The sequence below is a fragment of the Miniopterus schreibersii genome (assembly GCF_964146895.1).
Source record: "Miniopterus schreibersii genome assembly, chromosome: 15".
In the NCBI taxonomy this organism is placed as follows: domain Eukaryota; kingdom Metazoa; phylum Chordata; class Mammalia; order Chiroptera; family Miniopteridae; genus Miniopterus; species Miniopterus schreibersii.
Genome location: NC_138115.1, coordinates 46,139,882 through 46,243,874, shown reverse-complemented (window position 1 = coordinate 46,243,874; position 103,993 = coordinate 46,139,882). Strand labels below are relative to the sequence as shown.

At 46.3% G+C, this 103,993-nt stretch overlaps 5 protein-coding genes across 12 annotated transcripts; all 5 read right to left on the bottom strand.

Annotated features, from left to right (window-relative positions):
• Positions 1-13,187: 13,187 nt before the first annotated feature.
• MOBP (myelin associated oligodendrocyte basic protein) lies at positions 13,188-40,216 on the bottom strand. Of its 5 annotated transcripts, none has more exons than XR_014000336.1 (7): positions 39,620-39,831; positions 36,201-36,280; positions 29,459-29,668; positions 28,895-29,170; positions 23,508-23,715; positions 16,305-16,387; positions 13,291-16,187 (listed from the first exon to the last, which is right to left on the bottom strand). XR_014000336.1 is itself a non-coding variant. In XM_081159271.1 (5 exons), exons 4-5 carry the CDS (start codon positions 29,662-29,664, stop codon positions 28,891-28,893), a joined length of 486 nt encoding a protein of 161 aa, XP_081015397.1. In that variant the 5' UTR covers positions 29,665-29,668; positions 36,201-36,280; positions 39,620-39,679; positions 40,098-40,216; the 3' UTR covers positions 28,751-28,890. The 5 variants fall into 5 exon arrangements, 2 of the variants coding, with proteins under 2 accessions (XP_081015397.1, XP_081015396.1); XR_014000338.1 differs by having other exon boundaries at positions 13,292-16,187; positions 28,859-29,170; positions 39,620-39,694; XR_014000337.1 differs by lacking the exon at positions 28,895-29,170 and having other exon boundaries at positions 13,188-16,187; positions 39,620-39,749.
• A 4,120-nt stretch (positions 40,217-44,336) lies between these two features.
• RPSA (ribosomal protein SA) lies at positions 44,337-50,334 on the bottom strand. The gene is made up of 7 exons (XM_081159269.1): positions 50,260-50,334; positions 49,280-49,444; positions 48,228-48,346; positions 46,620-46,865; positions 45,754-45,882; positions 45,467-45,632; positions 44,337-44,499 (listed from the first exon to the last, which is right to left on the bottom strand). The coding sequence occupies exons 2-7, from the start codon at positions 49,410-49,412 to the stop codon at positions 44,405-44,407; spliced, it is 888 nt and encodes a 295-aa protein (XP_081015395.1). The 5' UTR covers positions 49,413-49,444; positions 50,260-50,334; the 3' UTR covers positions 44,337-44,404.
• Positions 50,335-53,523: 3,189 nt separating this feature from the next.
• Positions 53,524-67,935, bottom strand: LOC308567567 (caspase-14-like). Of its 2 annotated transcripts, none has more exons than XM_081159266.1 (7): positions 67,443-67,935; positions 65,812-65,864; positions 64,150-64,299; positions 60,499-60,724; positions 59,938-60,054; positions 57,381-57,490; positions 53,524-55,520 (listed from the first exon to the last, which is right to left on the bottom strand). In XM_081159266.1, the coding sequence occupies exons 1-7, from the start codon at positions 67,717-67,719 to the stop codon at positions 55,419-55,421; spliced, it is 1,035 nt and encodes a 344-aa protein (XP_081015392.1). In that variant the 5' UTR covers positions 67,720-67,935; the 3' UTR covers positions 53,524-55,418. The 2 variants fall into 2 exon arrangements, with proteins under 2 accessions (XP_081015392.1, XP_081015393.1); XM_081159267.1 differs by having other exon boundaries at positions 53,796-53,890; positions 67,443-67,915.
• Positions 67,936-70,391: 2,456 nt separating this feature from the next.
• On the bottom strand, positions 70,392-80,069 carry SLC25A38 (solute carrier family 25 member 38). Of its 3 annotated transcripts, none has more exons than XM_081159963.1 (7): positions 79,668-80,069; positions 75,907-76,028; positions 75,262-75,346; positions 74,614-74,793; positions 74,182-74,350; positions 73,260-73,426; positions 70,392-71,823 (listed from the first exon to the last, which is right to left on the bottom strand). In XM_081159963.1, the coding sequence occupies exons 1-7, from the start codon at positions 79,734-79,736 to the stop codon at positions 71,701-71,703; spliced, it is 915 nt and encodes a 304-aa protein (XP_081016089.1). In that variant the 5' UTR covers positions 79,737-80,069; the 3' UTR covers positions 70,392-71,700. The 3 variants fall into 3 exon arrangements, with proteins under 3 accessions (XP_081016089.1, XP_081016091.1, XP_081016090.1); XM_081159965.1 differs by having other exon boundaries at positions 75,907-75,959; positions 79,668-80,027; XM_081159964.1 differs by lacking the exon at positions 79,668-80,069 and adding an exon at positions 78,160-78,315.
• Positions 80,070-83,504: 3,435 nt separating this feature from the next.
• CCR8 (C-C motif chemokine receptor 8) lies at positions 83,505-84,572 on the bottom strand (the record flags this gene model as incomplete). Its single annotated transcript, XM_081159511.1, has 1 exon — positions 83,505-84,572. Exon 1 carries the CDS (start codon positions 84,564-84,566, stop codon positions 83,505-83,507), a length of 1,062 nt encoding a protein of 353 aa, XP_081015637.1. The 5' UTR covers positions 84,567-84,572.
• Positions 84,573-103,993: the final 19,421 nt, after the last annotated feature.

The following is a 103,993-nucleotide window of genomic DNA, read 5'->3' as shown; positions in this document are numbered from 1 at the left end:
ATCAGAAATTATTCTATTGGTGATGTTGAAGGGTGTAAAATAGACCAACGTGCCCTCTGAGTGAAACAGAATTTTTCAAGTGAGATGTAATGACTTCGATAGTGGGTGAATTATTGAACTGAAAATGTGGCTGGATGGTGTGAACAAAACAAAAAGCTATTAAATGTGATTTTAATCTCTGACACACGAAGAGGAATGACGCAGAAAAGGAATATCTAATAGTTTCACGTTTTTATAAAGTAATCAATATCCGAAGCTTGAATTGTTTATGAACAAGCCCTTCTCTTTTGAATTTCAAGCATTGATGATCTATCATAAAACAGTTTGCAAGTTTAATACATGAACACAGTGAGGCAAGATTTTGTGTTTGCGTTTTAAAAGCTCGCAATTGGTTGGGCCCCAAATTCATGTATCACTTATTCATTCAGTATTTCTTTGGTGTCTACCATGTAGCTGGCATGCCAGGGGTAAGCTGAGATGGTGAGAACACATCCTACGCCCACTGGTCTCACAGTGAAATGGTCTCCCATTTCGAAGGCACGTGATAGAGATGTTGGCACGATCCACCATCTTTTAGACATTTTAATATTAGCTCATTTTTTAAAGAACAGGGAAGGAAGTGTTGTCATTCTGTTTTACAAGTAAGAAAACCAATATTCAGAGCTGTTCAGGCCCTTGCTCAAGGTGATACTTGCTGGCAAGTGTCAGGGCCAGGATTTGAACTTGTGTCACATGACCATGAATCCACGCTCTTCTCAGGAGGCCGTGCTCTATGTTGTCCCAAGGAAATGGTCTAAACCTTCATGGGACAGAGTTCAAGCGGAAGCTGCTTCTTCCCTCTGGCTTCAGGATTTATTTCCTTGGAAATGAACTGAAATCAGAGTTGATATTTCAGTAGCGAGGCCCGCTGGGTGTGGACTGGCAGGGCTTCAGAACCTCACAATCTCACAAGGCCTGGTGGCAGCTGTCAGAGAGAGTGCGTGAAACACAAGGCACATCTGAAGGGAAAAGACGAGGGAGCCAGAGCTCTGGAATTCCGTCGGAGTCCCTTTATTTACCATCAAAGGAAGAAAACAGCGCACACACCTCCTCAAGCCCTGACTCACAGGACTCTTTGCCCACATGGGCAGGAACGGGCAGGTAACCCGCCCAGGGCCCGCAGCACCTCCCGCTGCTTCCCCCCCAGCCCCGGGCCTGCAGCACAGGGCGTCGGGGGAGCCCCTGCAAGCAGCAGAGCGCCCCGGCTCTCAGCAGGGCCTGGAGGATTCTGCTGGTAAAGGGAAGGAAAATCAATGCGGCTGTTTAACGCGGAATGGTGGCTGCTGAGCGGTGCGGGAAAGGGCGTTCCAAGGAGGCTGGGTAAGGCCTTGGAGGGTGTCTGGCCCCGGCCTTGGGAGGAGCAGAAATGTTTAAGGAAGCAAATTTCTAGAAAAGATCTAGTGCTTCTACATTCGCCTTTCCCCCACTTCTGAATCACCTTCCTTGGAAGCGTTCTTACCACTCTCATCCTACACGGGGGCGCCAGCAGCAGCTCCCAGCTCTCAAGCATTCACCTGGCGTCGGGTTTGTTCAGCATTTTCCCCGCCTGGGGAAATATACTAGGCTTTTTATGCACAAATACAGATGCAAATATGTCTGTTTACGTTTAAGCAAATCCATGCTCAGGGAGGTTAAGTAACTTGTCCATCTTCACACAGGTAGTAAGAAGCAAAATTCAGTCTAAGTCCAGGTCAGCCGGATTTCATAGCACACGCTCGTTAGGTCTTAGCATGTCGCTCAGCGAAAGTCGCCTAAGAGGTTCTCCTGCTTCCCTGAGCTGGTTAGTGGTTTTGCAGTACTGGGGAGGGGTAGGTCCCTCCTCTACTTTCCTTGAGTTTCTATGGCTAGACAGATAATAAAACTGACGCAAGACCAGATTTACAAAAGAAAAGCCAATATAATGCATGTATGCGGGAGATTGTAAATGAGGTTCTCAGAAATGATGAACCAGCCAGATTTTTCTACTTTTTAAACAAAGAAACAATAAATTTGTGAAGAATTGACAGGACAGAGACAGGTTTGGGTGCTCCTTGGTGAGGTACCTAAACAAAGTCTGGTAAAGGAGTAGGGAGGTTTGTTTATGTAAGATTTTTGGCTGTGGATTTCTTAGCGTGAGCAATAAGGGGGTTTCTGTGAGGCGCCCCCTGGAGCAAGGAGGGCACCTTTCACAGGGGAGGTTTATTTCCTACAGTCAAGGAGACGGGAGGGTCAACATGCCCTTCTCGCACCTGCTGCTTGTCAGCTAACTTTAACTCAAAGTAATCAATGTGCTCTTGCGGGACATTTTGGGGTGGCCTGCCCTGGGCTCCAAAGGAGCTTCTCCTACGAATCTCACCACGGTGTCTGGCTGTGATTCAGCCCCTAAGCCACGTATGGGTCTCTTGCTCATTTGGCAAGGACAATGGGTGTATGGGTGGTGCAGGGTGGTGACAGTTTCAGTCTTCGCTGACTAATTGAAGTTGCCAGAAGTCTTCGGTGCTGGTCTTACGGTCAGTGGCCCGTTTCCCGTTTCAGTGGGACCGGTGCTCACTGGGAATTTCCTGTCCCACTCAGAATCTGAAAAGAAGATACCCGAGCACCTTCCAGTTGACTGTTTTTGTGAGGTTTCCCATATGTATAAGGAAGCTGATCATGAGACTGTCAGTAGGAGTCAAGAAAAGGCGGAGAGAGGGCAGCAGCCAGACGGGAGTGGCTGCCAGAAAGAGAGGGGCGGGGAGGAAGGGGCCGAGCCGGGGCGGCCAGCGCCTGCTTCGTCACCCTCCGGCGGGGGGCTGCAGCTCTGCCGCTTCCCTCTACTCTGCACGATGTGACATGGCAGATATTTGGTGGGACGGTTATTGTGACGTCAAATTTTGAAAAGAATGGATGAGGGATCTGAAATAGAGCCTTGGGAGCGCACAGCGGCCGCAAATACAGAAGCGGCGGCCCGGCCCCGGGGCTGCAGCGACCGGCTCTCCATCAGCGGGCAATTCGCAGCCTTCGCTCGCTTCGTTAGCAGCAGCCCAAGCCCCCGGGCCTGGCGCTCATTTATCTCGGTTTGTTGTTACCCTGTGACTCAGACAAGAGGCTGCATTTCTGTTTCCAATTAAGGCTTGATGAGCTCCTAGGCAAGAAACCTACGTGAAAAGATGGTGACAGAGAGCAGGGGGATGACACCTGGTGGCGCATAACTGAGACCATTTAGCAAACTGGCCATCCTTCGTCTGAGTTTGCCCTGTGCCTGTGGCTCTGCCTCAGAGTAGCAATTAGAAAAAAAATCGCAAATATAAATTGTCCAGATCTCTGGGAGGGCTCTGCATGTCTCTCACTCCTCCCCAGCTCACACCCCCTTCATAAATGCCCATGCCACGACCGGAGGTGAGACGTGTTCAGAAACAACATTGCGTAAGGGAACGAACTTAGATTTTAGAATTAAAATCTTTACATCGGAACCTGGGCTCTTTCCCTTAACTGACCGATTACCTTGAACTCGTCTACCCTCACTGAGGCTGTTTCTCTGCCTCTAGAAGGCGGCAATGAGGCCTACTCGGCGCCAGCAGCCCCACACCTTTGCTTGGCACCAGCCGACATGAGCTGGGTCTCAGCGTGGGCTCTCGAGATGCTTCACTAGTCTTCACTGGCCACCTGACACTTCCAGAGTTTGAGTTTGCAAGCCCCGACCTGGCCCACGCACGGAGTCACTTACCGTTTCGGTGGGGAAACTGAGGAGGCCCTGATGAGTAAGGGAGCTGGCTGGAGCCGTCCACTTCTCAAGTCCTGCTTTGAAATACTTCATCATCTGTGCCCCCTGTGTGTCCACGAAGCAGGAACTGTTGGTGGGCAGAAGATAAAAGTAACCCTGGGGGGGTGGGCCCCAGACCCTCAGCATCGCCTTACACTTGTCAGAAATGCAGAGTCCCGGGCCCCTGAGTCCCCCTGAATCAGAAACACCGAGCAGAGCCCAGCAGCCTGTGTTTAGCCAGCTCTGTGGGTTATTCAGACGCCTGCTGAAGTTCGAGAACCACTGGTCTAAGCAAAGGCTGGAAACAACACGACCCTCCTGTGATAGTCTCCTGTCTGGGAAATGGAGACAGCGAAGGGACGCTGGTGTGCTCACCGAGGGTCACGGGCAGGCTCTCAGGAGGCCCACTGCGAGCAGACGCCGCCACTCCTGAGCCCAGCCCCTTGGCCTGGGGTTCGAGGCTGCGGCTGCCCCTCCCTCCCCGCTCCTCCCTCCTCCCTGCACTTACCCGCCAGCCCGCCCCGTCCCAGCTGCTCTTCTGTTCTCTGGTGCGGACACACGCCGCTCCCTCCTGTCCTCCCAGGGCTCTTGCTGTGGCTGTCATCTTTCACTGAAGTGCCACTGTGACAGCACTTTCAGAGTGGAAAGGTCCGGATCAGTTTCCCAGAGCGTGCTTCTCTGCGCGTCAGTGGGCGTCACTGAAAATAAGCTCTGTGACCACGTCCACGTGGGGAATCGTGGCTCACGTGGACCACCTGTTATAGGATTCAGCAAAAATTTTAATAAATTTTTATCCATTGTAAATCCCCAAGAGAGGGGATATAAGAGAGAGTTTTCTGAACTGATCTAAACACTTCAATCAACAGTAGTTAAATTTTGGGAAAGTCATAAATTATATGCAAATTTTCCACTGCACAGGGGATCTGAGCCCCTCACCCTTTCATTGTTTAAGGGTCAACTGTATTTTATTCTAAAACATACCTGTTTTTCTTTGTGGTCCACCATTTGTGAAATCGGGATGTATCTCACAATCACTGCACCAGCTAGAACCCCTGCAGTTTCATAAGCAAATTCAGCCACTGCTGCTCACAGTATTGTCACTTCAGCTGAGTTATATGCTCTGTCAGAGCTTCAGATGTTGAGCTCACCACTGAAAATACCTTCAGAAATATTTCACTGTGATTTGGCAATTAAACAGCAAAGTCATTGTGTTTGCAGAAAGGCATGAGCATGGAAGAGTGGAGTATGTGTTTTATATTAATGAAGCAAATATTTGTTGTTGAAGGAGTGATTGCAATCTCATATTTCTTTCACAGTGATAACCAAGTGCTTTAGAAACGCACAGGTGGAAGGAGTTATCTACATTTGTTACTGAAATACATTCACAGGAATGGCTTGTCACCCACCAACACAACGCAGCTGAAGGCAGGAGAAACTGCCAAATCCCTCAGCACAGATGAAAGGCGTTTCAAAGAACTGAGAAGCTGGCGCCCCCAATCCATGCAGTGAGCAGGAACATTGTTCAGACTGTGTGCTACCGGGATTGGCAATGTTTTTGTTTTTGTTTCCACTTTTAGTTGCCCATAAAATAATGGTCTGACTTACAATTGATGGAATCTTATTAGATAAGATACAGTAATAATAAGAACCATCAAGCTGTGCAGAACAGAATTGCCCCCAACCAAGAAGAAAACCATAGGCAACTTGTATTTCAGCCACCTGTTTATCTACAAAGGCTAACAACGATCATGAACGCAAAGGATTTCACGTAGCTCTGCAGACCTTCAACGTCAAAGGCTCTGTGGCTGTTCGAGTTTAATACATGAGACACACCATCTGCAGTGCAAGCTCAGTACAAGAACCAGATGCTCAGAAATTTCCACTTCGTCATGGTTGTCTTGTCAGATTTAATGAACATATGGAGCAAAGATGAAGGGAGGTCACACGTATTCTGTTTATCTCTTCACTTCAGACCGAGCGCCCACTGCCCCGGGGGCCATGCCTTGGCTCTCCTTTAACCTTCCCCACCCCCCTTTCTCCATTACTCTCTTCCTCTCACCTCCCCACAGCAGCAGCCTGGACAGACTGGAGAGAGAGGAAAGTGCAGGTGAGATGAGGGTAACACCTAGGGATGAGTTCCTATTGGCTCAGGCTGGAAAGCCCAACCTGATTTGTTGATGTTTTATTAAGAATTTTTGCATCTATGATCATGAGAAATATTGGTCTATAGATGTTTTTCTTATACTATTTTTTCGGTTTTGGTTCCAGAGTAATGCTGCACCTCATAGAATGAATCGGAAATTGTTTCCTCCTCTTGGTTGAGTTGTGACAATTCGTAGCCTTTGAGTAAGGGTTCATTTTCATCTAGGTTGTCAAATTTATGTGCATGAAGTTTTTCATAATATTTCCTTTCCATTATTTTTATGACTGTGGGATCTTTAATGAAATCTTCGGTTTTCCTAGAGGTTTATCAATTTTATTGATCTTTTCAAAGAACCAGCTTTTGGTTTCATTGATTTTTCTGTTTTTTGTTTTTTTTTATTGTTTACCTGTTTCCAATGTTATTGATTTGAGCCTTTATCTTTATTATTTTTCTCATTCTTTTTACTTGATTTCATTTTGCTCTTTGTCTCCTAACTCCTTCAGGTAGAATATTCTATTGCTGCTTTCAGACTCTTCTTCTTTTCTATTATAAGATTTTTCATGCTATACATTTTCCTCTAAGCACTGCATTAGCTATTTCTCACAAAGTTTGATGTTGTATTTTCATTTCCATTCACTTCAAGGATTGGTCTAAATATGCCAGTTGAAAGACAGAGATTATCACACTGAATAAAAAAGCGAAACTCAACTATATGCTCTCTATAAGAAACCCCACTTTAAATATAAAAATGACATTGTTTGACATAAATAGATTAAAAGGGTGAAGAAAGATATACCTTTTTTGTACTTACAAAAGAAAGCTGGAGTAATTTTATTGATTTCAGACAAAGTAGATTTTAAAACAAGAAAGATTATCAGCAATAACATGAAGTAAAAAATTAATTTAAAGCCTAATTTTAAAATGTATTACAATATCACAGAGTAAAAGAAAAATATTAGTTTCAGGGAATCTTAATGTTCAACTGAACTTTAATTTCATATATGCTTTTCCTTCGATTTTCTCACTGTGTCCATGCATTTATTAAATAATGACATTTTATCATCCAGAAATATTGACCAAAGTCACATATCTTTCTGATTCCCATAAATAATTTGTTACTTTGCAGAAAGATTTTGTCTTTTTTCAACAGATTGGTAGGGACCATCGCAGCGTTGCATTGAAATGTTTTAGGCTGTAGGCATTGACTGTGCTCTCTTCTCATTGTCGCCTGACAGAAGCACAAGTGAGAAGCCAAGTAGGACTGAACTAAATTACATCCTTTGGCTGTTGGGAATACTTTTTATGCTTGTCTGAAGGTAGATAAAAGAAAAATCTATAGGTTTCTTTCCTATTCTTGTAGTGTTTTCTCCCGTGGGAGATGTTAAAATCAGTGCAAGAGTATTTGTGTGTATCTGTCAGTAGATTTCAAGTCGCTTCATCTCTGAGTTAGAGGGTAATATTGCTTCATGAATTTATGCAGTGTCAATTGACTGGTAATCCTGGATTTCAAGGCTGGGTTAATGATATATTTATAAGTACCTTTTATTGCCAATATATAGTAGCATGCAAAGGGCTTATGAATAATAAAAATACGTTTGCAACCTAGGGCTATTGTAACACCCCAGAAACCACTTTTAACAATTTGATTTAATTGACATTATGTTAGGAGTTTTGAAATTGTTACTAAAAGGGTCAAGAATCAAGGATTCTTAAGGGTGGTAACCACAGGTAGTAATGATTTTAATATGCTCACTAATCCATTTCTAATGAAATAGGTATCGACTAGATCTTATGAATGATTGAAGTACCTAAGAGAAAATAATGCATGTGGACAGACTGTTACCTTGAAGCACCTTAAAATAGATGCATGGTGTTTATAATGTTAATATTAATGAGATTCATATGGGACTGGATGCCAATACTTACTGCAAGTGGCACAGCATTTAATGGGCTTCAAGCTCCTCTGGGGGGGAAAGAGCCTCGGAGGTGCGGGAGAGCCTAGGATTCTGGTTTTACTATTATCATGCGGTACAACTGTGGACACGTGTGTCTCAGTTTCCTCAACTGTAAAAGGTATTAAACAAGCCCAGCCGGGGTGGCTCAGTGGTTGAGCATCAGCCTATGACCCAGGAGATCACAGTTTGATCCCTGGTGAGGGGCGTGCAGGAGGCAGCCAGTCGATGATATTCTCTCATCATTGATGTTTCTCTCTCCCCCTCTCCTTTCCTCTCTCTGAAATCAATAAAGACTTTTTTTTTTTTAAAGGTATCAAACGATTTCCCAAAGTGGTCTGTAGGGTCGAGTTAAATGAGATGACAGGTCAAAGATGCCCCAGGACCTTGTCAAAATCTCCCCTGTGAAGCATCCGACTCTGTACTTTGCCTCGTGCTATTTGTGTCCGTGTCTCGGCTGCCTGGCTGGGCTAAGCTGCTGGGAGCGGAGCGGTGCTGCGTCAGCGCCGTGCCCAGCGCCTGGCACGGTGCCCTGAGCACCGCCTGAGAGTCACCTGAGAGAAGCCTCCCTGCCCCCCGTCGGCATTGCACGTGGTCGCATGGGGACGCTGTGGGCCTGTCCCCAGCCTCGCGGGACGCACTCAGCTCTCCTCACTCACCCCCGTCCCGCGGCAGCCCGGCCTGGCAGCACAGCTGACCGTAGCGATTCCTCCCGCCTCCCGTGACTGCTCATCATTCCGGATGTTCTGCCCCCACCGAGGAAATTGCATCAACCGCATTTCTACATTTCTAGCAGTTTGGGTTCCAGAAAGCAAACTAAGGACAGAGCAGAGAAGTGCTTCGTGTCCCCAGCATCCCCAGCAGCATCCGGGACTGGCACCCCTCTGTTATTGGTGATTATCGTGGACAGGGTGAGGCTGGGGGGAGCCTCACCCCTCAAGTTCCCGGCTCCCCTTCCCTCTCCCCTTCCCCAGGCTCCCAGGCTGAGCGTGAGGTGTGGGGCCTGTGAGCAGAGGTCGCCTGGCCCTCAGTGTGCTGTAGCCGGAGCTCCTCTCGGAGGGGCGAGCATTCCCCGGAGCCAGGGCACCAAGCCTGCTCCCCTGGGCACGAGGCCGAATTGAGCCAAACTGCGCCTTGTGGACTTCGGAGCCCACATTCTCCTGCCTGCCTTTGCCCCTGACCACCTCGGCAAGCCTGGGAAAGTTACGTAGCTTCCCCAAGTCTGCAAAAAAGAGACTCGGCCGCCGAAAGGAAGCTCTCAAGGGTGTCCATCTGGGGGAATGTGAGGCTCAGCTGACCAAACTGATACGCAAGTGCGTTGGAAGCCATTGGTGCTGCACCTATTAAGGAAATTATTCCAGTCTCGAGTTCAAAGGGAAAAGCCCTAGAGTCATTTCCTGCATCCTTGGACCAGGATGGCGGGAGATGGGGAGGAGAGCAGGGGGAGAGAGGAAGGGAAAAGTCAGACGAGGCTCCTCTGGACGGGGCTGAGTCGCACACTCACTCATCTACGTATAGTCACTGGCTTACTCACCCAGCCTGCTGCATGCCAGACACTCTCTAGGCGCCCGGGGCAAATCTGAAGGCAGGAAGACTCCAAAGGATGTGATTTCTATGATTCAGGCAAGACGGAAGATGCCCTGAGGTCATGGCAGCAGGAATGAAGAGAAATACACTGATTCTATTGATATTTGGGAAGTCGAAGTAACAGAACAAAATATTTTGGATACACGAGGGGGATGTTGGTAAGAGAGGTGATAAAAATCAAGGATAAGTCCCATTTTCTGACTCGAGCAAAGGGGTAGGTGATGGTACCAAACACAAAGGTAGGGGCCCTGCAAGAGGAGCAGCTTGAGTAGGGGACATGGGAAGTTCAGGTTGGGTCGCTTTGAGTTTGAAGTCCCTATGAGACAGCAGATGAAAGACACTCATTAAATATTAGGTCTGGGAGTCGGAAAAGAAAGCTGGGCTCAGCAGACAGACTTGGGAAACACCCACGTATGCGTCCCAAAGAGCTTCAGCCTCCCAGGGATACCCTAAAGTCCAGACGATGGAGTCAGCGATCTCCGCTGTTCTCTCTGGGCCACGTCGAGTCCATCCAGTGCTTGTCGCAGGCGGGCGCCCAAAGCCTCTTCTTGGGTTCCTCTTACTTTTCTGTGTCACTACCCAGCCGCTCCCTCCTCAGGGCCCCTGCTCCATCTTGCCGCAGTTCTTGGTGAGGGCTGGGAAGACCCAATCTCAGCTTCTTTCCGTGAGTAGAGTCGAGATGCTCTGCGACAAACAGAAACCCTCTTGACAAGACTGGCTGCCTCTCTTCTCAAAAGTTCCCTATCAGAGTTCTCAGCAGGGGGAGTGAAAAGTGAAAGCAAGTTCCCTTCTCCTAAAATGTAAAGGACACGGCCCATGGGAAGTCCCAGCAAAAGGTGGCCCCTGGACGTGTCTCCCTTTTTTAGGCCCAAACCATTAACACAGTTAGGAATGTGGTACGCACGACTCTTCTTCAACTGCACGGTTTGCTGAACACCTTCCTCAGTATCTTCCTCTCGGCATCTTTCTGTGAGTCAAGACTTGGTTGAGTTAGGGCCAAGCTCGCAAAAGGAGCTCAGCGCTCTGGCTGCCAGCAAACACCTCCGGCTGTCATCCCTGGAACCCGGTGCTCCAGCAGGGGACACCAGAACGCCCACTTAGCGTGACACCGCCCATTCCCGGGGATCGGTGAACGGATGGGCCGCTGGGCAGCGCTTTCCTGCCGAGCCCGGGGCTTCCTCTTTTCCTTCCTCTAGCCTGGGTCTAGGACTTGCATAGTAGGAAGAGTGCTAAGGCTAGAGAGCAGGCTCCCGGGGACCATGCCTCATGGACTGTTTCTAAAAAAATATGTTTTTATTGATTTTTTTAGAGAGAGAGGAAGGGAGAGGGACAGAGGGGCAGAAACATCAATAAGTGAGAAACGTCGATCGGCTGCCTCCTGCACACCCTCTGCTGGGGATCGAGCCTGAACCCGGCATGTGCCCTGACTGGGAATCGAACCAGTGATCTCTAGGTTCATGGGTCGGTGCTCAACCACTGGGCCACACCAGCCAGGCGATGCCTCGTGGACTCTTGACGGGCAACAAGGAGACTTGATATGTAAACATATGGAAGTAAAGACCTGATTCACACTCTCCTTTTGACACAACACAGTTTCTGGATCCTAGTCCAGGAGCAAAACTGCAAAACTGATTTCATTCAAATTAACATGCTTAATGTAATGGATGGTGCTGTTTTGCTAAACGAAAACATTTATGTTGGCTTAATAATAGAAAAATTGATTCGGATGTTGTTTAGGGTTTTTTTATTTGTTGGTCTACTTTAGTTTTCTTTTCGAGCACGCTGAGTCATTGCTATTTTTTCATTTAACAATGACCCGTTATTATAAGGAACCAATCAATCAAGCTGTGCAGTCCAAATAATGAGAATGAACTGAAAATCTTCACAGCTACTGCTACAAACCATTTTGGGTTGATAGCACAGAAATGAGATCTGCACGAGGCGTTTACTTTCCGTGAGTATACTTCTGCCTGGGGTGACCGAGGTCTTTGGCTTCAGCTTGTCTATCACAGGGGTGTTGAGTGAGGGCTCTATTCTCCTACGTCTTTTCTCCCTTCGCAGCACCACACGCTATTGCGTGGCTAATTCATCGGCGTCACTGGCGTGACGCACTGGTTACGCAATACTGCTCTGCTCTCTTCTCGTTAGCCTAAGAAGTGAAAGAAGTGGAATGGAAGCAGCAAGCACACTCCTGCTTGGCGATGATTTTTAGGGCGTCAAATCAGAATCTCAGTTTGCAAAATGACTTACGACTCTACAAAGCCTCCTCCTATGACAGCGCTCTCGAATGCATATTATCTGAAGAGAATGTGTCTTCAGAGCCTGAGTGCAATGGTAGTGATGAGCCAACTGTTGCCATTCTGACGCCACCACCCTAGTCATCCAGAGGGGCTTAGCCTCGCGTTTAAAGTTCAGGCTGCCGTGTGAAGATGGGGTCGCTCAGCACCGCTCAGAAACTGCACGGCAGAGGCTGACGAGGGTGCGTGTCTCACCCACACGACTGAGGACACGGTTAAAACAACCCTTTTAAGACCATCCGCTTTCGAGAACACGACACTTTCGGGAAGGTGGTCTTTTGGAAAAAAGAAAAATATTTAAATTCTAGAATTCTCCCATCCACAGACACCCACGTGTGCTACACGCTGATCTGTCACCTTCCCCACCGTCCAGAAGAGCCAGGCCGGGCGCGAGGGCGGCCCTGAGCGGCGGGCACGCAGCGGCTGCGCTCAGGACGCGGCTGGAGCTCGAACCCAGCGCCTCTCCCTGGCCCCAGCTTCGTCTCTGTCGGCACCGCTCCTGCGCCCCGTGAAGCAAGTCTGGTCTCACTAGTTCAGAAATACCAAACGGTGATCTTCAAGGATACTTATTTTTTGAGTTTAGTTTTAGAGAGGAACTTGGAGTTCCCAGTTCACATGATCAATTCCTGCAGCATAGCTGTGTCCAAGCTGCAGCCAGAGCTCCCTCTGATGGCTGTTTATTTGGACAGCAAATTCTCGGGGAAATGAAACACCCTGTTCTTTTAGAACTGGGGACTTTTCTATTGTTTAATGAGTCATTATTTGCCTTTGCAACTAGATCACTTGTAGCCCATTTTCAGTCTATAGCTTATAGAAATCCGTGATATTCTTATGGAGGGAGGAAGGGGGGAGAGAGAGCGAGACATCGATGTGAGAAAGACAATTGGTTACCCCCCTCACACGCCCCAACCTGGGGGGGATGGAACCTGCAACCCAGGTCCCTGCCCTTGACTGGGAGTTGAACTCACGACCCTTCCATGGGGGGGCCGACACTCTACCACCAAGTCACACCGGCCAGGGCCAAGTTTTGCTTTTTTAATTATATCTTCCCACTGATGCTGGATCAGCTACTTTTTATTTGTCTCAGCCATGAGTTAGTTTGATTTTCCTGTCTGTTTGCAGAAGGTGGGTGTTTTTTTGCTTTGGGAGTTTTAATGGTTTGGGGAGATGTTTTCTGAGATCTGCCACTGCTTGCTATTCACAGTGCATTCTCATTGCCCTTCCTCCCCCACCCCCATCTAGTTTCCATTCAATCTCCATCCCATCCACCCAGATCCTTCAGCTCCTGGTATGTGCAAGAGATGTGTCTGTCACTTCCCCGTGTGTCTTTATCTGCAGGAAGTATATTTTCTAAATCCACTGTGATAGGGCCACATTTTTATTCACTTCCGCTAAGCAGCTTCTGAGCCCCAATTTTTTGAAACTTAGATCTGTCTTTAGTTTTGTTTAAATGATATTTAATAGATTTCTCCCTCATTTGGTGCTTTCTATGGTACACAAGAGACAAAGATTACCATCTCACACAAACAAGTTCATATTGGAATTCCAGGTGAATGTTTCTTCAAAGTGATTTATTTAACTTCTTTAAACTTCTTTTTAAACTTCTTTCCCAGAAGTTCCTAAATGGAAATCCAATTATTCGGCTCTCAGAAAAGTGTTAGCTTTATCTTTGGGAAGAGAGTGAAAATGATCCACATTTACTAGTCTTACCATTTCTCTTCATCTGCAAATGAGCAGGGGTCACTGCGAATATAAACCTGGACTTGCTCCTTGACCTAGGCTTCTATGTCTTTTTAGTTTCTCTGGAACTTGCTTTCTTCATTTATATGCCTCGGAGATGATTCCATAACAACAAACAAAGCTTTTATTCAGTTTTCCAATATTATATATATTATCCCACCCTATGAATTTCCAATAATTAATTTGACAAGTTTTATTAATGAAATTCAAGCCAAGAAATCTTTAAATCTGAAGGTAGTATGACATACCACTTCTCAAAGTTTCAAAAAAATCTGTCAGTTTTCTCCATTTGAACACTCCGGTTTGAATTTATTTTATTTTCCTTTCATATTTTTTCTTTCACTGGTGCCTTTTTATATTTATGGAACAGAACTTTTAATGGAAAACTGTAGTTTCACAGTGGCCCATAGAGTGACCTATGCTAACTCAAAAAGAATCGACTATGAACATCTCTTCCCAATTCTGCATTCAGTGACATCACATTCAGAGCTTGCTGTCAGCCACAGTGGAAATATTTACACCATGGAAATTGGCAAACACTATAAATCAGGACTCGTCACCCAGAGAGCCAGTTGTTAAACATTTACAGAACAACTCTGGGCACACACCTCAGTTTTCCCAAAAATGAGTCAAAATGTCAGAACATAACATCCAGAATTATCAGAGTAATATGCCAAACATTATGGTTGAGAGTGCCCACTCAAGAAGTCTACAAAGAATAGCTTTTGGAGCTTGATATAATTTCTGCAATAGTCACTGTATAATGCTCCCCAGAACTAACCCTTAAAAGAAAAAAAATACAATTAGATTGTAGTACATTTTCGTTATAATATCCAAGGCACATTACATTTAGTTATCTACCAGTTTCCAGAGGGTTTTATTTCCACAACAGAGAGAATTCAGTAATTTCTAGTTATTAACATTTGTGTGCTGACATCCAATTTTTTAACAGGAATTATTATATACTATGCTCTCTCCTCCCCAATTTTGTAGTGACTGTGTGCCTTCTAGATGCTATGGAGGACAGAACCTAGCAAGCCTGGGTATGGGGTCTGGCTTTGCCAAAATCTAAAACGGACTGAAGAAATATTAAGTTTCCTATTGGGTCTAAGTGGGGCTGTCCCACTAATTTCTTCTTTCTAGTGGTCTGTCATGGCACCCCTGGTGTTAACCCAGGAATGTAATGGCCTCAGATAACTCATTATTGGAAAATGTTCATAATAGAGGTTCTCATTTTGTTGTTCATTTAGCACCTTAATTTAGGCAGGAGAACCATTTCTACCTGAAGGCTCTGTGGAGTTGAATTCCCCTGCCTTTTTATTGCTACTTCCACAGAGAATGATGGTCTCTCCCTGAATGAGGAAGCCAAACACTCAGGCTTCACCCTCCAGCTGCCTTGAGACAGAACTTGGCATGATTCCTCTCTCCAGGGTGGTGGGGGTTCTGAGCTTTATCTCATGTGAGTCTACTACGCTTCCTTCCTACTCTCTGTCACTTCTTACCCCAGTCCCACACCTTGAACAGGACTTCCTCTGGCATTGCCCCCATATTCTTGCCCCTTAAACTTGGCTGGACCTGGCTGTGCTCACTCAAGGGCACCGAGCCATGCCTTGGTAGAGCTTCAGGCATCTGCCAGTGCTTGGCTGCCCCGGCTCCCAGCAGAAGACTGCTCTGGATGCCCCCTTTTGCTCTACCTAACATCCCTCCACATTCTACAACATTCTATTATCTTCTACTGTGTTTTTCTACTTATTACTAAAGGAAGGTTGGGAGGGAGGGAGTATTCTAATTATTCCCCCTTTTCCCCATGTCAGAAACCCGCAGGAGTTACAATATAATCCAGATCTAAAATTGACTCAGGACAGATGTGTTTGTTTTCTAAGACTTGGAACCTTGGAGAGACCCTGGGTTTATCATTAGTCACCCACTTCTCTCTCCAAAAACATTTGTGTCTGGCTAATATTGTTGACCATTTCTACATAGCTTTTAATTTCTATTATTTCTACAAACCAGGAATTATTTCAAATCCTTTTTTTGATTTCCAAGAGGATAGGTATTTCTTGGATAACCCTTTACTTTGTTGTCATTTTTTAAATTGCACTGCATTGTACAGAAAGTGTGAGATCTTATGGTTTCCACTTATTTGGAAATTATAGTATTGTGGGTTGTTCAAATTTTTGCATAGGGCTTCACATTGCACTTACCATCTACTACTTGCTTTTATACTTTTCATTTTGTTTTCCAAATTATCTATTTGGTATGGGCATATCTGATTCACTTGTTTTAACTACTGTTTAGGATTTTATTTATTTATACTATTATTGATTCACTCATTCTCTTATTGGTGGACATTTTGATTAATTTCTTCCTCTCTCTCTTTTTTCCCAATGGCAAACCATACTTCATTGAACACATTTATATGTATCTCCTTTTTCTATAAATGCACGTTTTCCCTAGGATGGGTGTTTAAAATCACATTTGCTTGATCATAGGTTATACAATATCCTGCTTTGCTAGTATCCACAGACTTTACCCGAAAGGTGTTGCAGTCATTTATAAATCCTCATTGGTAGCTTATGATAATTTTTCCCACATCCTTGCCAACACTTGAAAATTTTTAACTTTTGCCATTATAGTGGTTGTACAATATCTTTTTTTGCACATCCCTGAAGAAAGATATATATCTTCATATTGAAGAAACTTGAGTCCTAAGCAAAATAAATAAAGGTAAGTCCATACTTAGTAACATCATAGTTACATTTTAGAATAGCAAAGCCAAAGAAAAAAAATTTTAAACAACCAAAGGGAAAATACAATTTACTTACAATGGAAGGCAAGTAGAATGACGGCAGATTTCTCACTGGCAATTAAAGAGGTCAGGAAACAATGGGGTGACATCTTCAAAATGCTGTTGGGGGTAATAAAACCAGTCAAACTAGAATTCTATATCATCTTCTCAGTGCCTTTACCTGCAAATTCTCCACTGGCCTCCCCACCTTCTTCAGATATAGATACTGTCCCTTGACAAAAGGGGCAGGTGAGCATCTGAAGCTGGGCAAATCCTAGGACTTCGTGCCTTCTGGTCACATGATTGGCAAGAGTAGGTACATAAACAAAGAAAGAGCTCTGGACACTCTCAGCCCTTTCATCTCCATGCTTTGAATATGCATTTTCTTTGTTTTGGCCCCTTACACCTGAGAGTCCAGAGAGGAAGCTTTTCAAGGAAGAAAGAAAAACTTTGGTGATCAATGCTACCAGCTCTTCCTTTGAACTCCAGTTATTCTATTATTAGGACCCCAAGAGCTCTCCACAAGGAAACTTACACCAGACAAAACAGAAGGTATCACATGAGACACTGGGTTCGAGAATTTGACTGAGAACTTTGGAGATTTGAGGCAATGCAAGTAACAGAAAATTAAAAATGTAGGTGAAAGCAAGTTCAGGAGGTAGGTTCCACAATGATACAACCATCCTAATGCAGGTGAACACGCCTGCAGGGCATAATGGCACCTTGGCACCAGGCCACTGGGGAAAGTGAAGAAAACCAGGATCGGAGAGACCTGGGGTCAGAATGCACCTGGCTGTGGGTCAGCAGCCCTATCAGGGGCCATTCATAGTCACCTGACAGTGAGAACCTAAATGAGTCCAAGTGGTGTTGGTTTGGGCAGAATCTGTTAGCACCTGGAACAAGATCTGGAGAAGGCAGGGAAGAAGGTATGAAGCCCAAAGCAATAAAAGTGTAGAAAGTTTGATAGAAGCTCTGCCACAAATCTGAAAACCAAGATCTTTTGTGAATTTAAGTTGTAAAAACACAGGTGAGTGAGGGAAAGAGATGGAAGGAGCTGAAAGAAGGGTGGCAGTTGGAGGGCACACAGGAGCCTGGAGTGAAGAGAAGGCTATGGTTTCCTTCTGTTCCTGCCCTCCCAGCACTACCTACTGAGATTAGTGAGCAAATCAGAAAGGATCTCACGTCTCAGAAGCTGTGGCTTAGAAAAATAATAGAGTTGACATTCTGAATAAATACATTATGCAGCTGAAAATGACTTGATCTTGATCTTTGCATCAGAGGAGAAAAACCTCAGGAAAGAAATGGACAGGATTATTTTAAAAATAAAATGTTAGTTGGCAGATTACCATAGTAAGAAGATGAAATGTCAGGGAAGGTAGATGGTAGCGAAATCCACATTACCAAGAGTTGAAGACAGCATCAGTAACATTCCAACCCCAATAATGAGGTGTCAGCAAGACTTCAGCTGGGGGAAAAAAGTTTGGAAAACGATTCCTTTTTTTCCTGTTTGCAACCAAACTCTGGTTGAAAATAAATGCAAAATCTTGCAGCTGGCAGCAGAGATTCTTAACGATCTCCATCAGTAGAAAACTAAGACTGTTCAAGCGCCTGACTCAGAAAGCTTACAAGGCAGAAGAGAAAGAACAGAAGCTGTTGGCTGCAGGAGGGATGCTCACGAAGGGTGGATTATAGTGAAAACTGATTATGTGAAACTCTGTTGGATCACCATGCTGAAAAACAAACAAAGCCCAGGACACCAGGCTTTTTTCCTTTTGATGCACCAAGACTTCTTCCTATAGAGAAGAGATGCTGCCTTCCTGAGACAGAAGTTGCAGGTAGCAAGCCCAAAGTTTGTTGTACTCCAGAGATCTCAGAAATAAACCCAAATCCAGGAAGGTCTACTAAATAACTCTCAACAATAAGGGGTTGTTCTGGAAGCCAGATTGGCTCCCATGGGACACTCTGGTGAGTGCAGGGACACTGTACTCCCCACGGTACATTTCACATTTCTTTGCTATGGAAGAGGCATGCCCAGAAGTGAATTAGTTGTGAGTGCGCTTGCACATGGGTACAGAGACATATGAGGTGTCAGGAAAAACCTTACCCTCTAATCTGCATGCAAACATGATTTAATTAATGAAAATTAATTATTGGGTCCCATACCCTCTGATGACAGATTACCCAACCCTCCTTGATGGCTGGCAGATACAAGAGGGATATCTCCATTTCATCATTAATCAAATAGATTTGTCTGGAGGTTAACATAGGGCTGTTCATGGACCACTACCTGGGCCAAGGGACTTTTTCAGTATCTGATAAAAATATCTGCCTCTAATATTGGCCCTTGTATGGTGTCATTAATAAAGAGTGGGCCCAAAAGCTTGCACCTTCTGCAGCAAGGGCTGGTTTGGCTAATGCTGATGCAAGCACCTTCCTATTTTATTATGAATACCTGTCATTAACTCACCCCGGAAAAGACTCCCACTGCTATCAGCCACATTCTCAAACGTGGACCCAGACACCTTCACCCTTTCTTCCTGGTGAGCTTACATCTCCTATCTAAAGGAACCTTTGGAAACTTAGACCCTCTTGCCATAAGACAGTACCTTCTTTCTGGACCCTAATGAGTTGAGATTATCTATCTTTCTCTCTACAAATTACTTCCATTGTTTGGGGTCTAGAGAGAAGGCCACCAGCCTCTCCAGGTGCCAACCTTGGGTCCCACAGGCATCCGGCCTCAAGTTATAAGAAACTGTGCGGACAGTTTATGTGCTTCAAAATCCAATGTGAATGTTACTTTTGTAATTAGATTTAACTTTTTTAGAACTTAGTTTCATTGTTGAGATCTTTTTTGAGCGAAATGATTCAAATCTACTAGATATTTGATTTGCTATGAAGGATACCACTTAAGCTGTAGTCGCCCATTTTCTCCACTTTCCTCAAACCTATTTTATGCATTATTAATGCAGTTTATATAGTTAATGTAGTATGTACAATAGAAATGGATTTTTAGTACCATGTTGAGTGTAATACTTTTACATAAATTTGTTTAAAAGTAAAAGTAGAAATATAATTATCAGGAATGTTTGTTAATCTATGCTTTTTTGCTCAGCCATACTTTGGATAAATGTAGCCAGTTAATCAAAAGTCAAAACACTCAACTTTACGGTAGGTGAACTGTTTTCTAAGAGGAAATAAGTAGTCACTGGAGTACCAGTCAACTACACCCAGACCTGTGAGGTAATGCCAAATAGTATGCTCTCCAATTCAATAAATCATTCAGAAAATCACTAACATAAGTATTTGCTTTCAGTCATGAAAGTGGAGATGGTCAGATTTTTTTACCCCAGTGGAACCATTTATCTGTATAAAATTAGAAATCAACATAGACCCAAAAACTGCCTTAGACGATGTGGAGGTGTGGCCACACACCAAAATTCAAGGGCTCCACCAGCTCAGATTGCAAACTTCTAGGTGGCAGCATTATGGCAGCAAGGTCAAGGTCACGGTTTCAATGGCCATGAGGGCCATGAACAACCTCTCCCATTTGCAAATGCAAAACACTCTATGGTATAGGATGTACACATAATTTATGCTTAATTTAAAAAGCAGCTACTTTTATCACTATTCTTACCCAATATTCCTGCCAGTGCGTACCTGTCGTACAAATAAGAAGAGTATGAAAACTCTGTCCCAATCACAACCATACACCCTACTGTTGGGTTGACGATCATCTTTGTCCATTAAGAACACTTCATTTCATTTAAGCAGAGGTAATAAGTACCTGTTAATGGTGTTATTAATGGGACTGAGACATGTGCTATGGAGTTGGGCAAGAAGCCCTCCGAGGACCCTTCCAGGCGTGAGTTTCCCCATTTTTCCGATTGTGAGGACAGCAGCCCAGATGACATTCAGAGCTCAGTGTCTCAGCACAGCCCGGCTCACTGGGAGCTATCAGGAATGTTGTGCTTCCCATGGTGAAAGCTTTATTCCTCGGGGAGATTAGACTCCGACTTTCTTTGTTCAACTAGATAGTCTTCCATCTGAGACCATATGGGCTTCAAGTTAGATTGGGGATCTGCATCTAACTATGAAGTTGTAGGCAAGGGCTTAGGGGCAAAATATTGCCTTGAAATGTAAATGAATTAATTAGCTAATTGATTAAATTCACCTGGGGACGGCTTTTTAAGATTTCAGCCCGGCCAACATGGCTCAGTGGTTGAGCATCGACCTAGGATCCAGGAGATCTTGGTTGGATTCCTGGTCAGGGCACATGCCCGGGGTTGCAGGCTCAATCCCCAGTGGGGGGCGTGCAGGAGGCAGCTGATCAATGACTCTCTCATCATTGATGTTTCTATCTCTCTCTCCCCCTCTCCCTTCCTCTCTCTGAAATCAGTAAATATATATTTAAAAAAAAAAAAAAGATTTCAAAGACCTGGGATGAAGCAACTTCCTCACCCTCTCCACCGCTCTCACCTCTGACCCCAACACCAGCACCCCCCCTCGTGAGCAGGCCACTTCCCCTCCCCCTCCAGGAGAAAATCAAAGCCACAGGTGGGAACTGACTCAAGCTCCTGCCACTGACTCTGCAAACCCACCTGAGTTACTCTCCCTTGCTTCTTCCATTTTTTTCCAATGAAAAGGGACCCCCCGCAATCCATGCCTAATCCCCTCACCTGTGCCCCAGACTCCGCCTTCCACATCCTCAGTCTGGACTCCATCAATTAGCCTCCTCCTCCTCAGGCCCCCCCAGGGCCTTCTTCCCAGCAGCACTCACCAGGCTTAGTGTCCCCTGAGTTCGTGGGAAGCTCCAGCTCTTGCCCTACCCTCCGCTTCCCTTCATGGTCAAGCCCAGCTGAGGGGGTTGCATCTACCTTCACGAACTCCTGTTCCTTACTTTCCGTTTGCTCCAAGCAGAGGGTGCCCTACAAAGTCACCAAAAGCTCCTTATTACTAAATACAATAGACACCTTTGACTCCTCAAAAGTCTCTAAATTTTTTTTTTTAATGTTCCTATAAAAAACAACAAACAAACATCCATTCAGTCAACGAGAATTTATTGAGTTCTTACTAGTGCTGGGAACTGAGCATGCAGCAGTAAATAGGTGTTGGCAATCCTGGAGGGGAAGGGAGCCAAGCAATAAACAAGTGAAAAAATCAACAAGATAATTCCAGAGGGTGGTAAGTGCTGTGAAGACAAACAAACTAGAGTGATAGGCTCGAGAGTAACCATGGCAACCACTCTGAGATGATATTTGAGCTGAAGGCACCAGTGCAAAGACCTTAGGCCAGAGAATCGCAGGCAGAATGAACAACAGAGCCCCAAGGTGGGCACAAGCACTGAGTAGACATGACAATATTTTGTTTACAAGTACAAAAGGAGAAATCGGAAAGAAGGCAAGAAAGTGTGGTCTTACTGGGTGGGGAAAGGGCTTCTGAGTTCCAAGCAGAGCGAATCAAGCCAGGAAGAACCATGAGCCTTTAACCCTTATGGTCTGGGGCCTGCTCCACATCCCCTCCAGCCCTAAGTAGGAAATTGTTGGAGGAGGTGGGGCGGGTGAGGGGAAGTATCTACTGCTTGCATCTTTTACCCTTCAATCCCGACAAACAAATCAGCCAAAAAACAAATCAGCCAAGCTTGAGCTTCAAATAAACTGGGATGGCGTCTGGAATGAACCCTGCTGGAACCTAAAGAGAGATCGATCCACTCCAACCCTCTCCTTCCATCCCCCAACTCTGAGCTGAGTAAGGAAAGTGGCCCAAGAGGGGCTCCTAAAAGGCTACTGCTTGGCATGCAATGGAACCCTAAGTCAAGGACAGGCCCAGAAGGGAGTGTATTAATTAGACTTCAGTTTTTTCTGGTGATCAGCTTAAGCGGTCAGGGTCCTCAGGGGGCATGGATCCAATGTGGGCTTGGAGGGACTCTCCAGTATTTGTGTGTGGGAGAAAAAATAAGAGCCCAAAGATGTTATCCCAAAGTCAAGTTCCCTAACCTAACACACACACACCAATCCGCAAGATGACCCGGGGATCCTCCATTTAACCTGTGAGCAAACTCCCTCCCTGCTGCATGGGTATGTGTGCAGGTGGAACCAGGGTAGTGTGTGTGTGGGGGGGTGTTAGTTCCTATGGCAGTGATACTGAGCCCAAAGTCCTTCCCAAGAGCCTAGGGCTACAGGTAGTGGGAGTAAAACAGAGCAGAGATGGGAAGTCAGTCCCCAGTCCCACTCCATTATGATTGGAATCAGCCCCCACACCCTCAAGTGGCATCCTACAGAGAGAGGGGTCTTGGACTGCTCAACCTCCCCCAGCTCACCCCTCCCACCCACTTAGCTCTCCTCTCCCAAGGCCACGTTCCTCCTCTTCTTCCTGATCCCAATATGGTATCAGAGGAAAATGTGGAGTCCGGCCAGGGAGAGCTTGGAGGGGCCAGGCCTCAGTCCTCCCAGGCACTGGGCACTGTGGCCTGGCAGCAGCAACTCTCTGAGCACACCTCTGGTCCTGCGAAAGCGCCCAGGGCCATCTGCCCGCTGAGTGAGTGAGGAGGTGGGGAAGCAATGCCTCCCGCTTCGTGGACGGCCCATTTTAGCAGCCCTGTTTCTAGGATTGAGGCCTGTAACCTGCCCAAAGCTACACAATTTGCAGAGCAATGAATTCCAGGGTTGAGACCATCCAAATGGGTTGGACAAGCTCAAAAGCAGTGCTTTAGAGGATTTGCTCTCACTCAGGCTGGGATCAGATGACATTTACCAACCCCTGTGTGAGGCTGGAGACAGGGGCCTGGGGAGTTGAGGCAGAGGGGGCTGCTTGTTCATGCCTTTTCTCCTAGCTTCTGACACGGTACCTTGGCCACATCTGACCTGTGGATTTAGACAACTCTGACCCTCCCTGGGGATATCTTTGCACCTTTGGATTATTTGAGAGCCTATTATCTTACTCAGAAAAGAACATGGATCTTCCCCAGAGCCAACTGTGCCTCTGACTGTGGGCTAGCACAGGGAACTCGTTACAAAGAAGAGGTCAAGGATCTAAACAGGATGCCAGGTATGGAAAGGAATAGAGGTTGGAGGACAATGGCACTTGAGCCATCCTGATCCAAAGACCCTGGGGCCCTGCGCACATCCTGGGGGAGAAAGGGCTGCAGATGAGGCCAAAAGAGCGCCACGTCCTGAGCTCTGGAGCCCGCGGGACACTGCTGGGACCCACCAACTGGAGCATAACACAGAGATGCCCCTCTCACCTCCAGGCAGGCTGCCCGGTGGCCCCCCTGCCGTGGAGACGTCGGGCATCAGCAGGTGTCCGCCTCTGCATCACACTCAAAACCAGAGAGCTGGCCCAAGGGCACGTGGGTCAGGAAGCAGCGAGTCCAGGAGCTGAGGCCATGCGTCCACCTGAAGCTCCTCTTTGGCTACTTCTTCCTGGGGGCGGGCTTGCTTCTCCTTCTCAGTCTGGTTCACAAAGGGAGACACAAACCCAGGACACTGGTAAGTGCTCTCAGTGACTGCGACTGAGTTTGTAGACCACCCTGGAGGTTGCTCGTCTTCTGGAAAGTCCTTAGACTCCCTCTCCATAATGTCTCAATTCTGGTAGTATCTGGCCAAAATAATATAATATTTTTTTCCTGGCCTGAACCTAGAAAAGATATTCTTTCAAAGTCCTTCTATTTTTATGTGCAATAATTACTGCTTTTCTATTTAATCACAACAGATAATTTTTAAACACAGAAAAACAAAAGAAATCAAAGTACCACCCCACTCTTAAGAAAACAACTAGTCACACTGCCCATAAACATAAAGATGTGAGTGTACACACATATTCATATAGAGCATATGCACTCACATTATAAAATCATGACTACGCTGACATGTTCCCATATTAATGGAAAGCAGACTATATTCAGGAAGGAAATAAACACCCAGGAAAGATATTATGAACATGTGGCCCCAGACAAGCATTGCGTGCAAGCTTTTCTCCATATTATATCAACTGCAACTTATTTAGACACAATCTCATTCCAATTCCTACCAGGATATATTGTAGAAATCAATAAACTGACACTAAAATGTGTGTGGAAAATAGAGAAACTTGAATAGCCAAAAACAATTTCAAAAATGAAGGACAATGTCAGGTAATTCCCACTAATTGATTTTAATACTTACTTTAAGGCTACAGTAATTAAGTGTTGTGTTGTTGAAAGGAAAAATGTATAAATTAACAAAACAAAATAGAAAGTCCAGAAATAAACTCACATGTTATGGTTAACAGATCTTTGACAAAATTGCAAAACTAATTCAATGGAGAATCTTTTCAACCAATGGTGCTGATACAATTGAAAATGAGTATAAAAAAAAAAAAAAATGAACCTCAACTCATGCCTCACACCATTTAGAAAAAATTAACTCAAAATGGATAATAATGTAAATGTAAAACCTAAATTTTAAAATTTCTAAGAGAAAACACAAAGAGAAAATCTTTGCGACCTTGGATTAGGCAAAGAATTCTTACATGCACTACAAAAAGCATAACCCATAAAAAATTATAAATTGGACTTTGTCAAAATTTGGAACTGGTTCAACATAAGGCACTAAGAAAAATGAGGAAGCAAGTCACAGGCTGGGAGACAGTCTCTGCAAAACAGATATTTGTAGCCAGATACATTTTATAAACTCTCAAAATACAATAAAAAGAAAATAACCCACTTTTTTAAATGGGCAAAAAATTGAGCACACACTTCACCAATAAATGTCTTTGGTGGAGATATACAAGCTCATTAAAAGATTCTCAACAGCCCTGCTGGGCGCGGCTCAGCGGTTGAACAATCCAGTAGATAACGGTTCGATTCCCGGTCAGGGCACATGTCTGGGTTGTGGCCTCGATCCCCAGCAGGGGGCATGCAGGAGGCAGCCGATCAATGACTCATCATTGATGTTTCTCTCTCTCTCTCCGTCTCCTTTCCTCTCTCTGAAATCAATATATATTAAAAAAAAATTTTCAACATCATTAGTCATTAGAAAAACGCAAAAGTAAAACTACAATGAGATATTATTACACACCTATTAGAATGCATAAAATTGTAAAAGCTGACAATACCAAGTGTTGACAAGAATGCATAGCGTCACACATTGCTGGTCAGAGTACAGAATGATACAACCACTTGGGAAACAATTTAGCATTTTCTTATGTTTAAATATACAACTGCCTTATGTCCTAGTCATACCAGTCCTTGTTATTTACTTAAGAGAAAAGAACACTTATGCTCATATAAATGTTTATTCATAATCACCCCAAACTGGAAAAACCCTAAATCTCCTTCAGCTGGTGAATGGAAAATTGTGATAGGTACATCCATGCAAAGGAATACTACTCAGCAATAAAACTGAAAAAACTACTTATTCGTGCAATCTCGAATGCATTATGCTAAGTGAAAGAAACCAGACTCAAAAGGATCCATACTACATGGTTCTATTCATACAACATTCTGGATAAGACAAAACTATAGGGACAGGAAAAGATCAGTGGTTTTCAGGAGCTTGGGGGCTGACTGCAAAGGAGAAGTATGAGAGAAATTTGAGGGCGATGAAAATATTCTGTCATGATTGTGGGGGTGGTTGTGTGCATAGAGCTATTTGCTGAAAAGGCTGAATTTTACTTCATGCAAATTGTATCTTAATATATCTGACATATGTGGGATATGTTTGTGTGCATGTGTGTGTGAGGAGGGGTGGTGTGTATTACACACACATGTACATGCAAGACCTTGGAGGAGACAGGAGTGGAGGAAGGAAGATCACAGGTGTGGTGACCTGCTCAGAAAAACATGCTTTGTCCTCTGAGGTGGAGGGGAAGGATTTAAAGACAGGTGTATATCCTGATAAACATGGGAGGGTTGGTGGGGCAGGCTAGTCTGGAGAGGGGCTGAGGCTCATCCCTTTGTGGTGGCACCGGCCCTTAAGGCTGTAAGGCTTTTTCCTAACCATGCTCAGCATCCATGGCCTCAGCAGTTGGGAAACTGCAGTAGTGCAGGTGAGTCATCAGCTTGATGAAGGATCAGGGATTTGTGAGATGAGGATAACAGGAAGATGGGAGACAATGGGATTAAGGCTATTAGAGAGAGACTAGTTAACCATGTGGTCTAGGTTAAGGACATTCGACCGGGGAGGAGCTGTCAGGCTGGGAGAACACGCACAGCTCATAGGACTGGAGGCCTCTCTGACTAACCCAGGCCTCTGCGCAGGTGCTGTGCTCTAGGGATCACCGTGGTATGCAGAGGCCTGCTCCTGAATGGGAAGGAATTTATGATTTATTGAGAGCGAGATTCAAGGGTTCACCAAAATTCACAAAAGCAGCCCCTAGCTTGTCAAGTATGTGTTTATATTGCATTGTTCTTGGGCAGTCCAGATAACTCCAAAAACAATATACAAATATGAATCTTCTTCTACAGTTACAAGGGAAAGTGTCTTTACTCTGTTACCAATGCAGCCGGCATGCAGTCATTCAGTTGGTTGTTTCCGAAACCCTCGAAGCCACATGCCGCCATGCCTAGCCCAGGACAGTGGGTGGTCAATAAAACACACCTGGCTTGCTTCAGTTTCAGACTCAAGACCAGAGACTTCTCTGTCTCCTAAAGACGAAAGGCTGTGGACAACTTGAAACCACCTTAGAACCTTTACCTTCTAACAATCAGTTATCTTTCCTTGACTTTGACTTTATCACATCTGTTGGAGACCAGGGAGTGGAGGAGAGGGATCGGGCAGGTGGGACCACTGAGCTCAGGGTTGTTCCTGGAGGGAACAGCAGCATCACCAAGGGAGGGGGCCCCTCATAAATACCATCTGAGAATCATTTCCCAGAGCCTCACTCAGTACCATACACATGGCCCTGATCAATAGATTGAACATACATGTAGAAATAAATTGGTCCTCCAGGCTTCTGGTGTGCCAGGTTCAATTTGGTACAAGATACACTGCAAAAAAATGAATCAAAGGAAGACACACAGCATTGCCCAAGTATGTGTGACTGGCCCCACATCAGTCACTCAGAGCCACAGTGGTTTTCAGGGAACCACAGATCCCCAGCTCTCAAAAGTGGGGCACAGAAGAGCCAAAAGCAGCTCAGCCCAGGAAACCCTTTAATGCTTTCGCTTTTAGAACCATAATGTGTCACTTCCACATTTCCTTACCACACATCACAGAATGTGGATCACTGATTTATGGAAGATGTAAGGTCAGTTTCTCAAAGTGTGGTCTGTGTACCACCGATGTCGCTATACGGGAAGGGGAGATTGCTTGTTGAAAATGCAGATTCCCCAGACCTCACCAGTGACCCAAGGAATCTGTGACATGCCCCCCAGCTGACTCTTCTGCACACTAACTCTGTAAACACCACGTGACATGCACACATGGTGCTGTGCTCTGCAGGTGCTGGGTATCTGAGTCGGTATGAGATTCTCCAATACAATTAGCACCCACTATTAACTTATAAAACAGGCTCATTTCCAAATATGAAAAGTACTAAAAGTTGGCCTGCCATGTGTGTGGGCAGGGAGTATATGGGACGTCTCTGTGGCTTCTGCTCAATTTTGCTGGGAACCAAAAATAGCTTTAAAAAATAAAAACTATTTTTTTAAAAACTTGACCTGCCTAAGATGAGGGGAACGAAATGTGCCTCTCTGGCTCACCTTTCCTCTCTACATGGGTCCCCCGCCTTTTACTCTCTACTCATCTCAGCCTAACCACCTCTGTGAGGCCTCGGTGAAGCAGAGCCCTGCTCCAGGTCCCAGAGCCCAAATACATACTGACTGCGACACTATGAGGACATTTACACCCTATACTGTGACCAGATATTCTCGTTTGGTCCTAGTGAATGACCAAAAAAAGTACTGGCTTGTTGCCCAGCTGGCATGACTCAGCAGTTGAGCATCGACCTAAGATCCAGGAGATTGAGGTTCGATTCCCCGTCAGAGCACAGTCCCAGGTTAGGGCTTGATCCCCAGTTGGGGGCGTACAGGAGGCAGCAGATCAATGACTCTCTCATCGATGTTTCTCTCTCTCTCCCACTCCCTTCCTCTCTCCGAAATCAATAAAGATCTATTAAAAAGAGAAAAAAAAATACTGGCTTGTTCACTGCCATGCTCCTTCCTATGGCAGGCACAGTGTCTGGCACTCTTTAGGTGTGCAGTCGAGTTTGTTAGATGACCGAATGAGTGAGACTAACACTAGATGAAGTGTTTTGGGAGGGTGGATGGACAAAATGGCTGAGCCTCTGCTTTTACAGACACAGATATTCCCTAAAGTGACCACTCCTCTTTTCTCCAAGGCCTAGGAACCGAGATCCTCATTTATTATCTGTTACTACAGTCGATGGCTCTGAATTGATAAATCAACCACTTTCGGTCCTACTAGACAAAGGAAACCACGGAAACTGCCATCTCAAGTACTGTGCCAATGGCATGTATGAGGAAAGCAGAAGCCACACTAGGTATTTCAAACAGAGGGGATTTAATGCAGCGGATTGACGACACGAGTTTGGCGAGGCTGAAAGAGGGCCCTTAGATAACCCACATGTTAGCAAACACAGGAAGCAGCTACTAACCTTAGGGCTGGGGGAATAGGGAAGAGATGGTGTTACCAGAACCTAGAAGCTTTGATGGGGGACCCCCCACGGCTGGTGCCCGGCCCTCTGTGGGGGCTGCTGCGCGGCTGCTGCTTGGACTTCTGAGGGGGGCGCTGCTTGGCTGGTGGTGGTCGGGCCTCTGGGCGGGGTCGTGGCTGACGCTCTGACCTCGGAGGGGACCGTGGCTCGGGCCTCGGAGGGGACCGTGGCTTGGCTGGTGCTCTGACCACCGCGGGGGGTGCAGCTGGCTGGAGCTTGGGCCTCTGAGGGGACGTTGGACGGCGTCTGGTTCTGAGAGGGCCAAAAGAAGCTGGAGGCTGCAGCCATGGCTCTCTTCACTGCTTAAGGGATGCTGGCAGGAGCTGGAGACAGGGAGGCAGGCCCTGCTCCCCCTCCCCCCGTCCAGTCTCGCTCTAGCACCTTCCAGTGGCAGAACCTAGCAGGGAGCCGACTGTGCGGGGACTGGGAGCGAGCAGCTTGCTGAGCCCCAAGCCCAGCACCACACAGGCGAGCAGAAAGTGGGGCGGGGGTGCTCGGAGCGGAGACGCCGGCCAGCACCCAGCCGGGCGCGGCCCTCACCTGGTCCTCTGGCAGGCGCAGCAGATCCAGTCCTCTTCCTTCTTCTGGTAGAAGCAGCCACTCTTGCAGATGCTGTACTTCCGATCCACCGTCTCGCGCTTGGAGTTGAGGAAGGTGAACGGCGGGCAGCAACGTATGACGAAGTGCTCGGAAAACTTCTGGTTCTTGGAGAGCCGGGGACCCTCCTTACTCGCTCTCTGGCTCATCTCGCTGGAAACCGCCCGTGCGGGGCGGCGGGAGACACAAACGGCAAGTCAGGTGAGGCTTTCTGCTCGCGGGACGCGCTGCCCCGCGGCCCGGCTCTCACAGAACGAAACCCCACAACAGCCCGTTCCTGCCCAGCTACGGAAAACAACTAAATTAGGGGTTGGCTGATTTCTGTGTATTTTTTAATGTTTTCCGGAAATAGGGAAAAAACTCCTTTTCCCCTTATGTTCAGTGATCCGTTTTAGAAAAAGACATTACAAAGCCAAACATTACTGAGCACCTAGCGCATGGCGGTTGCCCCATATGCTTCACCTCGTTTTGTAACATGTGGCATTATCAACCAGCTAAGGAGGAGACAAGCTAAGAAACAGGGCCAAGTTCATAGTCTCCAAGAGGCAGGCAGAGGATTTGAAGCCGTCTGCATGACCCCGTTGACCAGGGCCAACACTATCTGTGCCCCCTGTGCTCAGCCCTCCTCCCAGGAGCAGGGGGCCAGGTGCTGGGCCCAGGCTGGACTTTGGGGGACTGGAGATGGGCCCAGTGAAGGGATAAGTCTGCATAGATGTTCATGGGCCTATGTCTGAGGGTGAAAAAGACTGAAAGTCGAGGAAAGAGCTCGCTGAAGAAGGAAAGGGAGAGAATGGCGTTTGGAGACTACCTAGCAAGCAAGCTCACAGGGGGACTAGAATGTAAGCTCAGAGAGGGGTCCCCCACCTGGCCTTAGCAGGTTTTAAAATGTACGTTCACTTATGAAAATAAACAATTTTGGATGAATGGAAGTAATAAAAATTCCTAAGTTCTTATCCCATAGTTAACCGCCTGTAAAATATTTGCACATTTTTGAGCTTTACATATAAACATATACTTAATAAAAAGAAAGATCATACTTTATGAACTGTTTATATTTTTATACCTGGAAAATCATTATTTTAAAAGTTTTATAGATATAGACATGTTATTTCTACTATTCTCTTATAGTTTTAAATCTGTAATAAATTTTTAATTACTGCCCCCTTTATAGTTTATTTACATCTCTCATTTTTCTTGATTAATCTTGCCCAGAAGTCATCTACTTTATAACCTTTTCAAAAATAAGCCCTTGGTTCTCTTACTTGTCTTTGCTCATTTCCCCTAGTTGGTTCATTTCTGCCTGCATTTATTATTTCTTTTCTTCAGTTTTCCTTACATTTATGTTCTTGTTCTGTTGTTTCTCTGTTCCTGAGTCAAATGCTTCTCACATACGCATCTATGGCTGTAACTTATCCATTAAGTATAGCTTTAGCTGCATGGCACAGTATTAGCATAAATCATTTTCACTTCATTTTAAATATGGATGAGTTCTTCCCTGACACATCAGTTCTTTTTAAAAATCTGTTGTAAAATTTCCAAGTATATGAAGTTATTTTTGTTATACTGACTTCTAATGCATTCTGGGCAGAGAAAGTGGATGTGTGATCACTTCTGGCGTAAACTCTCTTCCTAACAAGCAGTGAGAGTCCAGTTCTCTAGCAGGGCTCTTCTTCACCTCTTCCAGTTCCTTCTCAAAGTGGACAAGTGTATACGGAACCTGAAGGTCCTCACAGCGCGGAGGGAAGTGGTGGCTGGTCTGGGTCGTGTCCTCTCCTGCTGGACTCTGCCATGGGGAGCCTCGTGTGGTCTCACCCTGGCATGAATGATGCATGTTACTGCCGACCAGGTGACCCCACCAAAGCCACTGGTCCCTACTCAGCAGCCTCCTATTCCGACCCAGCTGACCTCTCAGCTCCTCCACGTCCTCTCCAGGGAACTTGGGTTCCCACGCGTGCCATGCACTATATGTGGGCAATCAAGGGCCCTTTCTTGGGACCACTGGCCTAGGCAGCTCCTCAACCAAAGCTGTGCGCTCACTCGTGGGCCACACTGGATGCGGGCAGGCTTCCCCAAGGGCTTGCCATCTGTCCCCACTATTCCTGTTGAAGTGTGTCCGTACGACCTGCCACCCCTCACACACACACACAATTGTAAGGAAAAGATGGAAGCAACCGGAAATTGTAATTTTCATAGAGCAGGATGGTTTTGAGAACAAGGTAAAATGTCTAGCTTTTAAAACACTATTTTTTCGAAACATGAAGAATTAGCTTCAAGTGCTTAAAATATTTATAAATTTTGGATGAATTTCTGTAAGACCTTGTCTCCATCTCACAATGTAATATTTATTCTCTGAAAATCAAAGCCCTTGAGAGCAATAAAATCTGTTAACCTTTCCTCCTATGAGAGGAGACAGAAATAAAATATAGTTTCAGTAATAATGCGTGAATACAGATGAAAATAGTAAATGGAATTTTACTTGCTGGTAGGGATAGAGGGGCAGGTGGGGTAAGTGATAGGAAAATCCCAAACTTAACTTTGCATATTTCCCAGAATCGAGGGATGGTCTTTCAGGAAATTGCCAGAACAGAAAAAGGGAAGCATTCATAATTCTATTCATTTCCTAAAACCAGACTAGCTGATTAAAGGCAAGACTATGGGCAAGGGAATCCTAGCCTTTTTATAAAAATACAATGTAAGCAGTAAGGCTTTGATTTTATTTCATTACTCATGTTCTTATACTTCATGAATCATGGAAATATTAGGCAGCTACGCGAAGAACGACTGAATATTAGGCAGCCATTTTAAAAAGTGCTTATGAAGAGATTGTACTAACATAAGAAAATATTTCTGTGATATCAAGTGAAGGCAGCAGGAAGCTGGACTGTCTCTTGTACGGCATCATCCCAGGTAGCCAGCCACCCCAGCTCAGCCAGCTGAGAGTCGGAGGGACAGGCCACATAAGAGGGCTCACAGCTTCCCCAGGTCCCCTCAGACCCCTCCAGAGGGAGCCCTCTCAGCAGGGGTCTGGGACAGGAGCCAGGGTGGCCCGGGCGGGAGAGAGACACACACTCAGACCCTGCCTTGAGTGGATGAGAAGCTGATATCCTGGAGACTTCCAGCAATCAATCTCAGGGCTAATTTTCAGACTGGCGAGGACTCTCTGAACTGCTGGTGGGAGCTATTAAGACGGTTTGTGACCACAGTGGACCCCACTGATAGAGGAGTGGACCCCAGGTGACATACGCAAAAGATATACACAGAAAAAGATGGAAGGTAAATACAGCCAAATAAAACAGTAACACTCAGCCATTCATTCAAATACCTACTATGTGCCAGTGGTGAGCGAGACAGAGAAGGTGCCTGAACTCACGGAGCTTAGGGTACAGTGAAGGGGACTCTGACAGATCATGCCAGCTGAAGTGTGATTAGGCTCCTGGGCGCTGGGAGAGAGTGTGACGGTGGCATACATTTAGATTTCGGAGGGGCTGGGGCAGGATTCCTGAAGAAGAAACAAACCCAACTATACAAGAGAACTGGACACACGATAGGGATGTTAGTACAAACCAGTGGGGAGGAGGTGGATTTGTCTACAAATGATGTTGCTACAATTACCTTTCCAGATGATATCATTGCCTACCTCAAAATTAAAAACTACTGTACATCCAAAGACCCATAAGCATGGTCAAAAAAGTTAGCAACACTGGGAGAATACGACACATGGAACATGAAAGAATGACTATCCAGAAGCTTCCAAGAACTCCCACAAACCAGTAAGAAAGAGACAACCCGACAGAAAATTAGGCAAATGGTGTGAACAGGGAAGCCTACAGAAGAGGGAGCAGTGGACGACCCATAAGCATGTGAAAACCCATTCAAACTCATCAATCAGAAAGACACAAATGAAAAGTCAGGTAATCATCCCGCAGGAACAGCAGCTTGGCGACAGTTAGACAGCCGAGCGTGAAATGAGCTGAGGATGCAGCGCGGCAAATGGGACGGGTCACGCACGCCGGGGGCTCTAACAGGAGGCCTGGAGCAAGCCCGTGGCGCGCAGTCAGGCTGCGGGCGAGCGGGGCAGGAGCGCGCGCCCGAGGACACGTCCTAGAGGACACGTCCTAGAGGCCCCGCGCACCTGCAGGGGGGCGGCCGGGGCCCTAGGACACGTCCTAGAGGACACGTCCTAGAGGCCCCACGCACCTGCAGGGGGGCGGCCGGGGCCCGAGGACACGTCCTAGAGGACACGTCCTAGAGGCCCCGCGCACCTGCAGGGGGGCGGCCGGGAACAGAGGACACGTCCTAGAGGACACGTCCTAGAGGCCCCGCGCACCTGCAGGGGGGCGGCCGGGGCCCGAGGACACGTCCTAGAGGCCCCGCGCACCTGCAGGGGGGCGGCCGGGGCCTGAGGACACGTCCTAGAGGCCCTGCGCACCTGCAGGGGGCGGCTGCGGCGTGGGCTGCAGCGCCCTGGAAACAATCAGAGGTCACGAAGCACACGGGTGTCCTTAGAGGAAGGACAACGGGGTAAACTCAGTGGGATTCCGTGCGGCGGTTTAAAAGAATCAACCAGCTCTCTCCACGTGGACCGGAATCCTCTCAAAAACATACTTCTGAATGAAAAACACGGAGGAAATGAACAGAAGAGAAATAGAGACCGCGTGGGTGCATCCGATAATACCTATCTCATCCCTGAGAACTCCACTGCGCACTCTCATCGCTTACTGTCCGTCCCCTCCTGCGAGCAGCAGCTCCCCTCTGCCCCGGCGCCCAGCGCCCGTCAGCCAGGGCGCGGGCCGGCTGCAGGTGCGCACGGGACATAATGCAATTAATGAATAAGGGTATAAGGATAAGGTCTGTTTTGGTCTGTTTTCTGAACTCACCACTATAAAGCTGTTTTGCCCCACCCTGTGTGTCGGCATGTCACCGTGTGTTGGTGTGTGTCACCATGTGTTAGTGTGTCAGTGTGTCGCCGTGTGTTGGAGTGTGTTGTGTGTCGCAGTGTGTCAGCATGTTGGTGTGTGTCGCTATGTGTCGCCGTGCGTGTGTGTGGGTGTGCCAGCATGTTGGTGTGTGTCAGCATGTTGGTGTGTGCCAGCATGTTGGTTTGTGTCAGCATGTTGGTGTGCGTCGCCATGTGTCGCCGCGCGTCGGCCGCGTCCTTCCCGCCGTTGCTTTTGCACCGGCAGTGCTTCCTTCCGCAGGGCACAGCAAGCTCCCCGTCCTGCCTACCCGCCGAGGCCCGGTCCGGAGCGCCAGGCGGTGCACCAGCATTTCACACAGGCGCGAACATCTGGGGGTAAACCTCTAGTGGCCAAAGACTCCTGCAACACTCCACTCAAATCAGACACCCCAAGGAGTCCATCGTTACCACCATTCCTAACCAATACAAAAATAAATAAAACAAAACCAAAAACTTAGAACTATGAGCCCCTATAAGCTACCAGAACTGAAAGGAAGCCCAATAGGACGTCTGGACCCACCATGCTGCAAAAGCGGGGCTGTATGTCCGGGACCCCAGCTTGAACTCTTTGAGAGAAGGGCTTCTGTCTGAAGCCCCGGGGTTCTGCCGTGCCCTCCACCATGATTGAATTGAGTGTCTTTAAAATCCCCAGGTGCTTCTGTTCCCTGGGGTGTTATGTAGGACTCAGGTGGCTTTTGTCGGATTCCCAGCACAGTTATTTTAAGCATTAAGGTTTTAACATAAAGTGGTCTCTCTGTAGAAAATATTATTTTTTCAAGGTGTGCTTAGTTTTATAATTATTTGCCTTTCTTAATGTTTGTGATTTAAAAAATAAGAATTGTTTCTTCTTCTCTATGAAAATGATGGGATTTTGAATGTACACATATGTGAGTACAACAAATCCTCTCTCGTAATTTTTCCCTGGAAAGAGGAGAAGGCGACCAGTCTTCCAGGTCTGCATTTGCTTATAGAAACACCCAAGTGTCAGGTGGCTACGGTCTTAGCAGGGGGCTTAGGGAGAGAACCTAGATTACCTGATGGGCTGGCTTATGGTTCCATGGCAGCTGGGAAGGTGGGACCTGCTACACCGCCTTGGTTCTACAAGGGCATCAGTCTCAGGGAGATGAAGAGACCAGGCCCAAGAAAAGCTAAAATAAGCACTGGATTGTTGACTACCCTTTTCATAAATTTTGTATCCAAGGCCACCATCTGAGTCACCCAATGGCAGTTATATTTGTAGACTTCCCTGTTGGATGATGAAGGGGAGGAGAGCTGTGGAAGCTAGAGGCGTAAATGGTTTCGAGAGTTGTAGTGGGCTGCTTAACAAAGCAAGATGAAAGAAAGGAAGGTCATGAATGAGACCCTGGATGCTTGCACTATTCGAATTAGAGAGGAGGTAGTGTCAAGTATCGGCAAGTTCCACAGTGTGACAATGGATGGATGAGGCAGTGTCTACTACATGGGTTTGACAAAGATGGACAAATGGTGACTTAGGTCATAGTGTCTCTGATGCACAGACATGCTTTTGTTTGTTTTTCCAAATTTCTACTCCCCAAACCTAGAATACTATGGAGCACCTGCAATGGTTTTAAAAACTGTTTAACTCTTATTAAAAGTTGATTGCTCTGTCTTTTGCCGATTCTGCATTCTGCTGAACTTTCTTAGCTAGTAACCACTGTACAATCATCTAGATGCAGGTCCCAAAGAGTATGAGAGGTTCGTTTGTACCTGTACTTTCATCCGTACACATCTGGTGATAAGGTCTCTGTTATGAGCTTGTCTTGGTAGCATTTGCTTCTTTATTCCCCCTAAAAGTGAAGCAGCAGAATGTGTTCTGGTTAATGTTTTGGTTATATAGGTTGTAGTTAATTCAAGTGTGTTCTACACAGAGCTTCACTCTCACGGTTTATATCAGATGTCCTGACTTTTAAATGCTATTGCTCCAGAGAAAATGCTGCTCTCCTTTCCCTATGCTCATTCATTCCACATGTGGACACTGACTATAGATTAACAGTATTTTTTAATTTCCTGTATTCTTGATGCTCTAACATCTGGGGTCTTGCTGATCCTGGAGACTGCCCCTCCCAAGGCTAATTAATTCCTAGAAATGGCAAATGACTCCCGTGTGCCTCTTAAATGCAAACCAACCAATCCAGAGCCTAAATGCACCAACTACCTTTTTTATCAAGCTCTCACAGATTGAGCCAATGTTCCTCTATCCTAATCATTCCAGAGCCAAGTATCAGGTGACTTAGGACAGCCCTACATCCCAGAGCCTGAACTTGTTTAAACTCACCCATCCTGAACCTGCCTACCCTGTTTATCCTGCCTGGCTCATCAGTCCCTGCACAGCGACACAATCAAGTCTCTTGCCCATGCCTTCCTAGCTCCTCTGGCTCCTGGCGGACTCTAGTGCTTCTCCATCTGACCCTGCATGATCTGGCATGCCCTCTCCTCTTGGGAACTGTGAGCAACAAACTGTATTTTCTTCTTAACATTTTTTAAAGAGAGGGGGAGGAGGGAAGAGGGAGAGAGAGTTCAGAGAAGCATCAATGTGAAAAGGAAACATGGATCAGCTGCCCCCAGCATGCCCCCTACCAAGGATTGAGCCCACAGCCCGGGGAAGTGCCCTGACCCGGAATCCAACAGGCAAACTTTCAGTGCACAGGTGCACAGGACGGTGCCCAACAAACTGAGCCACACCAGCCATGGCAACAAACTATCTTTTCAATGGCAGTCTCCTGATCTGCTGGCCTCACCATACCTAAACAAAATAAAAATCCTAGGTACATTTTAAACATATCGGTCCCTTAACCACCCAGAGCACAGCTAACACCAGGTTTTACCTAGTGCATTATAACAGAAGCACCAGAATCCAGAGTGGCCTTCACAGCCCATACGAGAGGTCACTCCTGGAGTCCATGCCGTGCAACCTAATCCTAGGTTAGCGGACTTCAGGTTGTGGAAGCAACTCAACTCCCATTCACAAAACCCTCCTGGCCTGCCAAGCCTTCCATGTCCTGACCCCCAATTCTTTCGAATGAGTGAGAGAAGGCCCTTGTTTTCCACTCCAGGATGACTCATCACAGGAACACATAATCCTTCAAGTAGAAAACACTTTCTCAAACTCCAGGTGATTTCTATGAACCAGGTAAGGTGATCATAACAGCTAATGCTACATTTTCTCAAAAGTTCAGTTCCTCAACATTAAATAGCACCATGTGCAGAACCCCGAAGTTCTAATTTTATATTTAGGAAAGGAATTATTTATCTACCTCATCCAGGAAACAGTCCTGTTAAAGACATGATACATTCACTTAACTACAAAGGTCATATAACAAAGTCATTTAGATTTATGATGACTTCAGAGTTTCCTCTGAGAAAAAAAAAAAGATGCTTTTTATTTGCATATCTAAAGAATCCATTTTAAGAGTAATAATAAAACTGCCAGCCACCTCCAAACAGAAGTTTTCCCATTTACAAGCAAACAAAATGAAAGTTCCTTCTACCAGGCACGCTGTCAACTTGCTACAGGTGACCAGCAAGCCTGCAGTGGCTGCTCAGGACAGCTCCTTATGGAACCATGTCTGTGTTCAGGAGATGGTTTTGCTTAGAAAGAAATAACCACATTTATGACACAAATACTCATATCCATAGAGTGGAAGACATGAATCCAACACACACAGAGTCTAGATTAAATACCTCACCATACACCTATCAAGTTCATGTATATGCCATTGTAATTACCGTTTATAAATAAAGGACAGTATTTACACACTTTCGGTGACTATTTGGGAATTATCAGCAAAGAGCCCTGGGCTTTTAACTTTTGTATTTTCTTCTAAGATGTTAGGTACTCATTTAAAATCCTGGTTACCATTAGATAAACAACACCCTGAATTAAAAGTATGGACAATCAGATTCAAGTGTGAGTTTGGATATGTATGATCAAAAATGCAAGCACAGTCCTTTCAAAACTGCATAGTCTGGACCAAATCATGAGAAAACATCAGACCAAACCCCAACTGAGGAGCATTTAACAAAATAACTCCTCAAAAACATGTCAAGGCATGAAAGAGACTGTCCTGGGTGCTGTTCAAAGTAGCACAGACTAAAGGACATGACCATCAAAGGGGACGGGTGCATGATCCTGGATTGATTTCTGGGATAACTGGTGAAATCCAGTTGTCTATAGATTAGATAATAACACGTTCTCCATGTTACTTATCTGATTTTGATCAAGTCTGTAATTTAATTTCAAACGGCTCAGGAAACCAAGAGAGAAAGGGTGCTAAAGCAAATGTAGTCAGGTGTCAGCGTGTAAGGAATCGACACATCTGGAATTCTTGCACTATCTGCGATTTTTCTGTAAATATGAAATAATTTTTAAAATCCACTCACCAGGGCGTTCTCCTGCTCTTCTAAATAAACATAAAATAGCATAGCTGCACATCTGACAATAGTGTTTTCTGCCTCACAGATTCACTCACAAAGCATTAAAAATTATTTTCCCCGTGTTCTTCCTAGAACTTTAGCCAAGTTCATGACTTTATTCCCCCGACACATAATCTTCTTTCCTTTTTCTATCAACCACAAAACTAAAAATAAAAAAATAAATCTGTGATTTCTGAAATTCTGTTCAAGACAAAGCATGAATGTCTTTCCATTTAAGGTTTCTAGAAAGCAAAAATTCTTCCAAGATTGCGGCTTTGTTGTTACATTAGTGTCCCCCACACATAAACCCAGCTAGAGGAAGGAAGGTGTTGTTCCTAGATAAGAAAAACTCGTTTTCAAATCATGATACTAAAAGGAGAGAGAGAAAAAGAAACCAATAGAGCTGTTGACCTAGCTCCAGGAACCAGGGGCTTTCGACTGGAATCTGAGTTAGGGTTCCGAGCCCTTTCCCAGGCTCAGACAACTTCCAGACATTTGCCAGAACATTCCAGAAGGACCCTCTGCGAACATCAGAATAACCCTGGTGTCCTCCATTCTTGTTTTCTCCATTCTTTTCGGTCCTACCGATTTTGGCGGCTGTCACAGCAGATCTCCCCTGGGATATGATGAAATGAACCATACGAAAGTGTACACTCGCCACTCACGAGAGACGAAGTACAACGTGAAGATGAAAACCAGCGGAACCCCCTTACCTTCAAGTGGCAGTTGTGTGAAACAGGTCCACGTCTGTACCAGGCCTGGGGAGGTTGAGGCTACTCAATGCACGCAGAATATATAGGGAGAGATTATATATCCCGGGTTTTCATTACACAAGGTGGGTGTAATGGGTTCTCAGCCAAGATTCACTTAAAAACAAAAGCTACACAAAGATGACAAAAAGGCCACACAAAGTTTGAACAAAAGGCTAAAGAAAGGCCAAACAAAAGCCAAAGAAAGTTTAAACAAAGCGTGAAACAAAGACAAAACAAAGGCCAAAGAAAGAAAAAAACAAAGACAGAAACAAAGGGCAAAAGAGAATCTAAACAAAAGCTAAGTTACAACCACATTACACACACACACACACACACTCACCCACAGGCACAAACCGTATCTACACTGCGTCCCCACCTTCATACATTCCAGTTTCCCACCTCACATCCCACATAATTAACACCCCAACAACCCCCTTACCAAGGCTCTCTCCACACCACCTCTACCCTACATCAAACCACATGCCCGGCCAACCACACCCCAGCAAACCACACACGGTTCTGCCGGTGCGGCACCCGCCGCAGCAACCACCCCACCCCACCCCACCCCACCCCACCCCACCCCACCATACCGCACCACATGCCACAAGCCAAACCCACAGGCCAAGAACAGAGTTGGAGTCACACCGACCAATTGCTGCCTTTGGGATCCTTTCCATACTCCACGCAAAGACCCATCCTCCCTCACGCTCCATACACACGCTCACACACGCACACGCCCAAGACCAGCCTCCACGCACACGTGCCCTCACGCAGTTTAGCAAGAGCACCTCGGTCTAGGTACAACTGAGATTAGATCTAGACAATTCTATGGCAATTACCATCTATATTCAAGTTCATGAAAACTTTGAAAAACTATCCCTTATGGTAGATGGTTTCTGTAAATCATGAATCTCATTCAATTAACATGACAATGCTGGCTGCAGTCCTAGACATGCCTTTTATCATTTCCCTAGAATTTGGGGGTCTCACCATTGAGCCTTATAACTCTGGACCTGCATTAAATTTCATGGGTCCTACAACCCAGTGCTCCTGCTACATTTCATTTTATATGGGTGGAACTACATATTAATGATTTGAAAGATGAAAGCTATTTCTGAAACAAACCTAAATGGTTCTTCGTTTTTCCTTCAGTCCTCACTTTCTCAGCAAGTCTGTCTCCTCCGAACTTTGACCTTGATCGTACAGTCCCCAAGTTTGGTAAACAGAGGAATACACCGAGCTGCCAGCGGCTAGGACAAGGCCTCTCTGTCCCCAAGCTCCACACCCAGCCTCTCCGCTCTCTCCCCCCGCTATGCCTGTGCCGTCACAACTGTGTTCTGGCCGGTGGTGACCTGTAGAATAATGTATGTTATGTTCCTTATGTAAGGGACTGGATTTTATCCAACTAGCTGTGTTAAAATTCACTCTGCAGGTGACATGCTTCTCCTGTTCAACATTCTGGGCCCAATTCAGGGATTTTACCCTTTGTAACACTACTATCAGGGAAGGAAAGGGGGGACACAGGGAAGCAAGACGCAAGGATTCCAGCAAAAAAGAGGCTCAGAACAAGAATGGATCAGTATGCTGTTAAAGAAAACCAGAGCTGAACAGGAATTAAAGTGTTAAGAACAGATTTTATTCAGGAGCTATTGCAATAGAGAGAAGAGACTTCAATATAACACTGACTCAATTCCAAATCCAATATGGACAAGTGGGGATTTACAGCCCAGACGCAGGCTGAGGGAGTCAGTGAATGGAAAATTGCTCAGGAAGTATCAGGGGTAAGGATGGATTTCTGGCTAAACCCACTTGACAGGATTCTTGCTGATCAGGCTGGATCCCTGGTAGAGGGCATGCAGGAGGCAACCGATTGATGTTTCGCTGTCACATGGATGTTTCTCTTTCCCTTCCTCTAAAAATTTCAAAAAATCATCTCAGCTATATTATTTCATATGCAAATTATACTACATACTGTATGTAATAGTGACCACAATGCTATTTTCACACCTAACAATTTAACAATAATTCTATAGTTGACATTAATTCATTAATAATTATTGTTTAATAATTAAAATTGGCATCACAGGGAAGAATGGAGCTGGTAAGTTTGTTATTGCAAAAATACAAATGGTCACAGGATTTTCTTACCTTTCAAATTCACCTTACTTTTTCTGCATATTCAGTGAATTTTAGGAAAAAAACAAGGAGCTGCTCCATTTAGAAATGTTTGGGGGTGGGTAGTATGTAAAAAGTTTCTCCTATCCCTGATTTTAAAATGTTTATGCCGTTGTGTGAATTCCCAAGCATTAGAATTCTGCAGTTTTGAGAGTATGTTCATGCTGCTCACTGAGGTGGCGGACACGTGGTCCCCCGGGGAACTGAGACTCAGGAAAAAAATGATGCACTACTCAGATGTATTATGGAGTCTCTTTCTAAAAAAACAAACACCCGGCAACTTTTAAATAAATACCTCTCTTCCTTATTTGGGCTGCTTTCCGACTCCATGAGCTTCGGATTCAGGCTTTGTATGTTCCTCCTCCCTAAAGGCGAAGGGCTGCTTTGCTGCAGAAACTTGTAAAGCAAACACAAGTTCAAGGATACGACCACCACCATCCTACTGAGGGGCCTTACTAGCCAACGCACTCGAGCATGCTTTCAAATGAGAGACTGGCCTTCTAGTATACAGTCCATACTCTTGCATGTGAAACCCAGGGCAAATCTGTAAGCCTTTCAACACTAGAAATAAATTAAAAAGAAAAGGATAGTAAGAACAAACAAAACCCTCGGGGAAAGATCCTAACTAGTGGACTTAATCACGTAAGAACCGAGCCGCACCTGCCAGTGCTCAATCCACTGGGTTTTGCTTCCCAGCAGTTGTCAGTTTGGCTCAAATAAACGCATCAAAATTCTCCACAGGTTTGAACGTTTCTTATAGTAACACATTGTTTAAAAACAGCAAGTTGAGTTTCCAAGACAAGGGCACTGAGTAAGTTTCTATTTCCGAGAAAACTTTTTCCAAGTGGACAGAAATAAAGAGGTGGTGGGGAAAGGTGGCTCATCGGGCCAAATCAAGTCCAGTGCAGAGGGAGGGAGAGGGAATCACCCTCGCTGCTAAAACCAGTGAGGGAAGTTGCCCGTGGCAGGTTGCAGGGTAAACACCTGGAGACTGATCTATCATAGATGTGGCAGTGCTTCTGCACCTGCCTTCAGGTAGGCACCAGGCTACTAGGCTGGGGCTGGCTCATCTGTGTGAGCTTGAGGGCACTGGCTCTGCAGCCATGAGCTACCAACTGGGTCCGAGTGGGATCACCTCAGGTCTGGGCCAGCTTGTGGTCCTGAGTTGTGGCAATCTGTTAGCTGTTGACATGAGCAGGATCTAATTCTCATGGAGGCTGTGAAGAGGGTAATGCCCTGAGCAAGTTAAGCCCAGCCAGGTAAGAAGAAATTCTGTCTAGGATCACCTGGTTTCAGCTGTAGTGTGCAATAACCTTGTCAGACATCTTATCCCTAAAATTAGGTTCTATGGGGGATAAAAGCCTGTTTGGTACTACTGTGGCAATGCCAGGGGGCAAGCACAAAAGGAATGCAAGGTTTCTAGGTAGGAGATATCGGGCACTGAGACACAGGGCTGGGGATTTGAGGCATAGCACCGGGTGGGGCTGGGTAGTCCGGGAGGGTTCAGCTGTTGCAGGCAGGAGTTAGTCTGTGACAGGACCTTTCCTATTCCTTGTTCCCTGAACAGCCTCCTCTACCCGGAAACATGCTGACGAATGAGCTTTGCAACCCTCACTCCTTACACCCAGCCTCCTTTCACTCCACCTATCCGTTTTCAGCCATCCTGAGCCCAGAATCACCAAAGGTGCTGCTGACCACTTGCGTCATGGGTTTGAGCTCCAAGCACTTTGGAGCTTTGATGGACATGGCAGATGCTCCAAACTTGTTCCTACACAGCCAGTGGCAGACTTTCTACAAAGCTAATGATGCTTGAGCCGTGGGATCCCCTCACTGCCTCTGCACCACTGGAAGGGCCCTGAGAATGTAGTCACAGGGACATTTTGTAAACTTTCCAAGGGTACAATGAATCTATGTAAATCATCAAAGCTCCTCAACACCTGGATCTACCTTACTTAATTGCTCCATTCCCATTCAAGGCAACGGTTTTCACCTGGCTGAGTGGTACTATGACATCAGTAGAGCCACATTTTTAATACAATTGACATGCACAGAAAAAGGCAAATATGGAGAGCACTATGTAATATTCCATGGAATTTTTACACACTTGTATAACCCTCCGAGAAATTACACATGCTGACCAGGTGACAGGAAATAGATGCCCAACATGGGTCTTCAATGCCAGATGTTACTCATACATTAGCCACAGAACTGGCAAATAGGAAGGCTGTCAATGAAAAACCAATTAATTTTAAACTCAAGGTTCTACAGAATTTACCAATACAGATATCAGTGTAAGTCAAGAGCATCAGGACCTTGGAAAAATATTTCTAGGGTTAAGACTTATGTGCAGCTATTCATATCCATTTTTGGAACACATATGATCCTTCCACAAAAAGGAAGCTCAGGAAAACTCCCAAGTGAAAAGCAAACCACTTGTCAGGACACCTAAAGTAATCCCCCCAGGCATCTAGATCTGGAATACAAAAACTGAAATAAATGGACACAAATTTTAGAAATTGTTTATTTTCCATCAACCTTATTTCCATTCTGTTAAGTTTGTGGAAGAACAGCTTAGGACCACTCAGTGGTTGTTCCTACCCATTCGGTGGCCTGAGCAGTGGGGGCTGCAGACCAGTCTTCAGTGGCAGGCTGAGCACTCCAGTCTTCTGTTAAGAAAACACCAGAAAAGCCATCAGCTCTGTTCCCATAGTATTTTTGTCACCTCCCTGCCACCAGCAATCTGCCTTGCATTCTATCAGACACACATTTCAAGGAGACCAAGGCCAGATTAATCCAAATGCACCTGATTTCAACCTCTCAAGTTATTAGCAGAGATACAATATATTAGGACGAACCTTTTAATGTGGCCACGGAGATCATTCAAGTTTTATTAAAAGCAGACGTTCCAAACCACCAGCCTGACGCACTTGTATCATAATAGAGTAAACCCTCAACTCTGCAGACCTCGATTTAACGGACTTTGGATTTAATATTTAATGAACAAAATTTCCAGTCCATATGTCATATGTGAAAATTAACACCCTGTTAATTTTAAAATGTTTTTAACCAAGACTTGCTTACAATTAACAGGGGGGGGGTTTTGTTATTAATTCATACTGTTATTTTAACAAATTTTAGCAGACAGGCCATTTGTTGGGAAAAACTATTGCCAACATATAAATATTGCATATGTATAACTATAGTCTACATATTTAAATCCAAGAGTCACTGCTCATAAACAGTGTTTGAGAATGATTAGCACATGATCACACTGTGATCACGCACGTGGGTCATGACTTTCAGTAGCTGTTCCCACGTGTGCTAAGCCACGCCCCAGCCGTGTGCATGTTTACCTGCAGTGACTGGTGAACGCACACATTTACTACACCTACTCAGTATAAATTTAAAATTACTGTAATACATACAGAAAACTTCTGTGAAGTTAAACTTTTAATACATACCTAATTTTAATTACACAAACTTGTCTACCTAAGTAAAAACAGGTGAACTAACTTGTCAATTTTTTAACATACGCATTTGGAAAACCTACTTTATTATATAATAGGCTTTTGGCTTTAACAGACACGCCCTTGCCCGAATTAGTCCATTATACTGAGGACTTACTGCACATACCAGTAGGAAACTGCTGAATGGGCACAGAAGGCACCTGCACGCCTTCGGACCAGTCTGCGACCTCAGGCTGAGCAGCAGTGAACTCAGGAGCTGGAGCAGTCCATTCACCCTGAAATTCCTCTTTGGTCACAGCCTTTTCAGCAGCGGCCTGCTCTTCCTTTTCAATCTGGTTTAAAAAAAAAAAAAAAAAAAAAAGTTCATAAGGACTGATAAAGTTTACTTGCAAGAAGCACAGACCAAGGTGTCCAATTTGCTTGTGACCATAAGCCTTCATGGAGGAAGCTTACCTCTTCAGGATCCCTGTAGAAGTAAAGATCAGGCATGACCTCCCATGGGTGTTCACGGGAGATGGTGCCACGCATGCGTAGTACTTCTCGGGCCAGCATCCACCACATCAGACCCACTGAGTGAGCCCCCTGCAAGAGTGCCAGGATATTAGAAAGTGAAACTTGGTCAACTCCAAACAGCACGTACCTCCCCATTCCATGTAACCTGCACCCACATCATCTAGGTCCCTAGCACCAAGGGAACAGACATGCCTTAGTATAAAAGTGTTTATAACAAGGAAGATTGTTTAGTAAATCAATGGGTCTCAACCTTAACTGATTGAGATTTTAGAAAGTACTACTGTTAAGCCTCCACCGGAGGCAACAAAATTAAACACCCCAAGATTACTGCCTAGACATTCGTTATTTAAAAAAATACCTGTAGGTGGTTCAGGGTTTTGTGACCAGTGACAAACCGGACCAACCTGAACCATACACAACCCACCTTTTAGGATCGAAAAGCAGGATTCATCAAGTTGGTCTGAAAACAGAAAGGCCAAGTAATACCTGAGAGGCCCAAGTAAACCAAGAAATATGGAGAAAAGCAGAAGAAAACAGACCATTTTTCAAATGTTTTCATCTTTCCTTAAAGCTCTCATACACTCACTCACACTTGTAGCAAGAATTACTATCAAACTCCACTCATTGGGCCAGAGACCCTTGTGGTGTTAGCGAAAAACTTGCCCCTCGTGTAGCACACTACCTACACTTGTGAGTCCATCGGCCACCGGTGGCCTCAACTCCAAGCTCTAACAATGTGCAGAGGAATGCCCAGTGTTTCTGGAGCACTCATTCTTAAGAGCTAGGTTAGATGGAAAAGCAGTTACCTTGTTGTTGCAAGGGATGGCAATGTCCACGTAGCGCAGAGGAGAGTCTGTGTTGCACAGAGCGATGGTGGGCAGGTTCACATAAGATGCCTCTGTAAGAGGCTGGTGGTCAGCCCGGGGATCAGTGACCACCAGGAGTCTGGGCTCCCGGAAGGCGGCCTGGATCTGGTTGGTGAAGGTTCCAGGAGTGAAGCGACCAGCAATAGGAGTGGCTCCAGTGGCAGCAGCAAACTTCAGCACAGCTCGCTGAAGAATGAACATTAAGAGTTAGCAATGCTCTTGAGACAAGTCACAGGAACTCTCTGAGGGCAAATGTGTGACAACCAGTTCTTTAACCACATGAAGTAGAGTATCTCCAGCCAGAACCCTCATGTACCCCTTCCTCAAAAATGAGCGCAGCAAATTCCAGTAATTCTTGTCCTCCATGTTACCTGACAAACACAAAACTAGAGCCAAAGAAACATGCTACTCATACCCCCGCCCCGACTTCCCTCTGGCTTCCTTGCTCCTGGAGGACAGAGCCACAGCCTCCCAATTCCTAGTACCCACATGGGCCACTTTGTGCACGACAGGCAGCTTACTCATGTGCCTCCAAGTTCCTCACAGGGTTATACAATTAAGTTAATATACACAACAGTGCCTGGTAACCAGTAAGCACTTCAGCTCTGGTCAAGTTAACTCACAGCTCCCCTCCCTCACCCTTTTCTTCCATAGAGCTTATTATTTCCTGTTTCCCTTCCAGAAGGCAGACTGGCTGTTTTCCTGCTATATCCCAAGCACCTAGCAATACAGCCTAGATCAATGCAGATGCTTAGAAATTTTTGCTGAGGGAAGCAAGAGTGGTCCCCAAGTTCGTTCTACAGCAGTGTCTGTCTTCTACCATGCACCCAACTGGAGGGGTCGTCCCAAGCCAGCCTCTGGGGAATAACCACTCCCCTAACTCCACAAAACACACAGTAAGTTAATAGGAACTAATTTTACTGGCAATCTAATCAATGAAATACAAAAGGATTCTATCCACATGACTTTAAAAGCTATTCAAATCCAAGTCAAGCATTTTTTTAAAAATTAGAAATGGAGTGCATAAAATCCTTATTGGAACTCTTATAAATAAATTCTTACGCAATCTGAGCTTTCTCAACAGAAAAAGAACAAAGAATTTCCAAAAGAGAACCGGCAAAAAAGACAAATTTTATCTCACTGGCCATGGGGGGTGAGGGGGGCATTTTTTATTTAAGTTCGTAAAAATTCTTACTCTTGCTTATGAAACTTGGACAAGGGCTAGTTCCATACTTAGAAATCTTTCTGAAAAACTTTGCAGCTATCAAAATTGTTTGATCCAGTACTTTACCGTAAAATGTGGCAAGTCATTTTAATATGGTCATTTCTCAATATTTAGTGGTACAAGAAAATACATGACATGAAAAATGAAGGTCAACATATCATCAGGTGTCAAGTGGTATATATGCTGAAAACGCTGAATACTGACAACTCAACATTTCTGTACAGTGAAATCCTGGGTTATTCCCATATTCTTCTATACAACCCAAAATATCTACAAGTTTTATTATTTTTCATAATGAAAACCAAGCATATTGTCCCACAAACCTGGCCAGTATTCCTGGACGATATGACACTGACATCAGCAGGGTTTTCAATGGCAACAATGGCACGAGCTGCCAGCAGAAGCTTCTCCCAGGTTCTCTTCAGATTTATGATGTAGATGCCTAGGGACAGCAAAGGCGTTAAGCCCCTGACCTAGCTTTGCAAATGGATATTCTTCTGAAAGTCGTGTGTGGCAGAGAGTACTATCAAACCCCAGTCACAGAGGCAAGCTCTACTGGTGTCAGCGAAATTCCTGCCATTAATATAGCACACTTCCGACACTCAAAAGTTCATTGGCCAAGACTGGCCTCCACCCTGAGCTTTAATAGTGTGCAGCCTTGATTCAGTAGGCCAAGGTGCCATCTTCTCTCTCCCTGCACTAACCTTCATCAGGCCCCCATTCAGACTCCTAAAAGTTGTTGCCCACTTCCTGGCCTCTCACCACTCTTTCCTCTTACCTGCCTTGAGAGCAAATTCAACCTAAAACTCCTTCACAGCATGCCACTCCCAGGCCGAAATCCCTCAGTGGCTGCATCTCCAAGATGAATAACTGCTTTACCAACCGCAATGCCTTCCACACTCACCATAACCTATCTTCCCTCTTCTAATACCTCCCAAGCCACACTGTTTCTCCATCTCTTGCTCTGCTTTCCTCAGAATTCAGTTAAACAAACCTGTATCAGCACCTATGAAATACAAGGCACTACTGGAGGGGGAACTCAGCTAAACGGGCTTCCTCATCTTATCTCACACCTCCCCCTTCATGGCCCAGCTCAAGTCCCATAGCCTAGCATGTGCCCTATTCTCCCATGGGAGCCCAGGAACCTTTCCTTACAACCACCAAAACACTTCGTTTTAAAGTCTGTTTCCAATCTAGGAGGTGGTTTTATTTATTACTTAATAGAGAGCCCTCCAAGACAGACTCAGAAATTACTTCACCCAACACTACCCATCAGAAGAGCAGGGTCACAATCTGCCCTTTAAACGAGAAAGGCAAAAAAAACCCCCAAAAACCACAAAACAGCAAACCAAAGGCAGCTAAGGCAATGACTGACCGTCACTCTTCCTTTTGTAGATGTACTGTTCCATCTGGAAGTCGAGGTTGGTGCCACCCAAGTGGGTTCCCGCTGCAAGGAACTTGAGGACATCCTCCTCCTTCATCTGCAGGACATCGAGGGCTCCGGACATTGTGAAAGTTTCCCTTTAAGTTACGTGGGAACCTGAAAAACAAGAGTTAACAACCCAGTCCTTTCATTCCCACGGTGCAGGGGAGCAGGAACATCCTCATCACTCTCGAGTGGAGCAGCCGCGCACTGAACTGCAACCTAGCACACCCTGTAGACTGCGCCTGGTCGGTGGGATGAGACACAACTGAGCAGGCTCTGTTACACTCACCACTGCAGCAAATCTTGCTGAGTGGTGCGGAGGTGGGCAAACCACCAGGTAACTTAAGTAAAAACAGTGACTTGAGACTTAACACTTCCCAAAGTACCCAGGAGTTCGGTTCAAGTTATTAGATGAGCCGAGATAACCCCCACACGTGGGAAGAGCAGCCATGTTCGAGAACACAGGCTGAGCGAAGGTAAGTGATGCGAACGGGTTTATATTCAAACAGATTGTAGGGGGGCACGTTTTAATTAACTTCTCCCGCGACAACAGCTACTTTTCCTCCAAGCCCTGCCAGGAACCTTAACACCAAAGGGAAGAACACCGACGGGCCCAGGTGGCAGCTGTGAGGCGGCGCCTGGGCCTCCGGGTCCCCGAGACACGCAGCGCGGCGCCCCGCCCCCGCGCCCGCGCGCAGCCGCGAGCCCGGGCTCCAGCGCCACTCGGAGCCGAGCGCGCCAGGGGCATTGTGGGAGCCCGCGGGCCCAGCCCGGCCACGTGCGGGCCGCGGGCGGGCGCGCAGCGCGCCGAGCCCAGCCAGGCCCGCTCTACCCGCAGAAGCTCCTCCCGGGGCCTCGCACCCCTCGTGTGCGCGGGAAAGTGGTTCAGGTGGCCCTGGGGGACGCAGGGGACCTCACGGACGACTCACCGAGAACAACGCCGTATGGACCCCTCTCTGGGTAGCGCGGAAAGGCCTGGCGGGCGGAAATGACGTACTTATATACTCCGCCGCCAGCCAATGACAACAAAAGCCGGGCGGAAGAAGGGTGGAGCCCGAGGGGAGCGTTGGGGGCGGGCCTTCTCCCTCCGGGAGGCTGGCTGACGGCGCAGGCGCGGACTCGCGGAGCGGACGGTAGGGGGCGCCCTGGTCCCAGCGGTGCGGAGAACAACTTGGGGCACCCCCCCCTCCCCCCGCTCCCCGGAAGCGGCGGGGCCCGCCTCTCGGGGCTCTTGCTGTAACCCGGGTCCCGACGCGAGCCTGCAGCGACCCAGCCAGGACTCGAGCTCTTCCCCAGGCGTTTGTCCGGACGTGAACTCGAGCGCGTCCCCCACCTAAGCTGCAGTGTCCCTACGTGGGAGCTCGGAGTGTGGAACCCACAAGTCGCCGTGTTTGAGGCGCAGCAGCTGCGGACGTTATTTTCAGTTTTTTGGAGGACAGTTTAGCAGTGCAGTTAAGATTCTAAAAGCGAAAGGCTGAGGTCGGTGGTGCGCGGGCACGCTGAACAGAGGGCGGATTAAGGAAAAGTGCGTTTGTTTGAGGAAAGGGGATGGCGGGGGGGGGGGGGGGGGGATGTCCAGGGGGAGGGCTGCACGGCGCTGAGGCCAAGGTGCTGGGTCCGTGTGGCAGCAGAAATACACTTGGACTGGTGAGATAAGGCAGGTGCGTGGAAGAAGGACCCGGAGAGCCCAGGCAGGGCTGCTCCCGGGACCTTGGAGGCACGTTCAGGGGTAAGCCGGGGAGGAGGTGCTCCTGCCCCTTGCGCCCCTGGTTGCCAGTGTGTGGGGGTCCCCTCGGAGGAAAGAAGGGAGGAGATGGCGCTGGCTTGCTCCCCTAATGGGGAGCTAGCTCTGGGTCCTTTGTCCTGAGTGTATTTACCTTTCTTGCAGGTGGATATCTTAGGGGAAGTGTCGGGGGAGTGTCTCAGTAGAATAGTCATCAGCTTTCCGGGTGTGCAGTCAGGGTCAAGGGCTCCACTGATTGGTCCCTGGTCATTAGTCAGTGTAGGTGCTGAGGCTGCCACAGAGCCACTTGTCTGGTTTTGCAGCTTTTCTGGGCCTGGAGCTGAAAAACAACTGAGGCCTAGTTGTTATCTTTAGGGAGGAAAAGTCCACAGAGGTCTAAAGCACGTGACCAGCGATCTGCTGGGGGAGGGTAGGTCACCCTGGGGACAAGGTTCTTGTTTTCCCAGGTTTTCCCCTTGCTAGGCATGCAGGGCCTCCTGCCCTGGTGAGTTTCTGTACCCTAGTTTCTGTACCTGGCCCATCTAACAAAAAGTTCACTTTACGGGAAGTTTTCCTGAAAAAAATTAAAAGGACAAGACTACACAGATGCATGAGAATTTTTTTTCTTGGTATAAAAAATTCTAATATCCATCAGTAGGTTTATAAATATTTATTCTGTCAATACAAAACTGTACAACCATTAAAAAAATAAAGTTCTGTGGTACAAAAGAGAATTAAGAGGATGAGGGCGATTCTTTTTAAAAAGATTGAAGCCCTATACACTAAAAGGTGATTTTAAATAGCCAGATCATTAATAATTACATATACAGTAGGTTTCAACCCTAGCTGCGCTCAGAATCACTTGCAGAGCTTTCAACATACCCAACCCCAAACCAAGAAAATCCGATTTTAAAAAATAGCTCCTGAGATCATTTTAATATGCAGCCAGGGTGAGAACCACTGATATACAAGTACAGATGTGGGTGGGTTTGTCACTCTGTTTTCAGTATTTCTGAAATATTAGATGAGGAACACAGGTTGTTCTTAAATTGAGACAAAACACCACTGCTCTGAAACAAAGCTGACATAGAAGAAAAGTAAACTTAGGGGTATGGCTTTAGAAACTGCTAAAAACATCTGGAGACATTTGGGCTCTCACAAAAGGGAGACTTACTAGCTATTTGACACCCTCACCGGTTTGGCTTAGTGGTTAGATCATCTGCCCATGGGTGGCGGGTTTGATTCCCAGTCCAGGGCAGGAGGCAACCAATGGATCTGTCTCTCTCATGTCGATGTTTCTCCCCCCCACCCAAAAAAAATTCAGTGGGGGGAAAAATGTCCTCAGGCGAGGATTAAAAAAAAAAGTTATATGAAAACTGAATGGCTGGTGTTTAAGGACAGTTCTGTCACTGCAGGACAGCTGGGGAGGGCCTTCTGGGGCACTCCCAAACCATCTCAGCAGCTCCCTTCCCTGCGCACCTTGGTCTGAAGAAAGCCTTCCGTTACTGTAACTGCCAGGACGCTGTACTGTAAAATATGTTTAGGTGTTTGTTTCTCCACAAGATACTAAGATCTTTTTTCCCCCCAAAACAACTTTGTCATTGACAACTAATCTGCACTGTGAAAATTCTTGGCAAGGAAAGAAGTCAAAGCTAGAAACGGTACTGTGGTGATAGGAGGTCCCAGCGAGGAGCCCTGGCGTAAGAGGCACTTGTCAGAGAATGGCTGTGGCTCCCAGCGCATGTTCTCCTCCCATCTCACAGCCTCTGCACAACTGTCTCCATCTTTTTTTTTTTAATGTCCATTTCTGATGAACAAAACTCAGAGCCTTCCTCTTCAAAATTTGGTTTCTGGGGTTTATATTTAGAAACTAAATAAATTAAAACTAGGCTTAATTTTTTTTTTTTTTTTCTCAAATATAAAATTGTACTAGGGACTGTAGTTCTTTGGACTACACATAGCATTGGGTGGCTAAGAAAGTCCTGTTTGGATTTGAAGCTAAGATAATGGGGCCCCTAACTGGCCCCAGGCATCAAATTTATCTTGGGCATCTTCCCACCTCCCTTTCTAACCAGACTCCTCCTTGCTCCTTGACACCAGTTTGCCTGATATCCAGCTGTCCTACAGGCCTCTCCATGAACCTTTCCTGTAGTGGCCTGAGCAATGTTCCAAAATCACTTTTCCCTCCTTTGTTCCAAAGCGCTCACTCCCTCAGTTAAATGGTATGGTCCCTTCTGTCCACCAAAAGCATTCTATCCATACTTTTATCGATCACTTTGCAGGCTGTCTCTTATATGTCATGCTTTAGAATCGCAGCTGCACCACATGCTAACTGTGACCATGAACAAGTCACTTAACCTCTCCCAGGAAATAAGAGCTGTTGATAATTCGGCTGCTGCCACCTCCCTGGAAGGAGCCCCAGTGCCTGGAAATCCTGTAGATGCAAGTGAATGCAAAGGCCCACCTGATGTTCTTTTAGGAACCAAAGAGACATTTTAATGTTTTATACAAAAATCAGTTACATATCAAATATCAAAAGTCAAAACGTTTAAAAATTAAATCACATGTATATATACTTAAGAAATCACATTAAACAAAAAGGACACGATTATCCCTGAAACGGAGATAGGCCTGGAAATCCTGAATTGCTTCAGTCAATCTTCACAGCATTCTCACCACACGCCTGCGTTCTCACGCAGGCCCAACAGTCTTAAGCAACTGCCACCTTGAACCTCAAGGGTTAGCAAACAGTCACCTCTGCAGGACATTCATGAAGTTCCGTAAGAAGTCCAAGTTCACTGAGGTCCACTGGGATGAGTGCTGAGTCATCTCCTTTTCTACAGGTGGGAAAACCGACGTTCAAACAGAGTCCATAGGAAGTGAGAACATAATTACAATGAAAACTCATGCTCAGTCCACAGGTTGTTACTCTAAAAACTGGTCCACATTCAGGTTTTCCTTATAGTGGGTTGGGACCCACGTTGCACCCTGAAGGCTGCATAGTATAGAGGAAGCACACAGAACAAAGGGCGTCTCAGGCAGAAAGGAGAGAGTGAACTACGATATAAAACATCTGAGAGTGTTAAGTCAGCCATCATTAACCCACAAGCCCAATTCTGGGAGGGGATGACTGAGGCACCAGCAGATCACCTGGAGTGGCCAAACCCAGGACAAACGGCGGTGCACAGGTAGGGCCTGACAGAGAAGGATTCGGAATATCCTAAGGAGATCTGGAGTATATTCTGCAGGCAGTGAGGGGTCAGAGGATTATTAACAATGGGCTGGGTTTATGGGAGGTTTAGGGGAAACAGGCTAAATTCCAGCTTATTAATAAAAGTGGTCATGGGACACCCACATGGGGGGGATGACTAGCACGTGGCTAGACAGGCACAGAGGCAATAAGATGAGGTCTGAGGAATGGATAAAATAATGAAAAGACAGGGATCAGTCATTCACTAAACATTTATCTCAGGGCTTCTCCGTCTTAGGGCATGGACGGAAGCTGGAATACAGTTACAAATAAGACACGTGGCCTCGGCCTCTCGGAGCTTATAGCTGAACGGAGAGAGACTAAGAGGCCACTACACAGTCACGTAAGTACAGTAGTGTTAAGTGCTACAGAAGAAAAGCAGCGGGTCTCTGAGCACCGAAAGAGGGCTGACCTAGCATGAGGGGCTACGGAAAGCTTTCCTGTGCAAGTGATGCTTGAACCAAACTCTGAAGGAAGGAAGGGACTTACCTACAGGGGGTGGAACAGAGTGTTCCAGGCAGAAACCAGCAGTTCAAAAGCACAGAGGCAGCAAGGAAGAAGCTGGAAGATGGGGGGAGAGGGGGTGAAAATGTGAAGGCATCATGGGCACAAAGAACAAGCAAAGATACCCAGGTAAGACTTGAGGATGGCTTAGGGAGTCCAGAAGGAGATCAATCTGGCTGCAGACAACAATATGGGGAAATAGGTGAACCACAGGAAGACCACACAAAGGCAGTTCTTGAACACTAAGCCTTCTAAGCCAAGAAGATGAGACTTAACATCAGCACCAAACAGTGGAGAGGATGGGGGTGGGGTGATCAGATCTACAAGAGAAGCACCTGATAGAACAGTACACACATCGAGCTGGACTTCCATGTTTTGATAACAGTTCTGGGGGGGGGGGGGGGATCAGTAAAAATAGTCAAATTGTTTACAAGTTCCAAATATGCAGAGTTAAATCTTAGAAAAACCATACACATGTACAAAACAAATTGGAGAAACACAACTAGTGGCAGAAATAATGCAGTGACAGCCATTTGTACTATGCTACAAAGCCTCACAGTTCTTCACAAAGTCTAGTACAAAGCAGTCCTTATTTCCAAATCCTCCTGCTGTCAAAAGTACACGGATCTAGTCAGAGTAGATTCCATTACAAGCGATACTTTTATCGGTTCCCCACGTCGAAAATAGTCCGTGTGCACCACCTTGTTATTAACCTGCAAGAGAAAAGCACAGACTGTCCACAAGCCTGCAAAGCCCTGCGCAGAAAGCCTTTCGGGAAACCCCACAGGAGATGGCAGAATTCCGACCTCCAGGAACACAACACACACATCACTGCAAGGAGATGTCCCAACAAGTGCCCGGAGCGCAGCACTGGGAGATGGCAAGAGAGCTGGACTGAAGAGTCCACCGCCCTGGGTTCACTCTGGAGCTGCCGCCGGGAATATCAGGCCAGGCAGCAACCCTTTGTGAGCCCTGGCAGTCGTGGTAAAATGCGAACATGGGAGTACACCATGTCCAAAGCATCCAGCAGCTGTGCAACTCCAGGGGTGGCTGTGAGCACACCTGTCACCTGCAAAGGCCACCCCATGCTCATTTCCAGACATCTTCTCACCAGCGTCTACTTAGCAAGAGCTTTAAAAATGAAGGGTGTTCAATAAAGACTTACACATTACTCAGCAAAACAGTTTTTCAGTCAGCTTTAAGCTATATACAGTTGGTTAAATCTGTCTGTATTATCACATTCCTGAGGAACTCTCAAAGAGAGAAATTGAGCAATAAGAGATATTTGGGAACATGGCTGGAGTCAAACTTATCTGTAGTCCCTCTCTTTAACATTTCCCCCACAAGCTTACCTTAATGAGGTAAAAAATTATTAAAATAAAGTTTTGAAAGCTTTTAAGGATCACATGTAAAGTACCAACAATAGTTTTTTGCCCTGGCCGAGTAGCTCAGTTGGTTAGAGCATCATGTCCCAATATGCCAAGGTTGCAGGTTTGATCCCTAGTCAGGGCACATAAAGGAATCAACTAGTGAATGATAAATAAGTGGAGCAACAAATAGACATTTCTCCCCCCCCCATTCCTCTCTCTCTAAAATCAATCAGTAAAAATTTTTTTAAAAAGACAGTTTAAAAAAAAAAACAAAAAAAAGTTGCCATCCCTTGGGGAGGCGAGGACTGTGATTAGGGCATGAAGTCTGCCTGGGCTGGAGTGCCAACTCTGCCACTTACTGGCTCTCCATCTGCGAGAGAGGAAGCCAGTCATGGTGCCTGCCTGAGGGCTGCTGGAGATTTAAGTGGATTAATATCTGTAAAGCACAGCAGACAGGAACTGGCACAGTGAGCCACGCAATCAGTGTTCGTATTGTTATCACTGTGCTCATTTACAAGGTTTGCTAATTAACTCTCTTTGAGTATAAAAATCCCAGATTAAGAAGAAAATCACTCTTCAAACCTGATGATAAACCACTATAATCCGGCCATTCTCCAAACTATGGTTCGTGTGCAAATCTGCTACAATTCTTTTTCTTTCTTTTTAAAATATGTTTTTATTGATTTCAGGGAGAGGGAGAGGGAGAGAGAAAGAAATATTAATGATGAGAGTCACTGACCGGCCGCCTCCTGCACGCCCCCTACTGGGGATCGAGCCCGCAACCCGGGCATGTGCCCTGACCGGGGATCGAACCATGATCTCCTGGATCATTGGTCAACGCTCAACCGCTGAGCCACGCTGGCCGGGCGCCAGTGTTGGTCTTTAAAGAAGCCCTTAGGTCCTCCCTTCTCCTAGGGGAGCTGAGTCAGGCCAAAGCCGACTGCAAGGGCAGGACTTCAGAGCAGGCGAGCACTGCAAAGCTCACCTAAGAGCCCGCTCACTCAAACTACCAATGAACAGAAAGGGTCACTATCAGTTTTCCTTGGCACCTGGCTCAGCCATGTCTTCTGAACAATGCTGCCCCGGTCCTCTATACTCCCAACCAGCCCACTGATTCCGAGCAACTTTTCAGTATCGATCTTGTGTGCATGGCGGCGAAGGTCAGTCTTGTCATGAGCACGTGGTCCCTTGGAATTTACTTACTTGGGTGAAAAAGTCAGCGATGTGCCACTTATTTCCATACTTTTTAAAAATGTCAGTCATTGCTTCGATCATCACAGAGCCAGTAGAGGGGTGCCGTAAAGCAACGTGATCTACAAATTAAAACAAAAACAGTTCACCCAGTTTCCTCCTCCACTCGTGCCAGCTGACCTCGTGCCCTCAGCTAAACCTGAGTTGAAAGGGCAAATGCCTCGCATCCGCGGGGGCGTGCCTGGGGCCATAAGAGATCCGGCGCACACCTGGGCCTCCCGGCACTTGTGACCAGCAGCACAAAGCCTCCCAACAGGGTGTTCTTTACAAACAGCTTTCAAATATGCACAGAAGCAAAAAGCCAAGTTTAACAGCCCCCACACAATCATCCCTCAGATTCACGGGTATCATCAGCATTTTGCCATTTGCTTCATTTTATGCCTCTTCGGGTTTTTTTATTGCTGACTTTTTGCTACAGCATTTTTTTAAAAATAAATCTTTATTGATTTCAGGGAGGGGGAAGAGAGAGAAAAACATCAATGATGAGAGAGTCATTGATCGGCTGCCTCCTGCACGCCCCTCATTGGGGATCGAGCCCGCAACCCGGGCCTGTGCCCTGACCAGGAATCGAACTGCGATCTCCTGGATCCTAGATTGATGCTCAACTGCTGAGCCACGCCCAGCCGGGCTGCTATAGCATTTTAAGCTAAGTACCCCTAAATATATCCATATGGAATTGATTTTGGGGTCCTCAAAAATTTACTGAAACTATTTTATTATTAGATTAAAAAACATAAAACATGTCTGTTCAATATCGAAACAAAATGGGAATATCAAAATTGCACCTTCTCATAGTAGATCTGGGTTGAAAATGGAAAAAAAAACCCAGAACATCTTTGCAACCTCAGGGCAGGCAAAGGTTTCTTCGAACACAAGCAGCATAAACCATAAAATAAAAAAACTGGTAAATTGGACTTAATCAAAATGTAAAGCTTTGATTTATAGAATGACACTGGGAAACGAAAGATACGGGGGGGCAAAAGTAGGTTTACAGTTGTTTGTATGAAAAATACAATAATTAAAAAATAATAATACAAGAATAAACTTTCACATACTCAAAACTGTAAACCTACTTTTGCCTCCCACTGTACATGAATAATCAATTGGCACATAAATAATCATCATTAGTCTTCCGGGAAATGCAAATTAAAACCACATGGTGATACTATTATACACCCATTAGATTGTCTAAAAATTCTTATTTTTTACTATTATTTTTTTTAATCCTCACTGGAGGATATTTTTCCCATTGCTTTTCAGGGGGGAAAAGAGAGAGAAACATCGAATGGTCACCTCCCGCTTGCGTGAGGACCAGGGCTGGGGATGGAGCCTGGAACCCAAGTACGTGCCCTTGGCCAGGATCGAACCCGGGACCCTTCAGTCCGAGGGCTGACGTTCTAACCACTGAGCCAAACCGGCCAGGGCTGTTCTACTTTATTCTTGTGCTGTCTTCAAAACTACTGATGTCCAGAACCCTGACCCTCGTAGCTCCTTTTCTTACCTTACTGCACTAGCCAGGATCACCCAGCCACATTAGATAGTGGTCGTCATAGTGGGCATGCCTGTCGTGCACCTCACTTTGAAAAAATCTTACAGCTTCATTAAAGTGTAATTGATAATTGACAATCATGGGTACATATTTTAAGTATACAATTCAATAAGTTTTGACATATATAAACTTCCGTGAAACCACAATAAAGAACATACCAATCCCCCCACCCGTGTACTCGTGTCCTTCTGTAATCAAGCCTCTCCCACTCTATCCCCACGCCCCAACACCACTCATTTGCCTGTCACTAGGTATAGACTGGTTTGCATCTTCTACAATTTCATCAACATGGAATCCCACAGTGTGCACTTTATCTGGTTTCCTCGTTAGCGTAATTATTTTGAGCTTCATCTGTGCTGTAGCGTGGACCAGGAGCTCATTTCTTTTTAATGCTGAGTAGTGTTTGGTGTGTGATACACTATGATTTGCTTATCCATTCATCTGTTGATGGTCATTTGGGTCATTTAGAGATTTTTACTATTTCAAATAAAGCTGCCACGAACATTCGTGTGCAAATGGCCATGAGAGCATATGCTTTCATCTTTTCTGGGTAAATAACCAAGGAGTGGAATCTTACATCTAACTTGAACGGGGACATTTTTAGTGTCTCCGGTACAGTATGTTTCATTTTACCTTACTGCCCTTATTTCCTTCGCTTCCATTTCCTCACTAGCATTTTATCTTGAATTACATATATATTTGCAAACTACCTTAATCCTTTTTGAAGGTCAAGATAAAAACAGCTAAATAAATGTCTCTGACTACTTACTTCTATCTTCTCTACATTTCCGTCAAGTCCACCCCTTCAGCATATAAGATTCTTTTAAACTTTAACTTATTATTAACAGTATTAGTAGTAATAACGATATTATTAGCATAATATGTTAGTAATAGTAGCACCTAATTTTTTGACATTTATTACGCCAATTATATCTCACGATCACCTAGTTTCAGTCTTACCAGCCTGGGTAGGATAGATGATGAAATAATCACTGAACGTGGGCAGCCTCTTCCTGTCCGATATGTCATCCAGGTCCATGGGTTCATCATCCGTTTCAACACCATTATCTCTTCTCTCTGATTTTTGAGGAATGAAGAGACGAAGTACAATAATGCATCACTGACACCAGTAACCCTTAATAAACGTCACCACAAGCTTGTATCTCCACAAGAGAGAAACACCCACAAAAAGCTACGTCAATGCCAGTCCCATAAGCCACCTGGAACCCCTGGATGGTGGAACGTCACTGGGAAACTGCACACCCCTCTCAGGATTTGAGGCTCCCTGATCTACCTCATAAAGGCAGTGACTTGGACCATTTCTCAGCGCAGGTAAGATTTTCATCCAGCCCTTCCTCCCAGCTCAAAGTCCCTAGTATACTACACGACTGAAGTTACATCTAAGGGCCCTCATCTAAAATGTCCTATTTACACACATATACTTTTAAACGTACTTCTTTCCCTTTTCTCTATCATGAGAATTCCCTGCAACATGACCACTGCAAAGGAGTGTCCACTTACCTCCCCTGCAGGCCTGGATTATAAAGATCTTTGGTTTCTCATGAAGTGCCGGACAATTTTTATTATTAAACATTTCAAAAACGTCTTCCAGGCTGACTCTGTGATCGCCTTTTATTTTAATAAAGCCGTTTTCTCCATGGGACATGAGAGTGATGAGGCAACAGCTAATTTCATCTTTAACTTCATTTAATCCATCACGGAATGATGTTAGTTTTTCAAGTAACTCCTGTAAAATAGGGTAATGTAGTAAAAAAGTAGCGAAGGTGGGAAAACAAATCAGAAACGCTAGAGGTGGCCCCTTTTTACTATAAGGTGATCCAACGAGATGATAGGTATGAAAATACCTACGTCTCTGAGTTAGCATGAGGCAAATATTCATTTCTTGTTTCTCCCTTTTTGTTGGTCTCAGAATTCGTCTGATTTCTTCTTGTGCTACAGTTCTTGTTTGAAAAAATTAGGACATTCCTGATTGTCTACCCCAAAATACAACAGAATTATAGCTCCCCAAAGGGTTAATGTTTTTAATTCTTAACTTATTTTAATATATAAAAATTATTTTATAAAGTTAATACAATAAGGTAGAAATAGAAGGGAATGGAGGAGTGCAGCCAATAATATACACCTGCCAGACAGAGTCTATCAGCAGATGTCATCAATACCCATTCCACATCCCTACTTTCATACATGTTGTAATAAAGACCCTACCCATCTCAATGAAGTGAAAATTAAATGAAGTCTAAGTATTGGAAACAAAGAGCCAAAACTCATCATTTACAGACAATATGACTATCTAGAAATATAAAATAAATCAACTAAAAAACAATTAGAATCAGAGATCATCAAGTTGACTAGATAGGTACAAGATTAATTTACAGAGTCTATATTTCCTCAATTACCCAGCAATAATCATTTAAGCCACATCATGGAAAAGGGGATCCCATTCACGGTCACAACAAATCCCAACAAGGAATGTGCTATACCTAAGTGAAGGAAAGCTTAAAAAAACTTCAGAGAAGAGGCAACATAAACAAACCATGACGTGCCCATGCTTCTGGCTGAGGTGATGCAATACCATTAACTTGCTAATTCACCCCAAGTTAATCTCAATTCAATGTCAGGTCAATCAAAATCCCAAAGGTTATCTGGAGAACTTAACCAGATGATTCTCAAGGTCACAGAGAACAGATCATTCTCAAGAACACCAAGAACATTCAGAGGAAGAAAAAAAACAGTGAGTGGGAATAGGTCCTATCGCAGACATCAAAATGTACTGCAAAATCATGGTGAAAAGCCCTGGCCAGTGTGGCTCAGTTGGCTGGGCATCATCCCATGCACCAAAAGGTTGCCAGTTTTATTTGGGGCACATGCCCTGGTTGCAGGCTTGGTATTTTTTTTAAATCATGGTGAAAAAAATAGTGGCATACTGGTATAACTATAAACAAATATATGAATGAAATATTTTAGAATCCAGAAATCAATTCAATTACTATACATAGGAATTTAGTTCATGATAAAGGTGGAATTTCAAATATGTGAGGGAAGGATGTATCAATCAATAAATGTTGAGATGACTGACTATCCATTTGGAAATAAAGTTAGACCTCCTACACCACACTGTTACAAAAATAAAATTACAGAGAAGGTAAACCTTAAACTATAAAAAAAAAAAAAAAAAAAAGGCACAGACATCTGTAATTGTAATACTTTCAACAATAAAGATAAATTTTTTTTAAAAAGTCACAGAAAAATGATTTAAATATTTTTAAATTGGGAAGACACATGGTTTGATGAGGACATGAAAACCAAGAGCCAACCAACAGAAAGACTGACCAGTTTACTCACAAACGTTAAAAGACCCGTATGACTTCAGACAACAAAAAGTCAAAAGGCAAGTAACAGGGTAGGAGAAAAACATTTGCACTATATTTTGTAGATGAATAATGTTCAGGAAAATAACTACAGAATAAGAAAAAGAAATTCCAGTTGGAAAAAGGCCAAAGGATACAAACATCATTTACAGGAGGGGAAAAAATGGCCAAAAGATACTCAACCAAACTGATGGCCTGGAAAGTGAAATTTAAAACAGTGAAATACTTTTACCAGTAAGATTATTAAACATTTATAAATGAATGTTGACAGGATGTAGAGAAAGAGGCTACTTCCCGACCTTTGAGACAATAAACCAAAAGGACATTAGCAGCATCTGCCGTCTGAATGGAAGGAACCTGGTTAAAAATCATGTAATGTGGCAGAGACTCTGGTACAATCCTTGGGGAAAATGAAAGTCTGTTTTTAGCTTTGAAATAATAAAATCGAAACTGAGCACTTAACCATAAACCAAGTACTATTCTGAGAACTTTCACACATAGAAGCTCATCTCATCCTCACAACCACCCTAACAAGACAATTTACTATCATCTCCCACCCCCGCTGTACAGATAAGAAAGTAGTCAATTAATTTAAGGCAAGGTGTCTAAAACTATTTATTATTGACATCAGGGGACAGAAAATTCTTTGCTGTTGGGGAGTGTCCTGGGCATTGTGGGATGTTTAGCAGCATCCTGGGTCCCATTAGCACCTCCCGTTGTGACAACCAAACATGTCTCCAGATATTGCCAAATGTCCTCTGGGGGGCAAAATCACCTTCAGCTGAGAACCACATTTATGGTAACACAACTAGTAAGAGACAGGATTCCAGCTCTGGCACCCACACTGCCTTCACAGCCCTCCCGCTGTGCTGTTCCCAGATGTTCATTAGCGGTGACTCCTGGGGTCTTGAAGGGCTTTCCTAAGTCTTTGACCCAAAATATGGGCAGATCTAGGCACGACCGCGCTAGGGCCAGAGAGATCAAAATGGAGTTAACCGCCCAGCCGGCGTGGCTCAGGGGTTGAGCATCAACCTATGATACAGGAGACCGAGGTTCGATTCCCGGTCAGGGCACAGGCCCGGGTTGCGGGCTCCATCCCTAGTCGGGGGCGTGCAGGAGGCAGCCGATCAATGACTCTCTCATCATTGATGCTTCTATCTCCCTCTCCCTCTCCCTTCCTCTCTCTGAAATCAATAAAAAAATCTTTTTTAAAAAAAATGGAGTTCCCACTCAGCCCCCACTGCTCATCAATCTTATCTTTTCTGTGTCATCTAGTTAAGTCACAATGCAGTTCTACCCAGGACTCTCAATGACCCCTCTCCCCACCCCTCACATGGTTCCAAGTCCCACAAGGACTTTTCATAGCCCATGGGCTCCAGTGTTGCTAGGATCCCTCCAGCCTCACCTCCTGCTGACTCTCAGAGGGTCTCCTTGGTCTGCCCTTCTCCCAGATGCCCTGGACCCTGCCCACTCTGGACTCACAGCTCATCCTTGGGCCTCCTTGTGGACCATGCTTAGGACACCTTCCTGAGTCCCCTTTCCCTCTTCAACTGCACAGCCCCAGCTAGGACTAAAACCCAAGAGGTCCTGCTTGACTGGGAGGGGCGCTGGGGTATCACACACTTCCCATCACAAAAGTATCAACAATTTCAATCAGGAGATACAGGTCACTGCTCAGCAGGTCCTGGGTCTTGTCAGGTACTAAAACCCAATTTTTTTCCTAAGAAAAGGAAGGTTATAAAATCCGAGCCACGAGTTTTCATTTTTGTTTTTGATTTGTTACCATTCTGTCAGGGTCGGTGCACAAAGTATATTCGAAACGGCACTGGCCCAGCCACCAATTCATGAACAGGATGTCCTTGTCGGCCCCAGGCCTGTCCTCCTTGACGCACATGACGAAAGCCTTCCTCCTGCCGCTCAGGTCGTAGCGGTCCTGTTTTCCAGCAAAGACGAGAAACGGTATTTAGGCCAAACCACACTCGGAAAGCCAAAGGCTCCGTGTCCAGCTGACCCTCGAACAACGTGGGTCAGGGGCACCCACCCTGTGCGCAGTGCAAAGTCCACCTGTAACTAGTCAGCCACCTGCGTAGCTGGGTTCCCAGTGGCCACCTCTCCCCCCAAACAACGCGGGTTGGAACTGCGCTGGTCAACTGAAAACCCCCTGAATCAGCGGACCCACGCAGTTCCGACCCACGTTGTTCAGGGTCAAATGTATATTAAACGATGAGTTGCTTCTGGGATTAATGGTGAGCTCAGATCAGGCCCACAACGCTGACAGCCTTTATTAGCAGTTCTGGGGGGAGGCATGGCTTGATTTAGAATTCTTTCAAATACCTTTCTCAGACCTGGACCTATAGGCCAATCTCAGAAAACGCCTGTATACAACCTTAACTACCAGTTTAAGGAAATAGGGCAGATAGAGGAAAGTGGTAAATGACAACACAGGGTTGCAGTCATCAAAATCCAGAATATAGGACATTTTACAGGACAAATAATCTGGTTTCTTCAGCAAATACACTACTAAAAAAAGGTCAAAGAAGGAAGTATTGCCCTGGCCAGTGTGGCTCAGGAGAGAGGTTGAGGGTTCTATTTCCAGTCAGGATACATGTCCAGGTTGTGGGCTCCATTCCCAGGAGGGGGCGTGAACGTTTCTCTCTCTCTCCCTCTCCTCTCTCTCTAAAAAAAAAAATAAATAAATAAAAAATATTTTTAAAAAGATATTTCATTAAAAAAAATTTAAAAGTATCATAAATCAAGAGTCTTAACAGACAAACCAGTCAAATGCAGTTCTGCAGACCAGAGTTCTGACTTAAACCAACCAACTGTAAAAGACAGGAACCAGTCAAGTAAATCTGAATGCTGACTGCATCTTTGCCAAGCTTAAGGAATTTGTTTTTAGGTAAAATAAGGGCATAATGGTTCTGTTTTGAAAAAAGTCTTTCTCAGAGATACATATTAAAATAAAGCATAAGTAGATGAAGTGATATCTGGATTTGCCTTAAAATAAAAACAAGCCTGGCCATTATGTTGCTAATTATTGAAGCAGAATAAGTCTGCTGGGCTGAGGTTTGGAGGGTCCACCTCCCCACCCCCTCACTCCCCACCCTCCACTCCCAGTCTCTCTACCTTACCATTCGTTTAAAATATCCACAATAAAACTTAAACAACACCACCAACAAAAAACCCTAAGGCCACGCAAACAGTTTTATCTGCAGTGGTTCACTTTCTTTGACTTGTAAAATGGAGAGAGTAACGGTGCCTATTTAGATTAATGCGTGCACTGTGGTTTGAACTGGCTAATGTTTAGCTTTTACCGTTAGAACAGACAGTGAAATCTGACCTCATATCTAACCCAACAGGAACAGCACCCAAAATGTTCGGGCGGCGGCTAAATACTAACTTCACTAACCTGTGTGCAGTCAGGAGTAAGAATCAACATACTTACCAAGTCACCGTCCACACAGTCACAGCTTCTCTTCAGAATTTCTCTTGGAATCACTGAATGAATTTTCATGGGGAGAGAAGAGAAAAAGCGATATATATTTCTTTTTAATCAAGCTCCCCCCTCCCCTTCCCCGACTTAAAATTGCCTCTTATGTTTTTGAGTCCAGCAGGCCTTCATCTCATTTTAGAACAGGATCCTTGGATGAGGAACACCCCCACCCCCAAGTGATGAGGCTGGAAACCTAAAACAGAACTTCCTTAGACCCAGTCAGGTTCAGGGCAGAAAGACCCAAGCCAGCAAGTAAAAGGACGACCAAGTGACATCACGGACATGCACTGCCTGAGGAGGAGACCAGGGCATCAATGAGAAGATAATGTAAAGGAACTAGGCCCGACTTTATTTTTTATTTAACATAATATCTCAGCATTCAATTCAAATATGGACTGGCTACAGTGTGTAGTAGCCATGACACTGTAGTTTGGATGATTGTCAGAAAGAAAGAAAACACAACACTTTGCCAACAGCAGGTGACTCACAGTCTAAAGGGGCGATTAACGTGTGATTGGTAAACAGCTAACTGGGAGGAACAGTAAGTGCGGTGCAGGTGCAGGAAAGAAGGGGAGAACCAACAGTCAGGGGGGCCTTGTCTGTGGGCAGTTAGCTCCAATCCAGGCCAGTCTACAAAAATCAGCAACAGCCACATACCTGGAACTCAGCCAGATCCTAAGCAGGCTGAGGGGACAGGCCACCGCAGTACACTTTTGTGTCCACCTCAAAGCCTCGAATATAAGTGCTGTCTCCTCTCTCTCCATTCATTCATAGACTATACACATACACTTGGGGGGGAGCTAACCTCCCTCAACCTGTTACCCACTGCATTTCTTTTTTCTTTTTTTAATATGTCTTTATTGACTTCAGAGAGAGGAAAGGAGAGGGGGAGAGAGAGAGAAACATCAATGATGAGAGTCATTGATCGGGTGCCTCCTGCGCACCCCCGACTGGGGATGGAGCCCGCAACCCGGGCATGTGCCCTGACCGGAATCGAACCCAGATCTCCTGGATCCTAGGTCGACGCTCCGCCACTGCGCCACGCCCGGCTGGGCACCTACTGCATTTCTTGATCCTAAAACCACGTCGTCCAGCTTTATGGCAAATGGGCCAACGGCGTGCAGGGCGCAGAGGACCCCTCCCCCGAACACCCGCTGGGGACATGGCAGAAGGGACTCCAGCTCTGGGCTGCTGGCTCATCGTACCATCTAAACACCCCCCACGGCACAGCCACCTGTGAAACATGCACCTGGGGCCTGCGCAACCGACGTGATCGGAGCCCACCCCAAAGCGGCTGCTCTTCCCCCGGACACTCGGAGGCACAGCCTGCAAATGGGGACCATCCGGCCCGCGCATCCCCGGCCTCCCACCTCCCGCCGCAAGTTCAACCGGTGCCTCAATGCACGCGCCCTCCGGGCTCCGATCCGCACCCCTTCCCGCCGCTCTTCCGGGCGCGGAGCCGCCCCTCGGGACGGGCCCGGGAATCCCCGGGCGGCGGGGCCAAGGCGCGCGCGCGGCCAGGACCCCCCCCCCCCCGCCAGTGGCCCAGCCGGGGAATCCCCGCGGGCCGCCCGCGCGCTCACCCTGGCCGTCGGCGGGGTCGCTCTGCCAGCGCCGCACCAGGTCGACGCGGGGCAGCTGCTGCAGCACCTTGATGAGCACGCGCGGCGCGGCCCAGGGCTGGTAGTGCTTGGCCAGGAGCCGCGCCAGCCCCGAGGTGCTGCCGCCCTCCAGCTCCAGCTGCAGCGGGCTCACGCGCGGCTCCTCGTCCACCCTCCTGAGCAGGGCGCGGAAATTACGCAGCTCCAGCGGGGACAGCACGTCCAGGGTCTCCTGAAAGCGGCTCTGCAGCTCCTCCATGGCCGGCCTGCTCTCCCGACGGGCCGGGGGCCGCTGGGCCGCAGAGACCGCCACCCGCCAGGCTCCCCAACCTCGGAGCCCAACCCCCCCGAAGCCCGGAGGCCGGACCAATCCGAGCCGGACTCGGCCCCGCGCGCCGCTCACGCCTCGGGTCTTTGTTTTGAAAAAAGGAGGCGTTTCCGCCAGAATGCAGAGCGGGGCCGAGGCCGCCCGCCCCGCCCCGCCCCGCGCCCCGCCCCGCGCCCGGCCACCCCGACCAGCATAGTTAACCCTTGGAGCTCCGGCTGGGGGACCTGCCCGGTGAGTCCGGCCCTGCAGCGCTCCTCGGTTCTCTGCCTTGGGCTGCGCGTTAGGATCACCTGGGAACTTTTTAAAACTCGTGCCAAGGCCACAGTCTGGCTGAAGACACTAGAATCTCTGCGCGGCAGACCCGGGCATCGGTAGCTTTTAAAGCTCTCCAGATGATTTCAATGGACAGCCACGGTTCCTCCAGAGTATTCATCAGCCAAAGCCAGTGGTTCCCAAGGAGCCACAACTCGGAAGCTGAAATAACACCTAGAGGCTGTTGGACTGAACCAACCTTTTTGGGAGACAGCATGGTGACCAAGCTGAGATTTGAGAATGTGATGTCAGCAAGAAGTTACACGGGCACACCACTGAGCCTGGGGGGGTGGCAGGGGCATTGCCTTGGTGAGCAGACCTCGGCTTCCCAACCCCCAGTCATTATTGCCTGGTTCCCTGGCTTGATTAGGCCCCAGGAACTGACTCTGATCATGGTTTTCCTCCAAATTAGTTACCCTTTTGAACAGCTGGTGAAAGAATCTCGGGACCTTATTTGAATCCTGCTTCAAATAAACCAACTCTAAACATTTTTGAGGCAAAGAAATGTGAATATAGGCTGCATATTGAATGATATGCAAAAAAGTTTAACTTTTTCCAGGTGGGATAACAACATTGCAGTGATATAAGAAAAATGTCCATAGTTTCTTGGGAGGCACATTGAAGTGTGGAAAGGTGTGATGTCTAGGATCTGCTTTTAAAAGCTTCAAAAAGGAAAAAAGTGGGGGAAGAGTGGAATGACAGCAAGAGTGGCAAAATCCTGATATTGTCCCATCTGGCTGATGTGAGAGAAAGGCCAATGTACCACTGGCTCCACTCTTGTGATTGTTTGGAATATTTCACAACATAATTTCGGAAACCGAGTATAACAGCAGCTTGAAAGTTTGCATCTGTAGTCTTTTGGCTCTTCCTTACCAGGCCTTCTCTCTCTAGTTTCCAGATAACTGTTTCCTCCCACAAAGCCCCACCTCTAAACAATTTAAGTCTGAGGCAGCCAAAGAAGAATTTTTTTTTTTAAAGGGGGGAGGAGGGACAGTGAGCAATGTTTACAGAGTCTTCTAAAGCTTACCAGCCATTTCCTTTCTCAAGTTTAATACTTTTGGGGGACTGGACAGGAAAAAACGAAATTCTTGGGGCCTGGGATATGCAGACCCAAGTCACCTCCTCTGGAATCAAGGTTCACAAAGGCAAATTTCAGTTTTACCCCAGGTTTAGAGAAAATTAGACTATTTCTCCAATCTTCTGATTATTTGGCCCAAGAACAACAAATATCGAGCATGGAATGTGGTCTCTGGTGACTGAAATTCACCAGCCAAGTATAAGGTGGGCAAATCTGCACTGGGATGAAGCCCACACATCTGGGCCTCATTGACTTTAGGCTCCAAAGGCTCAAGAGGAGAATCAAAGGAGACTGAAGAGGCCCTGAGAAAAGACCTGACTGCCCTGGCAGAGTCTGAGTTCTTAGGAGGCAGCCACTCTGTCCAGCATTTGTGTTAACCTGCCTTCCTTCATTCCTGTCCCAGCACACCATCCCCAGTCCTAAGTGCCCCCTGCTTTCCCCAGCACAAGGCCTCACATGACACCAAGCACTGGGGACCTGGGTGCCACTATGTTCTCTCCTATACTCCTCCCCATGTAAAAAAAATTTTTTTTGAATACTGCATTTTAACCTAAAACCTAAAGTATAAACTTAAACTTATAAATCATTGAACTTAATGTGTTATGCATTGACTTGTGTCCCCAAAAAAGATATGTTGGAGTCCTAACCCCCAGTTCTTATGTGACCTTATTTGGAAAGAGGGCCTTTGCGGATACAATCAAGTTAAGATGGGGTCATTCTGGAGTAGGTGGGCCCCAACCCAGTGACTGGTGTCCTTAAGAGAAGACAGAAATTTGGACACACACAGAGGCAGATATTGGAGTGATGAGTGCTAAGAATTGTCAGTAGGCACCAGAAGCTGGAGACAAGGAACTAGAGCCTTCCGAGAATGGCCCTGCTGACACCGTGCTTTCAGGCTATAGGATGCAGAACGGTGAGAGAATACATTTCTGTTGTTAGAAGCCACCCAGTTTGTGCTAATTTGTTGGGGGGCCCTAGGAAACGAATACACATTGCTCACTCAACCCTCACCTCCACGCTGGGTTAGGAAATATCACCATCCCCATCTCTTACACAATTTCAAGTGTGTCTACTAGGTGGAGAGCCAGGCTTTCAACCTGGGCCACCTGGATCAGGCCATGTTAGTAACCAGGAAACCAAACTTCCCCTTCCTGCTGCTTAGTAACGGCCCTTTCCTAAGCTTGAAAGTGATAGAAAAGGCCAAAGTAGGTTTATGGTTGTGAGTACGGGAGAATTTATTCTTGTATTTTTTATTTGCATTATGTAAATCTATTTTTGCCCACCCCTGTATATGCAGGAGAAGTGAAAATGCATGTCTACACTAACAAGTGTACATGAATGTTCATAGTGGCATCATTCACAAGCCCCAAAGTGGAAACAATTCAAATATTAGTCCACCGATGAATGGATAAATAACACAGGGTAGAGGCATACCATTCAATAGTATTCTGCCATAAAAAAAAAAAGGAGTGTTGAATATGCCACATCACAGGTGAATGAACCTCAAACACATTCTGCAAAGTGAAAGAAGCCAGACACAAGAGCCTACATACTGTATGGCTCCATTATGAGGTATAGAGAAAAGGCAAATTTACAGACAAAGCAGATCAGTGGCTGCCTGGGGCTGGGGTTTGGAACATGTATTAATTGTAAATGAGGTCTTAGGGCCAGATAAATGTGTCTAAAACTGGTTTATGGCGATGGTTGTACCATTCAGTAAAGTTGCTAAAAATCACTGACTTGTATATATGAAATTAATGACAAGTAACATAAAGTTGTTTAAAAGTTTTAGGTCTTAAAACAGAGTGATGGCACTATTTAGGCTTTCCAGTTTTCAATGACAAAGTGCTTCATTTTATTAATCTGAACTTTAGCTGCAGAAAAATGCCAGAACTCAGAGTTGAAACAGTGCTGGGCCAAGATTTAAAAAAAAAACCCACAAAACTTTAGACACTTAGAGGCTAGGAAGTCACTGTCCCCCATTCTGCAGAGCCTCTGCGAGGTTGACGAGGAACCAATACAGTCATGACACCTTTTCTTCCGCAGCCGTAGACTTTGGCCTGGTGACAGTGACTCCTCTTTCTGCAGAACCAGCCTCCCTAACCACCCCCCCCCCCCACCCCGGAGCTCCTCAGCCACTGTGGGCAGCCCACAATTTCTGTGGCTTTGGATTCCTTGCCCAAGAACAGACCCAAAGAGGCACCATGGTGTAGGTGGGTGGCTGGAGCAGAGACCCCCGACAGAGCTCTCTCCTGGGAAATACTTTCAAGTAGCCTGGCAGGGTGTGCAAACCCTTCTCCTAACTCCCCAACATGCTGTATGTCTCAGTGACTCCTCTTTAGGGAGATTCTGAAGGCAGAGTCAGGCCCATCTATTCTCTACTTGAACTGGGTACCAAGGTGACATATCTGCCTGGCTTTCCAGATGGGACTTCACCTCACTCCGGGATAGTGAGATGCAGCAGCCCTGGGCTGAAACCAGGCAGGGCAACAGATCCCATCTTTTCCTAGTGCCCCTCTGGGTCAGGACTTCAGGCCCATCCTGGCCATCATCTCTTCATAGACTGTCCATGCCATGGCAGCCATCAGAGTCCTGCGGAGGGCCCGGGGGACACCGCCTTGGAAGAAGCCACGCAGCCCATAGTCCTAGGAGGGAAACGAATGTCAAAACTCTGATAAGTAGCAATATAATTATATACCGTGCTACTCCATTTTTGAGTCTTAGTTTTTAGACATTTATAAATAATGTCAAAACTATGACTAATGGGTCCAAGAAGACTATAAACTTTAAAAACAATTTTGCACAGTTGCTAAACTTGATCTTTCTAAGCTGCTCTATGCAGGGGGATTTATTTCTCAGCTGTACAGGTGGACAGCTTGTGCAGAGCACAGACGCACCAGGCCCCAAGTGGCAGCTGAAATCCAGACCAAGGTCTGCTGGCCCAGCCTAGGGCCCTTGCTCCAGGCTAAAGGAAAAGGTGCCTTTTTGGCAATTTCTCTGCCTAGGGAGGAATTTTTTTTTCTTCCTTTTTTTTTTTGGTAATTCACTGTATATTCTTGGTGACCCTATATAAGAATTAAAGACAAAACACCTCTTTTTCCTCCCTCATAATCTAGATTGATTGGTTCATTCTGATTGTTCATAACTGCCATTTTCACATATACTGAAGAATGTTTCAAACTTTATGATTTTAGGTACAGAAAAGAAAGCAAGCAACCTAAGCAGTGCGAGGACATGATGAGATTCACAAATATCCGCTAATATCTCAGTGGAACAGTACTTGATGCATATGCTTACATGTTTCTGCTGCTGCAGAGAAAAATTGAGAAGTACGGGAAAAGCTAAAGATATAGGTGGCAAATTTACTGTGAACAAGAGTAACTGTTGGGTGATAACAGCACGTTTCCCAAGGGCCAACTCAGTGGCTTTTAAGTAGTCCCTCAGTGCACTTTACATCTACTGTGTTTATCTTCAGTAACACCCTTTGTATGAGAGCAAACTGCTAGAAACCAATATGTTTCTGGGTTTTTTCTTTGTCTTGCATCCTTGATCAGATCCTTGGGTCCCCCAGATGGCCCGATTCAACAGGTCCGGGGTAGAACCCAACAATCTATATGCCTAACAAATACTACAGGTTGTCCTATTGTAGGTCTCCCACCCCAAAAAAACCCAACTGCTGGTTTTCAGCAGTGGTTCTCAAACCTGGGAACACAATGGAACCACTCGGGAACTTAAAATGCTGATACCTGGGTTGTGACCTAGGAATGGGGATTTTTTAAAGCTCCCAGGTGATTCTATTGTGTAAAGCAGGGGTAGGCAACATCCAGCCCGTGAAATCACTTTGTCTAGCCCTGCTAAGGCAACCACAGGAGGGACACGAAATTCATTAAATCTAGGAGCTTTTTTCACAGCTAATTTTTAAGTTGATAATTTTGTATGGCCTGCGAATGATGTTATAAATATCCAAATGGCCCTTGGCAGAAAAAAGGTTCCCCATCCCTGGTGTAAAGGCCAAGAGCTACCACTACTTAGAGGGAGAACCTTACCACAGTAAGAATAAATATTTATTCTGTTGCCTTACCTTGAAGATGACTGTCACAGCCTGGCCAATCCACCGAAATTTCATTGGGGAGAGCTGCATATGGGTTTTGATAACATCTGCGGGCTGCGTCACCAGCGAGGCCAGAATACCAGCAAATATCCCACAGCTGAAATGTACAACGGGGACGAGGGCTGCGTCCAACTGGTCTGAAACAGGATGCAGGTAACGCTCAGTTATAATTCAATCTCACTCATCAGACAGATATCAATGCCAAGTTGCCTACTAGTTCTTCCCCAAAGCCAGAAGGGGAAGAGTTAAGAGTTTAAAATTTTAAAGGTATAATTAATAAATGTAGATGGAATAATGGACTGAAAATTTCACCTTTTTATAACCATCAGATAATTGATTCAAGCAAGAACCAATGACTGATGCTGAAACATATGGATGAAAGGAACAGGAAGTTTTATACGGGTTTATGTAGATTCAAAGTATCTCCCCACAGAGATACTTACAAATTACAAAAGAAAACAGAAATTGAGTTTTCATATCCACATGATAAAGTTAACATCACCTACAATGAGTCAGACTGATGTCATGAACTTCCTGATGTAAGACACTGGGGACACACTGTCACTTATGTGGTCCTCCTGCAATCTTAGAATCAGGCAAATTTAGGAAGTATTCCTGCAGGACCTATGTAAAAGTGCTTAATTTCACACACCCCGCCCCCCACTCAAGAATCACAGTACATCCCTTTCCAAAGGCTGCACTTAAAAGATGGGCCATGTCTGTGATGCCCACTGCAGCCCAATGCCCGGCCCTTACCCACCACAATGCCCAGGTCGGTTCCTAAAACTCTGCTAAGGATCTGGGGCTGCTAAGAGAAACAAATAGTCACAGAGAAGTGCTGAGAATGAGTCTCGGGAGATCTCTTCCCCACCACACCTTTCTTCATCCATACCATGGGGCACGATGGTTTTGGTCTGGTTGTAAAACATTAGGTAGATTCCAGAAAAGGGAGCATCACGAAGGAGTGTCGCTGTCAGGCCACTGAAGAGGCCCCGGTGCCCTTCACTGCGATAGATGCTCCTCAGGGCTGCGTAGATGCTCTCATAGCCATACCTTCCACTCTGCAAAGGAAGCACAGAACCAGGGGTTCGCAGGGCCACCCTGGGTTTGAGCAGTGAAGCAAGCCAACTTCAGGGTGGGTGGCGTTACCAGGGCACTGGGCTGTGGTTCACACGTGGCTTGGCCTGCACACACAAATGGGTACTCTGGCCACATCAGCCTTTATGTTAGATTATAAATTGGGAGGTGACATCAGTGGCCACTTGATTCAAGAGCCCAACGCCTCTGTTTACCCACCCCGAGGGCCTAAAGTAGTCAAACTCACCTCGTACCGTGTCTTGATCACAGTGATGGGCAACATGCAGACCCCTGCAACTGAACGAGAGCCCACCCCCAGCATGACCGACTCCATGGCAGTGGGAGGATGGCCTCGCAGGAAGTACTGCTTCAGAGAGTACAGAGTGCCAAAGTAGATGCCAACGCCAGGGACACACCTCACAATGGACTGCGGCGAAGGGGGTGCAGAGTTGGAGGAGAGAAATCAAAGACCCGCATTATAAGATACTGTCTTAGCTGAGTTTTCCCAAAGGACCCAGCATTTGCATGCAAGTAGTTGGGGGGGAACACCAACAGGGGACAGGAAGGCGGCCAACAGGGGGTGTGATCCAATCAGTCACTCCCATGGGCAACCTAATCCCTTTGGGGAACTCTGCGCAAGGGTGGAGGGCGTGCCTGAGAGCTATCCCGCCACCTGCGAAGGGGAGCAAGGTGTAAGATGCACTAACAAGTCAGGCCGAGTTAGTGTCCAGCTATTCCCCCCCCCAGGAGTCAGCAACAGCATGAGACAGGCAGCAAGACCACGCAGGCACTCCCGCCACTTCCTACGCTCACGTTTGTTGAGGGGATACTGGGGTAGATGAGAAATGGCTAGTTACAGGAGAGGGTGCAAGAGAAGAGCCAAAGGGCAGCTTACAGGGGACATCCCTTTCCACAGGCCCAAAAGACTCTCAGTGCGGACCACCTGCAGGAGCAGAGCCAGCATCCCCACGCGTCTGGACCTGAGGGCAGACAACAGGGAGGCAGGGAGGGAAGTCACTCAGCCGGCGTCCTCATAAGGAAACTGCCCGCTCAAAGACTCCGTGTGGACTCTTCCCGGAACACTTAAGAATTCACAATGTGCCTCACAATGGAGTTCTTATGTGTCATGGTTTGACACTTACATGTTTATCTGTCCATTTATACTACAAGCAATGGGATAACCTGTTTTATAGCCTTCCATTTTACATATATTTTGTATATTTCCCACAGTGCCGAACCCAGCATGGGGAACACAAAAAAGACAATACTCGCAGCACAGGTATGACATTATGGACTAGCACAAAAAATGCAAATGTCACCGAGGGAGATCCCAGGAAGCTGCTCAGGGAAGGACCCCATCCAATTAACATTAAATTACATTAATTACACTAACTAATGTAAACCCAGGAAAGTTGGGCCTGGCCTGTGTCCTGGTGAGCAGCGAACAGAATGGAGGCTGACACCACCATACAGAACCTCCTATGTGGGAGAGAAGTTGCTGAGACCAGCTCCTCAAGGAAATGGGGGCAGCAGGCCTTACCCATGGGCTGAGGGCTGCAGAGTCTGCAGGCGTGTTTTGAGGAGATCCAGGGGCTGGAAAAGAAGGGTAGAGCAGGTGCCACTGATGGAGCCACACAGGAAAGCCTTGATCACCGGGTGCAGCTGCAGGACAAGAGAACGCGGTGAGCAGCACCACCACAGGCCTCACCGGTGAAGGATCGTCTAGAAGCTCCCCTGGCAGTGCCCTGTATAAGCTTCAGACTTTGGAGGAGGGAAAAGCACAGCTGGAGTGAACAGGGCTGCAAGGTCTCTAAGAGCACAGTGCACTTCAGGGGGAGCTCTCTGGTCTCGGTATTGATTATAACTTTGTTCCTACTGAGCAACACGTCTATTTCACCTGTGAATTATGCCACCAACCACGCCTCTCTAGGCCACAATAAAAGTTATTGCCCATCTCCTTATAGTCACAAAAGCAAAACCAACTGAACACAGTATTTGGACTCTGAATGGCTGGTTTCCAGGCTCCCTTGGTGATAGGACCAGTAGATATTTATAGGAACAAGACAAAGGAAATGAAACCTTAAGCTGCACCACAATGTAAGACATGGGCAACTTCCTGTGAAACCTATGAATTTCCTTAATTTAAAACTTTCCCCCTCTCATACACCCACCCATCTCTCTGAGGCCTAAGCAGCTTGCAGAAGGTGCTGTGGACTAGTGGCCTTTCCTGTTTTGCTGGCTCTCCTGTAAGCCAGGACAGGCACTCACACCAGTGAATTCAGAGGCACCACTCAGAAGGGCAGGACTCCATCAAAAATTAATGTTCTCCCCCAGGCAAGCTCCAGAGCCCTCACAGCATGCCCATCTAGCTTTAACACTACTAATCCAGCCTGGATCTGATCACACATGGTGTGAAAGGCACTTTAAAAAATCCACCCAGGGATCATCCATTTGTTTCTCCATCAGGAAGGATGCTGGTGTTAAGGCAAATATGACTACCATACCTTCCAGAGCTTTGAGAAAACCTCAGATGAGTGGCCTTCTGGCCAACCATCTGCGATTTCATATTGTTGGAGCAATCTTTGTATCCCTGGGGTTGCAGTTTTCTGTAAGTTTGCTGTGGCTGCACCAAGAAACAAGGCATATGTGCAGATTTCTATAGGAATTATGATTCCATGAAAGACTCTGAGGAGATGAGGAAAGCTGACATCTTTCAGGGTGTAAAGTGACTTTGGAATGTCAAGGATTCCTTTGGGCTGTGTTCCATGGAAGTTTGTCACTGACCTGTGTTCCTGAACTTTGAAACATGCACATTCCAGCTAGGGAATAGCTTCTCTTGATGAAAGAACAATTAAGAAATATTGTGCGGGGGGGGGATTCCAATCAAGGAAGAAAGTCTTCTCCAAAGGCAGACACTTGGCAAGTTCTACTCAAAAAGACCTCTCTCCTCCTTTTTAAAAAATATATATTTATTTTTAGAGAGGGAGAGGGAGAGATAGAAACATTGGATGAGAGAAACATCAATTAGCTGCCTCCTGCACGCCTCCAATGGGAATAGAGCCCACCTGTGCCCCGACCTGGAATTGAACTGGTGACTTCTTTGTGTATGGGATGGTGCTCAATCCATTGAGCCACACCAGCCGAACTCCCCTCATTAATTCAAAATAAAGGACATACTCTGGTTCTAAAACACTATTAAGATGAATATAAAGTTGCCTTTATACATGTCATGTAACCAAAATGATTGTAACCTGTGATATTTGTTTCCCAGAGAAGAAAGCTTTCTACATTCCACCAAAAGAGCAAGTCTCGTTATAACTGGAATTTCTGCTGGGGAAAGGACTAGATAGGTTCAGGTAATAAATACCGGCGCTTATAACCATGTTCAGGTAGCTTGTAAAAGTATCAAAGGGTGGTAGAATTGGTAAGACAGCAAGTGAAACTGAGCAAAATGTGTACTTCCACAGGTGTGGGTCGGTGCACAAAGCCCCTACCCAAGGAGAGGTGTCCTTCTCCTTCTGCTAACACATATCCCCACAAGTGTTGTTTTTCTCGGACTCCTGGAGTGAGCCCTTCTTTACTGCACTTGGCCTCTCTCTTCCAGTGGCACCCTGCCTTTGCCCCAGCTTCCAGCCCAAGGGCAGGTCTTCTCCTACCCCTCTGTGATCTTCACTCCTCAGGACCCCAGCATCACTTGCCATCCAGGTAGGCTTCCCCACCAAGCGGCCCGCGTGACACGGCCAAGGCCCAGCTGCATCCCAGGACCCCTTTCCCGTCTTTATCCCTCTCTTACTTGGCCTCTCTGGTGCATCTGAGCCAGCTGACAGCCTCCCTTCTCAGGTTTGAGTTCTCTCTCCTCTCCCTGCGGCCCGGCTAGGTCTCCTTGCCCTGGGTCTGCCTGCAGATGGTGCCGTTTCGCTTATCTCCTCCAGCTGCAGCCTCTCAGCCCACACCCACCTCGCCCACAGGCGGGCAACGCCCACCCCTCCTGCCCGGGACAGCCGCTATTCCCAGCCTCCTCCACCTCCCACTGGCACACGGGCATCTCAGACTCAACACTCCACAGCGAAACTCAGTCAACGGTTCCCACACTCTTGCCTCCTCTCCAATGCACTGGCGCAGCCACGGGAAATTTGGGAGACGCGTGACTCCTCAGTCTACCTCCTGCTTCATGACCAAGTCCTGCGGATGACCCCTCGCCAGAGTCTGCCCCCATCGACCCATCCTAGTGGCCTCCTCGGTGGTCTCCAGCCGTAACTGTGCCAACCCACCCTCCACTGGGCTCCCAGAGCAGCACTGGGCAAGGCACCTATACCCACCACCTCAAGAATCTCACAACGCTCTTGAGAGCTAGGTATTTAAACCCATTTTACAACTGAAACTAGAGCTCACACAGGTTACAAATGTGTCCTAAGTCCCAGGGTTTCAAGCTATTGGCCGGGTCTCAAAGCCATTTCTACATCCCTTTAAAAAAAATAAATCCTAAATCCAATTCAATCGTAAATCCAATACATCTCGGGGTGAGGGATGGGGGGCCCAGAAAGAGAAATCGGTAAGCACGTTTTTTCAAAGATGTAAGGATTAAAACAACAACAACAACAAAAACAAAAATATGTGCACCCCGCACCCAGCGAAAGTGGCTCGGAGGCGGCTTTGCAGGGAGAGGGGCTGCGGGCTCGGGACCGCCCGGGGCAAGGCCAAGCCGCGCCCCCGCCTCCGCCCACTACCAACGCCGCTCCGCCCGAGCCCCCGGGACGCACCCGCCCAGCCGCGCCTCCGCCTCCACCAATAGCGGCTCGGCGGCCCGACCGCGGCAGCCAATCCGGACGCCTGGGGGCGTGGCCTCGCGGCGCCGGCTCCGCGCACGCACCTATTCCCCGCACGCAGGGAACTGGAGACCCAAAGGTGGCCCCTCTCCCCGCCGCATGGTTCCCAACGCCTCGGGCTTAGCGCTCTTACTGGGCCTCGAGAAGGTCCACATAACTGCCCGGGTGTCCCCCACCTGTCACTGCAGGCGTCCAACTCTAAGCGTGGAGCTGGCACCGGGTTCGGGGCTCACGGGCGCCTCCCGCCTCCCGCCCGCCCAGGCCCGGCGATGCCGCCCACCCCCACCCGGACGCCACGGACCGCGGCAGCGCGACCTTGGCCCGTCGGTCCCCAGCGCCGGGCTGCAACCCTCTCCCCCCTCCTCCTTCCCCGCCAAGCCCCCAACTCCGCGCGCACCCGGGGCGCCGGAGAGGGTCGGCGAGGGCCGCAGCCCCGGCCCCCCGCCTGCCCTGCCGCCCCCTCCCCGCGGTTTACCATGAGCGTCTCCATCCTGTCTCCGACATCTTGAGGCTGCAGCAGCGCCGGGCGTGCCTTCTGAATCATGGAGCGAGGCCCGTGCGTGCCCCGGGCACGGGGCCCCGTCGGCGGGAGCTCTGGCCCGGCCCTCGCGGCGTCGGAGGAGGTGACGCGATAGAGGCAGCCGGGCGACGCGCTCCAAGGCCGGGGCTCTCTACCGTCTACACCTCCGCGGTCCGGGGCTGCCGTGCGAGCCTGCGCCCGGGAACCACCTGCGACTCTTCACTCGCTCGGCGGACACAGCGGCTCCGCCCCCCGGCACATTCTGCCCAGACCCCGGGACTGCGGCCGGCGCGGCTGAAGGTACCGGGCGGGAGGAACTGCTCGGACCGGCGGGATTGAACTTCCGGGGTCGGCCGCGGGGCCGGGGCGCCGGCGGTGTGCTCTGTGGTGCCACCTGGTGGGGACAGCAGGAACTGCAGGGCCCGCGCCTCCCTGCCCCCGAGGAGCTTGGTTAGCACCTGGGGGAATTCTGGCCTGGGGGCTGTTCCAGGCTCTGGGGGTACAGCAGCGGCTAAAACGGAGGGAGCCGTGCCCTCAGGGGGCTGGCTTCCTAGTGGGCAGTGACAGGCAGCATCAGCTGTTGTACTGCCATAGCCCAGGCGCTGTTCTAAGTGTCTCTCTGTTTTCTGTCTTCTAATACTTAATTTAACACTTAGGTTGTCTCCTATTTAGCTCAAGTTCAGATTTTACTCGCTGTAGCCAAACTGTCCTTCATAGCATTTCCCCCGGGTCCAGAATCCGGTGTAGGATCATATACTTCTGTTGGTGGGCATGTCGCTCTAGTCTGGTCCCCTTCAGCCTGGGCCAGTTCTGCAGCCTTCCCCTGACAAGCATGTTCTGAACGTGTGACACACGCAAGGGGACACACACAGAGCTCAAGGCCAGCTCTTCTCCTGCAGGCGGCCCTCTCAGTGTCAGCCACTGAGTGGCAGGCAGGTGGCATCAGAGCACCGCTTCATAACCCCGCCCGGCCCTCTCACGGAGAGCAGAGTTGTGCATTTTACCGACAAGGAAACTGAAGCACGGGACATTTTACTGTAATTTGCCCAAAGTTCCACAGCTAAAAAATCAATAAACGAAATTTGCCTTTGCTGCTTTTACCCCCCATTGGAGCCCTGCTCTACGAACCCAGTCATTTTACCTCGGAAACTTCATTTGCTCAAAACAAAATGCTTTTTGCCCCGGCCAGTGTGGCTCAGCAGTTGAGCGTTGACCTAGGATCCAGGTGGTCACAGTTGAGTTCCCAGTCAGGGCACATGCCCAGGTTGCAGGCTCAATCCCCAGTGGGGGGCGTGCAGGAGGTAGGTGACCAATGACTCTCTCATCATTGATGTTTCTCTCTCACTCTCTCACTTCCCCTCTCTGAAATCAATAAAAATATATTTTTTAAAATGCTTTTATTTTGTATGCAAAAACATTGAAATCAGAATTATAACAGCATTTGAAAGTGTTTGTGAGAAAGTGTTTTCCAGATAAAACTTCAATAAGACATTTTATTTCCTTCATCCTGCTGTGAAAATATAGCACAATAAACGAAGTTGTAGGAAAAAAATAAAGTTGCCCAAAATTACACAGCTAGCACAAGCCTATATGTTGTGCATTTTCATGATAGTAATAGAAATTAACCTTTTATGCATACAAAGCTGTTTACAGGTTACAGGTTGGACATCAGGCAGTTCTGTGAAGCAGGCAGGATAGATGGCAGTGTTGTCACCATCGTCCATCAGCATCCTTGTCCTACAGATGACTTCCTTGATGCTCAGAGAGCTTGCCAACGTATCCATTGCCATGTCCCCTCAGGAAGGCCTGGCATCGTTCAAGATCCGGAGGTACATCCTGCTTCACAAGTGTTGGCTGCTCCAAATGGTCTTTGCTGGGTTGGAGAGAGAAAAGCCCTGGCAGGCAGCAGTCTGGCAGCAGGCAGAGGAGACCACTCCCCAAGGCACACACCAACCACAGAGCTGGTCCATCCATCTGTGCCCAGCAGAGTGGCCCCTTCCAGGTGGCTGGCGCCACTCAGAGTCCTGTCCTCCAGAACTCAGCCTGCTCCGGGCCAGGCAGTGAGGCAGCCCAGCCGAGGAGCACAGGGCACATGTGAGAATGCAGGAGGTGGGGTGGAACTCCCATTGCTTTGGAGATGTCAAGCTCTGGAATTCCAGTTTGGCGGCCCCTTAGGTTAACAACAATCATCTGAAAGACTCTTTAAAGATCCATGGGAAAATGCTGGTTTAAGTGCCCAGCTCAGAGTAAATGTGAATGTCCCTCTGCCCCCTTCCCCGTGTCCCTCCAGCCCTCATCATTTCAACTCAGCAAGTGTTGACTAAGTGGTTCACTGTGCCAGTGTGAAAAAATAGAATAGCTGAAATTAAGAGCACATTAAGAGCATATATATATATATATAATAAAGCTACAAGAGATGAGTAAGAAAAGTGGAAGTGCTAACACTCAAATAACTAGAGGCCGGGGGAAATAGAGGCACACACATAAAAATTGAGAGAAGGACCATCTGAATAAATAACAGAGACCAACCTCTGGTTCAAGGAAGGCCAGAGAGGCTGGAAAGGCACAGTGGAGGGAGGAGTGGGGCAGGTGGGGAGAGGTGGACGAGGCCGGCTCTGCAGCGTTCTAAGGCCTGTTGAAGAGCTTTTTGTTTGTTGTTGACAATCAATAATCTAAGATTCCATTTCTAAAAGCTAGAATAAAACTGCAAATGAAACCCAAAGAAAGCGGGTAAGATAAAGATAAGAGCAGGAATTAATGAAAAGACAAAACCAGAAAATCAACAAAGTCAGAAGCTGGTTCTTTGAAAAGATTCGTAAAATTAATAAACCCCATAAAGCTGATCAGGAAAAAAAGAAAAAAAAAAAGAGGGAGAAACCATAAATGACCAATATCAGGAAAGAAAAGGAACATTACTTCAAAGCCACCTGCATTAAAACAGACCATGAAAGGACACTAGGAAGAATTTTATGATATGTTTGACAAGTTAGATAAAGTGGGGAAATTCCTGAAAAATCACAGCTTTCTAAAAGTGAGACAGGCAAAAATAGAAAATCTGAATAATCTCTATCTGCCAAAAAAATTGAATGCATAATTTCAAATCTTCCTACAGAGAAAGCCCCCATGGCTTGCTAATGAATTTCATCAAACATTTAAGGGAGAAATAACACCAAATTTTTTATAAAAACTCAGTTGTAGAAAAGGGAATGCTTCAATGCATTTTGGGAGGCCAAACTTAACCAGGACCTCATAAAAAGAGGAAATTTCAGAACAATATCTCTCGTGAACACAGATTTTTAAAAAATCCCAAAAGAATACAATTATTTATTAAAATGACCATGACCAAGAGGTCGTTTTTCCCCAGGGAAAATAGTTTGATTTAAGATAAGACTCAACCAATGTAGTTCACCAGATAAACAGGATAATGGAAGAAAGATCTATTATCACCTCGAGATAAGAAAAAAAGCATTTGATAAAATCTAAATTCGTATATGATAAAGACACTCAGGAAACTAGAAAAAAAGAACCCCAAACAAACATTATACTTTATAGTGTAACATATATACTATCTCCACAAAGTCTTTGAAAGTTGAGATGATTCACTTGCAATAGCAGGTAATTATTTAGAATTTTTTTTTTTTAAAGGAAATTATTTAATGTGAAATATACCTTAGGTCTGTAACCAAATTTCCAGGAGTAAAGGGATGCTCGGAGTCCAACATAAACCATTCCTGTCATTGGGAAGAGCGGTGGCGGGGAAAGCAAAGGCCCCCCCGCCTTGAGGCACCGGCCTCACAGAATGTAGTCGGTGGTGGACGTACGGAAGGAGTGCTGATAGGAGAATGGCTTCTCCCTGGCTTCCTTGGGGACTGACCTCCCCAAGAAGAGGGAGATGTAGCTGCAACTTTGCTGAAATATTTCTGACAGGTGTCTCTTGAACTTCTCACCCATGAAAGCATAGATAACAGGGTTCACACAGCAGTGAGTGAAGGAAATGATTTCTGTGACATGGGTGGCGTAAGTCAGCTGCTGGCTTATGACACATCCGTCCAAGACGTGCAGGTTGTGCAGGGATGTGAGGAAGAGGACCACGTTGAACGGGACCCAGAAGAGCAAAGATGCGACGACCACAATGAGCACCAACTTGATGGCCTTGCCCTTGTGCTGGTTCTGGCAGTTCTGCAGCTGGTGCAGGATGCTGACGTAGCAGAACATGAGGATGGTGAATGGGACCAACAGGCCTAAGATGTTCATCTCAAAGTGGGTGAAGAGCTTCCACTTTAAGGTCTGGTGATTGTAAGACGAATAACACTGGAGGATGCCGTCCTCAGAGGCCACTTGGTAAAACACTAGCAGTGGGCTGGTGGCCATGATCGCGACCAGCCACACTGTCAGGCTCAGGGCGGCGCCCACCCTGGCTGTCCTCACGTTCATGGCGTACACGGCGTGGACGATTGCCAGGTACCTGTCCACGCTCATGAGCGTGATAAAGAACATGCTGCTGAAGAAGCCAATGTAATAAAAGCCAGAGACCACCTTGCACATCACAGTGCCAAACACCCACTGGTGGAGCTGATAGTGAGTCTGAAAGGGGAAGGAAAAGACAAAAAGCAGATCAGACAGGGCCAGGTTCAAAAGGTATATGTCTGTGATGCTCTGCAGCTTCTTGCAGAGGACAAGGACCAGGATGACCAGGCCGTTCCCCAGAAGACCGAATACAAACAGGAGGCAGTAGAAGATGGCCAGCAGCAACTTGCTCTCTCTCTGGATGACTTCCCCGTTGCAGGGGCTTGAGAGGATATCAGGGTAGTAGTAGTCAGCCGTTGTCACATTGGGCTCGGGTGTATAATCCATCAGGGCAGGAGGACCTGGTCACCGAGGCACCTAGGAGACAGTCATGCTTTAAAAATATTTTAACTAAGAAGCCCAGGCTGAAGGTATCTTCCAAACCCCCATTCATATGTTGAAGTCCTAAAGCCTCTTACAGACTAAATGTTCTCACTCCTCTCCCAAGAATTCAAAATGAGCCCTGGCTGGTTTGGCCCGGGGGTTAGAATGTCGGCCCACGGACTGAAGGGTCCCAGGTTCGATTCCAGCCAAGGGGCAGGGGCCTCGGTTGCAGGCTGGATCCCAGGCCCTGGCCGGGGTTCGTGCAGGAGGCAACCGATCGATGTGTCTCTCTCACATCGATGTTTCTCTCTCTCTCTCTCCCCCCCTTCCACTCTCTCTGAAAAACAATGGAAAAAAATATATTTCCAGGTGAGGATTTAAAAACAAAACAAAGAATTCAAAATGAATCACAGCCCGAGTTTCACACGTACCCGATATAGATGCTATCTAGACGAGTTAAGGCCGGGGAGAGCACTGAAATGGAGCGAATGCACTTTGCGTGTGAGAGGGACATGAGTTTCAGGGAGGCCAGAAGGCAGAATGCGATGGACTGAAGTGTGTCCACCCCCCACCTGTCAGATATTGAAGCCCTGATCCCCAATGTGGTGCCTGAACGAGGTAATTCAGGTTAAAGGGGTCATGAGGGTATGGCCCTGATCCGGTTGGACCGGCGTTTGTATAAGAAAGGGGTGAGCATACCAAAGCCCCCCCCCCCATACTGCACCTTTCTCATAGCAAAGTTTTTTGTGATATATCTCCTTGGCAAGGGAAACAAAATAAAAAATAAACCAATGGGACTACACCAAACTAAAAAGTTTTTGCACAGCAAAGGAAACCATCAGGAAATGAGAGGACGACCCATTGAATGGGAGAGCACATTTGCCAATGACACATCGAAAAGGGGTTAATATCCTAAATTTATAAAGAACGCAACTCGACAAATGGCCAATAGACATATGAAAAGATGCTCAATACTCTTAACTATCAGAGAGGTGCAAATTAAAACCACAACGGGCTGTTGCCTCACCCCTGTCAGAACGGCTACGATTAAAAAATCCACAAACAACAAGTGCTGGCGAGGACTCGGAGAAAAGGGAGCCCTCGCGCACTGTTGGCGGGAACGCAGACTGGTGCAGGCACTGTGGAAAACGGTGTGGAGGTGCCTCGAAAAGTTAAAAATGGAACTGCCTTGACCCAGTGATTCCTCTTCTGGGACTATATCCAAAGAAACCCGACACACTGATTAGAAAGACTATATGCACCCCTACGTCCATCGCAGCACTGTTTACAAATAGCCAAGATTTGGAAGCAGCCCAAGTGCCCATCAGCAGACGAGTGGACAAAAAAGCTGTGGGACGTTCACACAACGGAATACTATTCAGTCGTAAAAAAGAAGGAGCTCTTCCCTTTTGCAACAGCATAGAAGAGCCGAGAGAGTATTATGCTACGTGAAATAAGCCAGTCAGAGAAAGGCAAATACCGTATGGTTTCACTCAGATGTGGAATCTAATGAACAAAATAAAGAAACAAAATAGAAACAGGCTCATAGATGAACAGAACAGACTGACAGCTGCCAGAGGGAAGAGGGGCTGGGAGGCTGGGTGAAATAGGAGAAGGAATTAAGAAAAAAGGCTCATGGGCACAGAGAAGAGTATGATCATTACCAGGGGAAAGGGGGTGGGGACAGGGGCAGACGGAGGAGAGTAAACGGGATAAATAATGACAGAAGAAGACCAGTCTTCGGATGGTGAGTGCTCAATGCCATGTGCAGGCGATGTGTTGTAGAACTGTACGCTTGATATCTATACTATACTTTTACTGACTAATGCAACTCCAGTAAATTCATTAGAAAGAAATGCCAATTTTTCTCAAGTTGACATATACATTCAAGGCAATTTCAATGTAGACTTACTATTTTTTGAGGCATTTGATCGCTGGGCACCCAGAAATCCCTATTCACTATGCCACCTTTCTCTAATTTGAAACTCCAAGCAAGTTAGCCAAATATATTTTAAAAACACAATTCCCTCAGCCGGAGCCACGGGAAGCCACTAAGACATGCAGGGTTTGCATACTCTGGGACACGCAAAGATTTTTAAAAATGACCTCTTGTGGCAGACCTTAGAAATATGAGTCTCCCCTTTGCCTCTTTCAGAAGGACATAAAAGTGTCCCTGCCGGCTCATGGTCTCTTCCCCCGGAAGGTCAGTCATACATACCTTAATTCAAGCCTTTCTTTCCGTTGCTAATTTCTTCCTCTCACAGTCTGCACTCAGGTGCATGTGTAGTAGCACCTCTGTGGTAAGAGGCTGAATAGGGCTGGGCCTACTAAGCATCCTGTATTTTAAAAGTTAAAAAAGCCCAGCTGGGCGTGGCTCAGTGGTTGAGCATCGGGGCCTAGGACCCAGGAGGTTGCGGTGCAGGGGGCAGCGGATCAATGACTCTCTCATCAGTGATGTTTCTCTCTCTCCCCCTCTCCCTTTCCCTCTCCCTTCCTCTCTCTCTAAGAAAAGGGGGGGGGGCAGTGGACTTGAATAGACATTTTATAAAAGAAGACATACAGATGGCGAACAGTCACATGAAAAGGTGCTTAATATCACTAATCATTAAGGAAATGCAGGTCAAACCCACAATGAGATATCACCTCACACCTGTCAGAATGGCTATTACCAAAAAGACAAAACATAGCAAGTGTCGATGCAGTCACTGTGGCAAATCGTATGGAGGTTCTTCAAAAAATTAAAAATAGAGCTACTACACAATCAGGCAATTCCACTGACAGGGATTTATAAAAGAAAATGAAAACACTAATTCAAAGAGATATATGCACCCCTATGTTCATTGCAGCACTATTTACAATAGCCAAGATATGGAAGCAGCCCAAGTGTCCATCAACAGATAAATAGATAAGGAGATGTGCTGTATATATACAATGGAATATTACTCAGCCACAGAAAATGAAATCTGGCCATTTGTGCAAACAGGGATGGATCTAGAGAGTATTATGCTAAGTGAAATAAATCAGGCAGAATAAAGACAAATATTGAGTGATTTCACTTATATGTGGAATCTAAGAAAAACCCCCAAAAAACAAATGAACAAACTAAACAAAACAGAAACAGATTAATAGATATAGGAAATAGACTGGTGGTTACCAGTGGGAGTGATGCAGGCATTCTGGGCAAGGGTCCCCACCCATTGTGAGTTCTTGGCTCCTCACAGGAAAGAATTCAAACGTGAGCAGCAGAGAGTTTAAAGTGAAAGCCAGTTTATTAGTGAAGCAGTGAGTAGGCTACTCCACAGGCAGGGCAGCTCCCCTTCAGCAGAACTTGCTTCCTTTATTGAGGTTTATTTAATGCATAGGGTATTCAATAAGGGGGTAGAATATTCAGGATTTTCCCTGGAAAGGGGTGGAGATTTCTCAGAGGAGCTTCCCCAGACATTTTCTGTCATATGGGGTTTTCATCTCCAATCATGGCAACTTGAGTTGTGTCATTTAGCATGTGAATGTGTTACAAGGAGCACATAATGAGCCAGGGGTTGCCCTTCAGTGAAATTAGTCGCAGTGTTGGATCGAGCTGGTTTCTGCGGGTTTTAAGCCACAAATCCAGTGGGGGGTGGCCTTACTCTCTTCTCGACCATTCCTCTAGCTTTTATTTTATTTATTTATTTTTAATCCTCACTGGAGGATATGCTCATTGATTTTTTTTATTTTATTTTTTTAGAGAGAGAGAGAGAGAAACATCCATGTTAGAAACATCGATCAACTGCCTCCTGCACACGCCCTGACCAGGGATCAAACCCACAACCTTTTTTGGTGTACATGGAGATGATCCAACCAACTGAGCCACACCAGCCAGAGCTGTAGCTTTTATTGATTGCAACTGTTTTGCCACATACCCTGTTTCAGGAGAAAGGGTTAGGGGATGGCACAACCTGGGCATGTGCCCAGACCAGAATCCAACCGGGATCCTTTTGGTGCATGGGACTGCACTGAACCAACTGAGCCACACGAGCTGGTCTCAACTTCTTTCTTTAGATGACATTTAGAGTGGCTATGTATTCCTCTAAGTCTTGTTTCATGATTCCTGAATCCAATCTTTTCTGCCTAACAATTCCATCTCTTTGAAATATCTATCTGCTGATGCCTGAGTTCATACCTGGATAACTCTTCTCACCGACATCATTCATACTCTTGATATGGTTGTAATTAGCTAGTTATTAACAACAAGAAAGGAGCAAAGGGAAGTCAATATTATAGGCATGTCACTTGGGCAGCCTCAACCGGAAGCTGCAACTTTACCTTCCCCAGGGGTCCAATGGAGGGGAGATAGACACATGCCCAATAAAGTTGGAGTCATGTCAGGAAGGTACTTGCCTGTCAGTCACACCTGGGAACAGGTCCTTGGCCAGAACAGGCATGGCCACTGCAAAGGCTTGAAATTTGCGATATTTCATCACCTGAACAAATTTTCTCTCTTGGCACTTCGTTGCAGGAGGCACGCTCTTTTGGCTCCCCTACATTTGCCCCCACACAGTGGACTAATGAACTGCAACTAGCCTGATGCCGAACTGGACCCGGCTGCAACAGGCAATGGAAGCTCTGGACACTGGCTTTGCTTCTAGCTCGACTGAAACCCCAGCTACACTTCTCCCATGACTGGACTCAAGAAAATGGGATTTTACAAACAGAGAGATGTAATTCCACACAAGTAAATATCACTCATCCTCTCGTGAGAGTCTCACAAAATTCTTTTTCTCACGATGTCGTAAGGATTCCACCCCCAGCACTCAGTGGGGAAAGGGACACCCCAATTTCCCCGATAAACCTCTGACATAGTGGGGGAAAACCCTAGATCTTTGATGAGAGTTTTGTCTGTGATAATCAAAGCTTGATAGTTCACAGTGATACCCAAAGCTGATCTGTATTTGCTGACTCAAGTCTCAATGGTGGAAACTACGACACCTGTTTCACCCGCAGAGAGGGGAATTTGCCACTTTGCCATCTCCAGCCAGGCCAAGCAGCAGCCTGAGGGACTAAGGTGGCAACCCCGAAGCCCACTTTCCAGGTTGGTCTAGAATTACACACAGCACCTGGGCCAGGAGGGGTGCTTTGTGCCAGGTAACTGAGTGGAGGCTGAGGGGAGTCAGCAGAAGTGGACTGGCTTCCACCCCCATTTCCAGGAAGCTGGGCCACCTGATTTTACTAAAATTTAACTTGGACAAGCCCAGTCAGGAGAGGGGATTCTGGGGCCCATTTACACCCCTAGGAGTCTTTATTGTGAGATTCTTGAGATCCTTTTATCTGCTGCTCCTCCATACTCGGCACAGCGCCTGGCGCACTGCAACTTCTCAATAAACTGTGGAATGAAGTAGGAGGCCAGGTGGGGACAGGACTGCAGGGCCAGGCCTGAAAAGCAAGCCCTCTGCTGCGGCTGCAGGCTCTCACGGGCCGGGCCCCACCTGCCCTTTCCCTGTAGCAGTTGCCCGAGGCTGCAGTAAAACATTTCCAGGACCTTGATGGTTTAAAGTCACAGGAAGTCCACGTATTCTCTTAGTCCCGGAGTCCCGACGCTGAAATCAAGCAGAGCTGAGCTCCCCGCGGGGCCTCTAAGGGACAATCCCATCTTGCCTCGTCCGGTTCCTGGTGGCTGCCCCAGCAATCCTAGGCTTTTGGTCACGTTACACCAGCCTCGGCCTCCACCTTCGCGTCGCCGGCCCCTGTGTGCTATGGGGGCTTCCCCCCTGCGTCTGCCTTATGAGGCCCCTTGCGATTGCATTTAGGGTCCACCTGGATAGTCCCTGATAATCTCCCCCCCTCAAGATTCATGACTCAAGCACATCTGCAAAGCCCCCTTTTCCAAATGAAGCTCCATTTGAAAATTCCAGGGTCGGGGCCTGATGCCTTTGGGTGCCTTTATTTTGCCTTTTACGCTCTGATTCTGAAGACCGGCGGCTGCGATGTGACTGGAGAGCAGCCCCGCTTCCCGGCCTTTGCACGGATGGCAAGGACCCCGGGGCCGGGGGAAGGCAGCCGAAACCGAGCCCCGCCGCCAAAGTCAAGGCCGCCCCCCGCCCGAGTCAGGGGCTGCTCCGAGCCCGCCTTCTGCTGCGCCGGCAAATTCAGTGGGTTCTGGAAGGGATAATACCCTCGGGAGCAGGCATGTTTAAAAATGTATTTTTTTAAATTTATCTTTATTGTTGAAAGTCTAGACTGTATTTTTAAAAAAATAATTTCCGACTTCTATCATTGATACTTTCCCAAGCCTTGGGAAGATCTTAATGGAAATCCATTGCCACACTAAACACCGCAGTGCGAGTTGTGTACCAAACTTCCCAGGACCTTCCACAGTAGATGCCCCCGAGCCTCCTTTGCTGTCACAAGCAGCTCCACGTCCTCTGACTGAGTAAGAATAGCCCCCTATTCTTAATTTTTTTTTTCCAATTACACTTTACACTCAATATTATCATGTATTAGTTTCAGATGCAGAGCAAAGTGGTTAGAAAATCCTGCGCTTTACAGAGTGGTCCCCCCGCTGCTTCAAGTACCCACCCGGCCCCATACACAGCTATCACGATATTATTGACTATGGCCCTATGCTGTAATCTAGATCTCGGTGGCTAGTCTGTAACTACCAATTTGTACGGCTTAATCCCTTCACCTTTCTCACCTGGCCCCCTGACCCCTCATTTCTGACAACTGTCAGCCTGTTTTCTGTATCTATGAGTCTGTTTCTATTTTTTTGGTTTGTTTATTTTGTTCTTTAGATTTTTACATATAAGTGAAATCATACGGTATTTGTCTTGCTCTGTCTGATTTATTTCACTTAGCACAATACCTGCTAGGTCCATGCATGCTGTCGAAAAAGGTAAGATTTCTTCTTTTTTATGGCCAAATAATATTCCATTGTGTATATATGTACCACAGTTTCTTTAATCCACTCATCTATTGATGGGCACCTGGGCTGCTTCCATATCTTGGCTACTGTAAATAATGCTACAGTGAACACAGGGGTGCATACATTCTTTCGAATTAGTGTTTCGGGTTTGTTCAGATATAGTTCCGGAAGTGAAATCACTGGGTGATAAAGCAATTCTATTTAAAAAATTTTGATGACCCTACACAGTGTTTCCACAGTGGTTGCACCAATCTACATTCTCTTTTTTCCATATCTTCAGCAGCACTTCTTGCTTGTTGATTGATGATAAGCCATTCAGACAGGTTTGAGGTGATCTCTCATTGTGGTTTTGATTTGCATTTATCTCAGGATTAGTAATGTTGTCCAACTTTTCATATGTCTGTTGGCCAAATCTCTGTCCTACTTCCTTGGAGAAGTGTGTATTCAGGTCTTAGCCCATACTTTTTTATTGGGCTGTTTGTTTTTCTGCTGTTAAGTTATCTGAGTTCTTTATAAATTTTGGATATTAACCCTTTATCAGAGATATCACTAGGGAATATCATCTCCCATTCGGCAGGTAGCCTTTTTATTGTGTTGGTGGTTTCCTTTGCTACGCAAAAACTTTTTAGTTTGGTGTAGTCCCATTTGTTTATTTTCTTTTGTTTCCCTTTCCCAAAGAGATAAATCACAAAAAATATTGCTAAGAGAAATGTCCAAGATTTTACTGCCTATGTTTTCTTCTAGGAGTTTCATGGTTTTGAGCTTTACATTTAAGTCTTTAATTCATTTTGAGTTTTTGTCTTGTATATGGTGTATTAAGGTGATCTAGTTTCATTTTTCGCATGTATCTGTCCAAATTTCCCAGCACCATTTATTGAATAGACTCTCTTTACCCTGTTGTTTGTTTTCGCCTCCTTTGTCCAATATTAATTGACCATAAAGGCACAGGTTTATTTCTGGGCTCTCTACTCTGTTCCATTGATCTATATGTCTGTTTTTATGCCAGCACCATGCTGTTTTGATTACTATGTCCTTTCAATATGTTTAATATCAGGTAGCATGATACATCTTTCTCAAGATTACTGAAGCTATTTGTGATCTTTCGTGGTTCCATATAAATTTTTGGATTATTTATTCTAGCTCTATGAAATGCGCCATTGGTATTTTGATAGAAATTGTGTTGAATCTATAGATTTCTTTGGGTATATGGACATTTTAATGATGTTAATTCTTTCTATCCATGAACATGGCGTGTGCTTCTATTTATTTTTATCTTCTTCAATTTCTTTTCTTAATGTCTTATAATTTTCTGTCTACAGGTCTTTTACCTCCTTGGTTAAATTTATTCCTAGGACTTTTTTTGATGCAGTTGTGAATGGATCATTTTCTTAATTTCCCTTTCTGCTGCTTCATTATTTCTGTATAAAAATGCAACCGATTTCTGAACATTAATTTTGTATCCTGCTACTTTACTAAATTCATTTATGAGTTCTATTAGTTTCTGGTGGAATCTCTAGTGTTCTCTATCTACAGTATAATGTGGAAAAGACTAGGAGAAATCTTTTGGGGTTTTCTACATTTTCCATAAGTCCACTAATTATTTTTAGTGTACAAAAGCATTTATTTAATAAAAAGTGGTAGACCAATGTTTGAGTTTAATAAGAGCATGTGTGTTAGTAATATAAATCTAGTTTATCAGAAAAAAATTCCTCTATATAATTTAATTCTTCACAAAGATTACCGAAAAAAGGTAAAGCTACAAAAACAGATTTTTTTTCTTATTACTAAATTTTTATTTTCTTCGCAGGAGAAGGCAGAAGCATTGCCTGCTTGTAATCAAAGGCATGATCACAATATTCTTTTGAAAGTCTGAAATGAAGAACGGTGTGTGGTTAATAGCATAGTGTTTATATTTTTAGTTGCATTTTCAGGAAGCTTATTCTACACTGTGTGCAAGAAGGACTGATTAGATCTCTTCGCACTTTGATGGTCATTTATTTCCAGAACTTACCTTCTACTAATGTGTGTTGTTGTTTTTTTAACATGGTTTTTTTTCAAGGCCGCAAACACTGAGGACTAGCATGCTCCCACCCTGCTCTAGTCCTTAGAAGGGACGAAAAGTTGAAATGATATGGTTCCTCCCTTACGGAGTTTAGCAATCAAAGGCACTTTCATCACAGGAGTCCCAGGAGGTAATGGGTCTCTGAAGAATGATAAATAATGAAAGGGAAAAAAATCATTACAAAAACTATGTAGAAACCCTGAAAAATCTTTAAGATGAAAAGAGCAGATTAAGTTGGCATGGATGCTTCTGCTTATCTGTAATGAGACATGGGTGCATGTGACCACATTAGAAAATGAAATAGCAGAAATTAAAACATATATTAGATTATTCCTCATTACTCTTCAAGTTTTCTTTAATGGTGACATGTTGTCTTTTCAATAATAAATTTTAAAAATACGCTTTTTAAAAATTTTTTTTAGAGAGAGAGGAAGGGAGAGGGAGAGAGAGAGAGACATCAATGTGAGGGAGAAGATGTGAGAGAAAAACATCCATCAGCTTTCGAATGGATGCTGGAAGAAGTTAATTCTGGCTGCCCTGGTGGCTTTGGGTAGCTTTAGGTAGCTCACTCCATTTCTGGCGAGGATTGATAGAGGGGAGAGAAGGGGCATCGGTGTCCAACTGGATGTTATATCCTGGGCTGGTACCACTTCTTCCCCTTAAGGGTGTGCAAATCTTGGAAAGTCACCGAACCTTTCTGAGTTTTAGCCCAGCGCTCCCATGCTTTACTCTGCACACAAAACACCTGGGGATCTTCTCAAAGGGCAGGCCGTGCCTCAGCAGGGCTGGGCCCCCAGTTCTGCGTGTCTAACAGTCTCCCAGGCAATGCCGACACTGCTGTCTGCAGAAATCATGCTGACAAGGGCTTAGGATCTTCACATGTCAAATGGGCATAAAGCCTCCCCAAGGACATCGTGACTTAATGAGTTAGTACGTGTGCAGGTGCCTGGGAGAATCTGGTGCTCCTGAAAAACGGAATGGATTGTTATTATTGTGGAGACGGGGTGTTCCAGGGCTTGTCTGATGAACTGGGAGTGGGACCCCCTGTATCTCCACTGCTCAATGTTGAAGAAATGGCCACACCCAGCAGATATGGCAGCTGAGCCCGTCAGCAATGTCACCTGTGCCAGGAAAACAGCTCTCGGTGGAGAGACTGCTGGAGAGGAAAAGAAAGCAAGGATGTTTTGTGGTTGCTGGCAGACTTGTGGGGCGCCCACCAGCTGGTAGAGCTAAGGTGGTGGGGGGTGACTCTCTGCAGAAGCAGGAAGTCTTGCAAGAGAGCAAGGAAATGCAGGCACAGATGTCCAAACCCAGAGGAGGGCTCTGCTGCTAGTTTCTGATTTTCTTTAAAGGCTAGAAACCAGTTAACCCCTGGCAGCCCCACAGGGAGCTCTGAACACAGCCCAGTGATGGCGAGGGCAGGTGGTGGGGTGGAGCAGGTGACTCAGGGCCACTCTGGGGCTGAACCCAGGACAGAGACATTCCCCAGCCAGCTGAGCCGGCCTCCGGGAGCCTTCTTGCGTCCCAGCCTAGGAAGTGGCCAGCGGAGAGACTGAGAGTGATCCCCATGCAGTCATCACCGCCTCAACCACGTTTGTGTCCCATAAATAAGTTCCAAAATCAGTAAATGACAGCTGCGACTCTCACGCATTCTAAATCAGCATTTCTCAGGCTTAGCAGCTTACAGAATGATGGGGGAGTTTACAAAATACCAGTGTCATGGTCGCTCTCCAGACCGACGAAATTGGAGCCCTGAGCTCTTCGCCAGTGCCCCGCGCAATTTGTACCCATGACCGAGGCCACTGTTCCGATCTTTGCTGCCAGAAATGCGCTCCGTGGACCAGCGCGTTGACCCCACGTAGGAGCCTGTCAGAAGCATACGGGCCGTGGGGCTGGCTGCACTTGGACAAGAGCCTGAGTGACGTGTGCACATTAAGTGTGCACGCCCAGCCCAGCCGGTGCGGCTCAGTAGTCAGAGCGCCGGCCTGCGGACTGACGGTCTCGGGTTTGATTCTGGTCCAGGGCACGTACCTGGTTGCAGGCTCGATGCCCGGGCCCAGTCAGGGCCTCTCCAGAGGCACCCAGTATGTCTTGCTCACGTTGATGTTTCTCTCTCTCTTAATGTCTCCCTCTCTCTCCCTCTCTCTCTCTTCCACTCTCTCTGAAAAGCAGTGGAAAAAATATCCTCGGGTGAGGATTTAAAAGGAAAAAATTGGTTGGAGCTGGAAGAGCTTTCTGGAGAAGATTCAGCAGCGTTGAACAGAAAGAGGAAAACAAGGGAGGGGAAGACAAACTAAAAGTGACCCGGGAATTGAGTTAACTGCAGTTTGTGACCTTCTGGATGTAACGACAAACACCTCACTCCAGCAGCTCACACGGGCGAGTCCAAGGTTTTCTTTATTTCTTCTTTAATTAACTTCATTGGGGTGACGTCGGTTAATAGGATCATACAGGTTGCAGGTGTGGGTTTCTGTTCCAAGATCTGTATATTGCACCGCGTGCCCACCTCCCAAAGAGAAATCTTTCCCGTGACTGTGTATCAGGACCCCGTGCAGCCCCCTCGTCCCTCTGGCAGCCACCCCACTGCTGCTTCTGTCCACGGGTTTCAGTTGCACACCCGACACGGGAAGTGAAAGGGAACTGCCACAGGTACGTGGCTGAATTGGCCACAGGAAAGGACAGGAAGGCTGCAGAGAGCAGCCCAGCGGCTTACAAAGCTGCTCGTGCTTTGGCAAGGCCAGAACTTGCACCGCATGGGCCCAGGTCTCGCTCGGCACTCTCCTGTGTCCCGCCGTGAAATTCTCTATTCCCCTGGCCTGGCCTGCAGGCTGACAAACGAGCTCTCGATGGTGCAGCTGCAGAACTGGGGGCCCTGAGTGAAGAAAGGTGTAAGGACTCTACGCACACGCAGTTAGTTGTTGCTGATAATCTGAGGCTCTGGACTTCAGACACGCAAGCCGAGGATGGTAAAGGGCACAAGAAAGCACTGCAGGATGTGGAAGATGGAAATCAGTGAGACGTAAAAGCCAACAAGAGGAGCTACCTCTGACCACGCCACTCCTGCCCCCCTCCAGGAAATCCCCCATTGCCTCTCAGAACCACCAGATCTGACTTACATTTGGTCTCAGGATTTAGGTTCCTGCCCTGTTGGGTTTTTGAAAAACAGTTTTCAAAAGTTCTTAAAAGCCAGAATGCATTTCTGTTGATTTTACTGGTCCCAGCTTTTAGGTTCTTTAAGACACTAAAAGAACCGAAGCCCTGACTGCGCAGCTCAGTTGGCTGGAGTGTCCTCCCCGATATGCCAAGGCTGTGGGTTTGATCCCTGGTCGGGGCACATACAAGAATCAACCGATGAATGCATTAAAAAATGGAACAACAAATCGATGTGCTTTTTCCTCTCTCCAGTTGTCTTTTTCTTATTGACATAGAGGAACTCTAGATTATGGACATTATTGCATTGTATGTGCTATTTATATGGCCCTGAGAAAAGAGCTGATTTTCAAATTCTATTCATCAGATTCCCAAAATCTCAGCTAGTGCATTCTGTCTCATCAACCTAAACACAGGTATATGAGGTCTCCACGCACATAAGCCCCAGTGGGATGCACTGGCCACCTCAACTTTGCTAAATCTCTCCACCTGAATCCTAGAGAAGGCAAGTAACTGAGCTCAGATCTGAACCACAGTCTATCTAATACCAACCCAATGAAATAATATTTTTTTAGTGTGTTATATTATTTTCAATACCAAATATGTTAACTGCATATACAGGTGATTTGCATAGGATCAACACTGCCCTTATAAATAATAATACTGACCTTAGCTAATTTATTAACCAACCCAAGTAAATACTACATACATTGCCCGTTTAATGCTCACCAAAACTCTAAAAAATGGAGACATTATGATTATCTCCATTTTGTGAGTGAGGAAGCAGAAGTGTAAATCAGTTAAAGAACTTGTCCAAGGTCACAGAGCTAATAAGTGGCAAGATCAGCTCAAACCCAGCTGCCCGAGAAGCAAAACTCTATGGAAGTGTTAGGTTTCAAGGAATCCTGGGGGGCCTGCTACAGATCAGGAATGTTAATGAACAAAAACTGGTTCAAGGTCCCCTTCCTGGAAGGAGCTGAAGTTGAAATTAAGTCTTGGTTTGCTGTGCTGGAGGCAAGAGACTCCACCTTGGGCCTGCTGTTTCCTTTTCAACAGAACCCTCATCCTAACCAATCATTTTATAACTAAGTCATATCTCAACACTCTTACCAAGACACCATGCCCACTACCTGGTGCAGAATGGGCATTCTCTGCAGCTCTGATAACTGCCAGGAGGTGGGAAGTTAAATAAAGCAAGGATTACAAAGTCCTTCACATGAGCAAGAGAGAGACAGAAATCTCTACTGTCATAAATGCTAACACCTCTCCAGGTATGAGTCAGAGTGTTCACTGAGAACATCAAAATAGTTTTATTTCCAATAACGTCAGAGCAGAAATAAAAATAGTTACCTGACCTATGACACACATAAAGGTTAATTCATGTGCTTTTCCTCGGGGAAGGAAGGTGGCATATAGGGGATTTTAAAATTATAATTTTTAATTTTTATCCCAGTAATATATGCAAAAAATTAAACAGCGGTAAACGTTTATAATAAAATATAGCTCTTTCTTGTCCCCAAAGAGCGGAGTTTTACTGGATGACCACAGTCCCTCTGAGATGGAAACCGAACACAAAGCCGCCCTTGGGGAGGTGGAAGGCCCGAGGTGGAACTGACCAGGCCTGGCTTCTAGTGGCACTTGGGCACTCACCACTTGGGTGACCTTGGGCAAGTGGCTTCCCCTCCCAAGCTGGAGTTATGCTCCATAACGTTTGTGTGACCGTGGGGCCCTCTGGGGGCTGCGATGGGGAGTGCTGATAAAGCAACTAAGTGCCTAGCTCTGGGAGGGTGCAGAGCAAACAGCCACTCTCCCCTAATTCTGCAGGCAGTCGACGACAAATCCCTGCTGGGAATTGATGGTGTTGGCACCAGGGTATGGCGGTGGATGCATGCAGTCCCCACCCTCAAGATGCTTCAGTCTAGTGGCGAGGCAGGCATTAGACACACTCCACACACAAGAAGGTGGTGTGAAGTGTGGTCGCCTCTGTGGAGAGGAACTAATGAAACCATGCTCAGGTGTGAGCACCCCTGGCAGGTGACCGAAACCTGTGCAAGTGGGCAGGTCTCTCTCGGAGCCAAGGTTTCAATAGGACAAAGTCTAGAGCTGCCCTGTCCAAAATAGTGGCCCCTGGCCACATGTGGTCACCAAGCGCTTGAAACATGGCTAGTCTCAATGGCAGTGTCATGTAAGTGCAAAATATTTACCAGACTTTAAAAACATGAGTATGAAAAAAGCAATGTGATGTCTCATTAATAATTTTGTACTAATTAAATGTTGATTTGGTAATATTTTGGAAGCCTAGGGTTTAATAAAATTGGGAAGCCTTTTAGAAAGTCTAAAAGTGACTCCTCAGTTCCAAAGCCTACAAACTCGAGGCTCACTGGATGAAGCCTAAGAGCCCAGCTTCCACATTCTTTTCATGGATAAACCCTGACTTCAGCTCCGTTTTCTCTCCTCCAGCACAAGCTGAGAGCACCCGGCCCACAGGCCCATGGCCTGAAGGTCAAATGGGCCCCTGACTAGAGCACGTCTGGTAAGGCCTGGACCTCGCTGCCCGCTGGTCTCAGCCCGTCTGGGCCAGCAGTTCCTGTGAGCACCACACAGGGGCGCCCCAAGGCTTCCTTTGAAGACGTTTGCCTGCCCGCTGCTCAACCAGGGCCGGGGAAAACCCTTTAGGACCCAGCGCGGTGCCCACCCTGAGTCTGCCCAGAGGGCACCTGCTCTAGGCTGGGTAACCTGGAGGGAAGCAGCGGACGCTCCAGGCAGGTGCATTTCTGACCTGGAGGGGACTCCTTGCCCACCCGCCAACCCTCCCAGCTGGCTGGCCTCCAGCTGCTCTTCTGACGTCCCTGGGGAGTGCGGGGAAATCGCGGTCTGAGGCACACACGCACTTTCCCGCTCACCTGCCCATTTCTCTCCCCTCCCACCCCACAGCCACCATTCTGCTGTTCCTCTGAGTTCCGTGTTTTTAGATTCCACATAGAAGTGAGATCATACAGTGCTTGTCCTTCCCACATTTCGCGTTTGAATCACAGATGGATTTCATCTACATTTAAAAAAACACGCTAATGAACACACACGTGAGCTTTAGAATGTGACATATGCTGCCTAATTCGCATCCTAAATGCTTCATATGAAAACATGTCGCAATTCAGAGATTATGGCCATATTGCTCAATATATAACTTCAACAAATGTTGGCTCCTTTGTGGAACCCAGACATACACTTAAGCTACAGGATATATTCTGGCTTCAGGGAAATAGACCCTTTCAACTTCTTTTGCAAGCAGATTCAATCGACTGGACATGTCGATTTACAAACTCTGGATCATTAATCTAAACCACTTTTGAAAAGGGCATTTTAAGTAAGTGTTCCCCTTAAGCTTTTGGAAATATGGAAAGATATGCCTCCTTGCGCCCAATTCAGATTCGAGAATATTCCGAATTTTGGCTGAAGGGAAAGCTCCAACAGTGCTGAAATAACCCAAGGCCTGTTTACCACATGGAGTGTTGGAAACTTTGAAGGAAGCCTGGCGTCAGCATGTGGCTCCTTCAAAGCTGAGATGTTCCTGCTGCTCCCAGCACCCGTAAGTGTGTGGACTGAGTAAAATGACTTCGCACTGCTCCCTGGGTGCCAAACACTCCCTTCTTGCTCATGTGTCACTGGAGGACCTATCACTTGGTCAACTATGTCTGCAGGACAGTGAACGGTCAGATAACTGTCTTCTACAGCCTCGTATGGACCCAGATCATTGCCTTCAAACATGGGTAGAAATGGGACTGTGATTTACTCAGCACAGATTCTCTGAGCAGCTGGCTCAAGCAGAAAGAAATATTGACATTCTGTTTTAGAGTTGAGTACATTAGAAGCTGGCTCTGAATAAAATATAGATTGTTCTATTTTTTTTTTCTATAAAAGAGAAGCCTATTTAAGTACCTTAATTGCTGTTACAAGAGGATGACTGTCCTTCACTCAGGTTTCCCAGTCTTCACCTGCAGCTACAGCTACAATTTCATATTGTCCAAGTTTTCAATGACAAAAGCGGTCAAACAACTGAGAATTTCAGATATTCTGCACGCCGAGAAATCAGACGGTCAAATGTTTCTTTCACAGCCTTTGCTGTCTTTGCGACTTAAATGTACTTTTGAAACAAGCGTCAGTCATGTCAGGTGAAATGATTGGTTCTGAAGGATTCAAAAGTGTAGCTGAGGTGTCTAAAGTCTTGGTTCAAGTTCATTCAACTGAAGAAGTTGATCAAGAGCTAATTTGTCTGCACTGGACCCTCAGCCACATCCTCTGTTGTGTGGTCCAATGACAGTCTTACATTAAACAGTGTCCTCTTCCGTCCCCACAGCACAATAAGGGCCTATAATATTACCTGGTGTTAATTCCTTGGGGTCAAGTGAGCCCAGTGCACTTGTGCAAATGCAAGGCTGCTACTGGATTCGTCCATCCACCTTTGTACTTCATTACAAAGCCCTTTTTAAATTATTGTAGAAATAACAGTGTTTGAAATAAAGACGATCCTGTTGGGAATGTGAGTTGGAGATCTGTCACTTCATAGTCACAAGTGTCACACATAAGGTTATCCTGTAGGTGCACTCATACCCCAGGCAGCTGGCTGAACTGACAATTTATTTTCAGTAGCTGGCCAATGACAGGGACTAGGAGCTGTGATATGTTATTGTCTCTGGGCACTGAGCATTATCATCTGGACAGTGACAATAGAAAAAGCTTCTTTAAGGACATTGTTTCTTTTTCCTTAAAGCAGACCCTCCAGAACATCAGAAAGCAACATAAAGATAGTCCAGAAATTCATTTGAATTACCCAAAGTAAAAAGTAATTTATTGAACTACATAATTTGAATGTAGTTCAAAGTATTAAAATGGAAACATTTTTATAATTCAGGTTTGTGGTTACTTTATTCATGCTCCACTATTTTCCATTAGTAATTTCTCTTAGTGGGAACACACACCATATTTGGGGGGGAGGGGAGAGTTTATTTTATTATTTATTTTTAATTTTAAAAAATTTAATTACCACTTGCATTCAATATGATTTTGTATTAGTTTCAGGTATATAGCATAGTGGTTAGACAATCATACACTTTACAAAGTGTTCCCCCTGGTATTTCGATAGTCTGTTTTTATGCCCGAGTCATGCTATTTTAATTACTATGGCTTTGTAGTATAGTTTGATATCAGATAGCATGATACCTCCAACTTTGTTCTTCTTTCTCAAGATTGCTGAGACTACTCTGAATCTTTTGTGTTTCCATATAAATTTTTGGATTAGTTGCTCTAGTTCTGTCAAATATGCCATTGGTATTTTAATAAGAATTACGTTGAATCTATAGCTTGCTTTGGGTACTATGGACATTTTAATGGTGGTAATTCTCCCTCTCCATGAACACGGTATACGCTTCCATTTATTTGTGTCTCTTCAATTTCTTTCCTTTATGTCTTATAATTTTCTGAGCACATGTCTTTTACCTCCTTGGATAAATTTATTCCTAGGTACTTTAATTTTTTTTGATAATTAAATGGATTGTATTCTTCATTTCCCTTTTTGATAGTTCACTATTGGGGTATAAAAGTGCAACCAATTTCTGAATATTTATTTTGTATCCTGCTACTTTACTAAATTCATTTATGAGTTTTATGAGTGGAATCTTTAGGGTTCTCTACATACAGTATCATGTCATCTGCAACTAATGACAGTTTTATGTATTCCTTTCCTATTTGGATGCCTTTTATTTCTTCTTCTTCTTGTTTGGTTGCTTCCCAGTCTTGGTGGGGTGGCCTGTGGGACCCAGTGGCATAGTCTCCTTGATCACCAGAACTGAGTACTCTAAGAATGTCCCTTGTGTGCATTGTGTGGACCCTCCCGTCGTAATTGAGTCTTGATTGCTATTGGCCGGTTCATGCCCAAGCCTCAGGCTGGCTGACAGTGAGCTTCAATCCCCAACACAGTGTGCAGACTGCTGTGTGGGTGCTGATCACACGAAGTGGAATTCGCCTCAGCAGATTTGGTACCTGCCAATATCTCCCTGTGGACATGCTGCTTGTGAAGCTTATTGGGTCCTGCTCTGTTGTTGTCTGAAGCTGGCCACTGGGTGTATTGGTTCTGGGCCTCTTTGGAGGGACTGGGTGCAAGCCAATGTCAGAGGCTGTCTGTGCCTGGTCCTGAGCAACCTATTTGGAGCTATTAGTGATCCACAGCTTGTGGATCCTTCTGCTGGTCCTGGGTGCATGTAGAAAGGACCTGACTGTGTGCCAATGTCCGCTTTTACTAGCCCCAGGCCCAGGAGCCGGTCAGGCAAAGATTCAAAACACCCACAGATGTGCCTTTGCCTGTAGGCTCTCTATTACTCTCAGTCACTTAATGAGCCTCCAGCTGTAGTCCTCAGCAGGGTGTAAACTCCACAGGGTGGTGCAAGAAGGATTCCAATGGGTGGAGCTATTGCTTACCCTCAGGCTAATGCTGGATGGAAGGGAAAGGTCTGCCTGAGAAAGATGGCTTCTGCGTATGGGGGAATGATTGAGCACAAAGATCCTGGCTGCGGACCTCTCAGCTCTCTCTCCAGAGCCACCAACCACAGACTCCTCACGCAGCTCTAGTCCGCTCTACCCTCCCTCTGCTGGAGCCCAAGGTGAGTGGCTGCAAATGCAGTTTTGTGTGTTGGCCCTTTAAGAGGGTGCATGCATTTCTAGCTGTCTCTCCCTGATGGTCAGAAACCCCACTGCTTTTCACAGCCAGATAGTATGTGGGTGCCTTTCCCAATTCTGTGCTCTGGGCTGGGGAGCCTGGCTAGGGGTTTAGACCCCAGACTTCTCAGGGGAATCCCCTACAGATGAGATAGCCCTTCGGAACTTCAGCTGCTGCCTGTAGGAGCCTGGCCAGCCCTCTCACATCTCCGCACTTTATATCAGTCTCAATGTGGGCTCCTCTTTAAGTCCTTGTGTTGCGGGTGGTGGGAATGGCACCAGGTGTCCTACCAGTGAGGTCAGATTAGACCTGGGTTCAGCAACCTTGGTACTTGAGTTCTGGCCAGGAAAGAATTCAGAGCCAAGACTCAAGCTATAAGAGAACATTTATTTGTAAAATCACCAAGCTAGAAGAAGTAATTTGTAGAAGAAATGGGCTTAGGAAACAAATTATAGAGGCAAAGGAAGGGCCCCTGGATCTTGGGAGTGAGGAAGGTAATAGTAATGCCCCTGGGGGTATGGAAGGGGGAAGGGAAAGGCTAGGGCTTGCTACCCCTCTAGCATGCTGGGTCC

What these genes read in the sequence shown, in the direction of transcription:
- RPSA (XM_081159269.1), bottom strand. Translation starts at nt 49,412, where the DNA reads ATGTCCGGAGCCCTCGATGTCCTGCAGATGAAGGAGGAGGATGTCCTC. An exon ending in CCATCCCTTGCAACAACAAG is followed by an intron (nt 45,883 to 46,619) that starts GTAACTGCTTTT and finishes GCACTCTTGCAG; the next exon opens with GGGGCTCACTCAGTGGGTCT. An exon ending in CATTCAGCAGTTTCCTACTG is followed by an intron (nt 44,500 to 45,466) that starts GTATGTGCAGTA and finishes TTTTCTTAACAG; the next exon opens with AAGACTGGAGTGCTCAGCCT.
- MOBP (XM_081159271.1), bottom strand. Translation starts at nt 29,664, where the DNA reads ATGAGCCAGAGAGCGAGTAAGGAGGGTCCCCGGCTCTCCAAGAACCAG. An exon ending in TGCGCCTGCCAGAGGACCAG is followed by an intron (nt 29,171 to 29,458) that starts GTGAGGGCCGCG and finishes TGGCCCTCTCAG; the next exon opens with AACCAGACGCCGTCCAACGT.
- SLC25A38 (XM_081159963.1), bottom strand. Translation starts at nt 79,736, where the DNA reads ATGATTCAGAAGGCACGCCCGGCGCTGCTGCAGCCTCAAGATGTCGGA. An exon ending in ACAGGATGGAGACGCTCATG is followed by an intron (nt 76,029 to 79,667) that starts GTAAACCGCGGG and finishes CTTGTCCTGCAG; the next exon opens with CTGCACCCGGTGATCAAGGC. An exon ending in CAAAACCATCGTGCCCCATG is followed by an intron (nt 73,427 to 74,181) that starts GTATGGATGAAG and finishes ATCCTGTTTCAG; the next exon opens with ACCAGTTGGACGCAGCCCTC.
- LOC308567567 (XM_081159266.1), bottom strand. Translation starts at nt 67,719, where the DNA reads ATGGAGGAGCTGCAGAGCCGCTTTCAGGAGACCCTGGACGTGCTGTCC. An exon ending in ACTGTGTGGACGGTGACTTG is followed by an intron (nt 64,300 to 65,811) that starts GTAAGTATGTTG and finishes GCTGGAAAACAG; the next exon opens with GACCGCTACGACCTGAGCGG. An exon ending in GCACCGACCCTGACAGAATG is followed by an intron (nt 60,725 to 64,149) that starts GTAACAAATCAA and finishes CCTATTTTACAG; the next exon opens with GAGTTACTTGAAAAACTAAC.